Here is a 101,283-nt window from a genome sequence, read left to right as displayed (position 1 = left end):
AAATTCGCAACACCTCGATTAAGTCACTAATATTAAACACAGAATATTGATACTTTGCAAGGCACATTTTCTTAAAAATCCTGATTTTCAATTTTCATGTACAACTCTATGATCGAATAACTTCAAAACTCGACGCATTGGAAGTTAACATCATTTTAATAACGAAACTCGTCTTTATTTTAATGATATGCATATAATCAAGTATATACCTACCCTGTCTCGAAAAATAAATAAAGGTAATTGTTTTCTTTATTAAAGTCTGAAGACTTTTTACTTAATTGCGATCGATACGAAAACAAAATACAAAATAATACTGATGGATTTGCGTTTCAAATGAGATCTTATTTATTGCTTACGAATAGTCATTTTTGGCGGTGGGGCGCCGAATTCGCTGCTGTGGCCGTTTGAGCCAGAGCCATGGCGATATAGGGTGCGGCTGCCGGTCTAGTAACCGTACCCAGTTCCTGGGTACAGCAGAGCAGCACCGCCCCCTGCCGGTCAGTGTTGCGCTGCGAACTTCATACGTTTCTGTTTCTGCCGCTGGTTGCAAAACCAAACTCGTACAACGTTCTTTTTTAAGTCCAATTTTTCTGCGATTGCTGCTATTTTTTCACCAGATGGTCGTGGTTGAACGGCAAAATAGGCTTCGAGGCTTCTTTTTTCAGGCGCCGCTATAGATGTTCTCTTTCGTTTCTTTTCGCCTGCTGGTAACACACTTGGTGCATCCGGATCCCGCCTTTTGTTTTTCGCTTGCGCTTCCGCTTCTTCCAACCAAGCTTGTAAAATAGGTTTCAGTGCTATCATGTTATTGTGACTCAGAGTTAAACTTTCAAATCTGCAGATAGTACTTTGGGAGAGGGCCCCCACTCCCGGTAATTTCAAATTTGCCAACGCCTTCCCAACATCTGCCTGAGTAACGCCAAGCTTTATCCGTCGTTGTTTAAATCGTTCAGCGAAAGCTTCTAGTTCTCGGGGGTCTGTGTCTGTGTCAGGATGTAGGCCAGCAGAGGGATGACCTAGATGGGCCGGAGGGGCATGAGACAGACCCCCGCCGTGGTGATGGTGGTTCATAACGTGGTTCATAGCGCCATAGCCGTGTAACTGGTGGTGAGGTGGTGCCGATTCGCCCATTGGTGCTAAGGTGGTCATAGATGATGATGTAAGCGGATCAAGCATGTCGATCCCCTCCATGCCGTGGTGGCCCATCTGCGGAAAAAAGGGCTTTTGTAATTCATTTTTATCATACTGTCAAAATTTCTCGTATTAAGAGGATTACTATAGATATAGGGTGACGTGATCTTTATTATCGTTCGCCGAATTAACTTCTGCATTCATGTTAAATCAGACGTTTTATTGTAAACAAGGAGGGGTCGGCTACAATAGCCGAACTCAGGGACGATATGGAAATAAACAATCATCTTTGTTCAGATTTGCACTCATTCTTTATGAGTGCAAACACTTGTTTTTTCATAGGAGGGTGAGTCTGTTGTGACGTTGATTGGTTGCGAGTGTTTTACCAATATGCTTACGTTGTTGACCGGCTTTGTAACGAAAATGAATGTTTGCATCCTCAGAAAAGTATGCCCATATGGGTATTGTAACACTTTATTTTTTGCAATAATTACAATATCTATCATAGCCGTGTTTTGCCTTTAGGTATTGTAAAATAAACTATTGTATAATTCAGATGTTAAATTTCGATTTATTTTGAGTTTGATTGAGTTTAAAAACTATACTACTATCGGTATACTTATGTAACGTAGACGCAAAGTTGAATTTGAAAACGATATAACTTAACTTTAAGATTGCCACTAAGCAAATATATTGCTTGTAATGTATAAGTTAAATAGAACAGCAAGAAATTAGAACAATTGAGGATCTTCACAGGGCAATAAATCTTAGTGTAGTACCAGGCCGTAAGTCTTGTCCTAACAATTTTTCCATGGCGTTTCCAAGGGAGGTAGGTGCAGTGGGTCCCAGTATCGCTTCCCCGGGGACCAGTAGATCACAATTATCCGGCACTAGCCCGCGTGTAGCACGTAATGTTACATGTTGCACGGCTTACAATGTTCTTCTTCGGAACTTGTCGCCGGTTCTTTTATAATAAAGACTCTACAATTAAATAAAGCTTACAAAGTATCTTATTTACGATAGATTCATTCAATACGAAAGATGACCTCCCTGGCGCAGCGGTGAGCACTGTGATTTCAAAGGGGAGGTCCCGGATATGATCCGCGGCAAGGGCAATTCGGGAATTTATAATTTCGGAATATTCTCTGGTCTGGTCTGATGGGAAGCTTCAGCCGTTGCTACTTATTATCCTATTGACACAAACGATTTGACGTTCCGGTACGATATCACTTAGAAACCGATTAGGTTAGGTTAGGTTCTACAGGACAGTTATCCGTTCTTCAAAAAAAGACAAAACAAGTCTTATGCTTTGTTATTTATCTATCTCGTATAAATTGCACTTAAATAATTATCTATCTCTTAATTGCATATACATAAATAATTAAATAACGAAAGCTCAGATATCTGGGTCTTGTTAACATAAATCGTCACCTATTTTTTCATCCAATGACCAGGAGGGTCATACAAGAGAGAGATAGGATCTTAGAATAACCCACGATGCTTCAACGCGGCTTTTCAAAGTTTATCGACTTTTATAATTATTTATGAGATAAGCGGGACTGGCAGTGCTTTGAACGAACTGCTAAAATTTGGTCAAAGAACACGAACAGTTGTTTATATAAATAGACAAGCGGAATCAAATTTTTATCGATATTTCATGGACTCGCCACTAGATAATATGTACAATGCAATTGCAAGTGGATATTAAATAAATTATACCCCGTTAATAGTGATTTGTATCGCACCATTATGATTTGAACAAGTGGCCAAACTTACAGAGGGTGCGCGCTGAGGCCCCGAAACAGACGGACTTTTTTATAAATGAAACAAAAATTTATTCTTTGGTTAGGCGTTGTTAAACGAAGAATGCCATCGGGTCTCTATTACCATACTTCTCTGTTCGCTTGACCTTATCACGGATTATTTTTATTTAAAATATGGTTATTTGGAATGATTAATTAGTAGTGTGTATTTGTTTTACGCTACTACTATCATCTACTGAGGTCACGAAATCACCTGCCCAGTGTCATAATTTTGAGCGAACTCTCCCATATATATATATATATATATATATATATATATATATATATATATATATATATATATATAGATAGGCCTTTAGTCCATCAGTAGACTATATTGAAGTATATAGTATTTAGTCAATGCGCGGAAAGAAAAATGACTGCCCTTATAGTTTGCAGTCACAGCGCAAACGTAGAATTGAAGTGGATCATACTCTCGTAGCGAAAGGAGAGCCAGCTGGTACTTATAGTTGCCCCAAAGAATGTATAGATTACAGAGGACTCTTAGAAGGTCATCAAAGAGCGGAAAGAGTTACTTAAAAGTAATTTTAACTCTGGATGGAATAAATAATTAGCTAGTACAATGCCTTTGTCGTAGAGATTACAATGACTACCTGAATTAATTCTGCCAAGATAACAAGAATCATGCTCAAAAATTTCATATAAGGGACCTATATCGGAAAATAAAACTCATAACACGGGAGCTGAAGCCAATAACCTAGGCTATTAAAAATGATGAGGGTACACTGCTGACTAAGGTTGATCCTGTTACACAAAGGTGGCGAGCATACGGGATCATAAATGACGGGGCACAAGAAAACAAATTGTGAAGGTGAGGCAAATATCTGTGGGAAATACTATGAGAAACCCAACATCTCATATTTCTGATCAAAAACCTGTACCGAAGAGCCAAATCCATGATTAGAATAAATAACGTTATCCTATCTCCTTTTTAACATTTATGTGGAATACATCATGAGAAAGGCCCTGGAAGATTGGGAGGGAGGAATTTCTATTGGATGTGTTAGAATCAGCAACCTGAGATATGCAGATTACACCGCACTTTTGGATCATGGGAAAAAAACTCGCCCAACTATTCCGCAGGGTAGAGTTGGAGAGTGGGCTAGCTGGACCTAGTATTAACAAATCAAAAACCAAAGTTATGCTAATTGACAGGGCTGGTCAGCTTTCTAGAACTGAAGAACGCTTGGACTTGGAATTTGTCAGCGAGCTTGTATACCGTGGGTAATTGCTTTCGGACCATGGAGGAAGTGAAAACGTCATTAGAAGATTAATGCAAATATTCAAATGACCATATTAACAAGAATTTAACAGGTATCCGACACCACCAAAAAGATACTAGTCCAAACATTAGTCTTTTTAATCATCGTCTGTGGTTCTGAGACGTGGGCAGTTCGAGCGGCTGAAAGGAAAAAAATAGATGAAAGGATGCTTCGTATACGAGTACCATGGATCTAATAATAGAAATAATAGAAGAAATATATCGATCCTGGAGCAGCTACGTATTAACACCATGCTCTCCACATTGTGCTACAAGAATATTCTTAGTTACTTTGGTCACATTGTTCGACGCCTGCACAGTAATCTGGATAAGTAAATATTGGTAGGCCGAGGATAAAACAGGATGGAAGGCTGTAATAAAAAAAGCTACGAAGGAACTTGAATCCGGACACGACCTTCAGTATTGAAGAAAACGTCGAAGAAGAGAGTATTTATTACGATATTAAGTAATCATGATCCTCATATCAACACACGGTGAAAGATGGTTAAAGCCGTAGTCCACCAGCTGGCCAGTGCGGATTGGTGGACTCCACACACCTTTTGAAAACTAGTTGTCGTTAATAGTTCTACTCTTAAGTTGACCAATAAAAAAAATAAAAAAAATTGCTTAAACTTATAAAAGTCAGAAGTGCGTGCTGGGAATTGAACGCACCCTCTCAAAAGTGAAGTCAAAGTCGTAACCACTGGGCTATCACCACTTCATGCCATGATAAGCTTAGTCCACTTGCAGTGACGATTCCGGCTAAGTAATTGTGTTCTTACGGCAAGGTATCTTCTCTACTATATACCTACTAAAATGATTCGGTTGTACACTAATCTCTAACTAAACAACACAGAGCTATGTTTAGACCTGTCAGTTTAAGAATAACTAAATGACTACCGCTATCTCCTTAAATGACATTTACGCAACCCGATTATCTAACATAAATAGAGAGAGGTCTTTCTCAGAATAGCTATGACGAAAATCCATTTGGTGTTTGTTGATCGGTATAAGTTCGAGCCATTTCTGTTGCACACAAATTTCTAAGCGAAAATAAATTGACACGTCTAAAGATAAAGCTATTCTTTTCCCCAGGGTCTACACTGTGAAAATGGCACCATTACTTACTTACATACATAGGATTATTATTTTTTTACCATACCTGTTTATTGCTGCTGGCTGTTGCTTATGGTTTCCTAATCCTAAGGTTGCATGGCAAAGATCGCATCAAAGCTATAAAGCCGCCTTTTGTATTCTACCTTTATTTTTGTGTGTCTATTATTGTTATATTTCCATTATTTATTGCAAACCACTTGGTAATAAAGTGTAAATAAAATAAACATAAATTACTAAATAAAAGTAAAAACGCGTAATCCATGGCCCTACACGCATTATTCGGTACCCTCTTTTAATATCTACTTACATCGTACGGCATACATGCGCGTATGTTTGATGGGATAACGTGCATGCATTATGATTGCTGTGATGTGTTGTGACTTGTAATTACCGGGGTTATTTTATGCACCGTTCGATACGTCTATCATTACGTTATTCGTAATTATAAATTACAAAACACTTGTAGTTGTGTTTATATACCATAACAGCATTAATAAGATATGATTACCAAACATATGGCACTAGAGGCTCGTTCCTTATACTCGGAGACACGAGGGTCGTTTCTCAAGCAAAAATAATAAGTAATATTAGTAACGCCCGAAATTAATTAATAATATTACATTTAATTAATAGTGATATCTTTTTCTTATTCTTCCCTCTAAATATCTACACTATATGTATTTTAAATCTGCCATCTAATGATTTTCGATTCGATTGTTTATTGCTTTCGACTGGAAGCTGGTACTAGCATCCCAGACTGTAGAACTAGATGTGCGTGGTGGTACAATTGACTGAGTATGTTTTTCTATCGACAATAGCAACAGATTTTTTTTTAGAATAAAATACTTTTTAATTGTTGTATAGGATAAGAATAAAAGTAAGATATTATAACATTAGCCTTTTCATTGTCAAAATTGTTAAAAACCACTAGACTTAGGAGGCAGTTAGAGTAAAATAAAACAATTAAAATGAATATTACACATCAATAAAAGCCAACAAATATTGCGCGTGAAAAAACATACATAGAACCCACCAATTTTATTACTTAACTAAACGTTAAAAATTTGTAACTACAGTTTACTATTAAAAATAATGTCAGTTTTATTAGAGTTCCTTACCCCAAGGGTGCCTACAGAATTCTATTACTAAGCCTCTACTGTCCTTCTGTTTGTACGTCTATCGGTCAGCAGGCTCGTTTCTCATGAAACGTAATAGGTAGAGAAAGTTTTTTTTATAGAATATGTATTATTGGCACAAAACCATAAAACAGTAATAAGATGAAAATTTAAGTGGGTTTCCTATTCAAGAAACAAATATGGAGCAAAAAAAAATACTCCATCTTTATAGTTCTTATCTTAGTACTTCATATTTCACCTTGATGATTATACGGAATCCTTCGTGTGCGAGGCCAGCTCGCACTCAGCTGGTTTTTAAACAACTTTTAAGTACACGGTGGGTCGGCTCCCCGCGTCCCCAGCGGCAGTGGCGGCAGTGACAATTGCTCACCAGCAGTAAAAACGCTCATATGTCCTGTATTCCCTTGTGTAAACGCATTTTTTTCCTTTTCCCCCTTTCTTGTAGTTTACAGTTGCTATTTTAGTGTTTGTTTGTTTACTTACAACGGTGCTACGACAGGATGGAGGCAAATGGGGTCACATGAGAATGAAACTGCCTTGTTGGTGTAATGGTTAGAATTTTCGACTATGGATGTTAAGATTGTCAGTTCGATTCCCGGGTCGGTCCTAAATTGTTGTGTGTAGGATGTTTTTTCAATGAAATTCGTGTGAAAATGTCCACCCCCCTTTCCACCTAAAGCGGTGATAGCCCAGTGGGTGGGACTTCGACTTCATTTTCAGGGGCCGAGTTAAAATCACTTTACGCACCTCATCTTTCCTAAATTATGTGCGTATTTACCAATTACAATATCACTTTTCAACGTTGAAGGAAAACATCGTGAGGAAACCTGCATGTCTGGTGGACTACGGCCCAAATCCTTCTCATTGTGGACTCGTGCCCTGTAGTGGGCTGGTAAAAGGGTTGATATGAAACACTCAGCTTCCACCGAAAGGCCGTAATTTTAATTATCGATCTATATCACAAAAAGTTGTTTATCACATCTATATAGAATTTAATGTTCTTACTCAGACTACATGGTTAACCCATGAAAAAATTATCCTCAAGATTCATTTAGAGCAATTTTTTAATTAAACGCCTAGTTGGGCTAGTGTGCATGTGCTAGTGCTACGGGTCAAGATGTTCAGGGTTCGATTTTCAGGTCAGGCAAAAATTTAGATTGGGTTTTTCACAACATAAAGTTTCAAGTATGGTGGGTCTATGCTCTAAAACCCTCTCTCCTACGAAAGCCATACATCCAACACTATGACGTTTATAGGCTTGTGACAATAATGTACGTTATTCAACAAAGTATAATTAAAACGTTCATAGAAGGCAGGTTTTAATAATATAGAAAAAGTAAATAGATAGCCACAAGGTAAAATCAACAAATGTTTCTACTCAGATTATAATCGTATTACCGAGACCCAAACGATAGTATTTGGGCTCCGCGGGCCATAAAGTACGCATTACGTGGCCTTACATGTATTTTATAGGGGGGATTTGAGAATAGAGAAAGCGACGTTCTATAGAATTCCATGTAGTAGGTAGCTCTATGAAAAACTTCTACGTGTTAAGAGAGAAAAACAACTTAAACTTTAGCGAAATTATTGATGTTTTGTTTGAAAATAAAAGCAAACATCTATAGTTGTGAGTTTTTATCTTAAAATTTGTTTGGACAGTCGGGAATACTCTGACGTGAATCCCCATGAGTATTGGCTGTTTATTTGATCATGGTATTAGTTATTTTTAGTATGTAGTGTGTTAAAAAAAATACATACATACAATATATCTCCTTATTAAGTGAGTTATTAACGTTTTTTATTGGTTTAGATTGAAGTATAATAATAATTACAGAATAATAAAAATGTGTACAAACAAGAATAACTTCTTGTAACAATAAATAAGTAAGTTATGTATGCTGGTTGTACATATTTTATTAAATCTTAGGGTAGGATCACAATCGACATTACATTGAACAGTGCATAAAATTACCTCATTTTTATAGCGAAGCGAGTATATTTCTTACACATTACAGCCTCTACACTACCCCACGCCAATGGTCTCCCCAAGGACCCAACCCTCGCTCGGCTCGACTACTGACATAGGAAGACTAAAAGATTTTCCAAGGTGTATGGGGCATAGAGAAATGCATTTACTTTTATTATTATTATTTATGCCAAAGCGTAGGCGTGGAGTGTACGAATTTGGCAACAATTTTATGAGTGCGCTTTAGTTTTATCGTCTCCGAATTCGATTCAAATGATTGGCATAGGTTCTTCCTCCCTAGTTGATATCGCTAAAATATGCTCGTAATTTCATAACTGTCTAACATACATGCACATCTTTTATAATTTACAACAAGCAAAGTATATATTAAACTTCAAAACATAATAATTTTATTTGCGTATTTAAATATTTACAAATTCAAAAGTAGTAGTTACGGAATTTATAAATAGTGTAAGGTTTAAGATGTATTCCCGTCGACGAGTTGAACTGTCAACTGTCAGTTTGGCCGGGTTTTCGCGGTTTGCTACGTATATATATATTGGTAACTATCTCCTTTACGTAACTTTACACTGAGTTAAAAAACACACATTTTACACATCCTGCTAAAACGAACCAATTGACATTTTCGTAAGAAGTAAAAAAATAAGCAAATTCTCTCGTAATTTATTATGACCTTCGATCAATAAGAGTACACGATGAAAGGATTAAAAATATTTATTAAACCGCATAAAAATTGTATGGAAACTATAGAAAAAAAAAATCTATCACATAGGAACCGTAAATTATTCCAGGATAAAAAGTAGCAATGTGCTATTCCAGACTACAATCTATCTTGTAATCTATGTGTTCAATTTCATCAAGATTCGTATAGCTGTTTTGGCTAGATTGAGAAAGAAACATTGATCCATCCAAACCAATGCATTTATATAATTTTAGTATAGAACATAAATTATATGGGTGCTACGTATATCAGTGATACTTTTTATGGTTACCAGAAAATTCTCGGCCTGTAGTTGTTTACTTTATAATTAACAACTTTTGTTCTACGACTTTTTTTTAACTTCATAGATGGTGAAATATTTTACATAGATGCTTTGGTCGCCGGCAGTCCACGAGGCTTCTGCAGGTCGAAATTTCCGTAAAGAAAACGTTGGAACCAAAAATGAAATGCGGTTTCTTTTGCGACACCGCCGCTATACACATCATTTCTACAGCACTTGTGGTACGATTAACTCGTACTCATATGAATAACGCGATATTGTGGATGCAAAAGTTTGGATGGATGCATGTTTGTTACTTAAAAACGCCAGGACGGCTGAGCGGATCTGTATGAAATTCTGCATTTAGATAGATTATCGTTCGATCGATTATCTGATCGTTTATCTAATATATATATATATTATTGATTGAAGGTTTACACGAAGAATCAGATAGTACCTGATGCGGCCTTGTGTTATGTGGAGGAGGCCCGCCGACGCCGTGGTGGTACACCATGTCGTGCTTCAGTTGCGGAAGCGGCGGGCCAGGCTGTGGCCCTGCCTGGTGTTTGCCGATGTCCACAGCTGCTAGTGCTTCCGCACGACTCAGCAACCCATCGTTTAGCCCGCCGAAGAGATCGCCCTGTGATAATAATTGGCAGATTATAATATAATATCCTCAGCCTGTTAATGTCCCAGTGCTGGTCATTGACTTAATCTAATAAAAGACAGGGGTAGAGCTTAAACCCTCTACTCTGCTCCAAACCGGTTTGGATTTTACCGATTATTATTATTGTTAATCGTAAAAATCGGATATGGATACTTCAAGTGCTCATTCCCAAAGTTGGGTTTGGTTTTAAAACTTCGGGGTAGGTCCTTCTGAGAATTTCCTGACAGAAAAACTGAATGCTTAACTATTATTAGTCCAACCCAGGTATCAAACTCAGAGCCTCGTGATCTGTAGTTGAACATGCTAACCACTAGACCAGCGAGGAAGTTTTAGCATACCATTGATCAAAGATAATAAATTTTATTAAATATTTAGACACTTAAATATTTTTACTACTTATTGATATAGTAGTTTAATAGTAGGGAACTATTAAATAGTATTTATTTACAAAATTTAATATATATTCAGGGAAACTGTTTGTCAACGTTAAAACCCATGCAAACTTTACAGCATACTTTAAATCTATACGTGTTTTTTTTTTAACTGTCAGTTTGTTCTGAGTGAAGAGAAGTCATGACAAACGTAATTTTTTGCCCCTTTATTAATATAATGGTACTGCGTGATAGGTATCTAATGGAAAATACATTTTTTTTCCGTTGGTGTTCAGTATTTCCAGTAAATTGGTCAGTGATTAAAAATTATCATGCTTTCATCCACAAACAACTACAGTACCTACCTAGATATCGTATGTAATTCATGCTTTAGTAAATATAATAATAAAAACTAAGTACAACATGCAAACCGAGAAATACACATCAAAGTAAGTAATGTAGTGACATTAAAATAGAGATTAGGTAAGCGAAATTTGTATTAACGTTAAAACAGATAGTTCAAAAGGGCAACACTACCTAATTCGCAAGACGTAATACGTTGGTCACATGAAATAGTCATGGAGGCTCAACCGACGGCCCGCGGACAGGGGTTTTTCCCGGATTACTTTAAATTATTTATGAGTGACTCTGACCTCGTGTTACTTGGTAACTCGTTACTCGGATCCACGCCTTCTTCTCGGTTACTCGGGACAGATGCTTGGCGCGCGAACCGACTCTCAAATAGGCATTTTACAGAGCCAGGGAACGCTTTTAAAGTGATAGTTTCTCTTTACGATTTACCGGTGGTACACACGTTTGCAGGTTTTATCTCCACGTCCCCTTTTAAAAGACGGGGTTTGCATCCGAATTGTCGATTTTAGTTTGACTTGTTTTGTTGCAAACTTAGCGAGGTGGGTAAACATACATGTGTATTCCTTTTACTATTTGTTATTTTAGTTTAACGTATTAGAAGCTATTTATTATTGCCTAACACTACATATTTTAACGTATGCCGCCTTATGAAGGTAAAAATTAAAATCATATTTGAGTCTTTTACGTAGGTACATTGATCAAATATACCGTTTACTTTCTTCATCTTACTTCAGGTCTGTTGTTTATATAAAATCAAACTATACGCATACCATTTACTCATGTAGACTAAGAAAATAATCGTTATTTTCACACTTTAACGGAACGCTAGAAGCATCCTTTCGCACGACTTTGATGATTATCGATTATTTTCTATTTTAATAATAGAAAATTATATACCACCAAATTTAAATACCTACCAAATAAATAAGGGCGAAATAATTTCCCCATTTTTTATTTAAATTAAATTTTCGAGATTTGTATATAACCTACCGATTGAATTACCATTCGATCGGTAGGTTGAATAGGCTAACGTAACGATTTTTCTTGCATTAAGGTTTGCATAAGTATTTTTTTTAGTAGTGCTTTATGTATCAATGGTTTTAATATTTGTCGATTTTTCGATTATTTCTTTGGGTTTTTCCTAATTTTCTTTTTTATTCAAATAGCAGAGATTTATCTGAATAAAAAAGAAAATTTTTGAGGCAACAAAATAATAATAAAACTGTTAGATTAGTTAGATTTCGAGATCTAAAAATTTGACACGAGATAAAACTTCCCGATTGAAATCTGTTATGAATCATATATATATGATTCATAACAGATCATTCATGAATATATAATACTTTCAAAAAAATATACACACGAGCGTGGGAATAAAAGTTTGTCCCTTCGCCCTTCCCGAATCATTAGCATCGTGTTACAGAAGTGATTCTGCATGCCCTCGTCTAATTGTAATTGCAAAACAAATTGACCCCGGTGCTGTGAGATATGTAATAATTTGTTTTGAAGTACCCAGGGAGAAAACCGGTGCCGTAACTGAATAATTTCCCAACATTAATGAATTTTACTAGAAAAAAAAACAATGGTACTTATTAATAATTATAGTAAATAACGTTATTATGATAACGTTATTTAATTTTATATATTTTCATTCTTCTAATTTATGTTTTGTTTTTATGTCATCATAGGAAAACATCAAGCAAGATTGAATTATTAATTCTTATTTTTAATAACTCAATAGGTATTGACGTCCGTTGTCGATTCAAAACAATTTGCGGATAAGTGTTTATGCAAATAAACAAAGCATAGGAATAATAATTATTGGTAAAACACTCTACGGTATATGATTTAACTAATAAACGAGTTGAGAAACTTAACTTATTTTAATACAAATGATTTGCAATTGTTCACAATAAAATAAAACATGAATATGCCTAAAAACTCTGTGTGTCCGTAATAAAGTTCTAACCGCTAATAGAGTACGGAAACATATCTAAGATTAATACAATAGTATGTTAATTAATACAGTATGTGATTTAAAAAATATGCAATCACTAAACTCATAACGCGACTAAGAGTAATGCGATTTTTTTTTTATAGCCACCTTTAAAGGCAAATAAGTGTAACAGTTCGGTGTGTCCAATAATTGTCCTAACCGCTAATCGAGATTATTAAACGCAACTAAGTGTTATACAAAATATGTAAAAAACATGCGAATGAGTATTATAACTGTGTAGCCGTTAATGGTTCTATCCTATTGTATATTGGATGTGTGTACCAATAGCAAATTAAAAAAAAACTGCTGTACAGCAACCGTACGTGGCTGCTACTCATTGTTCAAACCGCTAGATGAGCTTGCGAAACGCAACTTAGTGTGATACAAATCATTTATATTATATATAATCTAAAATAATATGTAATAATTACAAATAAAATAAAACACGCGAATACGTGTTATATTTGCGTAATCGTTAATTGTTCTAAAAAACAAAAAAACTTTTTGCTTAACGCAGCTTAAAGTAATAAAAATTTAGTACATAAGTACCGCTTAATATTTAAATAAAAACTATGAATCGATTTAATAATTCTGTGTGCCGCTATTTATTATCCTAAAAACGAACAACAACGGTACTGGATACAAAAAAAAAACATATGCGAATCCGAGTAATAACCCTGTGTGACCGTTAATTGTTCTAACCATTAACCGAGCTCGCGTAACCCAACAAAGTGACTGCCGAATTTACCACTCAAGCGTGTAGTAGACATAAACTTGCAACAAAGGCACATCCCGGCAATCCCTAAAGCACTGAAATAATCCATTACTATTATTACTCATCAACATTCTCATTTTAGGGTTAACTGGCGACATCTTCTGATCCCCAGATACATCTGTGCCACGTAATGTACGTATCAAGTGTCATAGAGAACTAAAAGCCGAGGGGGCTTTGCGATTATATAGGATGCGCTCACGTGCATACCAAGTGGGTGTGATTGAATTAAAATATTTGTTATTCATTCGCGTGTCTACCAAATACCTATATTTTACTAACTCGCGACTTCGGCCACGGTTCTTTGGTTGATTTAAGATCATACAGAGCGTTTTAACGAGCTAATAAGGTAGGACCCTAGGATCTAGTGTACCTCAGGCTAACAAACATAACTTTAATCATTATCATTATTCTTCTCTCAAAATAAGAAGGGCTAATACACCAACATGGCCAAGTGCGGATTGGTGGACTTCACAAGCCTTTTTGAACATTATAGAGAACTCACGGGTTTCCTTACGATGTTTTCATTCGCCGTGATATATGATTTAATTCTTATATATCACATAACCGTGCCGCGGTTCGAACGCCGTCTCCTTGAATGTCAAAGCGAAGACCTACCCACCGCTTTAACTTAACTTTAAAGTAAAGTTGATGATCTACAAAAAGTAATATTTTAATAATTCTAAGAGTTGCCGTTTGGTCTTATATTTAAATACCAGATTTACTTATTTACTTACTAATGTTTAAACTGAAAAATTACACTCAGGGTACAGTACAGGGCTCAAACTATCTTTACATATAAATTGAATTATATTTATATATAAGTTTAATAATGAATTGTAACTGTGAAGTCTTATAAAGGATTTGTTTAATGGGTGATGATGATAACCAAAAGAATCGCGTATCTATATCGTATCTGTTAACAGCCGGGTTTATAGTAGGTAATAGAATAACTGTACTTACTAATCTGTTAATAGTTAATATGTTGAAAGTTTAAACAATAATGCAGTTGGTAAGTTTGACTTTATGAACTTTAAAACAATACGGTTATTACGTTCTCATTTGTTATGTTAAATATGAAAAGGATTTATCCGAAAAATAACATCCGTAACGTGAATCGGCTTTCAATTATCCATTAATTACATAGGGTATACTGAGCTGAACGGAATTATCTCTCTTTCGGGATTTCATAAAAATGCTTTTCGGTTATGACGTAAATTTTAATTGGATAAATAGGATTTAAATAAGAGAACGATTTTGACTGTTAGCAATAAGTTAGATAGTAGTGCTAGTTCTTTCTCACACGAAAGTTAATTAAATGGTCTACGAGTAAAGTTATTCCGTTCACAATGTTCTTTGTCCACTATTTATAGACTTACCAAGTCTTGCTTGGATTAGTTGCCTGGTTTAGTTTAAAGACTTGTACCATACAATAGAGTTGGCACCATTCGCCGCATATACGTACCACTTCTAGCCACTAGCCCTCTCCCTCTTATAGATGGAAGGGGTATAGAACCACCACGCTGTTCCAATGCGCGTTGGTGGGCTTTCACGACTTTTATAATAAGATGGTAATAATAACCGGAACCAACGAATTAACGTGCTCTCCAAGGCACAACGCAAATTTTCTAAAAAAATCCTATAATAGGTCCTAGCGTATTTTTTTATTCTCGAAGTGTGATTGATTGGCTTTTATAATAAATTAAACTGCAAAATCCAGTAGTACCATTTTAGTCAATAGCAAAATCTACTAATCTGCCATGCCAGATCAACGCCGAATTCAATATGATGATGATCGTCATAACAAAAAAACAAAATTATTGTGCTCCGCATGAACTTTAAAAATCTCTGCGTATATAAAGAATTTTGTGATTTCAAACTATGCTGTCTTTGGTTATCAATACCAAAATGAATAATCTTTAGCTATTGAACAAGGCCTTAATTAAGTCTCTAATTTGCCTATGACGTTGACAACTGGCGAGCATTTTCGCGGAAAATATATTTTTTTGATTATAATTTGAAATATCAACAACATTTTTAATTTCTGCAAAAATATGATATTTTTCGCATATGGTAGAAACTTGCGTACATCAAAGCGCAGTTTTTCAAATTTAATCATCATGCCTTGTTTTGGCCCAAATCAGATTTCTGCGGATTTAAAGACCATAGTTGAATATGCTACGTACAAAATATCATGACCTGACATTTGGTTAAAAAGCTATTGCCGTAAAAAAGTTAATGTTACCAGTTCGTTCGTTTCGTGATATGTCAGCGCGAAGGATATCCGATTTTCATCGACAACCTAATAACCTGTTAATAATTAGGGTAGTCCGAGGCGAAACCAATCGTATGGTGAATTGGGTCATGGTTTTAGTTTATAGGTACGTGTATTTAACTGGGCCAGTAGGGGGAAGTTCGAAACCATAGAAGGCAGTAATTAAGCAAAACGAAAATAAAAAACTGTCATAGGTGTAACACATTTCAAAAAGTATTCCTACGTAATTTAAAAAAACGGTTTTATGCTGTCAAATCACTTCAATTTTATACATACAAAAACGTACAGCTAAGCGATTAAGCATTCCGCTAGAATGTCGCGTAGAAACTGGTAAGGGGTATGAGTTTAATATAACTCCCATAACTCTAACAGGTTAGCCAGCTACCAATTTAGTCTGAACCATCTCAAACTTCATCCTCTAATGAGAGATAGAATATCGGTATTAATGATGATAAAATAAACCTATGACAAAAGATTATCACAAGATATTATTATACTTAACTAATACAGCTTAATAATAACGGACTCAGTGGAAACCTGGAGCAGCGGTAGTGAAGATTATGTCGATGTGCATCTTGCTGTGAAAGAGGTTCTTATATAAAGTTTTAAATTAGAAACTGATATAACACCAGCTCAAATGTTTATGCCATTTTAATAAAAAATACCTGCACAATGCTTTTATTTAGTAAATTATTTTTTTTGGTAGTATAGAGCATCTCCGTCCAAATCAATTTCCCTACTATATACTATATACTTATTTCTTAGAAATAAATGATAAATAAATTGGAAATTAAAATTTCTACTCTTTGTCTTTCTATTTCTTTACTCTTTTTAAATTAATTGGATATAACGATGACAATAAATTTATAGGATCTTAACTATTGATGACGATGAACTTAATAGACAGACTATAATCCATTAACATTTTTATTAGAAATATATAACTAAACTTCATAGAATTATCGATAGACCTTAGTATAAATATATTTTACTGTGTTTTTATCTAGAATAATAATCTAAATCTAAATTCTAAACCATACATTATACAAATTATTACCTACTACGGATCGGGCATAGTGCACAAATGCTAGTAGTAGTAACATCATGAAATAAATGTAGTAGTTGAATTAAATTTAAAATCTATTAAGAAGACATGCTTTCTATTTAAAAATAAAACATTTGCAAAAAAATACAGCAGTTTTGAAAAAAATCGCATTGCAGTTTAAATAAACGAAAAAAAAAAGTTTATCTTTGGCCAAAGATAGACGCCTACTAAGTTCGCAAAGCGGAACCAACCAACGTACTCATAATATATTGTAGAGGTCACGATTGTAGTAGATCTCTTACGTGCAGCAACTTACATTGTGCCTCGGTGACCAAGAGTTGCACATCAATGATGCATCCTCCAGTATTCGGCTCTGTGAAAAGAAATCTTGGCTTGCTTAGACATTTATGCTTTTGCATGCAATTTAGGTACTATATCATGAACACGATCGATAAACAATACAGAAGTTCAATAAATTCTGTATAAGCAACCCATAGATCTTAGGCAGATCTTAGTTAGATCTTAGTTTGGCTTCCTTCACTATAAAGCCAATGTTGTTATAAATTTTTTTTCAGCATAATCTTGAAGGTTGGATGTTGGTATGATATTTCTATTTAACATTTTGCCGCGGTTTTAATGATCTTTAGAATCTATAAATATGACCAAAAACAACGTAATCAAGTAAAATTCTTAAATCTAGTTTAATTTTTCTGTTTTAATAGAACTGAGAATCTCACTTTATTTTTTTTATTTGCGTAGCTAACAGTAAAATTGAGAATTGTGCTTAGTTTATTTCCGTTATTTCCTGAGAACGTATATTTCTATTGCCGCAATAACAACAAATAATAAAATTAAGAAATGTTAAAATTAAAGGATACACTCAGTGACCTGATTATCGGATGAACTCACTGGCGTAGTGTGCGATGTGGCCCATATTTCATAAATTAATTATTTAAAAAAAAAAATGAGTTTCAATATTTGACTGCCGATTGGCTATTCTATTCCCACAATGAGTGAAAAGAAAAGGGAATTTGCAAATGTGGATTTTTGAAGATATGCTTCGTGCGCGCGCGCACCGTCACAAAAAACCGACCACCTGAAGTTAGGTATAAGATTTCACAGTGTACACTTTCAATTGTCGAAGTCTGCGGGCTCATTCCAGTGATTTAATTGGTTCTTGAAGGTGTGTGGAGTCCACCAATTAAGATATACACAGATACATAAGATGTACACCATTAAGATATAAGATAGATTATATCATAAGATCATTTTTCACTTTGTTGTTTTTCGTTTGATCTTAATAATGTTAATGCTCTTAATCATATTTTCGTTGCTTCATTATTTACATACAAATTAACAAAGATAGTTTCCTTTAGCCACCAGCAAAATCCGCACATTTGGAGAATCTATATTTTTAAACGACACTCATTATTTAATGTCCAACTGCACTAGCCGGTCTTTTTTCCCGTCTCATGTTACAGAAAGTCTATACAGTACCACTTTATATGGCCCGGTGTCAACGTCGCTGCTAAATGTCAGCGAATGGAGCTGTAGGCCAATTCACATTTCAATGTGGTGTCAATTTGTTCAAATTATGGATGCCGGGCCGGGCAAGTTTGTTATACAATTTTATTCTCATATTCGCTTCAAAGTGAGCCCTTTGATAATGAAACGATCGGTGAGTCGTAAGCAGCTTAACAAACTACAGTGCTTAATGGTCACACCTACAAAGATTAATGCATAATATTTACTAATATTTACTTGCTTCTTTAAACAACATTTTCCGGCTAATCTAACTCGGGTAAAATAAGTATTCACCTGCGACTTCGTCCGTATTAATGTTTAGTGTTACCATAGCGCAAAAAAGTTATAAAGTGTTTTCTGTATATTATATAATGAAACGTAATAACATTATACTTATTTGATATATTTGTGAAATTCTTTATAATATATTAACAGTTATTTATGTTTTGTTGAAGGAAACATCTCCGGAAACTTTCAAATGTACGAGTTATTATATTAAAGCGAATGTATATGAATTTCCAATAGATTTGCATTCCTGCGATGTGGCTGCTTGCCCACTAAAGCTAAGGAAGTAGGGCGGGGCGTCAGAACCAGTAAAAATAAATATAGCGGGTTGTCCGTCTCAAACGGAGTGTTGCGTGAAAGCACGGTGTACGTTAAGCGAAAAGACGTTCTAAGCAGGTATAGTGACCGGAAAAGTATAAGAAGTAATCCTACTAATATTGTAAATGCCAAAGTTTGTATAGATGCATATTTGTTAATTTGAATGATTTTTTAAATGGTCATAGATTAAAACATAGTCTGTATTTTTATCCCAGGAAAATGTATGGTTCCTGCTAAATTCATGAAAAACCCAAAAAAAACACGTACGAAGACGCGGGCAACAGCTGTTGTTTTATATCTGGGAACTAAGCTTAACGTGGATGCCACCGCGGGGAAAAGCTAGTTCATTACATTTTCTTTAAGTTTCTACATTTATACATATATAGAAGTCCATATATACGTACGTATACGTATTCGGTCGAATTCGTACATATACATTAGATTAGATACTAAAGGCCCATATTGTTCTAGGATAAAAAAGATGCATATTAGGTCCTTACATATCAAAATTGCGTTTTGTCGTACTAGCCACTTTGAGCTTAAATATCTCTTCTTTGGTTAGGAATTCCAATTTCAAATTTATACAGCTATTTACTCATGGTTTTGTGTTTTGAAAACCATTAGTTTTTTCCTCTTTTGATTTTTACAAAATGGAAAACTTAAAATATCGCGTTATTTACAAGTACGAGTTCGATCGTGGCACCATTGCTGCAGAAACGGCTTGAAGGATTAAGTATGTGTATTGGGGCGGTGTAGCAAAAGAAAACACAGAGCGTTTTTGGTTCCAACTTTTTGTTCTGGAAAAGCCCCGTGGACGGCCAAAGTTGATAATAAAGAATTGCGAAACCATATGCGAGTTAGTTGCAGGCACCGCAGCCTGCCAGCCTAGTGATAGAACTGTTATAATCCACTTGAAGCAAATTGAGTAGGTGAAAAAGCTTGAAAGGTGATCCTCATGAACTGAACCTCATGAATTGAGTGCAGCAAACCGACAAACGCGCGTCGACTGCTGTGTTAAATTACTCAACCAGCACAGTAATTAAGGGATTTTAAATCGAATCATTGCCTGTAATAAAAAGTGGATCCTGTGCGATAACCGAAAATGTTCATCGCAATGGCTGAACTCTGGCGAGCCAGCCAAATCCAAGCAAAAAATTACTCAAGAAAAGTACTTGTAAGCGTTGGACTAGTGCCTGTGCCATTTACTAAGGCTTTCTTAAATCTGGTCACACGATTACGGCGGATGTCTATTGTCAGCAACTGCAAACCATCATGGAAAAGCTATCTGCTAAACAACAGAGACTGGTCAGTCGCTCTTAGCCACTGCTGCTTTAGGGCAACGCTAGACCACCCTAGGACCTTGTTCCAACAGTTTTTTTTACTTAAATTTTGGAGAACTGAAAAAATTGAACTCCGATGGGGCAGTCCAAAGCTTCTTTAAACATTTTATTGGTTTCCTTCCGAATGTTTTTTTTTAGTCAAGGAATCAATTTACTACCATCGTGATGGCAAAAGTTCATAGATAGCATAGGTTATGTACCTTTGATAAAAAAAATATTCTTCCACACTAAACGCCTATTTCATATGTAAGGATCTAATATTATATTCTATAAAATGTAAGTGAAATTTTAATGCTTTGGCTTCCATAATTTTTTTCACTATTAAAATAGTCGTACGTTTATTTATTTGAGCGCTACGACACAATAAAAAAGGTAAACCTATTGGGATTAAAATGAAATTGCATGTTTTTTAAATACGGGTGACGCGCGATGAGATAATCCTTTCCATTGTTTCTATTGCCCGCTCTGAAAACATTAGTCGGGTCAGAATTAAATTAGTTAAAAAAAATAATTAAATATTAATGAAACTTATTTGATGGAGAGGTAGATTAGCAGCTCATATCTCAGAATAATAATTATACATGTTTAAATGCATTATTTTATTCAATAGCCTGAGTGATGGCTATATTATATTAATCTTGCAAGACGATAATTTTAATCCGTCATACATAATCATTTATTTGATTTTTATATAACTATAACGGACGATTAAAAATTAATTATAGGTAACAATGGTCATCCTTTGAAAGATGCGATTCTGCTGAGCCGTCAGCGACAGCGCTAAAAATAAAGTATAATAATATTCTTGAGTGTGATAAAAAATTACTTTAGTGAGATCTTTGGGATATACAGTGCGAAGATTTTAAAAATCTTCGTACTGTATATCCCAAAGAAAAGTAAAGTAAAATAAATCATGTGTTGAATGTTGCAGTGTGGCACTGGAGCCGTGATCGTAGTTTAAAGGCACCTACGCAAACCAACAAATTTTAACTTCAGATAGGACAATTAATTTCGTTTAAATAATGAGTTTATAGACTTTTTTACAATTGTATGTGGTGTGCAATAAAAAAAAATCATACATTTACATTCATAAAAAATAAAGACAGTTCAAATAACAAATACCGCTTTTTGAAAAGTCAGTTATTAATAATAAATCTGTTAGAATTAAGTGCATTGTGCAATTTCCTATAAACTATATTCAGTGCATTTCGAGGACGTATTATTCAAACGTGCTTGTGATATTGTAAATTGCACGGACCTAATTTCGATAATTTTGTAAAATGACTCACTTGAAAGGAAAATTGCAGTAGCTGCTTATTTAATATTAACGGAATAAACACACAAAGGCACGGCTATTTTTATAAATCCAAGTAATAGATAAGTAAATAACTGTACCTACCCTTAGTATAAGCCTTCTATACGCCTAATCAAAGATTAGTTTCAACTATCGATACTCTGAAAGGTCAACATTTAAGCTTAAAAACTTAAATTATGAAAAAACTATATAAAGTCTTTTTATACATATTTTGAATAATTAGGCTAGAATTAGGCACATTTTGTTTCGATCAGAGCACATGATCACGACTTTTATGGCAACAACTCGTAACAAATGTTTGTATAGTACTACTACGTTTACCTTTCCTACGTATTTGAGGGGTTTAATAGAAAGTGAGAATGTGTATGTAACCGGAAACTTTCACTGTGTTGTTTTATTTTTGGTATCTAACAGATAATCCAGCTTTGTTAGCCAGTATTTCCTTTTTAGCTTCCAAGAGTTTTTATAGCATTCTCGCTTGTTATTTAACTTTTCTCGTTAAGCTGTTTTTAATATTCTTTTGTAAAATCTTTTGTGTCTCTAACATTTTTCGATGAATAATTTGCGTTACTTTATCCAAAAAAGAAATTCCGTATTGAAATATGGTATCCTGCAGAGCGTCGTGAACTAAGTTAAGACTATAAATTACTCGTACCATCTTTCACCTTGGTCACGCTACTAGTGTAGCTACCAGGAGGTAGTACTCATGATGAGATCATTGACGGTATAACAAAAAAAAAATGTTTTCACCCACTTATTTATTAAGCCTCATTCCACGAATCTTCTTTAATACTTTGTCATAATACTAAGTTTTTGCGGATTTTATAATCATCAAAATCATAAAGGAGCATCGTGCCTTACCGATAATGGGTATCGGTAAGGCACGGTGCTCCTGTCAGAACGGGAAAGGTGTATACTTCACACGCCTTTGAGATGCCAATTCTAGGAATTCTCAGGCGTGAAAATTTCCTTCACCGTTGAATCAAGTGATATTTTAATTGCTTGAATTAAAAACGCACATAACTTTTAAAATATAAATATAATAAATAACTTCCGATAAACTTCATGGTATTCTTAAGCAGAACAGAACTTTCTGATGAACGCAAAATAAACTGTCATGTCATGGACAATTTTCAAGCCCAGAAAACAAGAGCTATAGAGATATAAACGCCCCAGTGGACGTCTAACGTCACATAAAGCTACGCACCGATGACATCCGCGTTAGATTCTGTGTTCGTAACATTGGAGATAAGTTGCAGGAAGCAGATCTAGATCTTACAGAGACCACAAGGTTAATCGATGTGTCAACACAACTCTGGAGCTAGCTTAGGGTGGTCCAAGAAAGCGTTTGTAAGACAAAAAATAAGATACTCAAGAATCAAAACCAGGTAAAATCGGTTTAAATTTGCCGGGAAGAGGACACGGCCTAATGTAATACAGTTAAGTCGAAGATCTACATTTCGTGGACCTATTGGCACCGAAAACATTACTTTCATGTAATTATTTCATATTACTTTCTTTGCATGTATCATATCATTCAGAATTTATGATAAAGGTTAAATAAATAACCCTTTACAAGGTAATTTTAAGTTTAGCTTCATAAAAGTTATGTTTCATAAAGAGTAGCGTAAACGCTTGAATGCCCTGTTTAAATAAAACACAAAGTCATTGGTTCAAAACACTTCCTTGGTAACGTACCACTTAAAGGGTACGTTGGCTTTTAGTGCTGTGTCATAAGATGATTATGCAGCCATCTAAAACCATGTAGTAAGTTAATTATATCTGTAAGAAGCTGTTCCTATCGGTTTCACCCACGTTAACTAAAGTGCATAATTATTACTCATTGTATTTTTCTCGCGAAAACCGCGCCAAACATTAATTAGAAGTTACACGGGTCAGCTAGTTAATAGCTGGCCCGTGCAACTTCGTCTGTACCAAATCGGTTATTACCGGAAAACACTAATTAAATGTCATTTTCTAAAACTGAATCCTAGCTAGATCGATTTATCGCCCCCGAAACCCATGCTAAATTTCATGAAAATCGTCGGAGCCGTTTCGGAGATTCCAATTATATATATACAAAAATTGCTCGTTCGAAAAAGATTAAACTTAATTTTTTTTTTATTATCTCGTCAACTATGTATCGGTCAGAAGGGCGGGTGTATGATTTGTGCATGATCGTTAGAGCAAGGTGCAATGCGTGTATGACTGGCTATTTCGACGGCGGCGCAGGCTCATGCGAAAGGTTTTCTGTCAGCCTATGTTAGACAAAACTAGCTTTCTGTAGTGAAAGAATTATTATTAAATTCGGTTCAGCAGGTAAAGTTTATCAATTAACAAATAAACAAACAAACAAATCTTTGCTCTTTGTATGTACGTACTTTCTACTTGCGAGTTCATTTTCGAAGGTGCTTTTTAACAAGTTAGAAAGAAGACTTAAAGTCCATTTTTTTCTTAACTTTTATGGTTCCGTTATAAAAATTCACAACCGATGTAATAATGCCACACTGTTCGTTTGATTTAATATTTTTTTTCATCTTTGTATTATAAAATAAACAGCGATTTGCAAAAATTAGCATGATTATAGACAATGCTTGTTTATATGCAATTTTAATGCAAATGAAAGTAACATAGGTATGAATAACTTTTTCCTTTCCTTATTATTAAAATTTGGAAAATTCTGCGACTGCGTTAATTTCTCGATGCATCTTCTCACTGTTGCTCGTAAAGTTGTTTTGTTGAATTCAAGAATTTATTATTTCTGAACATTTTCTAGTCTGGTCTAGTGGGGGGCTTCGGAACTGGCTAGTTACCACCACACCGACAAAAACGTGCGATTCAGCGTTTCGGTACGATCTTGCTTTGAAACCGATCAGGGATATGTGTTTAATATAACTGCCATACCCTAACCGGTTTCTCGTAACAGTTTAGGACTGCATCATGACTTACTATCACGTGAGATTGCAGTCAAGGGCTACCATGTAGTATCTCACTCTAGTGATTAGAATGTTCAATTCAAAAGGTTTTTCCATTTCAGAAGCTTTTAGAAGCGTTCTGGTGATACAAAATAATTGTTAAAGTTCAACAATCAGGGTCGTTAGGGTAATGCCCCCATGATATAGCTTACCTGAATAAAGAAATGAATTTCGATTCAACATTTCAGTCCGCCCCTTGACGTATGTCGGTTGGTCATATAAACACATTTACCTCTAAGGCTCTATGTTTTATTAATATAGGATAGCGTATAAAACGCTAATGAAAAGTTGAATTAAGACTGCTAATAAAACATTATATATACGTAATGATATAGTTTTTATGATGATCATTCGTGTTTGGGATCACTAGGATAGGATTACAAAACAATCAAACTATTGTTATCGTTAATTCAACGAGAGTTCAAACTTCCACATCGGCTGTTCCATCGTCCATTTGCTAACGGCCTGTCGAGAACGCATTATTTCACAGGCAAAACTTTAGCTAGGTACTTCGTTTACGCTGAATTTATTAGTTATCTACGCTTTCAAATGAACCCTAGCGGCAGTCATGTCAATTTAAAAAGAAGACAGACATCTGCATTTGGAATTCATACGCACGCATTGTTTAATCGCCCAAACTCTACAAACCTTAGTTACTTAATTTAGGCCTAGTTTAGCTATCTATGATTTACGTTTTCAAATGAATCCTTTTGGCCGTCACATAATTTTGAGTTTGAAAGGCAAAGTAGGTATAGTTTTTTATATGGATAATTGGCTAAAATTAAATACTTAACTTTAATTAATCACTATTTTCAAAGAAATATGATAAGGTACAGTTTCGTTTGTCAAGTCAAGCACTCCCACGTTCAGAATGAATCGGTTTTTCGGAAAGCGCCAAACATATTAGGTTTTTCTGTCAAGCATCTGTGAAGCAATTCTCAGTAAGTAGCTATATTAGCCAGTAGAATATGGCGTTAGGAAATTAGAGGCATATTTAAATTCATAACGATGTGATTAAAACCTACGCGGCCGGTATACATCGAAATTTTCTAAACAGATTTTAAGTTATGAATTACCAAATGTACTTAATACGGATTGATATTGAATAGTACTACATAGTTATATAAGCGCACAGTGGGGCAAATGCCCCACTGTTCGGTGGTCTGTAATTCCAGTTTTTTGTGCAATACTTGTTTACTTAACTTCTCATTAAAGAAAGCTGTAAAGTGGCTGTATAAAGACAAATAACTGATGACAGAGAAAGAAAACATTTTATATCTTTAGTGAGGCCCGTAATATATTATTATTGTATTTGTCTTAACTTATCGATTTTGACAATAACGAAATGTACTAGACCATTTTCCCTTAGCTAGATAAAAATAATGAGAAGGCGAAGAAATTACTCGTGATAGCGCGTAAGCAACGTGATTTGTATTTCGTTTTAAAAGTTCGTATTACTATAAAACAGTAAACCTTATTGAAAATTGACTTTCAACGAAAAACGAGCCATTTTTATTTTGCCGTATACCTACAGATAATAACATTTTTAATTAATTTACATGTCAAAACATGAAAGAGTCAATATTCAAATTCGCAACTCAAAAAATGTGGAAAATATGAAAGGGTCCAGAGTTGACTGTGACATCTTCCGCGCGATTCCGTGCCTAGTCGCATAAATAATTAATTCTTAGCCCTTTGCCGCGCCTGGTAAATGGCGTGACTAAATAAGGGAGGGTCGACCCACTCTACCTCCCCCACCCTGAAAACTTTTAATACTGAACGTTTGTTTGGGATAATTTTGAGTGGTAACTCCGAGCATGTATTCATTAAACTATTGTTACCTAAGGCATTCGCAAATATTTTGCGTGAATTGATTTACATGTTTAACCTGGTTCCACAATATATTACTAACTAGTAGGTAGGTACTAATTTGTGCTTGATCATCCTGATCATATACCTAAATGTGGTAAACATACTTATGATTAAGGACCAAGAGTCCGTTCTTAGTTAACGATTGAATGTTTAAATCCAGTAGATACCATACATTTGTGCCCCACCAAATTTTTATAAGTATAAAAATTCAAACAGCATGACAAAATATTCGACTTTCGTACAACTTTTCAACCCCCATTACTTCTCTTTAGGGGCGGTTTTTAGTTTAATCCTTTTTAAGCAGATGCTTATGTGCTATATGCTTATAAAGGTCTCTAACTTATGAAAATCTTATAATCTTTCCTAAAGGGGAAAAGGGGTTTCACGATTCGCTGCTGAATGTAAGAAATACATGGTTTGTCCTTCTTGTTGGTTGGTTTGCTTCTGACATTTGATTGTCAGGCAAGCAAACGTTTGAATCAATAATATAAGTATGGATAAATATTATTTATTATTTGGTGTAGATAAAATATTTCAACTCTTAAATGATCTCAATTTAACCTGCAAGCATTATACGCGAGGTACAAATGGCACTTAAGCGCCTTTATTCAAGAGCATTCATTTTAATCTTTCTAACATTAAAGGTTTTTTCATTGTTCTTTAAAGTCTAGTATTGCTATTATAACTGGCTATATATTTAATGCAATAGTAATACTCTTAATACGCATTTAATGCTCACGTAAACATTGCCATCCATTCCCACAGAGGCGTTTGGTTTTAATAGGTACACCTTTATTTTAACGCTAAACCTTTTGTAATATAGTAAATAATAAAAATCAATTAGCTAAAAGTTAATTAGCAATAAAGCTACGAGTATCATAGAATTAGAAAAACTATCCAAATGAAAGTCAGCCTCATGCACGTATAGATTCCGTATCTCGAAAGGTAATGTATAAATAGTTTTCTGGTTTAAATAATATTCTATTTTGGAAACGGCATTAGGAATGGCATTTTAAAAAGGTTTTTTTTAGGTCAAAAACTTTGTGGTTTATGATGTTTACTTGAACTCCCTACACTCCTTCCCTCTCCAACTCTCCCACTGCCTTGGAGAGATATAAGTGTTTGCTTTTCCACATCTTTTCTTTTTTATGATTATGCCTGTAATTTAAATTAAAATATATAAATCAGTTCCTCCTGCAATGGTAGTTTATTTTTTATGTAAGTTTGCATTCTTACTAATATTAAAAAGTGAATTTGTTGGTTTGTCATTCAATCACGCAAGAACAGATCAAAGGATGGATGTAATTTTTTCAAAGTGTTATGGTATATTAGTATAGAGTCTATATATAAGTATAGTTTAAAAGCCTGGGCGTGAAAAAAGCTAGTTCTTTATCCTAAAAAAAATGTAAAGTTCCTATGGGATAGAAATAAAGCGCAATTCTATTATAAAATTAAAATGCTTTAATATATTTGACACCGGCACGGACACTTCTTTTATGAAAATATATTAGGAAACAATTACAAATAAAAGCTAATTATGGACTTCTTGTACTACGAGATACTAAAACAACAATCATAACCTTACAACCGTTCGCGTTGAGTCACTAGCGACAGCTTTCAATATGGCTGACAATTTAATTCTCGTATAATATGTTAGTACAGCACTGTAACACCTGAACTGTTTCACACGAAGTTGGAAGTTTTAGTTCTAACAATTATTATGCATAAAGGTTTTCTAACTTTGGAACAATTACAGCGGCATAATCATATATAAAGCGGCTAAGAAATGCGAAGTAATCTTACGTAAATCACTAGAGAATGAGCCTTAAATTTGCTGTAGAGTTTTAAGCTTCCATAGAGCGAGAAGGAAATACGAAATGATGGGAGGGGGACCGGGACAACTAGCCAGAGATTATGGTAATGACGATAAAAATACCCAATGAGGGTGGCGGTACTTAGAAGCAATTTAAAGATATTGTATTTAATGTTCGGAGAGGAGTTGTTTAGGGGCGTCGTTGGGGCTAAGAGGGATTGGAGGGGGTTTGTAAAAGACTCGGATGCGAGCTGGATTTGTGAATTGATAATTACGGTGCACTCAATCGAAGCTTTTTATGTCGGGGATAAATGGATCTGTGAAATTTGCAAAAGTTACACTGATGCACTTAGGGACGATTTTAAATCCTTTACGCCTTTCTCTTTTTGATATCATCTATTCTTATAACCGAGTTCGATTACACTTTAACTTTTTGGTAATTACACTTGAACATCGTGTTCGATAAATATCGATGTTTTCTTCGCCGTTAAAGCAAATGTCCTTTAACGGTTAAGAAAAACATCGCAAAGAAACCTCTGCCAATCCGCACTTGGCCATTGAGATATACTACGAACTAAAAAGCACTTCTCATCTTACGACGAGACACTTTCCCTATAATGGGTAAAAAAAGTTAAATTGAAAAGGATGAGAAAAGATGCATAATTTATTTGCATAATACACACGTTTACATAAAGGTAATTTAAATATCAATTACGCAGTCACAGTGTATTTTTTTTTTAGCTGGCGTGCAATGATTTTATGGACGTGAACAATTGGGAATTTATCGTATGAAAGAAGATGCGCCATAACAAACAGCTCTTAATTTTAAATCTCTAGTTTAATGTGTCGAAATTAGTTATTAAGTAAATTAGCCATGGTGTGTCTTATGTGTAGAGAATTTAATTGTAATTCAATAGAGGTTCTTCAATTATAGTAAAAATATTGTGATACTATAAAGTTGAAGTATCAATTTAACTTTTCCACTAACAGTTCGGTTTGAAAAATCTTTTTCGGCTAGGAAACCCGATTAGAAAATCAAATGTAGTAAGGGTATATAAAATTACGATCTGACCTGGACCCAGTTATGTAATAATGATCATCATTATCATCCTCAGTCCATTAATATCCCACTGCTGGGCATGGGCCGTCTCTCTCATGGGAGAGGGATTAGACCGGCTGACCCTTCACATTGCTACAATGCGGGTTGGAGGGTTTATAGATTATAATAACTGGGACTTTCAGCTTAACATGCTCTCCGAGGCAAGGGGGTGGACTGCTCCACCCAACTCCGGGCTGGTACTGGAAATTTCGTAATTCAAATCACAATATACCTACATAAGAATTGTTAACCCGACATTGAAGTGTAAACAGGACCGCATGAACCGTAGTCACATGTTAACCAGTAGGCCTGCGAGATAGTAACGAATAATTCAATATAATATCTTTGACTAAAGGCGGCTGTAGGCGCGAGGCTAAGGTACCTCCTGTTCGCGCTACATTTTGATCCGAGCTGTTTGCAATGAACGATCTATGCCCGTCCATCTGAATCCACAAATAATCAAATATAGCAAAATTATGAGTGCCATTTCATAGACTTATTATGTTACTCAGTATGGACTGGGTCATTGACAAGTAAAATGACACCAAGTTATTGTTGCAAAGCACAAGAGCTCCAAAATAGCTCAAGCGTATTAACTGAATACAAAAAGTTACAAATATCAAGCGGAGAGCAAGTGGCGGAGCGGAGTAGGATGTGGCGTAGTGGTAACAATTCACTATAGTGGGCCAGTTATGGGCTAGTAAGAAGAAGACATAATAAGTGACAAAAAACTTGCATCAAAATCAGAGCCTTCTTTTTTTGGTTCTGGCTTACAAAGTTCAGTGAACTCAATACCTTATTTTGCACAATATTATTATTTATTTTCAAAAGGCTTTTGAAAACGGCGAATTATTTTAAATTCGTATGCTTTTTATTGTAATAACAATAATAGGAATTATAGAATTATGATTTCTACGTCATTGCTCAGCTCAATTGTAAAATATATTTTATGCGATAGGGAATGCTTTTTTAATTTTCATTCTTCTGCGGTTCAGCCATTGACTGCTAACGTAAAGGACGGGCAGGGGTATTGTAAAAATATTTCTATCACCTTATTACATTGAAATAAGGCTCATAATCCAAGATATTAAACACGCGTGTTGTGTTAGTTATGTCCCGTTTAAGTTAAGATTCTACCTCACTGCAAGTTATGTGTATGAAGATAGACCATTTTTAATTTAACCGGGAAATACAGTTTTTTTTAACAAACAAAGACGTTTCTATGACTATTTTTTTTAAAACGAATGATCTCTTTATTGTGTGTTTAACATTAATAATTTTAAATGGCCAGTTTAACTTGGAAAGGAGAGCAACATTAGAGTTTCACTCCGCCGGGAATAATAATCGAAGCACGAATCGTGAGTGAATAACCTGTTTAACCAAAATCTCTAAGAATGTCCTATAGAACTTTAGAACATAGGTCTATAGTCCTATACAAAAACAGCAAAAAATTGTCAGTTGTGTTCTGAGCACTTATTAAAAAGTTTTGCCTGTTTTCTGAAACGTCGTATGTAACGCGTATGGTACATTGCTTACTACACTCTCGGCTTCCTTATGGCTCTCGCTTACAGCTCACGCGCCTAACACCACCTTGACAGTAAAATGCAATGTAACTGTACTTGATGTATAATGTACTATTGAAATTTTATATAACAAAAAAACATTGATGTTAGCTTTTCTACAGAATTCCCTATTTCGAGGCCGTGGCTATTTATCACCCTACCGACAAAGTGCCACCAAGCGAATTATCGTTTGTTTGTTCGTTGACAGTACGATGCCGCTTAAAATCAGATTCGGGATATGGGTTTAATAAGATTGCTATCTTCTAATAGGTTAGCCGCCCCATCTTATACTGCATCATCACTTACTTCCAGGTGAGATTGCAGGCAAAAGACAACTTGTAGTAGAATAAAATAACCCTTTTCACGTTATTTTAGACTCGTTGGTCGCCATAGAAAGTAAACAGACGCAAAAAGAAAAACTTTCTTGGTCAGTTGGCATTGTACTGTAATGAAAAAAAATAATTAAATAAAGTATTACCTTATTCACAAAGCAATGCTAGTTATTGTGTAATTATAAAAAAAAAGCATTTCTACAACTTAGTGTTTAAACTCACACTCGTGTTTTAATATCCCTTACTACATGAAAGTTCCATAAACAACTATAATAAGTAGGGGGTACTTATAAATAATTTATCAAAATATCCGATACGGCAGTACTGTCTTTAACTAGAACTATTACTAGCTAAGTACTGAAAAGTTCTAGGTATAGGAAAATCAAATATTTACGCAACTAAATATCACTTGCTTTAACGGTGAAGGAAAATATCGTGAGAAAACCTGCATGCCTGAGAGTTCTCCATAAAGTTCTTAATGGCGTGTGAAGTCTACCAATCCGTGGATTTTCCAGCTCTGTGGACTACCGTCTAAACCCTTTTTATTCTCTGAGAGGATACCTACGGCTACTTGTGCCCTATGGTGAGCCGGTTATAGCTTAATGAATAAAAGACATCTAAGTTTACTTGCTATACTAATTGCTCAATTATATCTAAATCTAGACTTTCAAGAAATACTTTAAATTTTACTGAATCACGGATGGAAATAATTACAAGAAAAGTGGTAAAGTTTCCAAGTTAATACACGTTGTTAATTATACGCGTATGCATTTATGTATTTTATTTATAAAGTCTTGGAGTGGGAACCTCGCAAATAGGTAAACTCATGAGTTATGTATTTGTAGATACTTCACATTTTGAAGAGCCTACGATTTATATAACAATGTTTTGTTTTTTATTTCTATCCATTACATTACAAACCTTATTTAGAAAAAGTCTGTTATGCCGTTTCTGTTGCAGACAAATCTTTAATCTAAACTAAATTGAGAGGTCTAGAAGAAGTGTAGTCTATTATCTCTTTCACTCGGTATCCCCTGGAAAAGGTTAGCACTATTTTTAATTAAACGACGTAGAAAAAAGGGGGAGGTTCTCAATTCGGTTGATTTTTTTTTGTGTTTATTAGCTTAGAACTCTGAAATTTATAAACCGATATTTTTTTCATTTGAGACTTAATCTTACTTATTAAAGTGGAGGTAATCACAGATGTATACTAAAAACTTTAGATACTATTATATTAGGCAATAAAAATATCCTATATATACAAATAACTTCAGCAAAGGTTCGAGCATTAACGAACATCCTAAAAGGGATCCCGCCAGTATTGCTACCACCAAATAATACGTTGCATTAGCGAGTGGCTGTAACAATAACCGTTAAGCGTTAATTGTTATTGCCAATGTTCTCAGCATGGCAAGATACCAGGGCAGGTGCTTCCTTATTCACTTAACCACGGCCAAATTGCCGAGCGCGGAGTAACCCTACGTCTTTGTACACTCAGCGCAAAGTACCCCCAGAAAGTGTTTTAATGGTTCTAATAACTTAATTAAACGAATAAGTAAACAAAAATAATTTAAACTACGTGCGTGTACTGCGAGTACTATTCGCATATAATGCTGAGTGCCTAGTGTAAAATTTACTTACTATTCGATCTCGTGAAAGTTAATTACGGTTTGTATGGAATCGAAAGAGCGCCATCTAGTGACAATACTTTTTCCAAGTACTGTCACTAGTTGGGGCAGTAAAAAATAGTATATTCAGTCTAGAAGTACTTCAACCTTCCTTTTTAATTAAAATTATGACGTCTAACTTGCATCAGTGAAGGAAAACATCGTGAGTAAACTTACATGCCTGAAAAATGTTCTCAATGGCGTGTGAATTTGACTATATCAATTAGTTACGTAAAGTATGTGTATGATATCGCTTTTAATTTCTAAGGACACGATTCAGAAAATTATGATTATAAATATAATTTTAAATAACGTATATTTCAGTTTACGTCTTATAAAAGTAACCAAAAAATAATTGACAACCCTACAATTGTATTGACTTCGAATCTCGAAACCACGTGTATGTGAGTGCGTATGAACGCATGTGAGAATTATTGTTTTAATATAATCTAGCACCATAACTGCTTTGCTAGGCTATCTCTTTGCTGTTCCCATGGTAATCTGTGACTCAATTCGATTTTACAGGCTGATGTTATGATTTTCACTGCGGTTTTTTTTATGACAGCTGTAGGTAGGGACAATAAAGTATTTATCATATATATTTATTATCCCTACCTACTGTTTGTGTTTTTATTTATTAAATATTATCTAGTTATTATAATCCTGAATCAATATTTTACTAATTTTATCTAAGGATTAGTGAACCGTGACTGAATAGATTCAAGGCTTTCTAGCTAAGATAGATAGAATACATAATAGAAACCACTACGTACTATACGTTGTAGGTTCTACTATCTATTCTGTGGTGAAAGCCAGAAGTATGCGGTTTTGAATCCCACTGTAACCGCAATTTTAATATATATATTTAAAATTCATTGATTTTGTTAAGTGTATTTTGTTTGTAACTCAGAGTAGAGTAATCTCAATGTACTAAAGTAAACATGATGATCAAATTTATAAAAAATATTAATATATAATTCAATAAGAAGGACGGAACCATTTACACATAGGATGACTTTAGAACCCAAAATACGCTGTTATTTAAAAAAACGCACTGCCTTACTCCAGTTATAATTCCTAACAAATACAATCTGATGTACATCTGAAAGTAATGTAAGCCGCAATCCACGTGAAAGCTAAGGCCGTGTTTACAGTTTTGTCCAACATTTTTTTTTAATTTAGCCATGACATTAACAAACATCAAGATGGTCCATTCAAAAGCAATAAGCAGAACTCTCTAACTCGAGAGCTCACGAAAGAGTAGACAGGGCAAAACGCGCACCACGAATTTCAGCACAACGACGGGGCGGGCCTGATCAATATAAGGCGTGGCCAGAGATTTGACGCTGCGTACCGGTATGCGCTATACGCTTGTCTAATTGATTGACACAGACGGACTGACAGCCAGACGCACAGCGTTTTGGCGGCTTTTTATTGTGTCCTTTGAGGGGAAACAGGGGGATTCGAACCGGACGTAACGGTGATTAATTTTATGCAATTATTGGCTTTTGAAACGGTATAGTTTTTAACAGGCTCGCAACTTATATCAGCTATATTTGGCATTTAAGGATTACACGCCACTTTTACATTAAATCCGGTTTTAAATAAGTAAGTATGTTAAATTTTAAATAGGAAAGGTTAAACGTGGTGACATGTTTGTTGAAGTTTATAATATTGGTATTTATTCTTTAATTTTACAGAAGAAGGCTAACTAGCGATATTTTATGTCGTTGGTACCATTAACGTACCAACTAGATATCTATAGCTAATCTATAGGTCGAAATATGATAGAAAAACTATGTTAATAATATTTGTGATTGTAGCTTAAAATAATTGTTACTTAAAAAGTAAGATATTCCGCCACTTTATGTGTTTCTTTCTCGGACCGAATGCACACGGCATCTTAAGACGTGTTCACATTGGCTTCTCTCTAGCAAATTAACGAAAAATTGTTACTGATACAACGATCATCCTTAATTTTTTACAGTTTTTATCGACTGACAGCATGTTTACTAAGTTGTTTATCGAAGAGTATTATTAAATAATCAATATAAGAACAGCGGGTTAATAGAAACGAGCACCATATGTTTGCTTGCAACTTATACGAAGTATATTATGTTTTAGTGCTCTGAAGGCAACTGTCTTAAATTTGAAGATATCAAAACGGTGAAAATAGTCGATGGCGAGCTGACCACGATTTGCCCACTTGTTATAAAACTCTGACCACCTACAAGCCCGCTTCCCACACATCGAAAATCTATAGCCAACTCGTCGACACTGCGTCAATCGCGCGCTAACGTAGTTCGAGTGATATTCGATGCTAAGCAGTATACTGGTTGACAACTCGTGGTCCACTCGTTAACGACTCATGGACGACTCGGTGACACTGAATTGTAAGTTTTAGTGGTGGAGCGGTGAGATTGCAGACAAGAGCTAATTTGCTAAAAAATATCATGAGAGCTCACGAAAAAGTAGACAGGGTAAAACGAACTCAATATATCAATGAACTTAAAAGACGAGCATTGGTGCCAATTCTATTTTTCGAACATTCAAGAGTTAATTAATATAGACAAGAATAAAAATAGTACCATCCCTTTCTTTGTGTTATTCTTTGGAAAAGGATACGCTCTGTTTTTAGACATTTCAATTTAGCTTAGTTTAAAGATACAATCGTTTTAGACATGAAAATGTATCTATCAAACTCGAGCTAGCGATCTAGAGCTTTTTGAATGTATTAATAAAGTTAGATTAAAAGAATTGCATAAATAAAAACGAAAAAAGGAATGTCAAGAAACTTAATGATAATCAAAAGAATTTATGGTATTCACTGCCGCTTTTATGAATTAAGTGAAAATTCTTATTTTCACAAACACACATTTTTAGGTCTTATTTAATCAAATCTTCTATGAATACGAAACCCAAACTAGATTTTTTTGATTTTGCTCTTCACTTGTCCTTAAAGACTAACCTTCGTGCCAATGATTTCTTCGAGGCGCGATTGTAGGTCACTGAAATGCTATTTAGGGCAGTAAGTGAGCATCAAAACACGCTTCTAAAGACTATGTTTTTTATTACGTGTACCTAGTTATTTGAAATTCGTACAAAAAATAACTTGAGAGATCATCATTGTCTTATACATGGCAATATGTTCCAACCGACTAAATTTTAGTTCGTTGGTTCCATTATACTTTAAACTATTAACAATAAAACTTCAGAAATAGGACAAGCATATAACAAAGTTATACCCAAAAATATCTTTGTTCAAATAATCCTTTATGAGGGCCTTTACATTTGATGCAAATAGTTTACATTGTAAGGTGGTGAGAATTATATTTGTAATCTCAAATCTATAGCTAGATTGATCTTAACTCACCCAGGGTTTAACAAAATAAACCGGCTATTCTATTAAACTACTATTTTATGCATTATATTTGGTTCCACAATGAGGTTCGCGTCCAATAAACATTATATATTGTCCATTATGAATTTAATATGGAGTGACAAAAAAGGAGAAACCTTGTGACAAAATAGGCATTGAAAGGAAAAATTTAAAAAAGATTTAGTAAGGCAAAGAATATTTGAGAGGAAAAGAAAGCATTGTTTGAAACGTCTTTGAAACTTTTGAACGTCTCTCTGTTACCAAGACAGTATAAATATTGTCATCTCAACGCGAAACATGGTGAACAATATTACATAGTTAGGTCCTCGTGGTGCATTGTTTCTGGTATCTTCAACTCGAAGAAACTTTTCTAGTAGCACACAACACAACCACCTCTGGCCAATTTCTCTGAACAATAATGTAATTTTTCAAACTGTGAAAGTGTATACAATGTTTATGACTTAAATTTAATACTTCATTCTACATGGACATTTCTTATTACCTATTGATTGATTTCGTTTACCTATAGTGCTACTAGTGCTTCTAATGGCTTTAATATTCGGTTACACGGTTTCAGATCAGGTGATGTTCGGCCCAAAAATGTTGTTGGATGTTGGTTTGATGGAACTATTTTCATCTCCTTTGCTCACGCCATGCGGGGTAATCCACATTATATTTACCTAGATTACTATAGAAAGAGTCAAAATCAATATACCGAACGGCTCACAATAGCCGATGTGTCAGTGAATGTTTAGGGCAGGTTAGAGAGACACGCTGCTGACACTATTCATTAAACTGGTTAATCACTGGTCGGAAAACAAAGATTTTTCTTCTTTCTTTCACGGTCATAAATATATATAATTTTGGACCTAAAGTGCGGAGTGAAATAAGCATGTTCTCGGAGAGTAGTGCTAGAAATCAGGTAACATTCTCAATTAAAAACCAATCGCAGTTATTACGCCATTAAGGTACTTCATAAGGATACAAGTTGATGTCGCGACTGTAGATGCATTCTTTCCGTTTTTATATAATTTATTGTAGACTTTAGCGTCTGTAAATTACACTTTCATAAAGATAAATTATTAAGAAAGCCATTACCGTTTACAGGAACATAATGGGTGGTCTGGATATTTTTCTATAGGTTCAAAACTGACGTAATAGAAAAAAACCCTTCTAAAATAAATAAATGAAATATATAAATATAGAACACTCTCAACCAGTTGCAAGTAAGCCCTGTACTAGTAACTGCCTGTATACTGTATATCAGTATATCTATTTTAATCTATTTATATCTAATAGATGATTCGCTTAAGTTTTAAATAACTTATATCGTTCTTCGTTATTAAAATTTTGTCTCGAACTCCATCGGGTGTAGAATAAAAATCATAACAGATGCACCGGTATAATACAAAACTCATAACAACATGGGGTCGATGTAATGACGCTGATAATTATCAAACTACCCGCAATACACTTGACATGTTTGTGAATGAGCGCCGGAAGCGGGGTGAATCCGCGGTCACGTGACCGCCGGCCGCCATCTTGTTTAAGTACACACTTCCGCCTCGGCGCACGTAAAGTGCAGCGGTCGTCAACGGCCGGCAAATTGTATTAAAGTTTTATTGCAAGGTGCAGAGCGCATTCGTGTTCCTAACAAATTTTTAAGACGAGGAGGCAATTCCGTTCTAAATTTCAGTAGAGTAGTTTTATTACGTTTAGGTAGATTTTATTTTAAAATTATGGTAGGTATCTCTTTAATAATTGAAAAATTCTCTTGTCTTTTGATAAAATATAACAAATTGTGTATGCTCTTAATTACCCATTATATTTTCGAATTTATTCTTTAAAGGCACAAGGCACATTACTCCTCTAACTTGAACTTAAAAAAAACTACGCAATATTTAGGTGTAGAGCAACGCTACTTAAAATGGGTGTAAAAGTTTTGAAATTACCCATAGAATATTTATTATAATGAAAATCTTCTGTAATCAAAACTATTACCTATCTCAGAGAGAAAGAAAGCTGCACTGCAAGCATTTAGCTAACTAAGGAAAGAAAGTTGTCAAAGAAATATACCTGAAAACCATAACATCAGCTGTATATGGGGTCATGGATTACTATGGCAACAGCAAAATAGGTTATGGTTCTTGATAATATAAATAAAAGATTTTCATTCTCCCACACAAATACGTATAAACGCAATTTAAAGTGATTACAATTAACAAGGGTCGTCAATAAAAGTAGAACAAGCGAAGAAACGATGAAAAAGTAATTCATACCAAATAATAAATCGAATAATCAAAACTCTACTTTCTTTCAATACCAATTCATAGAACTCGATAAAACTAGATTTAGTACTATACCTACCAATGTCGATAACTCGAAATCTCTTGACCGAATATATCCCTATACTACAGTTATGAAAAGCCCGCATTTGAAAGAGAGAACGAGAAAATCCGCGTAAGCCCAAGCTCGAGAAAAACCTCAGTACTTTTTATCAAAGAAAATATTTCCTTAGACGTCGCGTAGTTTGCTTGTACCACAAACTTGACTTTGCGGTTAAAATGTCTAGTTCAACCTCTATTGACAGGGAATAAGATTGAGTTTTCACATATTATATCTTACTACATGTCAGAAATGTAGCCGACTTAAGCTGGTATAGGGGAAGTCAGTAAGGTTCCTGTCACCGACTATCAATATCGGCTGTAAAGTGACATTTGGGGTAGCATAGGTCGTCTCAAATCGATAAATTGTGTTCGGTTGGTACTTAAGGAAGTTTGGACGAGTTTATTGGCTTTATTGACACGCCGTCGTTTGAAGTTTGCTTTGTTGGGTTGTCAAGATCATGAGTCGTGGTCAGCACGCTGCGTGAAGACCTCCGAATTTCGTGTCTAAGTTTACGTTTTTAACGTGATACTAATTGGATATATTATTTGGCACTATTTGTTATACTATGTGAATAAAATATTACAAATAATTTATAAAACGTTTACGACCCCTATAGGAAGAGTCAGTGAAAATCGCGTGATATTGACCGGAAACGATGTTGTCCCCAAATCGTTCCTGAGTGGCAACCACTGCAACGCACGTGCTACTAATTACACACACCCCATGATTTTTAATCGCACCTTCTATTAAAATTTATCAACCTTTAAAACTCATTGTGAAAGTATAAATCATTTATTAGACATTTATTATATGCTTTATTTGTAGAAGTTCAAGTACAAAAATACAATCAAAAATTGGGTTTAAAAAATGCAGTAAGTTTAAAGCTGTATTTCCACCGTTCATAAGTCATGTAGAATTGAGACAAAAAAAAATATTTCCTTCATATCTTCGAAGCAAACGAAATAAATTGAGTTAATAATAAGATAAAGACGAAAAATATTTTTTTTTCTTATAGTTATTGGGAAATGACTTGAAAATGGGGCAATAGAAACTTTGAAATGGGGTTACCAAATAAAATGTCAAATATCATTTGTAAATAATGAAAACTAATGTAAAATAAAATATTATTTACGTATTTCAGAGATATTTTGAAATACACTCGACGGATAATTATTAAGCGATCGTTACATATATGTAGGCGCGGGTAAAGGCTAAAGGCTAATTTAATTTCTCTTTGACAATTTCAAAATTAGAAATTATTTTAAATTAGGTGGATATTTGAACAGCATAGTTTATAACTTATTATGAAAAATACGTTCAATAAGTATGACAACCGTACAACACAAATACTTTATATTTCAGTTAGCAAAAGGGAGAGGGGTGAGCATTTGACATTTGATAGGCATTTTTTTTAATATACCTTGTTTTATAAAAGCCTTGTTGTAAAGCTGCTAACTCCCATAATATATTTTAAAATACTTGAAAGCAACTATCCTCTGTAACACAGGTTGCCCTAGCACAACTTAATGTAATTCCTTGTAAGTTTCTTGAACCTGAATAATACCAAGAGATTTTTCTTAAGCCATCATGCACTCTGGGATCCATAAGCTTAAGGATAGTATCCTCTGGGAATACACGTTTTTCGTGGAGATTTCTTTAAATGACTGATAATTGTAATATAATAAATAATATAAAAATCGTTTGGTACGGTATACTGGTTTATAAACACGAAATTTTATATATTTGAGGCGGTTTGAAATATGTTTTTCTTAATCTTTGTTAAGTATTTATGTCATCAAAGAGCATCACATTAGCAAAAATACTAAATCTGTAGTTAAATATTTATAATAGTTAAATTATTATTATTATGAGTTATGAGTATTGTAGATTATGAGTATTTCAAATAAAAAAATGCTTTTTAAATTATTTGATTATACAAAAATTGCTATTATCGGAAACAATATGAGTAGTTCACACGTCCATTATTTATTTCACTGGCGGTTTAATTATGGAGCTTTTTACTGTATACAACTCAGTGGTTCTACTTTTTTTTATTATGATAGTTTATATAATTATGGTGCTTTCTCACATTGTTGTAAAGCATTAAAATTATAAACTACCTGTGCCCCGCGGTTTTCAAGTGTTGTTTGAAATAGAGATTAATATAAGAAAATGAATTTTTGTAGGTACATATACTATTAAAATTCGTTCCGTTTGTGTGATTTATGCATACTTTAAGTTTCATAAAAAAAAATTGTTTTTACATCATCATTTCTAAAAAAGCTTCAATATCTATTATAATTAATAGATTATTCAAGCGCGCATCAATATTTTACAAATGTACAGGAACCTAAATTCGTGAGTTAGTTAACAAAAATTGACCACTTACATTATAACACTGTAAAGGCGAAGCTGCGTAGGAAAATAATTTATAAATACACCTGTCGATGCGGGCACGATTGGCGTATTAATTGGAAACACACAGTACGAGGCTTTCTCAACTATTTCATATTTTTAATAATTGATAATTCATTTTAATAAAAGTGCTTTCCGCGCTACAAGTTTGGGTACTATCCAGTCACTAGTAATTTATATTATGTAACGGTACAGAACCTTTTGTAATTGATTTCAACTTAACAAGATCTACGCCAGCTTTTTGTAATCCTAATAAAGTGTGGATGTTTGTTATTCAATTACGCAAAAACGGCTGAACGGATTTGGATGAAATTACGCATGCACGATGCAAGTAGCCTATGACATGAGAAAGAGCATAGGCCACCTTTTATCTCGATTCCTTAAGTAGTTTCGGAGAGAAAATATGCAAATAAAAATGCATTGAAATTTGGTATGCTATGGAAAAGGCTGTAGGTACTTTCTATACCAATCTCTCGAAATCTCTGTTGAAGAGCGAAGCTTTAAATCCAATTCTGAAGTCCACGCAAACGAAGTTGCGAGGAGAAGCTAGTATTGACATAAATCTGTATACTTCAGAATTATCACTATGAAAACTTCGTAGATGGCCTTATCTCTGAAGTTTTAGGTTTTATTGAAATTTGTTTAGGAAAAATAAATAGATTAGAATATTCGGATAAAGCTTTTTCATATTATGATTTCTTGTAGAAGGCTTAGTAGTATATTTGACGGCCGAGTGGCGCAGTGGGCAGCGACCCTGCTTTCTGAGTCCAAGGCCGTGGGTTCGATTCCCACAACTGGAAAATGTTTGTGTGATGAACATGAATGTTTTTCAGTGTCTGGGTGTTTATCTGCATATTATAAGTATTTATGTGTATTATTTTCATAAAAAAATATTCATCAGCTATCTCAGTACCCATAACACAAGCTACGCTTACTTTGGGGCTAGATGGCGATGTGTGTATTGTCATAGTATATTTATTATTATTATTATTATTTATTTATTTATTTCTCCCTTCAAAGAGAAAGGAGGACTGTCTCAACCAGGGAACAAGAAGCTAGGGATGATAATCTTTAATTAAGATGACGCGCACAACTACTGATGGTATGGTATGGAGTCACTACACACAGACAGACTTGACGTTTCAAAAGTGCTCATATTAGGCCTACTTAAAATAAAGGAATTTTGAATTTTAAATTTTATACGCTTTTCGGTATTCGGCCTCTACTTAAAGCTTCCACCCTATATAAACAAATCGGGCCTCGTACGTACGAACGAGCTGACAGGTTACGATGTTCCACTACGGGCCGATCGTAAAAATGATAACACGCATAAATTCCACCATAAAGTGTAGATATGATAATATGCATCTGATCTGGGGCGTGATTCCGCCTCGCGGTGAATTATTCCGACCGATTTACTATTTATTACTATTAATCTATGGGTTTTTTACACATTTTTCTTAACTATGGTGTTGGTATGAGCTAGAGTTCGGAAGCCGGTGGCTATAGTTACATACATGAATTGCGTATTGGTAAAACCGGTGATAACCTAACGGTTGGAGCTTCGGCTTTCCTCTTGGGGGGGCGGAGTTTGAACCCCAGAACGCATTTGTAACTTATAGGAGTTAAGAAATAATATATTAATATAACACTTACATTAACTGTGAAAGAAAACATCGTTAGAAAACCTCCACACCTGACGACAGCCGATTGGCGCAGTTTGCAGCGACCCTGTTTTCTGAGCCCAAGGCCGTGGCTTCGATTCCCACTACTGGAAAATGTTTGTGTGATGAGCATGAATGTTTTTCAGTGTGTGTTTATATGTATTTATGTATATGATTCATAAAAATATTCATCAGGCAGGTACCCATAACACAAGCTACGCTTACTTTGGAGCTAGATGGCGATGTGTGTATTGTCGTAGTATTTATTTATTTATTTATTTATTTATACCTGCGTGTTCTCCATATCGTTCTCAAAGGTGTGTAAAGTCTATCAATCCAAACTGGGCGAGCGTGCAGGATATATTAAAACAAACGACTGAGGCCTGGGCAAGTAACATATCTTTTATTGCTCTTGGATATTTAATCACCCACTATACATATTTTCTTTATTGTAAATATTGGCAATCGCAAATTACCATCCCGGTGATTATTCCAGTTTAAAAGCCTATCTGCAATCGTCTTCATCAGATATACCTACACGAAATTCGAGCAGAACTAAACTGATACTAAAACTAATCCAGTACAAAATTAAGAATTATATAAATCGGTTTACATTTCACAGAGTTATGGTGTAAAATCTTTGTATGGACAGGTGTCACGGTAAACTATTTTATCTAGTTTTTATAATTTCTAGGTAGGAAGGTAGGTATATCATTTATGAACTTTGATCAATTGGCTTAAGATGAAATTACAACTATTGATTTGTAGATAAATGTTAGTCATCACGGCACGTGGGGCGTAATTAAAATATCTAATATTAGAATTAAAAATTAATAATTGATGTTAACCTAGTTAGTTTGGGTAGAAAGAGAGTCTGAAGCGACTCTGACTGAGTGAAAACCCCGGCACGCATTTCCCGCACGCACATAGCAGCTCAATATTTCAGAGCTATGTGCGTTTTAAATTTAAGCTTTTAAATCGTTTGTCTGTCAATCCGCACTTAAACTTGGATTTGATGACGCTGAATGAAGATAAAATGCAGTAAATTATATTTATCCAGAGTTTTTTTTTTAATTTATAAAGACGAGCGCTTGACTGCATTCACACCTGATGGTAAATGTTGATGCAGCCTAAGCTGGAGCGCGCTTACCATATCACTCTTGATTCGAAGGTAGTCATGTATTGGTTGATAAAATGAGCGATGAAAAGGCATGCCAAATCTTTGCGTTGCGAGTCAGAAACAAGTATGCAAAACACTTCGCATGCGTCCATGGTATATCAACCAAGTAGCAGTGCAAATCTATACGGTGCCTCGCGGTTCGATGGTAAACAGGTGAGGGGAGACTAAATCAAACTGTTCCTGAGCGCACTCTACTAAGTATATCTTATATAATACCAAATAGCAGGCAACCTTGCGACGATGCTCCGTACTCTAAAGCCTTTTTACATCATCAGTAAATATACTTTTACTAGATAATTAATATGATTTTGTTTATTCTGTTAACAGGAACTGTTTATTTAGATTTTCAAACACACTTCCACTAAAAATTAATGAACGTATCTTTCATAGCTTTACATTATAAGACAAGTTTGAAATAAAATAAAGTAGATATATTAAGTCCTCGTAAGTTTAAGACCAATCCATTTCCTATGTTACATGAAATTTATTGTTGCGGTAGCTTTTAATTATGAATATTATTATTAACACTTTTCACACAGGCCGATCCCGGTGGGGAGGTCTGCACCTCAATATAGTGGTAAGGTAGGTACATAGAACCTTATTATAGCGTGTAACAATAGAAGTAGGAGCCGTATTCATGGCAGAGTGCATATCCCTCCCGTCCCGTGGGCACCAAGTTAATTTCAAGTTTACGAAGCACCGCCGACGTGCGCTCAGTTATTAAAATACCAACATCTTGGAGCTTAATAGGTTTTGGGAACTACTCTGTTGAGGAAAATTTGAAACGCTACCCGGTTTGTTCTACACCAGTTTGCCACTGCCAAACTGCGCTTCACTATAGGTACTTAGTACACGAACAAATTAGCTTGCTTATCAAATGAACTAAGGCTTAATGTAAGATTTGGGAAAGCGAAGATGATTCTTTACTATCACCAATCTCTGGTGAAATCGGGGTCAATGAAAAGGGATCATAGGCCATATTCAGTGGCGTGCATAGAGGGTATGCACTGTGTATGCAGTGGACATAAAATAAAGAAAGAAAGACATAAAGTACGAGTCATTAAAAACTTAAGGATATGCATTGTAAGAATTATAAAAATCCTACACTAGATTTTATATCATTTGCATACCCTTTGCATACTCTTTGCGTACTTTCTATGTACGCTACCGGCCATAGTTTACCACGCTTACCAACTGTAGATCGGTCAAACAAAGCGCACATAACTACGGGTTGGAACTCGTTCCTCCAAAAGGTAAGTTAAAGTTTTAACTATTAAGCCATAACCATATTTTTTAAGGGGAAGTCCACGTCAAAGTCAAAAATAGCTTTGTTGAAGTATAGATGCATATAGATGACACTTATGATTAAGGTGCATTGCATGAAAAATTAGTACATGATACTGAGATGATGGTGATAACCATATTCGTATACTTAAAATTAAAGCTACGAGGGTTTCAAAGGCGTCCGGTCCAAGAAGAAGCCAGGCGTTATTTTTGGTTATCACCATCTCAGATTTAGAAGAGCAACCTGGTTAGAGCAATAATTCACAAAACTTACGTCTATACTAACTGTAAACTTTTTAAGAGACATCTCCAAGATGTCAACCGGTTGTTTAAAGTATATGCAATTTCCTATAAACAAATTAATAATTGTATGTAGCCTAGTACCTACTCGTATATTGTACTGCAAGTTTATTCTTACCTCTAATGAGCTCAATATATGTTGACCTTTCTACAATAACAATCCCTGTTTGACACACTTAAGGATGATTTTCTTGATGAAAAGGATGCCCAGCTAACTTTTACCTAGAATCCTCTACCAAACGATAGTCATATTACAGATATTTATTAAGTATTTATTAACTACTTAATTTATTTGTGTATAGGGGCATGTATGACTATAGACTACTGTATGTATATGAGTATCAATTCCGTATAAATTAACACGGAATTCATCAGTCCATAAGTCTAAAATTTCAACACAATACCGGATTAAGATTTCGTACCAATAAACGGCCGGTAATCCGTTAGGTTAGGGACGGCTAGGGAGTATTACATCTAGTGCTACCTACTATGGATATATAATTTGGTAGTTAAAGCTCTTCCCAATAGTCGGATGTTAGTTGGACACGTCAGTCTCACTGAGAATAGGTAATGAAGTAACAGGCTCATTTCTAGTAGTGTAGTGCACATGATATATGTACCAGGTACCTAGATAGCTCCTCTAACGCACTACTAAATGTATGAGACATTTAATCGGCTTAAATAGATATTTAAGGTTGGTGACATTATGGAATGTCTTCACAAGTACGCGTGATGACTGGTTTTGAAAAACTGCCGTATTATGTTCGGAAGTGTCTGCTATATTCGAAAAAATGTCTTATTTTTTAGAAATTACAGGTTTTGTTGTTAAAATTATGCAAATTATATTTTTTTTTTAATATTTCTCACGAAAACGCTCGACGGTTGTCATAGAGGCCGTCATAGACCAAAGATCTTTAGTGAGTCCTTGTTCCACATCTAAAGATTATTGTTTTTGGTATTGATAACAAAAAACTTAGCAACTGATAATTTGAAATCACAAAATACTTTTAACTTTACTGTAGATATACCTATGCAGAAATTTTCACAGTTCAAGCGGTACAAAATTATGTTTAAACAAACGACACGTCACAATTTTGAATTTGGCGTTTCACCAGTCGGTCGCTAGTTTTTGCATGTTTATTTGTTGAATATAAATACCAATCTCTTAGAATATAAATAAAATTACGTTTGTCAATTATATCATCATCATTATCATCACATCAACCCATTACCGGCCCACTACAGAGCACGGGTCTCATCCCACGAATAGAAGGGGTTAAGGCCGTGGTCCACCACTCTGGCCCAGTGCGGATTGGTGGACTCCACACACATTTGAGATCATTATGTACAACTCTCTGGCATGCAGGTTTCATACTACTTAATTATCATCACTAATAACTATTTTCAGTTATTTCGGCCCCAAGATTTGATAAAGAAACGTTGTGAAAGAAGGATATCAGAAATACAAGAACTAAGTCGAGGCCACCGTTAGTTTTTTTTTTTTTTAATAAATAATAAGTAGGTATGTCTTTTATTATATAACATAAAGCTTTATATAACGATGTGGAGAAACAAATCTCTTACGTATTAAGGCTAATTTAAAGTATATCCTCGTTAATAATAATTGGTTACTTGCATCCCGGTGAACAATGTACTTTTGATAAAATATGGAAATTATGTCGCCAAGCCACCACAAAGCTAGTTCAAATTGGCCTATTAAAATAGTGTACCTATCATTATTCATTGAACTCTACAGTTCGAAATATAAAGGCACACGATAAAATATAAACTAAACAATTTTGCTGATTTTATAAAGCGAGGTCGTAGGGGACTTCTAAGCATCTTTTAGTTGGCTTACACCTAATCAAAGCATTTTATTGTTTCGTTCACAGAGACGCGTGCTGTTTTCAGTGTGTGAAGAAGTGTGGTGTGGGGGAGAAGGTAGGTAACAATGGCGGGTGGTTGCCGTGTACCAATCGCAATGCCGCTACCGCTGAATAGTTGTGTCGTTTTATAAAGTGAAACTTGTTCAGGCTTGATATGTTGTAAAACATTAAACGAAAATTGTTTGTGGACGATGCGTACAAAATTTAACGATGGGACGCAAACGTAAAATTTCGGATCAGCATCGAAGCCTGCGCCTCGAAAGATTTAGGAAATTTAGCATATTGTGCTGCCAACTTACTCCTTGTTCTTATTTTTAACTAGCTGTTGGCCGCGATTTCTTTTGTGTTTTTTTAGGTTTTTTAACAACCCCGCAGGAATCCTTTATTTTAACGGTTTAAAGTGTATGTTATGGTCGTCTCCAGGTTGCAAGCTATTTCTGCGCCAAATTTAACCACGGTAAGTTAAGAATTCGACTCATGCATATGTAACGAATGTATTTTTTTAAACCCCGCTGATATCTTTTACGGGCACCTTTTTCGTTATGAACATGAGTATATGTCCATATCCAGGACAAAAGTTACATATGTGCCAAGTTTCATCAAGATCGGTATAGATTCAAAAAGACAGACTGACAAATAAACAAAGAAACAAACTTCACAAAAGCACAAAACACTGTCGCTTTATAATATTAGTATGGCTTCTTATTAATATCTATTTACGCGGTCGTAGTCTTCATGAAGTAACTCAAACTTACAAACAAACATACGTCACATCTCCCTTGTCTTTACTGGACACAACGTGGTTCACTCATGCAAGAGATCGTTTACAGCAGATTGCTGAAGAAGAGGCTACCGGCCTTCTAATCTACGCGAAGCTGGCTTGACTGTATTTATATTCAAACTTTTTAAAGCTGACACTTCTTAAGATTTTTTTTGTTTTTTAATTAACCTTACTAATGCAGAAAAGTATTGATGATATATATACCAACAAATATTGTGTACATAAAGTTGAATAAAGTTCTTATTATAAAATTTATTTTAATACTATACTCTATGCGGCTTCTCAGTGCACTATTTGCTGTAATAATTATAACGATTCCGAGAAACGTATCTAACATTGTATCTAAATTTTATTAAAAAAGTTATCTAAAATTGATAGTTGCGATGCTTAACTGATTGTAATTATTTTATATCACGTATACACGTGTATGTCTGTGTCTAAATATTATGATTCAACTTAAAACGCTTTGACTTATATACATTTTTAAACATGTTTAGGTTTATTTAGGCAGATAACTTAAAGTTTAAAAAATAAACTAAATTCGCACGCAAACTAACTCAACAGACGGACAGGCAATTAGCTAGTGGTACTTAAATAATCTTATCACAATACGTATCAAGACTGTGTGCTCAATCGATAACTCTATCACTGTGTGAGTGTCATTGTTAATATAGTTGATAGAGTAGCTGACGTAAGATTTAACAGAAATCGGATCGCGTCGAAATGTTCACGAATGATTACAATGTAAGCGTTGGCGTGTCCATTATAAATAGGTATTCATGCTCATAAGTTTTTATTTAATCTATAACAATAGTATAAAGAGTATTAATATTTTGTTTGTTTGTTTGTCAAACTAGCAAACTGATTTTATTATTACTATCGCTTAGTATTATACATATTAATTATAATATGATGTTATCCTGAAACTAGCTTTTGCCCGCGGCTTCGCTCAAGTTAAGTAAAATTTTTGATTTAAGAATAATGTCTTGCTGCTAATAAAAAATAACGGTAAGGTAAATTACTTAAAAAATCAGAAACTTTCATACACATTTTCACCCCCTATTTGATGCCTTTGAATTGGAATTTTAAAAACTTGTGTAACACGTATTTCTTTATTTTTAATCGAAAACCTAAAATCAGAGTTTCAATGATTTAATTTGAAAAATAAATTGATAAATGAAGGATTTTATAAAAACTTTCATCCCCCTAAGGTTAAATATCTTCTTAGGGATTGAATTTTCAAAAATCCTTTCTTAGCGGATGCTTTTGTTGTAATAAATATCTGTGTTTTTCAGCCCGATCCGTCAAGTGGTTGGAGCTGTGCGTTGATAGATCAGTCAGTCAGTCGCCTTTGCCTTTTTGATAATGGTATCTGTGACACAAGGCGATGCGTTACTGAGCTGCTTTTTCCACGAGCATAATTTGTTCATTTTGTATCAGAAAAATACTGTTCTCTAATAAACCACAGTAATGTTTTATGTAGAAACAACGTAAAACATTAAAATCTCATTTCACCTTTATTTTCTCAATCTGAATTAAAAAACTTAATCTTAACTTAAACTCAATTAAAACACTTCACTATAGAAATCCAATGTCTTCCATTTCGGTATTTATAACTTGTAGCCAAAAATAAATATGTTAAAAATCAAACTCAACTCAAATCACCATTGAACCAAAAAATGTAAAATGAAGTTTATATAAATACGTATAACTTACATAAAATTAGGTCACTAACTAGCACAGTTTTAGTCGTATAATGCAATCACATTTTACAGCCCGCTAACCCGTATAAAAGCAGTGTTGTAGATTTATTCTCTGAATCTTTTTTGTATAAGAGAGAACGACTGTGATCAGCTGTGACCAAAAACAAAGGCATAATCTTAAATCAAATAATAATAAGAAAGTACCTACGGAATCGTCCGTGTGCGAGTCTTACCCGCGTTGAAGTTTTTTTTTTTATATTATATGTTTTATGAAAAATAGTTGAAAGATTGTAAAGTCAACATCTTTTGAGGGTGCTTCGTCATCAGAGCGTAGACAGCGTATTTATAATACCCATACTCTACATGTCTTTGATAAAAATAGGACTGCTTAAAAAATATGTATCATAATTTTCAATTTGTTCTATTTATAAGTGAACCAAATTATTTTATTAAAACCAACACGCAACAGAACTGACACAACTTCTGATAACTGCCTAACTCGCGTGTTGCGCCCTCTGGTGAGCTTAAAAACTATTGCCATTTTGTTTTTGTTTTACGTTACGTTCAATGTATTAAAGGGATAATTAAGAGTTCTTATTCCCCACATAACAAACTCCAAGCAGTTAACCCGAAAGACTTTAAAGTTCAAAAATGGAACTCTACACAATAGGGAACCTAACACAATCACATTGAGTTCATATTCGTGCCGAAGCCACCTCGGCGCCAACACCGCACAATACGAACCTCGCTGAATATTTAACCCGTAGTTAGCGACACATTCCGAGTTAACTGTGGTGCAGTTAACTCATAATTGAGTGTGCAACGCTAACCGAATTGTTAGTTTGCTGGTGCCCTCTCGAAAGCCCATTTTGTTTTTTGTTCTACGGACAATCTGTTTACATGGAGAAGTGTTGTATCCTAATTCCCTTTTCAGCGGTGTTTTCTTATTATTCTAGAAGTTATATATACTAACGTCCATCAGAAATCTAGACCGAAACAATCACTTAAGTTGCTATGACTATGTATTGGGAAAAAGGTTTTCTTCACATATTTTCATGAAAAGACGTTAGAAAGAAAACAATATTTATTTGTGGAAAATTACAACTTTGCTTCGTCTTCATAATAATACCTGACTATTTGTTTTAACAATTTGAATTTATTGAAGTTATAAATTAATAACCATTGTCAATGAGACACAAATCAATATAACAAGAATTTTTTTGCAGGAATAGTGATTTACCCACTCCCCTGTAACTTATATATCTAGTACCTCCATACGACTTATTTAATATACTTTGTCTTCTCATTGAGAGTTCAACCAACGCTGTGTTTTCCGATGGAGGCTTCTTAGAACCTTCCAACGTCCATTGGACTTGCATTCTATTTTAGGCATCAGCTTGTGACTATTTTAATATTATCATCCTATTCGTTATAGACTCATTATACCCAAACAGGGCACGTAATGTGATTTACGCCGTATCAACCACGCTGTACAAAAATGGATTGGTAGACTTCAGACCTTTAACAATATTATGAAGAAGAAGAATAAGGAAAACACCTCACGATGTTTTCCTTCACCGTTCATAATTATCTATGGAGTTTTATATACAGCGGCAGATTAAAAAGGCGTTTATTTTTCATTGTTTAAAAATAAGATTTAGTCAGCATTCTTTGAGATAGAAGAACGAAAACGAAAATAAATTCTTTATTCTTTGTCTATTTATGTGACTTACCTACGCTATCGTTCTATCGTTCTGTGATTTATGAGAGTGTTTTAATACTCTTAAGGTGAGTCTACACTGAATTTTTTATTTTAAGTCTAATAGGAAAACTTTTGTACGTACTGAATAACAAAGAGCCACCATGTTTTGACGATTACGATCAGTAAAACTTTTCGGAATAGTTACAGATTCAAATCCCCAACAATTTCTCTGAACTTTCTTAAATAAAATAGCAAGCAATCATTCAACTGTTGGTATACAACCTATGGAAAACATTATATTGTTAACATGGAAACATTTAGTTACGGCAGTTGTTAAAAACGATGGAAATTGAGTTTTCCCTCGAATACTCAAATAAAAATCATGAATAATTCATGGCTTCTTCGTATGAATATTTTTTGTCACTTTCCTTTACATTGTACGTTGTACCTACTGCTTTTGTTGAATATAGATCAAAATTGCTTGCTACTTTTCTACGATAGGAAGTGTGTGACTCCCAGGTAGCTCCCTAAGATTCATAGGAGTTTAGACTTAAACGTAACTACAATGGGGGCCTTAGACAATGCCTTATTGTTAGGTGGGGCCCTGTAGGCTTTTATATTAAAGTTACAAAATGTACCAGATTATTTCTACTAACATTGCGTATCTAAAACTACAGTTATGTAGGGACACTCGTTTTTGTTAATTTCCATATTTTATATTTAGTAACTTTTCCGCGTGGATTTGTTTTCCGGGATAAAAATTTGCCTTTGTTGCCCTTCGGCTCTTTATCTTCATATAAAAAACTCGGTGACCTGTTGTTACGTTTCTTGGAGAAAGAAGGACAATACTCGCAGGAAAGGTGTAGTAAGCCGTTTGGGTACCATTTGGTTGATAATGAAAAAGTGAACTTTTTCTGCGATGTTTTTTGAGAAATAAATATACAGGATTGTAATTAAAAAACACAATGTACAACTACATTTAAGGTTAAATGGGGTTTTCTGTACTGTGACAACAGAAGAACATTGTCCTAAATAATTTTAAAACAATAATTCTCACAAACGTTCGTTCGCATACATAGGCATACGTGTTAATGTAATTTTAAACCGTAAAAATAAGTTACGTTGTCACTTATTTTTGCTATTATATGAATACTGAAATTTTATTATTTAGGATTACTTGTATAGGTACTGTTTTAAGACCCCTTCCTTCTTGTATATTATTATGAGTCTGTGCTCAAATAGTTAACGGGCACTATCAATATATTATAAAATGTGACTTAGCATACCACAAGCAGAGATCAATGACTCACGCGCGGACTTTACTAAGTAGGGATTTCTAACACATAGGTACAATTATAAAGGTCCTAATTATAGCTCAATAATTTAAAGTGCAAATCGTTTGCATAGACGTATTGGAGGATATAATAATAAAAGGTTAATTCAACTATGTATTACAGTCCATAAAACCTTCCAAAGTGATTGCAGATACAAACCCAAAAAACCAAAACAAAATAACCTTTTTTTTTTGATATTTCTAGGTATATTATTACAATTTATACTCATATTAGAAATGAGAAGCTATGTTTGTTAATTTTTTGTTCCATTGGTATTTAAATAGCTGAACTGCTGCACCTATCTGGATGAATCTGCTACAAAAATACCGCCCACGTCAGCTAGGATACCTTTTAAACCGACAAAACCAACGCCTCCAGCGTAATTTTTAAAACAATCCGGAGCAATCAACGAAGTCGCATTACTTTTTAATATAAATTAATTCGATTTCTTTAATTAAGATATTTTCTGTTTAACCTTGGATTGAATATTTAGAGGAAAACTTTATTCGTACCTACCTTCAACCTTAATTAAAAACATTTTCAGATCAGAAATGAAACAAAAGAAGAATAGAAAACAATTTGAAAAATAACTTCACCTAAACCAATAAATTTCATTGTATTCTGCGGCGTTAAACTAAATTGAAAGGTCTTAAACTTTTCCTATTTTTGAGAACATTGTTATGAAATTACATAACTGCTAGACTATTCAGTTTAGGTTTATTGAAGAACTAGCCGTGTCTCTCTGGTATTTTTTTCTTACAAACCTTTCATCCGCTATATATACCTACACTACATTATATCCTATCCTACCGCGTCACAACGCCCGCCCGCACTTTCATTTCGTTAGCTCTGCTAATTAAGGTCGTAGCTTGACTTTAAATAACCTTTAACCTTCCCCAAAAGTTGGACTTTGCAAATGCAAAAACAAAGATTTATCTAATCCCTGCGGTATTTCCAGAGACTAGCGCGTTCAAACAAAAAAAAAACGAACATTAAAAAAGCAATAGACTTCAGCTTTATTATAAGTAATAGTAGGAATAGATTGTATACACCTGAATACGTTTCAATGTAACAGGTAGATCGTTATTGTAGCATATTTTTTTGCTGGCAAAACATTATTCGTCCGCAATCAAACACTTGGACCATTCAACTTTGTTTACATACTACTATCAAAGGTTCCAATAGATGCATTTTCCTTTTTATCACTATTATGATTCCTTTTATGAAAGGCAGACGTTACCAAGTTACTATATAAGTCGAATAACAATCGTCCGTGGCCGCTCACCCTCGACTTTGTTTTGTATGTAGCCGAACACGAGAGGTATCATCCGTCCTTGCCTTTCGCCAACCACCTAGCATAAGCCCGTCTCATTGCACGGTGTGTTTCTCGCCTCCATGAATAAAATAAGATAGCACCGGCAAAGTCTACCTGTCTCACTCCGCACAACCAATTACGCCGCTTGGCAAAACGAGAAAGTCATAGCTAACGCCGGACAGAAATGCAATAACAGCCTGCGCCTACACGAGAGATTTGTTGCCATATACAAAGTTATAGTTTAGTAGACGAGTTCATTTGTTTAGCAGACTGTTTGTGCACGTGTTAATATCCGTTTAATTTGGATAATGATGATATTTCATTTTGAATTTGAAAACAGAGTAGAGCGAGTAGCAATTTAACTCATTTTATTAGGGGGTTTCTTTTAATTTTACTTTTTAAGCCTCCGACGCAGAAAAAGGAGCTTTATAAATTGGGCCGTTTTATCTATATGTCTGTTCGTGTCATCGTGGACCGTTAACGGATGGACCAGTATTTATGCGGTTTTCGTAGTATATTCGTGTCACTCTTGTAAAGGTTTAAGAAATGGGATTTCTATTTGGACTGTACACCATACTTTGACTTTCTTATACTGTTAGTTTTACCTGAAAAACTATTAGGCTGATATTGATACAGTTTTGTTCGAATCATACTGGTAACACTTTAGAGCAAGTTTTATTTTATTAAACGTTAAACTGGTCGGCAGCAAGCGTTGCGGAGTTTATTAACGTTGAGAAATTGCATTACTTCTATTTTCCTACGTACACTTATTGAAAAAAAGAGTGACGTTTGAAATTACGAACGAACGGTCTATGAGGAAAAGATTATATTATGGAGCTCCGGCAAGTAGTTTTCTAGGTCAATGATATTTACGTGGCATTAACTTCGTGTGGCGCAGTTCAATGGATATTACATATTCCAATATAATGTGAAGATTACCTGTTACACAGGTAAATGTAGACGCATGTATTAAACATTTACTTTAGTTAAACCACGCTACAGACGATTTATACCGCCAAGATCGTGCGGCTGGAACTCGAACAGGTACCTACGCATTATAAAGGCAACATAAATATTGACTTTATAACGCGTACCTCGGCAGACTCGCGTCTTTTTACGCACATAAGACGAGCGTTTGAAACGCTGATATCATACAAAAATAACTTAATTGCATTTGTACATACACAAAAATACTTATTTCTTTCTGGTTTATTTACCGTCAGAAAATTAAAATAAACTTTTCATTATTTATTTCGTATATGACGCCCTAAAGATTATTGCGGAAACCAGACATAGCATACCACATGTGAATGTCTATGAGGTGTACATCGTCATCATCATCACATTAACCCAACACCGGCCTAGCAACTACAGAGCACAGGTCTCCTCCCACAATGAGAAAGGGTTAAGGCCGTAGTCCACCACGCTGGCCCAGTGCGGATTGGCGGACTCCACAAACTTATGAGAACATGATGTAGAACTCTCAGGCATGCAGGTTTTGCTCACAATGTTTTCCTTTACCGTTGAAGCAAGTGATATTTTAATTACTTAAAACGCACATAATTTAGAAAAGTTATAGGAGCGTGCTGGGATTCGAACTCGGCCCCACGAAAGTGAAGTCAAGCTCCTACCCAATGCGCTACCACCGCTTTTCAATACAGAAGTAACCATTATACCTACCTTTTAAATTGGATGCGTTGATCTAATTTACAAGTTGTTAACGCGCGTTCTCTACGCGTCTAAAGCATATATTGCGTTACAAGTCTTACTTTAAGTGGAAAAAGTTTATTAAATGTTATTTTTTATATTGCTTTTCGTTGCCCATAATTGTGGGTAAGTATTCCCAATATTTCTTATCTCTGAAAGAAGTCCGCGCTAATCTTATATTAGAGTATTATTACAGCTACTTGGGCAACCCTGGCACAGTGATAAGCGCTGTGGTGGTATGAGAGGTTCCAGGTTCAATATCCGGCAGGGCCATTTGGGAATTTATTATTTCTGAATTTCGTCTGGTCTAGTGTGATAACCACCCTGCCGTGGCTATTTTCTAGCCTACTTGCAAAGATGTTTAGCGTTCTCGTCCGATATGCTGCGTAGAATCGCTACCGTCTTAAACTGCATCATCAATTACCACCAGTTTTCAGACACCGGCGAACTTTTAGTCGAGTAAAAACAAATTATTATCTAGTAGTGTATGTAAAACGTTTGAAAAGCAATTTATCCCATGCAAATTTGTTACCATGTTGCCACAATAAAACAGTATTTTTATGGTCGTATTGCTAAATATCTTATAACGTACCTCAAGCAGTGGCTCATGAAATGAAATAAAAAGTATAGCAAGGGCAATTATCTTAGCTGCTTCCACTGTAAAAAATAATTTATGATGGAAATGTAGCTATGGGAAGATCACCAACTGCCACCAACGTGCCAGTTAATGCAGCAAAAGAACTGACGGTAAAAATGTTTTAACCTTTATACAAATTGTAACCGAATTACAAAACCCTGTTGAAGTGTGCATAAGGATATTTCATTAGGAATTACCCTGTAAAAATATTTAATCAAAAGAAGCGTATTTATTTTTCCATACAAACTAATCCAAAACGTGCTTAGTTTTTACTTAATACAACCCTATTGAAGATAAAAAACCGACACGCACATAGAACCTACGATACGCGACGCGTACATAACAAAGTGACAGGTAGGATGGAGGTAGGACTTTGTCGGTAGGATGCTAACCAGTCAGAAATTCAGAAATCATAAATTCCTGAATCGACACAGACAAAAAAATCATCATCATATGCCCATGGTAAGAAGGGGGTTAAGGCCGTAGTACACCACGCTGGCCCAGTTCGAATTTGTGGACTCCGCTCACCCTTGAGAACATTATAGAGAACACCCTGGCATGCAGGTTTCCTCACGATATTATCCTTCACCGTTGAAGCAAGCAATACTTTAATTACTTTATCATTATCATCATCATATAAACCCATTATATTAAATTCATGATCTAATTATTATTTAGGTTAGATTTATTTATAATATATTTATGTTGAAAATTGTAAGTCCGGTGTCACTAACCTACAATCGTTTACGCTGTCACAAGTTTAAATACTCTATTACCTAGACTCCTAACGACGAACTAATCGTGTAACGAATGAGCTACGAGCTCCTTCGCTAGTATTGGAAAAGGTAGAAGGTCAGCCTACGTCGTTAGTGGGTACCTTTGAGCTAACTATGTAGGAGCGATCATTAAAAGTAATCTAGACAAATTAATGAAATGGAATTACCAGTCTGTGATTTCGATTAACTGTATCGTATTAATAATAAGCTCCAATAAATATTAAATGAACGCTTGAATAACCCTTTTTTACATTATTGTTTGCGTCTCTCTATCTGTGGCGCCTTTCATAGGCAGAAGATTAAAGAGATTCTGGAAATCTACGACGAGTTTATTGTTTATATGCCTTTATTAAAACGCAATTCTGTTCGTATCGGAATTTAAGGGACATGAATTTGAAATCAATAATTTGGGTCATCATACTGAATAGAAGCAGGCGTATTTTAATCTATAATGATCATAAAGATTAATTTTCTATAATATGCTAAAACCAGGCAAGTCTGCACGGTGCAATATATTTTCTTTATACAAAATTCACAAACTGCTAAGTCTTCGCATTTTAATGTGCATTATAAAATCAGATTGAGGAAACTTAAAATTGCACCGTGCACTCAATTTTCTCTAAACCGAAAAAAACAGTTTTTCGGTTTAGAGCAAATTGAGTTTGATGTTCATGGTATTATTATAAACAATATAAGATGTTAGCTTCTATGCGCTCCTAGTAAATACTGCCAACGTGCGATTATAATAATGTAACAAATACAACTGCGCAGTTAAATCACTAGTCAGTATTTTATAATAGGTTTTGTAAGCCACATTTTTCACAATAATTTAATATATTTGCTCTCGATTTTTATCTTTTTTTAGCAAGGTTATCTTACCTTATAAGGTGGGAATTAAAGACTTCTATGGTCTTCTATTGTAACGAGCGTTAATAGTTAGTACCATTATCTAGAGTAAGAAGGGTTGCTAGTAAAAAAAGGATTCTACTTTAATTATTGATTTCCAGTTTGGTATTAAAAATTTTAACAGGAAGTCAAAAATAAGAATTCATGTGTACTGTCATCCCGCTTATATGTGCACTTTCTGGCTCGTTTTTGATTCTTATTAAGGGAGCTTCTAAGCATGCCAAGTATTAAATTAATTTTCCTATTGTATAGTTATAGTAAAGAGTTTATACTCATACCGTTAATTATTTTATTTATTTCAGTTATTTTATAGCAAATCTTTATAATGGAGAATATAATAGCCAGCGGATGGGTGGCATTTATGAATCTGGTATGCTGGGAACTTCATAAGCTATGTGAATCTCAAAACATAGACATTATGCTAAAGTAATAGTAGTATGCTAAAGTAAGTATACATGCATCTCTTAAAACATCTCTTATATTGGTATTTATAAATGAACAAAAATGAAGATTTTATTACAGGAAGAGAAATTTATATTATTTAAAAGGCAATAGATTTTAATAAAAAGAAATCGTTCCGAATTCGACCGCTAGTGAGAGTATTCTCACTAGCGGCCTTCGACCTCGTTTATTACGGTTTTTTTGCAAATCCCATTAAAACTTTTCATATTATTGGAATAAAAATGTAAAAATACTCCTTTTATCTAAAATCAAATTGATTTTTGACATAGAGGACGTGAAAGAAGGACAAACAAGCTAAAACACTTTTGCTATTATAATATTAGCAAGGATGAATGGCAGATAGGATAAAGATATGTGATACCCTCATATAAAACAGCTTAAACATTTAGAATTTACAATGCATGAAGTTGAATCTAGCCCAGAATTAAATCAATTCACTCCACGTTGTCTTTTTTGTTCCCAAAAGTTGTTACATGGCGCTGAGTCAGAAGCTTGCGATAAAGGTATAGTATCGGTCAGCGAAGGGATTTAAAAAGTCACTGGAATAAAGTATTGTATACAGGAAAAGCGACGTTTACCAATAATTATTGTCATTGATAATCGGATAAAACTCGAAAGGCAAACCCCCGGAAAATAAATCCTAACAAATAGGTAAAGAACGTTTTTTTTTCACTGTAGAACTATTATTTTCTTAGCCGCAAACAATCATAAGTACCTACTATGATTAAGTTTTGTATTCAAAGTTATGTCTAAATAACAACAAAGAAAACCATTCCATACAAGGTCTGCTAACATAAATACATGGAAAATAGACCTTGACTTAAAAAATAGATTAACCAGCAAATATACGAATGAGTATGCAGAGACAATGCTATTGCCGTTACTGTGTACTAACTTATACAGGGCCGTAATTCGGCTTGTAATTAATGTATGTATGGTAACTTCGTAAGAAATTGGTGAGATAAAATAAAAGTCAATATTTCAACCGGTAGAATATTTGTAACAGAACTATTTGTAAAGATAAGTTAATACATCCTTCTAATATTATTAACGTAAAAGTGTGGATGTTTGTTACTCAATCACGAAAAAACGGCTGAACAGATTTGGATGCAATTTGGCATGCATGTCACCTATGCTATGAAAAAGGATATGTTATTTCCATACCGATCTCAAAAAAAGTTCCCGTGGTAGGATTAAAAATTGTTAACGAGCATAGCTTTAGACCCAATTCTGAAGTCCACGCAGATTAAGTCGCGGGCAGAAGCTAGTAAGTCATATATGGATGGGAGGATAAGATGGTAAGTAAGTCATATATGGTAATAGAGCGCCGACGCTCATACCATCCCGTTCACAGTTTTCGCGGTTTTTCAGAGGTAAATCTTGTTTTTTTTTCTGTAGTCCGTCCGTATTAGAACACCTAACATTCCTAAAGCATATTAAGAACCTCATTGACATCAAAAGAAAAACGAGCAAGAGAATTTACGCGATATCTCATTAGCATTTATTTTTAAATTTGATTTCATTTTACATGCTACGTCTTCATAGACTTCATCGTGACGATGTTATGAGATCTTAAGTGGCTAAGAATACTATGCAAATAGTGGTTGTGTTTGGAAAATATTTGCAATAGCTTTTTTTAACAGGCTACTTATTGCTACGATCAAGTATCCTACATCACCTATCATTAAGTTTTTGTGTTAACGCGCCACTACCATTGTTCCACAAAAGGGTGAAAAACTCCGTGTACTGGAATAAACCAACATGTTTACCGAGTCACATTAAAAACCTGAAGGCTAGTTTAAATAACCAGCATTTTCATTACCTTTCCCAAAATGTATATAACATTTAATGAGAAACACAGCATAATGATTTTTACACTAAATAAATGGCCGTAACTTATAAGATTACACTGGTTCACATGTACGAAGAATGTTTATTTTCCTGACGCCATGTTTATTGTAATATTACCCATTTTGAAACAAATGAACCTTTGAAAAACTTAATGAGCGTTTAAAACATTAGCATTTACGTAGGCCAAAAAAAACCTCCTCAGGTACTTATTAATAATTAATGGATCCGGAATACCACGTTGTTATGTTTCACTTTGAGTTACAAATTGTCCCGTTTTAGGTTTTAATAAAATAAATTAAAAAATAAAGGAAAATGTTTTTACTATATCAAAAATCGATTTATTTCATACAATTATAATGATGTACCACAAATTAAATTGTTTTAATGAAGACATTGTACTATGGAATATAATATTATTTGAAACTATTATAAAAATTTAAAACATTTATAAAATCCTGTATCATAGCTGATAGAATTCTATGATTGAAAACTAATAATGATTTAACAGTTATATTTTATGAATATTATTTAGTGTTTCTAAATGTTTCTCTATAAAAGATTTATAATGATTACAAAAATCATTTAAGGCCGGTTTATACAAATATACTTTTTATAAAAGTTCTAACAAATTATGCATATTTTCCTTTAGAACCTTCCTCTTTCCACTCTTAGCACAAGCACCTGTAATTTTAAATGAATTAGCACAAATTTCCACCACACAGCCCTCAGTGTTGTATCTTAAATTTTCATTTTATTTATCTTCTGCATTTTTGTCGAAATCTAAATACATTCATATATATCAATTGCCTTAACGCAAAAATGTAAAAACTGTTCAACCAAAATTGTTTAGTTTGCTTAAGTACAAAGGGACAAACGAAAAATAAAAACAAAATAGTTTGAATCGGATTGACCACTTTCAAACGATGGCGTTTGTTATAAAATTGGTTGGTAATCAAATTTGAAATAAACATTTAAAAATATTATTTATTATTTTACTCTGGTAACAAACCAGGTTAAGATACCTAGCTACAAGGATATTCCTTTTCATCATATATATAGACATTATTTGGTTCATTATGATTTTTCGGCATATTGAATTACGTTTATAATAATTATTAATTATAATAGCATCTGTATAATAACTACATTTTTAATATACAGAAAAATTAATCTGTAATCAACTTTACTATTTCGAAATCAATTTTAATTAGGAATAAAATTTTATTTTTGATTATAAAAGCGTTGCAAGGTGAGAGTAAATGTTTATAATAATATTTAGAACATTTCCAAACATAATATTAATTATTACTACTTTAGTTTAATATACGTAGACACGCTACGAAGTTTCGTCGCTACGTATCCGTAGCCGCCGACGGAAAATGTTCCGGAGCGTAAACGAGTAGCTACGATTATATAAAATATTTGAAAAAAAAGCTAAATGAAATTTATTGATGGTCAGCAGACGATTTAAATAAAAATATATTTTATAAAAATAAGTATGTTTTCTGTTATACAATTGCGTAGAAAAATAAATTAATTAAATAAGGAAACCAACATAATTTCGTTATTTTCGTTTTTCGTTATTATTTTATTATTTTAACTTAATGGTTTTACTATTAAGTTAAAATTAAAAAAAACGTTAATGGTTTGTCTTGGTTCGCCTAGCTGATGTAAAACATTGAGAAATTTTACGCAAAACGTATTTAATTTTAATTTGACAATAAAAGAAACCACATTTTTTCGCCTACTGTCCGTCACAATTGATGTTTTTCATTAAAATGTTATAGTTTATGTTGAAATGATCGCGGCAAAAATATTTTTAAAATGTTCGTTACATAACTGCAATGATATTATCATGATATATAGATTTAAACCCACCGACGGCTTTGTTTATTATCATTTAAAAAATATAAAATGTAGATCAGTCACTATCAGATATGAATTTAATTTGTTTGAGTGCATAAATTATTTAATTTACTTTTAATATATATTTTTAATCATTTTGAAACAACTTTGGGCTTTAAACACTGAGAACTGAGTTTAGAAAACACATTCGCTGAGACAATACACAACTTAATGGAGCTCCATATAATGTCGCTAAAGCAAGCCAGCAGGACAATATATTAAAACGCACAGCAAACAATCTGCCTGCTGAAACAAAAAAGAATTACCCTATCCTACACGTTGAGTGAGTGTTTAATATTTTATTATTTATTATATGTAGAGATGGAATCACAAACAAGTGAACACTAGTGTTTACATCGAAGAAATGTTTTGTTATTGTGAGTAAAGAGTTGGTGAGGTAAGGCTGTACGGTTGCGTATGTTGATGTATATAAAAATAACCTAAGAATATGAATGGTGAACAATGGTAATCACTTACGGATGGGTTCGGCACGCAGCGCCGCGGATCTGAGCTGCGGTATGTCGGGCTGTACCGGCCTGGAAAACACCCGGGGGGTGCCATCAGTCCTCCGCCGGACTTCATCTTGTCCGGGGAGTACATGGCACATGACCCCCACGGGTCGTCCTCCAACTTTAACACCTTGGAGGGTGAGTGATACTGCCGGTCGAAAATTTTGGCGACTTTATCGTACTTCGGGGTTAAAAAGGCGACGCGTCGCCGCGACCGCTCTATGCGCCGGGTGATAACCGACTGAGCCGGGTGATGCGTGACGTCATCGGCCACGCCCTCTCCCCTCCAATGACCCCTCCTCCCACGACCCCTCATCCCTCGCACGCATGTTTACGTCGCCGCCGGCGGCTCCACGATTAACTGAATTATTTAATTGGTCCATTCACGTCTCGTGTCTGTTACCTTTTCACGCTTCTAACTCGGAAAGGTTGACGGATTGCCTGTGACGCGATCGGTGAAATTCTAATTAACCCTCAATCTTCGGTCTCTACCAGACGCTGACAAAATTAACTTTAAACATTACATTACATTTGTTATCTAATTAAAGTAGACACCGGTAAAATTTAATTTTACTTTCGTCAGGTTTTCTACAGCCTTTCAAGTATTTCATGTTATACTAAAATAAAACACTAGACATTTTAGGCTAACCGTGCCTTAAAGCCTGGTTAGCCTAAGAAGTCCATTTCTTCCTCATTTCACCATATCTTGTGGTAATTTCTAAAATAAAATATTATTGTTCATTACTTGATCTGTCAAAAATAAACATATTTTTGCAGTCCATAAAACTTTAACAAATAAGCATCCTCAGGGAATTTTTAAGGTTTGCTTAGGTTTTGTTTTACAAAAGTATTAAATGTACTTGTAGCTCTTATAAGACTATAATCACATAGAGCTGTTTATAATGTTGGATAGGTATATAATTAGTTATACATTTCAGTCATAGTAGCTGTTCCATTGGAGTTTTCCTTATTTTTTTATTATTTTAGACCACCTTTGTATTGAGCCAAAGGAAACTAAACACAAAAATTATTAAATCGGTCAAGCCGTTTCCGAGTTGTAATAACACTAACAAACAGCCTATTACCGGCCCATTACAGGGCACGGGTCTGTACTAATATCGTAAACGGTTTAGAATGTAGAACACCACGCTGGCCCGTGCAGATTTGTAGAATTCACACGCCTTTGAGAACATTCTAGAGAACTCTAAGGCATGCAGCTCACGATGTTTTCCTTCACTGTTGAAGCAAGTGTTTTCTTTTGTCGGCTAATCAGGTGTCAGAAAAACCTATAAATATACATATATATATTATGTTATGTATAAATACACTAGCTGTGCCCTGCGATTTTACCCTCAATTTCTACGGATGCGGCGTACTGCTACATAGTGTACAACCAAACCAAATATACAATTATACAATATTAATATACTAACAAACTGTTCAGCTATATGATATTAAGTACAGATAGTAAAGATAGCGATGCAACTTCATCTAACATATTTCAACAAAAGTCTGAGGTGTGATGTAGCTTAACAGACCTATCTATTCATGCTCATGGAGCATTAATCCCCCGCTATTCAAAACCTACAATCAGGTAAATATTAACCACGGCAAAGGACCTCATAATTTATTATGACCCATTATACTTTTAATTTCCTAACTCTAACTAACGTTTGGCTTAAATTAGTAATAGCACCACATATTTTAGTTGATTGAGTCTGGCAATATTGACCCAAGTCAGCGAATGGAGCCTGACTTTGGAGGTTTGAAACAGAATTTGGCATCCACCAGCCTCAGCTTCTCACTAGAATAGTAATCGGTACAGGAAGAACCGAAATCGCATTGTTAGTTGTGTCGTCTGCAGAAGATTAACAAAGAAAATTCCTAACACTTTTTATTCAGTCCTAGCGGTGAAACCCTATCAAATGCGGCAACACTTAATGTATTCAGTATCGTTTAGTTCTGCCCTCTATATCCAACCACATTCATTAGATCTACGCGAATTTTAGTCAAACAAAAACTGATAATATATTCTAGTGTGAAAATAAATATTATAATCGTTTACATTTGACGGAGTTATAGTGTGAAATCTTCGAAATCTTTCATTCCCTCACTACGTGTGACAGGAAATTCTAACTACCTCGTAGTATCAACTCAAATCATGCCTAGTATAATTATAAATCATTAAGTAGTTTCGGCATTTAAGAGACAACCGACAAAATAAGATAAATTACAGTTTTGGTTTCAGTCTTGCTTCAATGTTATCCATTCAAAGTTAGAACGTGTGTACAATGATGATGGTAAGAGATGATGCAGTCTAAGATGCAGGCAGACTTGTTAGATGTCCCATTTATATTAAACCCATAACTCTATTCAGTTTTTACACGAAATCATTGAAAGCGGTAATTTTCCACGGGCTCTGTTAAACAAGCCTCCCACAGACCAGACCAGAACGGACCGGAGAGAATTTAGAAATTATCAATTCCAAAATATCCCCGGCCTGGGCTCGAACCCGGATCCTATCACTTACTGCACCAGGGACGTAAAATGGACCTGTTTAAATTTTATTATAAGTGTAGATGGAATATAAGTAATTACAAGTATTGCGCCCTTGTAATTATCAAGCAGAATAGGCGTTTCTTACCGCTATCATGATGAATAAACTAGTGAATGCACCAGTAGCAGTTTAGTTCATAATTACATATAGATTACAGGACTCACTTACAACTTCACTTTACTATTTATTATTCTGGAATCCATTCGTTTGGAGGGTGGCGTGGCGTTGATGTCCAGCAGATATTGATCCAATCACTAATCAGCAAATCAACTTCGCTTTGAGCATTTATTTATTTATTCGCATAAAAACATGCCACTTGTCTAGCTTATTCATTTGGCTGGATAGAACCGGATGTTATTAAATTCTTGTCACAGCACTTCCAGAAAGAGGAGGAATGACCTACAGCATTTTCAATTGAATAAGCTTACCTAAGTTTAAAAACTTGCACTATACCAAGGTGCTGGATCTAAACTCTGTTTCCCATGAGAGAGAAGAGGCCTGGCAAGCGATGGGACATTGACTACGCTCTATTTAACGACGAAGAGGTAATTACGTACATGAATGCTAAGCTTCTCAACTCTTTATTAATAAGTTACATTGGAATTCATTTAAAATCACGATTGCGAATGGCAGGCACTGGAAAACCGAAGTTTAAGTCACAGAGGGTCCAATGTGAGATCGGCACCAAACTGTGGGGTGTGTAAATCCTTAAAAAATATCTACAGTGTACAACAATCGGTTGAACTAAGACTGTAAACCAGTTTCTATTGGCGTGAATTATGAAAATTTACGTTAAGTTTCTTCCATTGATCAACGGCATAATTATTATTCATGCACAATTAGTAGTAGAAAGAAAAGTTTTAAAAGGGTTTTAGTCAAATCCGATGGGAGCGCGAACCGCGACGATGCGCGCGTAATTAGCGAAGATCATAAACCCTGCAAACCGACGGATACATGTCAAAACAGGAGCAACCCTTCGTAATTATCCGCCTGCCCGGCAGATGGCGGGAGTTTAATTTTTCGATTTCGGACGGCCGTACATTATGCATGACGCTTTTATCGCTCGCTGTGGTTCCTTCGGGAGTTCGTTGAACATGGGCTGTGTTATAGGAAGTAGCAGATAGCAGAATCGAAATTCTGTTACAAAGATCAATAACAGACAATTTCTATGTATTTTATAACCTGTGACAAGCTTTCGGACATGTTACAGAATCAGCTCAAATAATATGATACATTTATTTTTAATGAAACTCAAACTCTACAATTATTACAGCCTAAAACATTCTTTTTAAACACACTTAGGTAAAAATAAAGTTAATATTATAATATTCATAATATTATTTGGAATTATAATTATTGAATTATAGTACATTATAAACAATTTAACTTATTTCATATTTTAAAGAAAGAAAATATCGTTTGGTTAACTAAGTTGATAGTAATTAAATTTCAGGCACAGACTATTGTTATCAATTGAGCTGACCTCTGACGCTACCTGTGGCTTACATCGAATGATTTTAACAACAACTATAACTTACAAAATCAAACCAAAATGTTGATTTATACCTACAGGTCATGCCATTCTTCACCTTAAAAATGGAATTCCGGCATAAGCTTATGACAAATACTGTACCACAATCGCGTACCCTTTTTAGGGACTCGCATATCGGTGCGAAACCACTATTGGGCTTGTGCATAGACTGACAAAACAATGTATGTATAGAACATTTCGAACCCAAAAAACTAAACTACACATCTATTGTGAAAAACAATCTACAAATATTACGAATGTATGGATATTTAGTTCTATTGATTAGAAATATCCATGCTAATATTATAAATGCGAAAGTGTGTTTATTATAATCCTTGTTTGTTTGCTACCTATGTTTGGCTCTACCTACCTAAATACCGATCATAATGGTCGCATATATAGCTTGCATCATGGACATGGGAGTAGGATGCTTTTTTATCTCGGGAAAACTAACAGAGGATTCCTGAAGAATTTTCTAAAAACATAAAAAAAATGCCGGTGAAGTCGCGGGCAAGTTGTTAATAAAAGTGACTCTTATTTAATTTTGAATTACAAAAACATTTCAAATTATATTTAAATAACCACCAATATTCACGCCTGTGCCTCGGAAAGCACGGTAATCTGGATTTACCGTGCATGTTGGATTTTCTTTAACACGCCTAACTTATAGTCTTAACTAGGATTAAGAGATTTTATGATGTGAAGTTAATAAATCAATCCTTCTTGTTTATGCGCTGAACATGGCGTAACTTCTTTCTCCTTAGAAGTCATTTAATATTGAAAATAAGTCTTAACTGCATTATAGCAGCCCAGACACTCAGTCTTCTCAGACTCAGTTTCCCTAAAAGACTTGAGTGTCTATAAGGTAGATGCTTTTAGTGTCTGTGTTGTGATTTTAATGAGGAGCCACGATAACAATTCTGTCCAATCAATTAAATGCCTTATTCTGTGTAATGGTCGTTGTTATCACGGAAACCCGCCATTATAAATATTGGAAACGAACTGTTTTACCGATATTAAAAAAGTTTGTTTGCATTTAATTTGATTGAGCTATACCTCGTTAAGTTTGGTTAAATAAAGTTTTATTAAGTTAATTTCCATTTAGCAACATAAATAAAAAAGCTTAAAATTCATGATAGAGTGTTGTTAACAATAAAGATTGAAGATAGTAATAGATTATGCAATATAATGAGTAGCAGTAGAGCTTTTAGTGACAGAGTTCGTTTGGGCACGTACTACCACCATTATTTCTCTATTATTATTCGACTTCAGGGGCGTAGTTGCCAATGTTATTATAGGTACATAAGGTTTAACACCAACGCCTCGGGTTAATGGACACAGGGCGGTAAGTTGCAGGACGTGTACCTTGAATAAACCTGCAAAGTGTTGCTCTGTTAATAGACAATGATTTTCCACGTACCATCAGGTTGGCCGTCTGCTTGTTTCGTCAATTAACACCATGTACACTAAGTTAAAAAAAAGTCTATTTTCTACATCTATGTATCTATAATCTATTATTGATTATTGTTCACAGAATAGTATTATATTTAAAAAAAGAAACCTTTATAACATTTCAAAAATATATTTAAAATATCACGATCTATTAAAATCGGTAAAACCTAAGCTGCCTTAATAATAAACAGACTAGAGCGAGATTAACATTATTCCGAGTTTTAAGATGGTTTTACCAAAATTCAGTATTAATAATCACAGAGTAAGGAAGTAGTAAGCTAATCCGACTCTACTCGTGAAGCACAATTTAATCCATGACGCATAGTTTATCGACGGATTAAGCAAAAACTCGGTAATTTTGGCATTTTGTTTTGTTGTAAAATTATAAATTCTTAAGCAAGTTTTACGCCAAGTTGTTGTGCAATTAAAATAGATGGTAAATTTTAAATTAAAGATTAGACTTCGCAAAGCCTTAATCTTTATGAAAAAATTTATCCAAACTACTGAAATCTATTAGTAAGCATTTTCCATATAAATTAAGGGGAACCATTTAGGGATTTTTAGACTGTTCCGTTTTGTTATCAGTTATTTTATTTTCTGCTTATCCACCTTTTAAAGCGCACTAAATAAAACAAGAATCAGTCATTTTCCGTTTCGAATTTTTATGAGACAACTGTTTTTTAATGATTGTGTTAATTATCAGATTTGTGGGTACATGTATTTTTGATTTGTTCAACTTATAAATATCTTGTTCTGGAAATTAATCGAATCGAAAGATAATATTATGATGTTGGTCTCAAATAAAATTTTAATTCTGTGGTACAGTAATCATTGTTTAATTTTGCACATTATTTCTACACGTTAATCTCTTCTAAATAAAATTTTTAACCCGTTATATCCCTTGCAATGTTAAACATAAAAATTCTACATACCCATAGCGAATAACAAGAAATAGTAGGACGTTTACATAGAACGAGGGCCAAAGCTTCCGGCGGATGTGGCCTCTCCACTCCCCATCCCAACGCCGGAAGTGCCTGAGCCTTTCCAACGCACGCATTGATACGACCTGCAAAACAATTCCATCTTTTTTTAAACTAAATCTTAGCGAAATAGCTGCAATAAAACTGTTACGGTTAAGTGTATAATTTATATTAATAATAGTTTGCTTGCATAAAGTTGACAGTTTAATTAAACACTATAGGTAGCTGAAAATTAGACATTCAAGTTAAGCTTTGTTTGATATTTTATTATAAAAAAGCCATGTCGAAATTATTTCACTAAAATTATCTGAGGTATTAAACTTAAAGCTATAATCTGACTCAATAATATTGCCAGTGAAGTTAGATAAAAAGTGGCACACCCACCCAGATAGATGTGTAGAGCTGTGTGGTTTATGAAATTGGATCATAACGATGACCTAAATCATTTAAAACATTAATCCTAATAAAGCAAATACCTGACAAAAACAGTTTTTTACTCTAACATTGGCAATTCTGTAGTTAACAGAAGGCCACTTGCCCTTACAACGTTCTTACGTCGATATTAGAAAACATTATCGCCTTTCTCAGTAGCTTCAAAATATCAAGTAAACAGTAGTATTTTAGTAGGTACTTTCACACGAAGTGGGATTATGTAATTGAAACACTAATCAAACTTATTTTACAATTTTTTTCAATAAATATTGCATAATATTTAAAATTGCATCCATCTTTCTGGAATTTGTTGTTGCTGTCGCTACAACAAATTCGCTACACTCGAACTGAAAACGGGAAAATATGTTATTCGCGTACCCTCAATTAAAACCATAATTAACGTGGAATTAAAAGCGAGCGCTAATCCCAATTATACGAGTAACTCTCTTTTGTATTTGTTTCTATATGTTCCTCTTTTGTTTATCATTGGTTGCATTTAATTTAACCACCATGTAACGCGATGCAGCGTCGGGTCGTAGCTGATGAGTGGCGATGCATTTTTAAATTACTAGCAAGAGTAACAGAAGTTTAAATTAGCTTCGATTACAAACCTACAGCAATCAACTATGGTTCCGGCAAACCATTACTGTTATTTTAGTTTTCATCATGCCACATAGGAATACAGGAATTTTCAACTTAGACTTTACCTCAAACGTGATTGGTGGGCTTTGTTACGAAGAGCTTTGCAGGTGGCAAAATTATCGTAAGTAATGTATGAAAAGCGATAATTTTAAAAAATTATCACGTGGTTTTATTTTTTATAGTGAATTGTGTAAATTATGTGGATTAGCAGCTTGTAAGCATGAAATGTTATTTATAATACCTTTTCCGAGGCACGGGAGTAGTTTAGAAAACATTTCCTCTTAACTCTCTTCTGATAAGTAGCATAAGTATATATAGTAATAAGTAGTCTCATCTTCTGTACCACACTAAAAAAATGTAATTAGAATAACAAGCCTCAGCTCCTAACATTTCTTGTGCCCGGCCAACCTGAAAATTGAACTCTAGATCTCGTAATTTGTAACTAAATACTAAACAAACGAAGCAGTTGCATTATTAATCAAATTTGGAAAACCTTTCGTCTATAACCTATAACCTATAATTCCAAAGAAGAGCTAATCATAGAGCATCGGCTACAAAGCCGCCAACTACCTTGATATTATGTGTCACGCGACATCACTCCGGCCACAACCTTAGTTTCAGCAAACTTTTAATAAATAATATGTGCTTTTATGTTATATTTCACTTTATTCAAATGCATTTATTTAGCAATGTTTAGTTTAGTTTGGAGGAGGCCCGTGCTCTGTAGTGGGCCGGTAATGGATCGATATGATGATGATGATGATACAGCAAAGAAAATAATTGTTATCCTCGTAATAAGTCAAAAGTGGCATCCCTCTCTGCTTTTCTATATGGTGGAAAATTAAAACTGGTAGAGTTTAAACAACATTTCCAAATTAGTTTATTTAGAAAGATTTGAGTAGGTTTTTTGTAGTTGTGAGGTTTTCGGAATATTTTGGGTAACACTTTATTTACTCAAGTTTATTGATTTGGGAAAAACTGGCTTTTAAAATATACTATGCCTTATTATAGTATAAAATAAGGGGTATCAATAGGAAAGTTAGTTCCGCATTTGTTCTGTTCTTTATTTCCATAATGTTAGATAATACATTTGAATTATTATTGAAACAGTTCTTAAGTAATGACATAATTTAATTAAACCATTACATTCAAAATAGAATTTTTTTAATCGATCAAGTGACAAATATAAAAAGCAAAAAAAAGGAAGAACAAATATATGAAATATGTTTGTTCTTGCTCCTGGAGCTTAATCAAATTACATTATTTGATACATTAAATCAAATACTCAATAGCGATTAGTAAGCGAAGTTTGCTAAAGTCAAAGTCAAAGTCAAAAATATCTTTATTCACGTAGGCCCATAGGTGACACTTTTGATGCGTACATAAGAATCACACGGTAGTGAGATGATGGCGATAACCACATTCGTAAACTTAAAACAAAAGCTACGAGGGTTCCAATTCAAGTTAGTAAATCAAAAAAAAATAGAGTTTTTTCTCCAGAATCGATTATAGAGTGAGCTCATAAATAATTTAAAAATATCTTCTATGTACAGAATTCGTCCCGTTACAGTTCTATTATGCCTATGTCTGCATGAAAAATCGTAAAATTTAACTAAGTATAACTCACCCTCTTGACCCTGAGACCTCCCACTCCTTCCGCTCACCGCTGCGCCTGGATGGTTGTCAAAAATCTGTATATATTAGGGTACTTTAAATAGAAGGAATACGCCTCTTCGGTAATTTGCGCACTATCATTTTGTTACAGACTTCTTAGGGCGCGAAATAAGGTGAGATATAATAAACGACTTAAAATTATATTAAAATGTTCAAGAAATGATCACTTGCTTCAAAAAATAACATAATATTCATAACTCAAAACAATTTTCTTTGACACTGTCAGAACATCGGAACCGGAAGTGCGATCGGTAGCGATAGCGCCACGTGCCTACAGTGAACCGGATGTACATTGTACCACAAATTGAGGGTAAATTATTATAAATACCTTAACAAATTCGATTATGGTAGACAAATCTGTGTCAAAAAAAAACGTTTTTCGTTCGAAATATGTTTTTATTTCGCCACAGATTTCACACCTAGCTTATATTATATTTTATGACGAATTAACTATTTTAGTAAATGCAAAAGCATACTTACCTAACACATTTGGTTATGGAAACACTTTATTCTTCATGCTTGAATAACGAAGGAGCCTGGCTACATGCGCCAACGCTTGATAAGAGACTTTACATCCGGGTATAGCTTGTGTACTGTTATTGTTAAAAAGCGACGTGTATTGAGGTTAAGCATAGGGTATGCAGATTATATAAAATGAAGAAAATGTCCGCTGCGAGTTATAAAAACTTAAGGGTTGGCTTTTTATAAGTCTTACAATGCCCATCCTTAAGGTTTTTATAACTCGTGCTCGTGAGATTGTTCCTTTTTTTTATCATCATCACCCTGTATGCACTCCACTGTGATTAGGTTAGGTAATATTTTTTTAGTTATCTTTATTAAGCGATTAATAAAAACCGGTGATAGCCTAGTGGGTAAGGCTTCGGATTTCCTTTCGCGGAGAACGAGTTCGAGCCTTGGCACGCAACACTGACTTTTCGGAGTTATGTGCGTTTTTAATTTAAGATATTTTAATTTAACTTGCTTCAAAGGGGGATCCATACTTGGCCAGCGTGGTAGACTACAACCCAAACAGTTCTCATTCTGAGAGAAGACCCACGCCCTGTAGTGGGCCGGTAATGGCTAGACGATGATCATGAATAAAATACTAAAAAAATCTTTGTTACTTATTACGCTAAACAATAAAAGTGATTACCGTAAAGAGTAAATTAAAAATATTAATAACACAAAATTCATTTATTTCAAGTAGGCCTAATATAAGCACTTTTGAAATGTCAAGTCTGTCTGTGTGTAGTGACTCTACCACCGGTTCGGAAGGCAGATTCTACCGATAAGAAGCCGGCAAGAAACTCAGCAGTTGCTCTTTTCCAATATCAAAAATTTACATTTAACATTTTAAAATTCATTTTTCTATCTTGTGAGAGATGAAAGCGGAGCGGATGCTTCCAATCAACCTTGTCATTAAGGTCACAACAAGATCACCCCACGCTTTCTATCACCTATTTAATTGTTTTTCCTCCACAAGTAGGAGTTCAAGCAAGCATGCCTCAATTTGTATGATTACCGGTCACGTGCCGGCAATGCGCAAGGGCTCGAATTATTTTAGTGCTGGATTGGGACACTCGTAACGTATTTATTCACTTAGAGAAATTTGAGTATCATGGAACACGAGATAATTTGTACTTTAATCCATCACTCGTCAAGAATGTTGTAAAAAAGTTGACATTAATTTTTGTTTTAAATTATTTCCTTAACGATAGTGAAGTCTGCCAAAACGAGTCTATGACTTTCAATTAAGTCAACATCGTTATTATCAATCCATTACGGCCCGCTACAGGGCACAGACAGGTCTCCTTTCAGAACGAGAAGGATTCAGGCCGTCACCACGCTGGGAAAGTTTGATTTGATGGGTTTCACATATCTTTGAAAACATTCTGGAGAACTCTCAGACGTCGTGCAAATTGGGGTTTTCTCACGGTGTCATTTTTTTTAATGCAAGTAACTCCGAAAAGTTACACGTGCGTTGGAGATCGAACTCGGTACCCCTGAAACAGAGGCCGAAGTCTTCACTGAGATCTCACCGCATATATAATTAATCCACACTAAAAACCTTTTTTGATATGAATATTTTTGCATCCTTCCTACAATTTGGAGTAGGTAATTCTCTCCGGATTCTACATGTTCGATTCATCTCCCCCCGCAAGCTTTAAGAACTAGGTTTGTAGTGTCCAAACCTCACATGATACGCACGCACAAGATAAGTTATACTTCTTTGGCGTTATTAAAAACAATAAAAAATATAAGTCTCAGCAAGCGTGGTTCAATTAAAGACCAAAAAATAAAATCTTCTCGTTGCCCTTATCAACTTACTTAAACGATCTGGGTTATACTTTTATTACCTTTGATATATATACATATATCACCGCTACGCCAGGGTCGTCAAAAATACGCTTCTAGTGAGGAGAGTTCGAAAACCTGATCGTTGCGTCGCGTCGGTTACACGGGTTTACCCAAGCAGAAAGTGTTTTCCGTTACATATCTATTATTGTAATAAAGTTGTTTTAGCAGGTTCTGAACGCAATTTAACAAAGTTAGAAAATCACAAGATATAGATGGTTTTCTTTTAATATTGTAGGCAGTAGAGATCTCTTTACTTTTTATTAGGTTGTAAATATTTTAATTAAGTAAATAAGATTATAACAGTCATTTTTATAAATTTAAGGGAGTGCAGTTCTTAAAAATGACTGTAACAATCTTACCAAATGAACTTTTAAAATTAGCAATTCTTTCAGAAGTTTTGTATAGTTTATCATACGATCGAAAGAGATATATTATTTCGATCAGTTCAGAATTTTACTAAAATAATTCAAATTAATTTATTAATGAATATCAATTGTATTTTAACTAATACAATTGAATGTGCTCGGTTTACAAAGCACCGACTTATTAATAAATTATGCACAGCATCGTAAAACTCGTCTAGTCTCTGTATAAAACTGTATGAAGTGCATAAACTAATCTACAGCAGAGCGTAAGACACGCACGACGTGCACGCGCCCGCTCTCAGGAGACCTTCCGACATTCATTGCTGGTTTTATTTGATGTGCTCTAGACACCGATCCGACCTTCGCAACCCTCTCATGATTAATAATTGTTTTTTTTTAAACGAAAACTTCTCATATTTCGCAGTTCCAACCAAATTTATTAAATTGTGAAACTACCTATCGATTTGTTATAGCTATTGGTTTAACTTTTACCATATGTTGTGCGTTAGTTTTACAATGCCATTACCTACCTACAAGTAGCTGGGAGAAAAAAGCAATCAGTGAATGCGAACTGTAATTATGTACAAGTCTTAACATGCATATCCTACTGCTGGGCATATATGTGTAAAAAAATATCTATATATGACCAAGAGCGGCGCATTAATGGACTGGAGATGTTGAATTATTGCTAACAGTGTTACAGAATATTTGCGAATTAAAATTCAAACCGAATAAAGTCAAAAAGGAATGTCATAAGAGACCAGTTTAGCCGAATTGTTATCCGTGGGGCTTAATTATGCCTTTGTAAAGAAAGGAGACAGGGAATTATTCATGAGAAAAAACCTTAGGGAGCCTCCGGATGAACTGAGAAGGATTGACACTGGATTGTGGAAAATATGTACATTACAACCTACGCGTCATTAAAAATCAACGTTATGTACTTTAGCTTTTTCAAAAGAAAACCTGCTTTTAGTTTGCAAGCGAGATCCGCGTATGCGCTAATGATACGCTATTTGAGATAACTGGTAATGACCTATAAGACTAACCTAAAAATATTCGATGGGGGCAATAAAATGTAAAATAATAATTGTTTCCCTACAACGCTAGGTCATAGTTTGAGTTAAATTTATTCATGATTATGTGTGACTTGTGTATATTGATTTAATAAAAATTATACTTGAACTATTTACTTTTAAAAAGTTCCATAGGCTAAACTATTTTAAACCGTGTATATAATTATAACAAACCCTGTTAGAGTTGCGTCTATAGTGCCAGCTTTATTAATATTCGTCCAAATCTCATCATAATCAATGCAGTTGTTAAGCCAAACATAGATTACGAACAATTTCACATTTTATCTGTTTGGAATCACTAATCTCCTGTTTATTAGTTGAGACCAATTTATAAATCATTTAATGCAGAATTCTATACTCATAATATGCATAATTACACTTAAAGCCTCTGGTATACAGCTAATGGAATATAAACTATATAATAAAATAAAATGAGCAAAGAATTTTCTGAAAGTAACGTTCAAATTGTATTAATACTGTTCGTGAAGATATTGTACAATTTCCATGCTGTAAATTGCAGCACTTCCCCTCTTTCAGTTCCAGTGATTTCTTCTTAATATTTTATTTACGAGATTAAGCCGGTCTCGCAGCCGGCGCATCGTTAGAGCCTCTTTTGTCCATTACACCACTTTATGATACTATTTCGCACGGTAACTTCCTCCGAAGAAAAAAATTGTTGACAGTCCCACGTCGGTCCGCGAGAAGTTGCGAAATTGTTTTTTACCAAATGAGGGTCCGACAAGTTCTGATAATAAATAAGAAGTAATGTGCGAAATGTGTCGCCCGGCTTGTCATCAAATACACCTGAATTAAATACGAGATCACTAGATATACCTACCTATCAGGTTTAAGGTGCTGCAGTAATTTTTACACTTAACGTTTTTTTCTTGAATACACTTATACTGCTCAGCAAACTTTCTCTTAGTACTCGTAACCTAACCTCATTTTTCTATTAAACTATTTTCTCAGCCGAACTTCGGCTCAATATTTGGACTCTAGCCGACTTCAGGTTGATTATATTATTTTAATTAAAATAACGTTAAGTTGCTTGCTATTATCTTCAGGTATCAGCCGGAAGAGAAATAATGATACATGAGTAATTTTCATAGAGACATCATGCTGTGTCTGCTTAAATGTAATAATGCTTCCACTAACATTTTACGTTTTCATGTATTATTAATTTTTTTTTCGGAAAAAGATACTTATTCCGTTAAACTTTAAAAGCATAACAGTAACCCAAACCGTTAAGGAAATATACATAATAATTGCTCGTTTAGCTTAAATCCGTATAACAGATAGATAGCTTTAGCTACGTTAATTTAAGATAGCTGCTCTTAAGATGAACCTAAACATTGCGGTGTCCATTTGACTCCCGATGGATGACTTAGAGATAAATACAACTACAGTACAGCACTTTAATAAAAAAATTTCATTAATTGTAATGAATTTTATCTACAGTAATGACGTGACGTGACGGCCGATTGGCGCAGTGGGCAGCGACCCTGCTTTCTGAGTCCAAGGCCGTGGGTTCGATTCCCACAACTGGACAATATTTGTGTGATGAACATGAATGTTTTTCAGTGCCTGGGTGTTTATCTATATATTATAAGTATTTATGTATATTATTCATATAATTATTCTTCAGTCATCTTAGTACCCGTAACACAAGCTATGCTTACTTTGGGGCTAGATGGCGATGTGTGTATTGTCGTAGTTTATTTATTTATTATTTATTAAAAAAAAAAAAAATTGAAAAGTCATAGATAATTGCATAAGAATTTATTAACGTACACTCCATAATTATTATTAAAAAATTTAAACTAGTCCATTTTTCTTTTACCCTTTACGCCTAAAGCACTGAACAGATTGCAATAGTTGGCAAGAACATAGTTTGCATGCTGCGGAACACAGTATACCTTTTGTCTCAAAATTAACTAAAGTTAGTAAGTACGAGTAGAATAGGAGATGAAAGTTAGTAGTTTCTCAAGTTAGAGCCTGCTAGTGAGGAGCTTTTACAAAGTTCCCACTGGAAGGCAAACTTAAATATTATAAGCTTCCTTCACTTAAGCTTACAATCTAGTCTCACCTAAAGAGATAGTGAAATTCTCAATTATTGGAAATTTTTATTTTGTTTTAACAATTTCACTTATTTTGGTTAGCTGCATAATTGACACCGCACTCTGAAGCCAGAGTTCGGTATACATCATGTCGGTACAATATGGATAGCCAGATTTGGATAAGATTTGGATTTTAGTTTGTATGTTTTTATTTAGTTGAGTGCTCAGGATAATCCGGAACGTACATTCGGAACATTGTAATAAGAATTGAAAGTTTACTGATGATTAGTGAATATACATATTCGTTTGTTTTATTTTTTTTAGAAAGCACTCTACCCCCTCGTTACGAATATTTGACTTAGTAATGATCCTTTCAAATCTTATATGGATTAAATTTATTAACTAAAAGATATTTTTTATATAACTAAAGTAATTTTACATTTATATACTTATAATAAAATCAAAGGTGTTAATTTAAATAGGCAATATTTTAAAAGTATTACTATTCGTTGTTAGTGTCTTGAGCTATGTGTCTGTCTGATTATGTACTACATTCTGCTTCAAACCTCAAGACTGTAACCCGTTAACCGAATTGAGACAACGCTGCTTACACGGTTCTATCGATTGATTTTTGGAGCCAATAGTCCCAACATCTTTCGATTATTTAAAACATATTTGGTTCTAGCAAACAAAACTTATACTTGGTATAGTTAAACTGTAGTAGGTCTCCGGATTAGCTATTTTCTGTTGTAAATGTTTACGTGGTTGAAGGACTCCATGGGGGATCAAAGATCTAAAAGGTTTATTTTTCGCAGATACATATGCAGCCGTATGATGAAAAAGGAGCATTATTTCTATTGGCCATCCTTGCTGCCATACAACGTTCACCTTTCAATCGAACTACAAACTTCAAATGCAATGATGTCAACGGTTACTGGGTAGAGCGAAACATAAGCCATTATCTTCTTCATGTTCATATTCAAAATTCAAAAATTCAAAATTCATTTATTTCAAGTAGGCCTAATATAAGCACTTTTGAAACGTCAAGTCTGTCTGTGTGTAGTCACTCTACCACCGGTTCGGAAGGCAGATTCTACCGAGAAGAAGCCGGCAAGGAACTCAGCAGTTGCTCTTTTCCAATATCAACAATTTAGATTTTACATTTTAAAATTAATTTTTCTATCTTGTGAGAGATGAAAGCGGAGCTGGTTGCTTCCAAGTAACCTTCTCATTAAGAAATTCATCAATTGTATAATAACCTCGATGTAATAAATGTGTTTTAACACATTTTCACAATTCATTTGTAGACCTGCCTTATTGAGATTATGGGCATTCAATAAATTGGTACAAAGTTACTTATTTTATTATACTAAGTATAGTTCATATTAAAAGTAAGGCATAACTTTAATAAAACTAAAAGGCACGCGTCAATCAATAAATATATCAATAAATGTCAGCGACACAAATAACAATGATTATCAAAAAATATTCCCCAAAATTAAGGGTTCAGCAAATGGAATTGAAATAACAATAAAATTAGACTCGAACACCGACAACATTCCGCCCATGCGCTTAGCTGGGGGTCCCAGGCCGACAAATGGGCCAGCAAACCATGGAAGCGCAGACCACAAAGTTTCCCTACATTTCCTTAAAATATCAATGAAAAATAGTTCTTACAGGTTTCTATTAAAGTCCAAAATAATAACAGTTATTTTGTACTTAGCATCAGAAAATTTCACTAGCACTTTATTTGGCAAACATACTCCCGATATGCGCAAAATATGGATCTCTAGTAACATGAACCGTATTGCGTTTGAAATAATGTGGCAGTACAATTTCTATAATGAATTGTGTACTTTGTCTAAAATAGTGTAGGAATAATTTTGGGGTGTATAATCGATTACGTTATATTATATCTCGTTACACTTGGGATCTTATAGTATTTGAAGGGATAAAGTCGATTGTTTGTTTAAAATATGTTACTACCAGTTTATAATCCTTACAGACTTGTCAAAATGCAGGGAGGCCAAAAGGAGTTTAGTGTTTGCTTTATTTTCATAATGTAAATATCGGTGGAATCTAAAACAAGGAAAATCATTTACTTACAATCAAATTTGATTTTGATTTTATCGAACCTTTTTATGCCGGCCTCGAGCGTGCACACCAGCCCTCGGAGTATGGTTTTTTTGCTTACTCGACGTCGCGTACCTACATGGTATTTAAGTCGGGTATCGATAACTCACAGTCACAGTGATTTGGAATTTAGTATTCATGAATTATAATACAAGTACTATATAATAACCTATTATTTTTGTGTTTCACAACCTTCCTGGCACATGACGTGTGCTATGGTCTTCTAAGTGGAACATTCACACGTGGTCGATAACACGCAACTTTGGATAAGGTATATCTAATTTCTGAATTTTCTCTAGTCTGGCCTGGTGGGAGGCTTCGGCCAGCAAAACTATTTTTGTTACGAACCGTGATCCACACGGTTCGTTACATGTTAATATTAGGGGTATGAGTTTAATATAACTACCATACTCCTATCTCGTTAGCCCACTAACATCTTAGATTGCATCATCTCTTTCCACCAGGTGAAACTGAAGTCTCAGGGGTAATATGTAATGGTATAATAAAAACAAATAAAACAACAATCTATAACAGTACTAGTGGTCTTTTGTTTGGAATTTACAACCATGTAGGGTTCAAATGCATCATATCTACCCATTTCCGGCCTACTACAGGGCACGGGGCATCTCCCACAATGAGAAAGGGTTAAGGCTGTAAGCTATCATATGAGCTCCCTATCATATATAAGAGCTCATCAAAAAAGAAGAATAGAAGAAGAAAAATGTGAAGAAACCTGCATGTCTAAGATTTCTTCATAATGTTCTCAGAGGTGTGTGGAGTCCACCAATCCGCACTGAGCCAGCGTGGTGGACTACGGCCTTAACCCTTTCTCATGATGATATGAAGAATATGATGTTGACGGCTTAAATTGCACACTAAAGAGAAATTGTCACCGCTGAAACTGGCAAACAGCAGCTGGCCAGCCTTGTTTGTTAAATGATGCTAGCAACGTTTCTGGCAAGCAAGCTCTAACCGTATCTTTTAATATTACAATATGAAATTATGACAAAACAATCTTGACATAACATTAGTATATAATTTGATGTACAGTCCATTATCCATTTACCAAACCAAACATACACGAGAAATATATTCCTTTCCTATCACCCTTCGCAAATAAAGTTTGCATAAACAGCATTACGTCACACTTTATTATCAACAATCAGAAACCTAAATCATAAGCCAATCGTATCGTGAACCAAAAATAAAAGTAATCTGACATCACCTGACAATAACGCCAGAGTGCAAAGCCGAGATCAAAGAGAGGTCGTCTAAATCCGGCTAAGTACATTATTTTACCCGTAAAATGCCTGCATCTGTTGGTTTTTTTGCTATTAGATACAAATAAGCATTGATCTCGCTGGTCACCCCTCTATTCGATTTTTTAAACACTGTGCAACTTTGCACTCTATGACTTGCCACATAAAACACATATCTATATGATCAAAAAAAATTACAGGCTTTGTACTACTATGTGTTTTATGCGTAACGAATTAACGTACATTTTTGTATCGGTATGGATGAAGGGATAATGCCCAGTGGGTCAAGTCTTCCCTAATTCAATTTCAACTTGTACCCCTGATCTGATTATTTTCGCTGCAGCGGGTGACGGTTCGATCTTGCTTACACCAAAATGCATTTAAGTAGGTAGGTAGGTACAGCTTCTGTGGTAGTTTTTAGGGTTCCTTATCCCCCAAAGAAAAAACAGAAAACCTTACAAGAGTCCTTATTAACATTCATCTATCTTTCTGCCTATCGGTCTGTTTTTATAACTTAATTAATATCTAATAAATAATTTCTATTTTTACGAGTTATATATATAGATATGCACCTTCAAGCCTTATTGACTAGTCTGTTGCATTAAAAATAATACATAAAACATAAATTTTTTCACAGCGTATTTTATAGTCAAAGCATAAAAACCATATAATAAAAAATTGTATATTTTTATTCTAAGATGTCAACATTTTAGATAATGTCTTTTTATATATAGTTTTATGTTTGTGTTGTTAGTGCATTAAGAAAAGTCCTGTAATACTATTCGTAAGTTGAAATAAATAAAAATAAATAAATATTTACATAATTACCGTTTATAAACATATTCGACTCATATTATCTTAAGAGCAAGGTAAGTTTTGTAACTACTTTTAGTAAGTAGATTTTTATAATATACCTATTACATAATATGAAAATATTAACATAACTGTAAACTGTATTGAAATCATAAGACAATACAACTCCTTTTTATAAAAAAAAACCTTAGCTGATGCTTATACGGCCTATAAGAAAACTACTCTAGCACTTAAAAATAAAATTTTCCCACTTACAATTTTATGCCCTATTTTATAACCTGCCTTTAGAGGATCATTGAAAAACCTTATGTTTGATTGAATGTTATTATTAAAAATGAACCTTAACTGTTTTTAACTTTTATGGCATGAAATACATGCATACATTACAGAACAAAACAAATAATTGTAATCTATTTTTGTTTAATAATATTTATTGATAATGATAAAGTTTTGCACACTTTTTAACCATCTTAAAGTTTCTACTTAAGAGAACCTTTATAATCCTCGGAAAGCACCCTGAGCGTATTTGCAAGCCAAAAATAAAAACAACATTTGCACAAGCCAATAAAGTACGCAATAAAAAATTAATTACATTTTTAATCTACAAAAACGTGCGCAGAAGGTGGATTACGCAGAGTTAGATTTTTACCTAGAAGTGGCTAACGTTCGTGACTTACATTTCATGATAAAATTACATTTTTTTCCATAAGGAAATTGTGTTAAGGTATCTTAGAGCGAACCTTCAAAAAAATTATAGTAAGGTAAATTTAATTACAGATACCAAAATAAGTTCATAGTTGTATAGAATAGTTTAATAAAATAGTATAGTATAATTAAATGTATTAAAAACACAACCCTTTTAGGCTTTTCCCAACCCGATTTCGAGTTGAGATTATGAAATAATTTTAGTTTACTGTATCTTATCAAAAATCTATGAGTCTACGCTAATATTAAGCAGAGGAAAAATTTGAAAAATTGATAATTTTAATTTAATAGGCTATATTTAATTTCTGTAGACAGAATTAATTTCAGTTCAGACAGAAATAAAGGTATTTGTAAAAAGAGCCAATAAAAAAATATATTATTAACGTGTCACCAATCGAGTGACAACCTGTATTAATGGTTACAGCGCTAAAAGCTATATTAGTAACATAAAGCCAAAAAAAAAATTGTTGAAGTAGGAATGATATAAATAAATAGGTTATACAATTACGCATCTAGTTAAGTTTGTTTTAGATCTGCGTTGGCCCTCGGCGGCCCCGAGGCGTGTACTGTAGGCCCTAATGTGATTTTATAGAGACCATAGGATGCCGATTAGATGGTGCTAGTGAGGGGAATCTTAGGGTTCCCGGGTGACCGATACGCTCGGCCTGCGGTATGTACTTGTACCTACTTCAATAATTTTAATTTATTGCCCACTTTCTTTAAGTAAAACTCAACATTGCTCCAATTTATAGATACGCCTCAAACAACTTTTTGGTTAGTGTAGGTACTTGTTCGTATTAATTTCCTGATAGATATATTTTAATAATTTACCCTCTGGTCTAATGGCTCGCATTTTGACAACAGATCATGGCTGGACCTCATGATTTGTTGTCAAAAAATGCGTTAGAAAACCGGTCGATCCAATAAAATTATCGGATTTTTCCGCCAATTCTGGACTTGCTACATCTTAAACTGCATCATTACATTTCATCAATTACCAGATTTGATTGCTGACAAGTGCTAGACCGTATACATCTATACTAATATTATTAAGAGGTAAAGTTAAGTTTGTGAGGTTGTAAGGGGTAATCTCTGGAACTACTGAACTGATTTTAACAATTCTTTCATGAATAAAAAGCCACGTTATTTGTGAGTACCTGAAAACTGAAATACGTTTTCGTGGCAGTCGGATTTGCAAAATAAGTCGGAGAAAAACTGGTCGAACGAAATCGTTTCTTCCGAACGCCTTAACGCTGAGGGATTATGAAGTTGTAGAGCTTGATAATGCTACAAAAAAAGTGAGCGACATCATGTGTATAACTTCAATCATTAATTCAATGAATTATGAATTCTTATCAAAATAAGTAAACTTATCGTCTCAAGTATTTATAACAAAAGACTTTTAACTTTAACTGCATTGGTATGAAAAGACATAGGACGAACGAGACAGGATGGAAGTATGTAGTAAATATCAAGTAATTATTCAGCTTCATTAAAGTACTAGAAAACAGTCCGCGACAACATATGACTATCTTCATACGCGGACGAAGTCGCAAGGGACGGCTAGATTATTGTAAATCTAAGTGTGCAAAGACAAAGTGCAATATTTAAGAGACACATCATCAGCAACCCAGTACCGGCCCACTACGGTCTCCTTTTAGAATGAGAAGGGTTCAGGCCATAGTCTACCACGCTGGCCAAGTGCGGATTGGTAGACTTCACACGCCGTTAAAAACATTATTGAGAACTCTCAGGCTGGTTTCCTTACGACGTTTTCCTTCACCGTTTAAAGCTTGTGATATTTAAATTGGCTAATTTAAAAACGAACATAAGCAAAAGTCAGTGGTGCAGGGCCTCGAACACGGTCTCCACGAAAGGTAAGCCGATGCCTTAACCACAAGACTATCACCGCTTTAATAGACACGCACACACGCATATCGTAATACTTGTTTCAATTTGTTTGCTTGTATTTGCCTCCCAAATCTACGAGGTAAGTAGAGAAACTCTTCTACGTCAAGAATCAAGAGGGTCGAACCGTTATTGGAGGGAGAAAGCATCATTTATAATCAGCTTACCTTCTATCAAACCTTCTATTATACACGTCGCTTAAAAGCGATCACACCTAGTGGTACGTGATAATAATGTGAGGTGTAGAACAATACGGCACGTCGATATCGGTGGTGACTAGCCACGTCCGAAGACTTCCACAAGACCTGAACAAGAAAATTCAAAAAATTATATTCCCCTGCCGGAAATCGCACCCGAGCCCTCCCACTTACGTAGTCATCAACAACGCATCTAACATATTAGTGGGTACGTTAAAAATGATACATATAAATAATAATAAAACATGGTGACTTTTTTGTCGTCTTACAATAGTGAGCCATTTAATCTGTCCAGCCTAATAACTTGATTCGCTTTTTACTTCATTGGTGAAACAATAAACAGATAAAATTATTAAGAAAATAAATCTATAGTCTTGTTTATAAGAAGTATTCTATATCGGGTGGCGGTATCACTTAAATCAATTGCGATCGTTTCAAGAAGCGGAAAAAAATATCCGAAGAGTTACTTAATCTTATCAGCTGATTCCAAATTTCTTAATGTGGAAATTGATATTTTCATTTTTATGCCATGGTGTAAACTTTAGTTACTTTGAATATTACTTAAAATTTTAATAGATCGATGCTCGACGATAAAAAATCACTGTGTACAACGTTAAAGCTTTTTCTTTACAATTAAAGGTCAAGTTCAGGTTGAAACGTCAGTATTACTCGCGTGAGGTAACGCGTGTTGGTAATACACGACCCTTCGATTTATAGGAGCTTCTAACGGTGCGTATACGTATTTTTTTTGCATATGTAACTATGGTTACGGTATATCCCTATAAAATCATCTCCCCTCTCAACTCTAAGTTAGCTGATCCCATAAGAGGCTAACTTAAGTAGCCGGATTGAGTTTTGTACTTACAGCTGAAAATATGCAAATTTATTTTTAAATAACGCTTTCACGTGCGAGCTTTTTAAGTTTTTTACATTCAAACGCTCTATATAATAGAGCAAATAACGAAATATATTTTTATAAATTTAAAATGCATATAAAAAAGGCATAAATATGCAATATTAAGTAAATTTAAATAATAATTTAATATTAACAATGCTTAAAAATAAATTAAAAAAACACTATTAAAAATTTATAAACTATAAAAAAACTTCCACCCTCCGCTTGCGGGGCTTTTGAATACCCAAGCAACCGGTGGTCAGGGCTCCAGAGTGAGGAACCTCCTCACAATATGCGCCGTTTCAAGGAATGTGGAACTGTGGAAGCTTCTGCAATTCTACCAACCAAAACCAGCCAAAACTGGACAAATTTGCAAAAGAACCTGTGCGATCCAATGTTGCATGAAGCCATGCGTGTCGTATCGGTAGCCACGACCTCTCTGTCAAGAGTGCACGACTAAAAGGAACTCCTACCACAAGCAACGTTTAAATATTCTGTTCCAAATATTTCCACTGTCTTTTTTATTTCTAGCGAGATTTAAAATTTGCAAAAAATAAAAGTAATGCCCAGTCCAAAGAATCAGCACTCACTATGTACCTGTATATTTTCATTAACGTGAATGTTCCTAGGATTCACGTGAATGTATTCTAGATTGTAACTAAATGACCATTCCAAAGAATTAGCACTTGCTTTGTACTCTTAGCTGCGGGGATAGATAGCCCAGTGGTTATGACATCGAATTCATTTTCGGGGGGCCGAAATCGACTCCCAGCACCTCTAACTTTTCTAAGTTATCTGCGTTTTAAGCAATTAAAATATAGTTTACTTCGACAATGGAAGAGTAAATCGTCTGAGAGTTCTCCATAATTTTCACAAAGGCGTGCGAGCGGACAGCGTGGTAGATTACGGCCTAAACCCTTCTCATTGTGGGACGAGACCCCGTGCCCTGTAGTGGGCCGCTTATGGGTTGATATGATGATGAAAATATTTTCCCTATATTTTCATTCACATGAATGTTCCTAGGATTCATACGCAGGTATTCTTATTAGGTATTAACAAGTTATTAACATCGCATACAAGTAGTAAGTAACTTCATTGTTTATTCACGCGGGTATAACACTGTCATAGCACGCTGGGTAACTTGACGGTACATAATCACAATAACAATAATAACCGAGCGGAACAACCTACAGGATGATTGTAAACATCTCTACATTACCACTCTTAAATCGTGTAGGTTCATATAAACACATAAATATAGGAGACAGCATTTTAAAAATCGAAAGAAAAAATGAGAGCTCTCTTTATCCTCTTTTACAAAAAATACACATATTCAGTGCCTTGCATAGGGGTATGAAGATGATATAAAATGACGAAAATGTCCGGTGCAAGTTATAAATACTTAAGGGTAGGCTTTTTATAACTCTAACAATGCCTACCCTTAAGTTTTTTATAGCTCGTACTGGAGGTTTTTTTAAATTTTATATCATCTGCATACCCTCTATGCACGCCACTGCACATATAACAAGTTTTTCGCCGGTAAAACTGGTCTTATCTTCGTTATTGATGTAAGAAGCGGTTATTTAGACTGGCTCTTTAGATGTTTATGATATACATGTAAACATCACTAAAAATCCAGATTTACAAGTAGAGCTACCTTTACCTAAATAGATTTTACAATAGCACGACTTACAAGTTTTCAACGGTAAATCCTGCCTTGTTAATTTCTTTAGTATGCGGCCAGAAAAGCATTATCATCCATTCCAGAAAATGATCATCTAAACCATCAATTAACTGTGATGCGAGTACAAGTGTGTTAGTTCATGTTAAATATCTGCATAAAGTACATAATAACCACAACCTTAATATAAAAACAATTGCAGTAAATGAGGGACAAATGCTCTTTAAAATCTGATCAGGATTGACACAGACCTTTTAGGATTTACCTTTTTTTCTGTCTAAAGGAGTCTGTAAAATGTATCGCCCGGTCGCTTTGTGTCGCTTGGAAGTTGCTAATTTCGTGCCGTCGACAAAGTTTTCCAATTTGAAACGGAATGTTATGCCGCCGACTTACCTGCTGACAACAAAGCCGCCGAGTTCTGTGAGCAGGTCAGTGTGGCTTTATTGTACAGACCCCATAAGATTGACACTAAACCTACTTAAATTTAAATATAATTTGCTAGAATACTTTAGAATTCTGTTAAAAACCGTTCATTACTGTAGTATAGCTATTGATCGTAAAAGAAGGTTAGTTTTCTTTGAAACATTTCATCCAACCATATATCTTTGAACATATTTTCTTTTATACCAAACAAAAGTACGTTCATAACAGCATAAGCGGTCTATTCCAGGGTAACCAATGGCGTACAAAATAACCGCTACAGTTACGTAGCTGGTGTTAGTTAATTTTAAGATTTTCCATCGTTTCATGATTGTAATTAATGTATAACATACCAAAAGGATTACATTTTTACATACATGATTGTAAGAATGACATAATTCTAATTGATTAATAATAATAATAATAATTTTAATTTCAGGCATCAAGGCTCAGGTTATTGTTAGTTAAAATACATTAAGTCTATTTAAATAAAAGATAATAAAAAACAATGAACAAAATGTAATGTTATATTTATTTTTTTATCCAAAAAAGTATATCCCTAAATTATCCTGACCTAACCTGAGGTTATCAAAATATAGTCCATGCATTATAAGAGGAACTGCGTGAACTTTTGCGTCAACCTCAGGATTTGCTTCTTTTCAGCTGGCAGCTGTACAGTACGTTGTTCGTATTTTGGTCTTCGAAAGTACAAGTTCGAACGTTGTACGTATACAGGTATATTATTTGCGTATAGTATTGGATTCAAGAGATTATTTCTGTTAAAGTGACTGGTAATTATCCCTTTTGTTGCACAGAACACTGTTTTCAGTACAAAAATACTATTCGAACTCGGTATTTCCCCAAAAAAGGTCCCAGCTGCTAGACTATCACCGCTGAAACATCACGTTCAACAACACGTCATGTCAATACTTTTTCTTTTGCTGAGTGAAAGTCTCTCAACAAGAAAATGTAGATCGAAGAAGATCGATACAATGAACATTAAGCTTTATTTGGTATTATGACCCTTTGAAACTTGCAAAATCTGTACGGTGCAATTTAAAATACCTTCAATCTTTATACTCCACACCAAACACATGTTCCAAAATGTACTCTCTACGCACGTTACGCTCCGAAACAGGCGTATCCTCAGGATCATGCTTCAATGCAATATCAACAACATTTGTAGAAAATGTGTAAATATGTGGTCTTATTTTTTTAACACGAATCATATCAACCTGTATATAGGCGTTTCGCGCAACCCTTTCCCAAAAGTAATTATCATCGGGACTAAACTGCAATCAAAAACGTACCAAAAACTGCTTCACCGAGATACTTGTTAATATTACAGTAGCTATCGAATTAGATCGTACGCTGTTAATCACCCACCTCTCCCTCAAGATAATTACCTCGCAAAACAACAGCATTAACCGAAAAACGTAATCTAATTTTAATTTTAATAATGGTAACCCTTCGGGAGAGCAACTTTTGAATTTCCGTTTTTAGCGGTTGCCTTTATTAACGTTTGTTAAGAGAGTGACGGTGTGAATTAGGTACCTACTTGTGATGTCAACTCGCCTTTTATGGCGAAACAACCTTAAAGTTAGAACCCATTATTTAAATTACAGTCTTCATCATCATCATCTCAACCCATTATAGGACAACTACAAGGCAGGTCTCCTTCCATATTGAGAAGGGTATAAGGCTGTAGCTCACCACGCTGTCCCGATGTGGATTGTTGGACACTACTGTCTTAGGAAATAATTATATTAAATTAGTGTGTAAGCCCGAAAAGAAAGAACGTTAGTTTAGTGTTAGTATGAGAGGTACATTCAAAACATTAATTAACATTTTGACGACCTGCCTGGCGCAACTGTTAGTGCTGTGAATTTAAGTATGAGGTCCCGGGTTCAATTCCGGGCAAGGGCAATATATAATTTCTGAATTTTCTCTGGTCTGGTCTGGGAGGTTTTGGCCGTGGCTAGCTACGGCCAAAACCTCCCAGATGCGGAACCTCCCCGGTGCGATTTCGTGTAAAAACCGATAAGGGGTATGACTACCGTACAGGGAGTACAGGTTAGCCCGCTACCATCTTAGCCTGCAACATCACTTACAAATGAAAATTATTATTTTTAATTATTATTGTTGTTAGATTGGATTCAGGGCTATCTTGTATTGGGAAAAAAAAATTAAATATCTTTCATGGTTATCCTATCTATTTTTCACTGATGGTCGCAAGCCTCCAGAAGCCTCAAGAGAAAAAGAGTAGTTCTATGATACAAATACACTGAAGGTTGGCAGGAGATATAAATCCTAATTCCAATATACCCAATGATTATCATGAGATCTGATTGATAAGGGATGTGCTCTACGAAGCAAGGTACGAAGGTAAAAGCTTTTTTCGAAGCTTGGAGAGCAAGGTACGTCAACCATCAAGTTACCGACTTAAGTTATCTTGGCTTACTTAACACGTGCAATTAATTGGCATGTAATCTTTCAACACAGCTATATAAACTGTGCTAACTAGAAAATGATTGTGTGATGAACATGCAAGGTTTTTAAGTGTCTGGGTGTTGATCTGTATATTATAAGTATTTTTGTATATTATTAATAAAATTACCCATAACACAAGCTACGCTTACTTTGGGGCTAGAAGGCGAAGTGTGTAATCCTAGTATTTATTAATTTATACCATCCTGCTTATCCGCGTAAAAAAAATATTTAGTTATCGATTTAATTCGGTCTAGACACGCAAGATACAATATATTATTACTTAGTTTATAACATTATTATTTAAGTATACTTTCAAACGAATATAGGTAGTTACAGGTATGATATAAATTAATAACCTTTAATACTATTTTAAGAACACAAATATATATTATTTATACATTAATTATTAATAAATGATTAAAAATACCTTATATGACTAGGGTACTTGTTATAAATAAGGATGATATTTTAACAAAAGGGTCACAAGAACAATTCATCTTTTCAGCCTCCGACAGACAAAACTGAGTTCCGTAACTCCACTCTCATTGCAACAGTAATTTGTTAAAGTTAACGCATGAAACGACAACCTTGGGGGTAAAACCAACCACTTCATTGAGACCTACGATGGACCATATATTCGCCCCCTTTCAACCTTTTACATTTTGAACAACGCTAGAGAAAAGGATCATTTAATATTGGCCAAGAAGAAATGATGATTAGAATCATTTATCATTTTAATACGAGCTCTACCCCTTGTTAATAGGCTGTCGGGGGAATTAATAGACGTAACATTATTTTCATTGTCAATTTTGTGGGTTTGTTACGTAATCCAGAGTGTTTCATACGCATTTCCAACTTTATTTTTACAAGTTTACTAAAGTAGATATTATATATGCACGTATGAGAAATTTTAAGTTATATGTATTATATCTTTTCATACACATATTGAAAATCTGGAAATCGATACGGCATACCTGAGAGTTCTCTATTATGTTGTCAAAGGTGTGTGAAGTCCACCAATTTGCATTTGGCCAGCGTGGTGGACTACGGCTTTAACTCCTTCTCATTGTGGGACGAGACCCGTACCCTGTAGTGGGCCGGTAATGGGTTGGTATGATTTACCTAAAAAAATATATTGTAGTTATGAATATAACTGAAGATACAATATTCAAATATTGTTTAATAAAATGGCTTTCAATGTTGACTCGCCTAAATAACATCGTCCAATGTTAATGTTCTCTTTGGCATAAGTAGTCAGTTAATTAATAATGGTAATTTCGCATTGATATGACAAATTGTAAACCTAACCTCACTGTCAACAATAATATCAATACCTTTCTTCTCCCTAATTTATTTGACCGATTTTGAATACCTTATTTCTCCTACTTTATTTCACTGACTTTGATTGACTTTTTTTTAGTCTAGTTTAGTACTAAAAGTCCCTATTGGAGTTTTATTCTTGACCTTAAGTCTGGGTCTAGAACTGTATGGGAGCTCGCATTCTCCTATAAATATTTACGGGCATTTAGAAATTATTGTGAACAAAAGAAACTTACACAGGTACATGAACCCTAAAAACATTACACTCCTTTTTCAGTCAGTCGTGTAAAAAGAGCAAAACATTGGCGATTGTCACGTTCATATTCTTGTATATTATAACACACCTAAACACATATCTCACATAGTGCATGAAACATGCAAAACAGTCGTGCTGGGTGTATTTTATACGACATTTTGTCATCTGGCCATCCCGTTCGTGAACGTGTTTGGATTTCGTAAAACTTGAAGAATGCCGAAATAACTTATAAACCGAGACGCGGTTTTTGTTAAACATAGTACGCCATAGCGTATTAGAATATATTGGGAGTACACTTTTATCATTCTTATCATATTGTGTTCCTATTACTAAAATATGTAGTGTTTAAAACATACCAAAAATAAATCAGGGAAAATTTAAACTAAAAATTTTCATTATCGAAATTATATTTAACAAAAAAAACTACTTTTATATACAACTAAAAAGCAAGAAATGTAGTAAAATACTGGGTATCTTGTACTACTAATATATAAAGCTTGAGAGTTTGTTTGTTTGTTTGCTAGAACTACTGGTCCGAAACCAATGGGAGCGCAGTACCAATGAAGAATGTTTCAAAATCGGGGTTATTTTCCTTTTGAGAGTTTCCTAAAGTCAAAGTCAAGTATTTCTTTATTCAAATGGGCACATGTATGGCATTTTTGATTTGTACATTAGATGTAAAATATGACATAGAATTGAGTTGATTGCGATAACGCGATAACTACATTCATCAACTTAAAACTAAAGCTACGAGGGGTACGGCCTGGTCTAAGGAGAAGCCAACAACAAACTCAGCCGATTGTTTTTTTTTGTTATCACCATCTCACATTGTCTTTTAAAACTATTAAAGAAGAAACCTGGTGAGAGCAATAATTTACACCCAAGCATATTTATCTTTCACGTAGTTCTCAATAATATAATAACTTTGCTGTACTGTATAATAATGACTTTGCCATAAGCTTTCTGACATCTCCAAGATATCAAAGGTAGTTTATTGTATATTGTATACAATTTCCTTTAAATGACATGGACATGGACTTTTGCAGTCTGAAATATTTATTTCTATTGCATTTGCATTAGAATACAATACAATATTACACTGAACGTTTATTGTTGCTTCTAATTTTGAAATTATTGCAGTCACGTTTTCTTTTAAATTTAGATATCTTTTGTAAGCATACCTTAAATTTTCAAATATGTATTAAATTTTGAAATATGTCCATCGTCCGTGCGTTCCTACACATCTCTTAAATAAACTATTCCTACGGGATGTTTTCGCATTTTTTTTTATATAGTAGCAAGAAAAGGACCAGTATTTCCTACATTTGTCAACTACTCATAACATTTTACAAAAAAAATATTTTCCCGAACCTGGGTTGTTAATGGTTGAGGAGTTCTCCTGGTACTTCACTACCAGCAGCTTTCCTGCGACGAGCATAAATTGCTTAACCATAACCGAATCGCACACCTACAATACTTATTATTGTGTAGCTCCGCTGGCCATCCGTGGTCTTCATCATAAGTTTCACTTGACCAAATAGTGGTGTTTCGAAAGTAAATGCTCAAGTAACTTAATATCAATTCGCTACAGGCGTCCCTACAATATTTAAAGAGTTTCCTCGAATCATCCAGGATCCTTTCAACAGATCTTGATTTGATGAAAACGGTACCACATGGACAGTATATCGTTTCAAACAAAAAATATTTTTTAAACTGGTTTATAAATGACAGAGTTCTGAGGTTATAAATATTGAGAAAGAACTGGTAACCTCTTTATTTTTAGTCGGTTAAGGTCGGTTTGTGTGTAGGCCCGCCCTTACCGTTGAAACTGAACGCCAACAAGATAGCTAAACTCAGTTTACTTGATAAACTGAGTTTAGGGCTGCAGTTTGTACACTTAAAACACAAAATGTGATTTTTTTTAACTTTAATTTAAAGTTCAATTCAATTCAATTCTTTTATTGGCATAAAACATTGCAGGTATACATGTTTAGTCATAATATATGACATGCAAATCTTAATTTAAACAAATTCATTTATATAATAACTAAAAAAACATCAAAATAAACAAAATGAAAATAATCAAATTGTGTCGGCTGAATTTAATAAAAATGTCATTAATTTAAAGTTTTGGGTACAACCAGTTGATGTTTTTGTATTACTGGCAGCCACGTAGCATCTAACGTAGCTCTTCTACATTGAATGCATGTACTCGCAGTTAACAACTTCGACTTATCAGAATATTAGATTTAGTTTACATCAACGTACTTATAATAATAAAAAAAAATAAAAAAAAGCCTTTTAATTCTTGCTTACAACATATAGATAACATTGCAATACATATTATAATTTTACGTGAAAACATTAAATACAAAGAAAATAAATAAAAAATAAACAGAAAAATAAAAAATATAACAAGTGTTTCTAAATTGCGTTTAGGATAATTAATTATTATTATCTGGTGTTATATAACTTCTAGCAAGAACCCCTCTCATGCGAGGGTAAAGGCCTCCTCCAGAGATGACCACCAGTCTCTATCCTTGGCTACTTGCATCCAGTTTATGCCGGCAACTTTAGCGATATCGTCGGACCATCTTGCATACGGTCTGCCTACCTACGGTCGGCCTGCAGGACCTGGCCATGAGGTCAGCCTTATTGTCCAACGGTCGTCAACTATCCTAGCTATGTGGCCTGCCCATCGCCATTTTAATCTTTGGGAGTAATGAAGGGCATCTGTTACCATCGTCTTTTGTCGTATGACATCATGGCGAATTTTTTGAATTCTTTTTATTTTCATCACACTTCTCTCCATACTCCTTTGACAAAACTTGATTTTATTTTTTATGCGATAGGTGTATTTCCAGGTTTGGCAAGCATAAGCGATTGACGGCAACAAACTTCTTTTAAGCTCCAGTATTTGTTCCAGCCGCCTTTAATTCTTCGGTCTACTTCAAAATCGTTACTCTGACTTTTAAAAGATATTTGCTTTCCTAGGTAGATATAGCTGTCAACATATTGTATAACCTATACAATATGTACACTTCCCAGGTAAAGGGGACTCAAAAGAATTTGTCATGATTTGGGTTTTGCTGAGATTAAGTTCCAACCCAACGTCTCTACTTGCTAGTTGTAATGATTGTAGCCTTAGATTGAGCCCTTTGCTGTTTTCTGAGAACAAGACTATATCGTCAGCAAATCTCAGATGGCTGAGGTATTTTCCATTTATATTTAGTCCTGCCCTTTGCCAATTCAGTTTCCGAAACACCATTTCGAGTACCGTACGTACTTATAATAGAATCTTATTATCAGTATAAAGGGATTAAATATTATGTTTGGATGTTGGTTACTTCTGTACGCCACAATTGAGAACCCAGAATTTTCGCATATGCAACTTATTTTTCCTACACTTGCCACTATCCGAAAAATTCAGAAAAATCTCTTCAAATAACTATCAATCAATTCCACGTGGATCGACGATAACTATAGCAGGTAGTGTTCCCTCAGGATAAAAAAAATAACTGGTTACCTATGCACGCCTAGATACAATTTATTTAACTTATTTCTAATAATAAGACTATATCGTATGTATGAAATGTTTGGCTTTCATGAAAAGTTTTTGAAAAGATGACATCAGAACAAAAATTTTGTTGAATCGTTAACTTTTTTATTGATAATGTTGCGATAAAACTTATAATTAAATAATTACAATACAAGTTATGCCCGAGTGGAATCGTGGCAAGAATGCTTGATACATCTCCGCTTTGAACAGCCAGGCTGATCCTTTGCGCCAAATATGAGCCAGCCCTTCTATCACCACATGATGCAATTAAAATTGCGGTGTAAGTTCTCTTAAGTATTCATTCATTCATTTAGTCTCCATGGCCAAACGGCGAACGGAACAAAGAAGTAGCTGACTTTTAGATCGGCCGTTTTCTGATATGAGACGATACTAAGGACTCAACGCATGTTGCGTTGTCATAAAAACTGTGTTCATTTAATTTCAGCCCCATCTTGTAGTAAACTAAACTAAACATAAAAACAAATATAAGTACAAACCACTTATCAAATAAAAATAAATTTCCATACAACGCCAGGTCGTAGTTACGTTAGCGAACCACTTATTGTGCCTTTATATTCTCGTCTTATTTATTCTATACACTCTTTCTTGTTCTCATTTCAGCGTAGAGCCGTATGATCGCGCTCGGGTTTCTTCGCTTTTAAATTAAATAAATAATGCATACAATTTGTGCGCAATAAACTTTGGAGGTGTAGGTAGGTAGTCCTTGCGCTGAATTTCGCGCGGCCGCCCCTCTGGGAACAATAACGGTTGGTGAGGACGCTAAAATGTTACATTTTACCTTTAAAAACTTGAATACAATACTTTTTATATCACTATTACTTTTGTTTACGCAATAGACAGCTAAATATATAATACAAGATATGTTTTTGGTGAGTGTGCTCGAGATCTATTTGATCTAATTTTTCTCGCGCTACAAGTTCAGGCTTAAATGCAGTTCTCCGGTGATAAGTGATGATTTTGGCGTTACAATAGATCGTGATAGCAGAGATCAAACGAAACTAAAACGCAAGCAGAAGAAGAAAAGTGATGATGCAGTCTTAGGTGGTGGGTATAGGGGTATTTCTAGGCGGCATCGTACCAGAAAATGCAATCGCTTAGCGGCACGTCTTCGTTGATAGGCTTGTTAGCAGCAACGGCAAAAGCCTACCACTAGGCCAGACATGAAAAAAATCAGAAAATATAAACTACAAATTACACATTTCGGGTCTAGAACCCGGTGTCTACCTCTTTAACGACTCAAGAAGCTCTATGTGATGGTTTAAAAAACTGGAATTGGATATTCTGCTAATCTAACACCAGTATTTTATTGGAATGAGGTTTATCTGCTTTCAAGTAGTAAGCATTTTTTATGGATATAGTTTAACATCACAGAAAAGTTTTCGTTGTCAGATTTATTATAAAAACATACTTAGGTACCCATGCTATTTTTTCATGTGTAGCAGTGCAAGCAGTATATTTGTGGAAATACGAAGGAAGTAATTAACTGAACAGGTTATTAGTATTTATTTTTAAAACATATAAATCGATTGTTTTAAAATAATAAACTCATTTAAGTAAATACCTACCCTTATCGCATCCCCATAAACTTTGATGATCGTCTATAAACACTATTTTTCACTATTTATAGGAATAGGAAGGTAATATTTATTTTCCTGTCTGCAAAACTTAAACCAACTTAATAGGTACCTTGTTTTGATAATATTAGAACATCTTAATATTAGTTTCTACAATAGTAAATTGTTAAAAACATGCTATATTTTAGCGCTCCGACGATCTCCTAAAGGTATATTCACATCGGTGTACACCGAAACATTGTCATATTTCCCAGCACGAACCCAAGTTTGAACAACAGCACTCTGCTCCTGTGTGACCACTTCCTTTGTATAGTGTTTACAATACATAAATAGTAAATAAGAGGAACCTGTAAACGGACTTTTAGAAAAGTTTTATTACAATTCGATACACTGGGCTGGCCTTTAAAATAATAAAAGAGACCTTTTATCGGACATTACATACTTAAGAAATATTTTAGATTTTTACTTTTTACAACGCATAGTTTTTATTCTACAATGAGTACCTATATTTAAACTTTAATACACCCAAGACACCTACAAACATAAAAGCGGATTTCTAAGTTTCATTTGAAGAAAAATGAGTCGCAGGGAGTTGCTGGATCACTCTTGCTTTATACGTGGCAAATTACACGTAGCAGGAAACACGGACGCCATTAAACCGTTTCGCATCATTTTGGTTTTGAAACGTTGATGAAAAAATAAACCACTGGTCTGCTGTAGAACGATAAATATAATTCTCGTTAGTTCATGCACACACTCCGGTATTAATTAGCGAATCAGTAGCACGATTGTTAGCGATTCGATTGCATGCACAAAAATATTTTGATGCTTGCTTTTGCTATTTTACATAAAATCTCTTTAAAATGGCTTCAAAATCGTCCATTTTTCGTGTCTACTGTAAAGGATTAGAAAAAGCTGTTTTGTTCTTAAAAATTTACCTTATCCGGTTAATATTTGGATTTAATATTTAGAACGAGATGAATTAACCAAATAAAAAGTAGTTTTGACTGGGTTGATTGTCCGCTAGTGTTCTATCTTGAGATCAGCAGCGCTACGTTTACGTTTCTTGACCGTGTAGGTACACTTGCAAGAAACTGTTTAGGGAGCAGTTTCGTATTCTTTAATAATGTAAAATAAAAAAAAAATACTTTTCAAATCGTAGTTTGTACATCCAATCAAAAAGTAGTTATAGAAAGGGTGAATTTACAAACATAATTGCATGGGGCAAGCTTCACAACAATATCAGAATAAATGATGTTCACAAGAACTAGAAGTGTTACTTTATTCCATTACTAAGAAACCTGTATATAGAAGTCACTGCACTTATTATTTATTCCTGTGACGAATTGAACCGGTCTGTAAAACAATTTCTATGAATTACAAAAGTAATAAACTAACATGATATATTTACTTTAGTTTACTATCATTTCTACAAAAGTAGATAATGCATGACATTAGAAAAACGATCATAACCATTCAACTTTATTCTCTGAATACTAAGAATTTTGGAAAATAGGCTTAAGTTTCATGCGGACCCACACAACAGGCACTCGTGTCACCGGAGAATGTATTAATGTGATGCTGAGAACCCGCTGCGCCTCCTAAACTTAATAACCGATATATTTTTGCCGCGCGATTGACCCTCATTATACATAGAAGAGCCTAAAACACGAAACTGTTCATTAAAAATGTTTCAAATTGTACTGGTAGTTCGTGATATGAGTTTGACGTCATTAAAACTCTTCAATTATATGATACCTATTAGTTTAAAGTCAAACTCTTTTAACCTCAGTGCAGATTCGCAGATTGCCAAGTGTTCTTCTATCTACGTTCCATATTCAATCGCGTGAAAGTTAACTACGATTTATGGTATCGAAGGATCTTTTGATCTTTTGATTCTTCGATTATGGAATATTTCCAATATATATATTAACGCTGTTGTAAATTAGATTGTTCTTAACAGTATTTGTTAAAGTCTTATGCGTGGAAATACAACAATAAATTAAAAGAGTAGGTAAGCCAGACTCTATACTTAAATATTCTTACACTTCAATATTTACCTTTCAAATATAAACTAAAATAAAATTGTATTTGGTCGTTAGACGCTCGTTTGAGTAAGTAATTCAAACGCGGCCACCAGTAACACGTGCTATATTTCAGTTCACCTGAACTCTACCCATAAACATCCTTCATTTTCAATAGCTCAATTAAATATTAGGTTGATGCCGCCCAAGTGGCATAGTTTCAGATTACCCAATTATGCAATGTTTTGTCACATATCAACTGCCAGCATCTTCAAATGTGAAAATTCCGACGTTATGCTACCTTTATTTATAAGACCCTTTAAGTAGCGCAATTTTATAATGTAAATTATCCAGCCTAATTTAAATTGAATTAACATGTGTATAAAAACGTGTCTTGTAAAGTTTCTTATTAGAAGACGAGAATTTTATATATTAGATTAGAAGGTGTACTCCTAATATTATAAATGTGAATGTAATTTTGTTAGATACGCTATCGCGCGAATACTACTTTACCGATCATCATGAAACTTTGTACACGTATTCTTGGAGGTATCAGAAGTAACATAGGATATTTTTTATTAAAAAAAAATGTATAATTTTTTTATAAAAAAATGTTTGAAAAAAATCGCATGTATGACTATAGGTGTAGACTATGTAGCAGTACGCTGCGTCCCGAAATTTACGCGGGCAAAGCCGCAGGGCTTATCTAGTATGAAGCTCGTACCTGTTTAATAAAAGGGTAGATTCTATCAATCAATTTTTATCCAGTTTCATTTTTGCAATATGACGTAATTTTTCATTTTAGGTGATTCAAACGAATATTTCCGAGTATAGTACCGAAATATTTTATACTGAATTTTTGTCATCGTAAAAATTACACAACCGCAAGAACTAACTAACTGGGAAAACCTGAGAGGAAAACGAAAACTATGACAAGTGCTGCTCTCTTTTGTGTATACATAATATTTCGAACTGGTTGTCAAAAACTTTCATAAACAAAATATAGGTGGCAGTGTAATGTTCGCTACATACGTAACAAGTTAAGACGGGGCGCAGCTAAAATATATAACATGGATTTTCCTATTTATACAAAGCAAATATCAGTGGAGTGAAACAATATAACTTTATGGAAAAACTAAATCTAAATTACAAGTGCTGCTCTCTTTAGAATATGTTTCATACTGTTTGTGAAAAACGTTCAGAATCAAAACATAGATGGCAGCACAAAACAATCCACGTATATTAACTTCTGCGTCATGAGAAATTTATACATGGTAATGGTCGCTACATACCTACTTAACGGTTTAAGACCGGATAAACACAAATGAATAAATATTTCTTTTAAAATATTAGTACTTTTAAACTTCCGGCTAATAAATACTCCAATATATTGTCATTATCACGTTAGAAGCTCCAGCTGATTTTTACTTGGCATATTTCTCAATATATTCTTGGTATTACCAAAACTGGTATCGTTGAAATTTTTACAAGAACTTTGATTTTGTCAATGAATTAATAAAACACCATTGTGACCCAAAACCTTATTGAGATACAAAAATGTTGAAAAGGGTACATATTTTGTTCATACTAGAATGGGCAATCTAAATATATAAAAGGGAAACCAGTGGGTTTCACTCAACACACAACAAAACTCACATTTAGGTTAATAATTGTAAATAAATGGGCTAATAAGTCAGGGATGCACGTACAAAAGACGAGAAGTTAATTTTTATTTCGGTGCAAATAATAATTTCATTGCGGATGAGGTCGCGCTAAGATAGCCGCGACT

At 34.4% G+C, this 101,283-nt stretch overlaps 1 protein-coding gene across 2 annotated transcripts; it reads right to left on the bottom strand.

Annotated features, from left to right (window-relative positions):
* Positions 1-498: 498 nt before the first annotated feature.
* LOC120636079 (inhibitory POU protein) lies at positions 499-63,191 on the bottom strand. Of its 2 annotated transcripts, XM_039907367.1 has the most exons (4): positions 63,087-63,191; positions 17,249-17,305; positions 9,892-10,074; positions 499-1,206 (listed from the first exon to the last, which is right to left on the bottom strand). In XM_039907367.1, exons 1-4 carry the CDS (start codon positions 63,189-63,191, stop codon positions 499-501), a joined length of 1,053 nt encoding a protein of 350 aa, XP_039763301.1. The 2 variants fall into 2 exon arrangements, with proteins under 2 accessions (XP_039763301.1, XP_039763302.1); XM_039907368.1 differs by lacking the exon at positions 17,249-17,305 and having other exon boundaries at positions 63,087-63,170.
* Between the last annotated feature and the right edge of the window lie 38,092 nt (positions 63,192-101,283).

This window comes from Pararge aegeria, chromosome Z, assembly GCF_905163445.1.
Source record: "Pararge aegeria chromosome Z, ilParAegt1.1, whole genome shotgun sequence".
Taxonomy (NCBI): domain Eukaryota; kingdom Metazoa; phylum Arthropoda; class Insecta; order Lepidoptera; family Nymphalidae; genus Pararge; species Pararge aegeria.
The sequence above is the reverse complement of the archived record's forward strand: the minus strand, read 5'-3'. Positions and strand labels throughout refer to the sequence as shown.

Bases quoted from the DNA above. Each gene is read 5' to 3' on its own strand.
- LOC120636079 (XM_039907367.1), bottom strand. From the start codon at position 63,191: ATGAAGTCCGGCGGAGGACTGATGGCACCCCCCGGGTGTTTTCCAGGC. The intron at 17,306-63,086 runs GTAAGTGATTAC...TTCTTTTCACAG, and splicing joins GCTGCGTGCCGAACCCATCC to AGCCGAATACTGGAGGATGC. The intron at 10,075-17,248 runs GTAAGTTGCTGC...TTATTATCACAG, and splicing joins CTTGGTCACCGAGGCACAAT to GGCGATCTCTTCGGCGGGCT.